The 144179-nt window shown below is 42.7% G+C and overlaps 8 protein-coding genes across 13 annotated transcripts in view; 3 read left to right on the top strand and 5 right to left on the bottom strand.

Moving 5' to 3' along the window:
* The window catches only part of si:dkeyp-97e7.9 (DEP domain-containing mTOR-interacting protein), a 6637-nt gene extending 1995 nt beyond the window's left edge, over positions 1 to 4642 (bottom strand). The window contains 7 exon segments of the mRNA XM_055918173.1: positions 1985 to 2078; positions 2080 to 2142; positions 2144 to 2152; positions 2418 to 2538; positions 2798 to 2818; positions 2821 to 2975; positions 3261 to 4642. Of these exon segments, the coding sequence (XP_055774148.1) occupies positions 1985 to 2078; positions 2080 to 2142; positions 2144 to 2152; positions 2418 to 2538; positions 2798 to 2818; positions 2821 to 2975; positions 3261 to 3346 (549 nt within the window). The 5' untranslated portion in view covers positions 3347 to 4642.
* Positions 4643 to 4675: 33 nt separating this feature from the next.
* Positions 4676 to 6675, top strand: mafbb (v-maf avian musculoaponeurotic fibrosarcoma oncogene homolog Bb). The gene has a single exon (XM_055917325.1). The coding sequence runs from the start codon at positions 4925 to 4927 to the stop codon at positions 5909 to 5911; it is 987 nt and encodes a 328-aa protein (XP_055773300.1). The 5' UTR covers positions 4676 to 4924; the 3' UTR covers positions 5912 to 6675.
* Positions 6676 to 41622: 34947 nt separating this feature from the next.
* Positions 41623 to 48787, bottom strand: fam83d (family with sequence similarity 83 member D). The gene is made up of 4 exons (XM_055917324.1): positions 46780 to 48787; positions 44225 to 44392; positions 43975 to 44099; positions 41623 to 43765 (listed from the first exon to the last, which is right to left on the bottom strand). The coding sequence occupies exons 1-4, from the start codon at positions 47260 to 47262 to the stop codon at positions 42754 to 42756; spliced, it is 1788 nt and encodes a 595-aa protein (XP_055773299.1). The 5' UTR covers positions 47263 to 48787; the 3' UTR covers positions 41623 to 42753.
* Positions 48788 to 48932: 145 nt separating this feature from the next.
* LOC129851091 (zinc fingers and homeoboxes protein 3-like) lies at positions 48933 to 67219 on the top strand. 3 transcript variants are annotated; one of them, XM_055917322.1, is made up of 4 exons: positions 48933 to 49146; positions 51225 to 52024; positions 62207 to 65175; positions 65810 to 67219. In XM_055917322.1, exons 3-4 carry the CDS (start codon positions 62420 to 62422, stop codon positions 65841 to 65843), a joined length of 2790 nt encoding a protein of 929 aa, XP_055773297.1. In that variant the 5' UTR covers positions 48933 to 49146; positions 51225 to 52024; positions 62207 to 62419; the 3' UTR covers positions 65844 to 67219. The 3 variants fall into 3 exon arrangements, with proteins under 3 accessions (XP_055773297.1, XP_055773296.1, XP_055773298.1); XM_055917321.1 differs by lacking the exon at positions 51225 to 52024; XM_055917323.1 differs by lacking the exons at positions 48933 to 49146; positions 51225 to 52024 and adding an exon at positions 52034 to 52217.
* A 1478-nt stretch (positions 67220 to 68697) lies between these two features.
* top1a (DNA topoisomerase Ia) lies at positions 68698 to 81670 on the bottom strand. Of its 4 annotated transcripts, XM_055917318.1 has the most exons (22): positions 81528 to 81652; positions 81072 to 81096; positions 80561 to 80664; positions 77926 to 78022; positions 77533 to 77650; positions 77328 to 77365; positions 76450 to 76533; positions 76080 to 76158; positions 75898 to 75992; positions 75591 to 75706; positions 75349 to 75470; positions 75082 to 75204; positions 74703 to 74890; positions 73507 to 73655; positions 72698 to 72837; positions 72431 to 72616; positions 72203 to 72271; positions 71896 to 72010; positions 70829 to 70956; positions 70455 to 70549; positions 70211 to 70360; positions 68698 to 69995 (listed from the first exon to the last, which is right to left on the bottom strand). In XM_055917318.1, the coding sequence occupies exons 3-22, from the start codon at positions 80628 to 80630 to the stop codon at positions 69893 to 69895; spliced, it is 2265 nt and encodes a 754-aa protein (XP_055773293.1). In that variant the 5' UTR covers positions 80631 to 80664; positions 81072 to 81096; positions 81528 to 81652; the 3' UTR covers positions 68698 to 69892. The 4 variants fall into 4 exon arrangements, with proteins under 4 accessions (XP_055773293.1, XP_055773295.1, XP_055773291.1 ...); XM_055917320.1 differs by lacking the exon at positions 80561 to 80664 and having other exon boundaries at positions 81528 to 81669; XM_055917316.1 differs by having other exon boundaries at positions 75898 to 76158; positions 81528 to 81655.
* Positions 81671 to 90801: 9131 nt separating this feature from the next.
* LOC129851089 (ubiquitin carboxyl-terminal hydrolase CYLD-like) lies at positions 90802 to 98850 on the bottom strand. Its single transcript, XM_055917315.1, has 14 exons — positions 98099 to 98850; positions 97174 to 97675; positions 96292 to 96424; positions 95420 to 95664; positions 95136 to 95304; positions 93833 to 93965; positions 93564 to 93671; positions 93213 to 93292; positions 92999 to 93065; positions 92651 to 92783; positions 92419 to 92527; positions 92117 to 92235; positions 91768 to 91972; positions 90802 to 91393 (listed from the first exon to the last, which is right to left on the bottom strand). The coding sequence occupies exons 2-14, from the start codon at positions 97606 to 97608 to the stop codon at positions 91206 to 91208; spliced, it is 2124 nt and encodes a 707-aa protein (XP_055773290.1). The 5' UTR covers positions 97609 to 97675; positions 98099 to 98850; the 3' UTR covers positions 90802 to 91205.
* Positions 98851 to 100218: 1368 nt separating this feature from the next.
* LOC129834756 (glutathione hydrolase 7-like) lies at positions 100219 to 105632 on the bottom strand. Its single transcript, XM_055900017.1, has 15 exons — positions 105383 to 105632; positions 104964 to 105241; positions 104714 to 104868; positions 104462 to 104579; positions 104206 to 104273; positions 104048 to 104121; positions 103721 to 103902; positions 103550 to 103637; positions 103139 to 103266; positions 102959 to 103047; positions 102658 to 102810; positions 102427 to 102544; positions 102150 to 102287; positions 101942 to 102041; positions 100219 to 101831 (listed from the first exon to the last, which is right to left on the bottom strand). The coding sequence occupies exons 1-15, from the start codon at positions 105630 to 105632 to the stop codon at positions 101680 to 101682; spliced, it is 2091 nt and encodes a 696-aa protein (XP_055755992.1). The 3' UTR covers positions 100219 to 101679.
* Positions 105633 to 124867: 19235 nt separating this feature from the next.
* On the top strand, positions 124868 to 129408 carry LOC129851088 (protein snail homolog Sna-like). The gene is made up of 3 exons (XM_055917314.1): positions 124868 to 125144; positions 125701 to 126213; positions 127967 to 129408. The coding sequence occupies exons 1-3, from the start codon at positions 125069 to 125071 to the stop codon at positions 128152 to 128154; spliced, it is 777 nt and encodes a 258-aa protein (XP_055773289.1). The 5' UTR covers positions 124868 to 125068; the 3' UTR covers positions 128155 to 129408.
* The last annotated feature ends 14771 nt before the right edge of the window (positions 129409 to 144179 follow it).

The following is a 144179-nucleotide window of genomic DNA, read 5'->3' as shown; positions in this document are numbered from 1 at the left end:
GCACAAAGGCGGAGGTAGCGGTCCTGCTGCTGGGTTGTTGCCCTCCTACGGCCTCCTCCACGTCTCCTGATGTACTGGCCTGTCTCCTGGTAGCGCCTCCATGCTCTGAACACTACGCTGACAGACACAGCAAACCTTCTTGCCACAGCTCGCATTGATGTGCCATCCTGGATGAGCTGCACTACCTGAGCCACTTGTGTGGGTTGTAGACTCCGTCTCATGCTACCACTAGAGTGAGAGCACCGCCAGCATTCAAAAGTGACCAAAACATCAGCCAGCAAGCATAGGAACTGAGAAGTGGTCTGTGGTCACCACCTGCAGAATCACTCCTTTATTGGGGGTGTCTTGCTAATTGCCTATAATTTCCACCTTTTGTCTATTCCATTTGCACAACAGCATGTGAAATTTATTGTCAATCAGTGTTGCTTCCTAAGTGGACAGTTTGATTTCACAGAAGTGTGATTGACTTGGAGTTACAGTGTGTTGTTTAAGTGTTCCCTTTTTTTTTTGAGCAGTGTATATAGAAATTACTCATTAAAGGGTTTTTCTGTATTTTTTATTAGTCTACATTGTAGAATAATAGTGAAGACATCAAAACTATAAAATAACTCATATGGAGTCATGTAGTTACAAAAAAAGTGTTTAACAAATAAATGTTATATTTGAGATTCTTCAAAGTTGCCACCCTTTGCCTTGATGACAGCTTTGCACACTCTTGGCATCCTCTCAACCAGCTTCATGAGGTAGTCTCCTGGAATGCAATTCAATTAACAGGCATGCCTTCTTAAAAGGTCATTTGTGGAATTTATTTCCTTAATGCTTTTGAGCCAATTAGTTGTGTTGTGACAAGGTAAGGGTGGTATACAGAAGATAGCCCTATTTCGTAAAGGACCAAGTTCACATTATGGCAAGAACAGCTCAAATAATCAAAGAGAAACGACAGTCCATCATTACCTTACGACATGAAGGTCAGTCAATACGGAAAATTTTAAGAACTTTGAAAGCTTCTTCAAGTGCAGTCGCAAAAAACATCAAGCGCTATGATGAAACTGGCTTTCATGAGGACTGCCACAGGAAAGGAAGACCCAGAGTTACCTCTGCTGCAGAGGATAAGTTCATGAGAGTTACCAGCCTCAGAAATTGCAGCCCAAAAAAATCTTCAAAGAGTTCAAGTAACAGACACATCTCAACATCAACTGTTCAGAGGAGATTGCGTGAATCAGGCCTTCATGGTCGAATTGCTGCAAAGAAACTACTACTAAAGGACACCAATAATAAGAAGAGGCTTGCTTGGGCCAAGAAACACGAGCATTGGACATTTGCCTGGTGGAAATCTATCCTTTGGTCTGCATTCCAAGCATTCCAGGTGAAGCTGGTTGAGAGAATGCCAAGTGTGTATAAAGATGTCATCAAGGCAAAGGGTGGCTACTTTGAAGAATCCATAATAGAAAATATATTTCAATTTTGTTTTTAAGCACTTCTTTTGGTTACTACATGATTCCACATGCATTATTTCATCGTTATTCTACAATGTAGAAAATAGTAAAAAATCAAGAAAAATCCTTGAATGAGTAGGTGTGTCCAAAGTTTTGACTGGTACTATATATAGGGGACCACAAAAAGCATCATACTAATTGGTTATGATAGAAGTCATTTAAGTAGGCTAGCAACTGTGAGGCTGGGGAACCAGTATTACCTCCATTTAAAAATATATATATATATTTTACCTTTATTTTAGTAGGCAAGTCAGTTAGGAACAAATTCTTATTTTACAATGATGGCCTACACAGGCCAAACCCGGATGACACTGGGCCAACTGTGCGCCGCCCTATGGGACTCCCAATCACGGATGGTTGTGATACAGCCTGGATTCGAACCAGGGTGTCTGTAGTGACACCTCTAGTACTGAGATGCAGTGCCTTAGAGTGCTGCGCAACTTGGGAGCCAAATGTAATGGGCCAAAGGTCAAAAGGTAACATCTCACAACGGGATGAATGATGCCATGCTCCAGCAAGGCATGGCAGAGCTCCAAACCCTGGCGCCTGCTCTCTGTCTTTCCATTCTGTAGTAACCAGTCAGCCAGGGAAGGAGCGCTGGTATGCAACACCCTGCGCCTCCCTTAGATGCAGAATGGAGTCTGACAGTTATTACACTGCAAAACACGCCACACACACAAAACATGTCACATCCATTTTGCACTCGAGAGACAGAATGAATGGAACAGTTACACACAAACTTGTGTACACAATTGGTAAAGTTGAATGTTTCAGTCCATAATCACCAAAACCAGCACATACTGAGAACATTCTGTAATTCAGATGATGTGGCTACCCTTCTTCCTAAGCTAGGCTTGACTTCTTCAAGGGCACCAGTTCCTACCAGACAGAGACCCCCAGGGTAAACAAAGTAGTTCTTACTGCTTATACAATCGTTGTCCTTGGATGAAGACCTTGACAGTGTTAAATGGAAATATGTCATCATCCTTACGGAAACAGTACAGAAATGTTGCATCCTTGAACATAGGGTACTTGTCACAAACTAAAGAGATCAGAAAGGAAACATTTCCTGAAAATGTTTTCACATTTCCCTACTTTATAGTTCAGCATTTTGGATCTCCTGTATCAATGTTAGTATATTGGCAAAGCTCCTTGGCTCTTGGTATCCCTGATGTAGGAGGAAGTGTATAATAGGAGTTGAATATACACTTGGTCCTGTGTCAGGGCTATAGGCTCTTGGAAAAGCTCTTACTATGCATTTTATATCCCCTTAGAGATGTTACTGTGGTGCCCTACAGTACCATGGTGCACAATGTCATGTCCATAAGGTGTTGCATGAGGCAGACCACCGTTGCCCGATCGAGAGCTTCCTTGTGGCTGATCAGTCAGTCTGTAAGCTCATGGGCCACAAAGTAGTTGGGGTAAGTGTGCAGATGGTACAGTCGGTCCTTGATCAGTTTGCCATCATGCAGCCTCAATGTTGCAGTGAGATACAATGTACAATTAATCAGCTATAACTAGTATAAGTAGGCAAGGGCACATTAAGAAAAATATTGAAACATGTATTTAATCAATTTCAGTTATGACATTTCTGCATGATATATTTGATCTGATATTGTTAGATTTTTTATGGGAAAGTCGGCTGAAGAAAATATGTGACTATCTGAAATGAACTTGTTGGATTTCAACACAGTATGTTTCTACAGGTAGCATAACTGTAAAGAAAACCCAGCTTCTCTTTCTCTCTTTCTCTCTCTTCCATACCTCAGTTGTTCTACAGCAATCATAATTTCCGCCTTGTGCAGTCTGGTCATTGCTTTTATGTTTATGCTGCTTTCCATTTTCTCCATGTTCCTTTACTGACACTGGTCTAAAGAAACAACTAATTTCATTAGAAGCCAGTATGTTTACCAAATAACCAGTGCCCAGCTGCAGCCTCTGACCATGTGGGATAGATGTTGTGAGAGAGAGGGAGAGAAATCCTGATGGTGTTTAGAATAACTGCAACACTCACATCAATCAGGAGGACACTTGGTTTCTGATGAGGTATTCTCGTCAGAATCTGTTCTGCCATGGACAAAAACAACTTAAGAGGTAGAGAAAGCTATGCCAGACCCTATAACCAAGGGGCCAGACTGAGTGGAGGGGGGTATTGAGAACCACAAGCCACCATCATCATACTTACTTACTGTACATTCTGACATTATAAAAAGCCAATATAAAAAAAATAATTAAGGAAAAAATGACAGGGTAGATATCAGACAATGACACAACACTAGCTTTCATTCACTGCTCAGTATACTCTGAGGGTCAATAGTGACGTTTTCCTCATATCACCACAAGGGGTCAGCATAGATCTATAAATATACAATTTGGCTACCAGAACTCTCAGGAGAAACCCCATAGAAATAGTTATTTATAATTTACCTATTTCTAACTCTATGGTCCACCCTTTATGCTTGTCCATATTATTTAACCAGAAATCAAATAATAACACATACAAGTGGAATATAAATATTTATTTTCAGTGGGCTAGTCATGGACTAGAGAGTATAGGCTATTTGTTTATTATGGGTGGTGGTTGCAAACGCACAACAGCTCTATTAGAATTATTGAATTGTGTTTTTGCATGATGGACTTCCACTTAAATATAAAGACCATTGTCCAAATACAATTGTGACTTTAAAACTGTGATAGTTTTATGTTATTTATATGGAAAGTCAGATGGTAATTTAGTGCGTCTACATTTTTAATTACTAGCCCTATTGACTATAATATATCCCTGGACATATAGTCTACAGACTAAATATTTACTCCTCAGATGCTTTGCATTCCAGCATCAGTTCCCTTGTGGTCTTTCACAATAAACTATTTTAATACATCAAGTGGTGAGGTAGTGTGTGAGAGAAAGAGAAACATATTCACAAATTAAATAAAGTAGGCCACAGTAGCCTGTAAAATGTGTAGTCTACAATATGTCTTTGCAGGTCTATGTAAAAGAAATGTTGGGCATCATTCTACATTCAACCTTTGTTGGATTGTCAAAACGCACACATCAGCTATTATGCAAATTACCCTTCTCGTCGTCTTTTTATTGGAGAAGAGCAGGGAGGTGTAGTCTATACCGTGTGACATCATGCAACGGTTCTTTATGAAGAAAGTGCGCTCGCAAGCATAAACCAGGACAGCTACACATATGCAGAGCTTTTTGCCCCGCCGTGGACTCAGAGCACCTTTCTTCTATCCGATTAAGAGGACGGTTATCTTTCCATTTTTACGCACGCGTGTTTTCACTGTAGATTTAATTTGACGGACTTACTAATTGTATGAAGCGTCTCATCAATAGTGCAATTGTTGCAAAAGACTGCATGAAAGAATAGAGTTTTGTGCCCCTTGGAAGTGGCCAAGACAAATAGATCCTGGAAAGAATGACCGCCGAATCGCATACAAATCTGGGTCTGCCGAAAACCCCTTTGGGTTATGTCAGTGAGTTCGACTTGATGAAGTTCGAAGTGAAGAAGGAGACAATGCAGGGGATTGATCACTCATTCATTGGGCCGTGCAGCGAGCTCCAGAGACCGGACTCAGTCTCCTCTACCCCGGTCAGCACCCCTTGCAGTTCGGTGCCATCGTCACCGAGTTTCAATCCGGGTGAGCAAAGGAACCCTGATGATCTTTACTGGACGCCCAGCAGTGGAGGTTATTCTCAGCAAATGTATCCCCACACTTTTGGCCTGACACCTGAGGACGCAGTGGAGGCCCTTATCGGTACCACAGTCCACGGGCACCAACCCACTCCGAACGGTCACCAACAGGCTCTCCAAGCAGAATTCGAAGGGTACGGGGCGGCACATAACCTCAACGGCCATGTCCAGCAGTACCCTGGACTTATCCGTCAACCCGACGGTCTCTCGGGTCACCCTGATATGCAAGATATGCACTGCCAAAATCAATATCACCACAAGCAGGACCTCGACAGCTCGGCTCCGCACTCACCCGACTCCCAGCTTAGTGCGCACCACCTCCATCAGCAGAATCGCCACGACAGACGACTCAACGTGGAGAGCGCCTTCTCGGACGACCAGCTGGTCTCCATGTCAGTGAGGGAGCTCAATCGGCACTTGAGGGGTCTGACCAAGGACGACATGATGCGTCTGAAGCAGAAGCGCCGAACCCTGAAAAACCGTGGTTACGCACAATCGTGCCGCTACAAACGCGTTCAGCAGAAACACGTTCTTGAGCACGAGAAGACCAGCCTTGTCACACAGGTGGAGCAGCTGAAGCACGAGCTCAACCGACTGGCACGCGAGAGGGACGCATATAAACTCAAATGCGAGAAATTGACTGGTTCGAATGGTTACCATGAAACTGGGTCTACCAGTGACAACCCTTCCTCGCCTGAGTATTTTATGTGAGTGTATTCTTTGTACCAGCTACCAAAGTTATTTTACTGATTTTATTGATAAGCTTATTTGTTTCAACAATATTAATGATTTCATACCAGTTCTCGATGCAAACCTACCATTTAATTCACCTTTTCAAATTAAGATAATAAGATTTGTAATATGAATCTATAATCAATCATGCATGCTGGACATGTATGGAACTGTCTATTTAGTAGGTCTAAAATCTGTTGTACATTGTCACACAAGTCTTCGTGAAAATACTTTAAATAGTTCCTCTTACTTTTGTTGAATTGAATAACCAGTCTGGTTTATGAAATTACATTACTTTTGGATTCATGTACGAGGCCTACTCTCAATTTAGTCTTAAATGGATTCATCCATCAAAACAATTTGAAATAATTTTTCTTTTTTGTGTTCAAATCTTCACTTGAGTGGTATTCATGTATTAATTCTGCCTGCCGTAGGCTATCTATTATAACAAATATAATGAATACATGGGTGATGATGATGTATCTCCTTGTTCTAGATATCCTTTTATGTTATATTACATTTTGAGGAGATGGTTCTGCTGGCCAGATGTGGCTAATGTTTTTGTTCTTTTCTTTCACATACATTTTTATTAATTGTACAAGAAAAAGAGCGAGATCTTTTAAAAGTATTATCAATGCATTATTGCCTGCAAATGACCATCATTGTTACCTGTCCAGTTGTGTTGAAATCTATTGTCATCTGCTTTAGACTTGTAAAGATCAATAAAGCCATTAATACTTTTATTCTGCAACTTTGTGTTTAATCTGTTGAGTAATCATTGGATCCACTTATAGACATTGTGCTGGCTCACTTAGCTATGTATTCATTTGGAGCTGGTCTGATTCATTAATTGATTACATTTATTGAGCATGGAAGCCAGTGGCTTTAAAATAAAAATCATATTTATTTTTACAGAATATTTTGTTTTTACAGAGATAAAGGTTTATGTGGCCATATTGTTAGCAGTATGAGAATAGTTTTTCTCATGTCTATAAAGAAGAAGTGAAGTGCGACTGGCAGACATAATGTAAAGGAGCATCTTGCTTACATCTAATTAGGCTAATTGATGTAGAAATATTTGATTGCTGAAAAGAAAGAGTCATTACAACAAGAAGGAGCTCAATAAAACGCAAAATTCCAAGCTGTGACAAATGTGTTTTAGAAAAATTGAAAAACAAATACAGTTGAGTGATTGATTGATTAAAACAAATGTCTCTTCATTTACACTCTTACTTTCACCTTACTATACCTTCTATTATTACTTTCATCATTGAAAAACAAGTGCAAACTTTGCACCTGGTGCGTAAATCAGGCGCCAAGTAAGCTGCGGAATTCTTTTTTAAAAGTCTGTTCTGTGCACTGCATACAATATATCACACAAATGCCTGTGCTGCATAATACACATAATCCTACACCATTTTACTTATTCACTTGTGTGGAAGAAGAGCAGTGAAAGTCTCCAATGCACAGTATAACATTCCAGGTTATTGGTACTGTCATGACAGGAACAACGTTTTTTGGCATTTATAGTGAAAAAATGTAGTTGTATTTATTTATATTTTTACACACAGTTATTGCATTTTGCACACAGTCAACTGATTTGATAGACAAATAATTGGAATACAAAAAGTAAATATAACTGCGAGCAGCAATGAATGGGGTTCACAGGATGACGGAAAGGACACAACACCAGTTGCATAACAAAGCAAGCACTCTATCATGTAGGAACTCATTGTCTTACGTCAGATCGCGACGCTCATCCCTCAACCGATCTGTCTTGTAGGACATGGAACACATCTAAAACAAAAATAGATTTTGCTCATCCGCCTAACGCTAGTTCCTAATTCTGAAAATCACTCCGCTCTCGGTAGCTATAGATGCACCTGATATTATGGCAATCCAAACCATGCTCCAGCTAGCAGCAAAGTGCATGCTTGTTTCAGTGGTCATATGTGACTCCACCTGGATTCGGTCTTATGTAGCAAAATTTGAAATTGTGTTTTTTACATTGGAGACTCAGAGCTACAAAAGGGTATATCATACACTGCATTTGAGGAACAATGTGGAAGTAATTCTGCTTTGAAAGTTGATCAACTTGTAAACTTACTTTTGAGAAAATGGCCTTTGAATATTTTGGTATCTAGTGAAGAGCTCCTCTTTGTCTACACCCATTCAGGATCGCTCACACCCTCTTAGACAGTAAATCATGCAGCGCCTTGTGTCACAAACGCAGATTTTAGAGAAACAACAAATGTCGGTACATATAAGTATCTTATATCGGCTGAAAGCTTAAATTCTTCTTAATATAACTGCACTGTCCAATTTACAGTAGCTATTACTGTGAAAAAATGCCATGCTATTGTTTGAGGAGAGCTCCTAACAACAAAACACTTTTTTTCACCGTGATAGGTTTGATCAATTCACCTCTGAAGGTGAAATGTGTACTTCCATTCTGAAATATTGCTCTGATTTATCATCCAAAGGGTCCCAGAGATAACATGAAGTGTCGCTTTGGTAGATAAAATCATTTTTCCTATCTTAAAAAGGTCCATATAGCATGCACGATTAATTTTATATTTCCACTCGTTCAATTTGCAAAGAAGAGAATCTGTGAAAATCTAACCCAAAACATTGTTTCAACCAGTCAAATCAAGTTCGTACATATTTCTCAGAGATCCTAAAACGTAACCAGACTTCACTATATCATTAGGGGTGTAGTATATCCTATAGGACACCAAATGTGGTCATAGCACGCGATGACGCGGGTGGTCTTCACTTGAACAACTCTAACTTTATGAAATAAGCGCCAATCGGGGTCAAACAAAGCTAGCTAGATAGCCAATGAGCTGGGCTTTACGGGAGTATCTGGAAACCCTGTATCTGTCGTAAAATGTAGCTACTAACATTGTGCGACAGCATGCCTTTTCCTTTTGGACAAAAATTATAAGAATATTATAGTTATGAAGTTATGAAAACTGGTTGTTTTGCAAATGTTGAATTTATAATATGGCTACTAATACTGGAAAAGCTAAATCAAAGTCCAAGTATACAGATCTGACAATATTCTTGCAGAAAAATGTAATATGAATGCAAATGTCTCCTTCATTATTTGCCCAAATATACCTGGGTGACTTCACACTAAATGTCATGTAGTTTGCATACTTCAAGTTATCTGCCTGAAACTTTGCACATACACTGCTGCCATCTTGTGGACACCATCGGAATTACAACTAGAGTGATGGCTAGAACTGGGAACTTTCTCTTGAATTTCAAAGATGGTGGTAGAAAAAAAACGGTTGTTTTTTTCTTTGTATTTTCTCCTACCAGATCTATTGTGTTATATTCTCCTACATTCAATTCACATTTCCACAAACGTCAAAGTGTTTCCTTTCAAATGGTACCACAAATATGCATATCCTTGCTTCAGGGCCTGAGCTACAGGCAGTTAGATTCGGGATGTTATTTTGGGTGAAAATTGAAAAAAGGGGGATAAACCTAAGAAGTTTTAAGCTTTAGCCCCACCCATCTTGTTTCGCTCTCAGAGCGCACACCTGATGTTCTGGCCGATGATTTGTTTACCTAGGGATAACATGAAAACAGCCTAACCAGCTCTGCTGACAACAATTTCATACACTTTTTTTTGCAGACGTTTAGGGGTGTTGTACACACGTCATGTAATGTTAGCTAACAAGTCAGCCAGCTAACGTTAGCTAGTTAAACAACATTGAACACATTGCCAACAATGCCACAGTGCTGGGAGCTAACCAACCAGATTCAACGTTAGCTAGCTAACATTAGGCTCTAACTAGAAACGCAAACTGCTCTGGGATACGAGTCATAACGTCTGCTAGGGAGCCAGCCAGCTAACATTAGCTAGCTAACAGTACACTTTAGCTTGAAATGAAACCACTTTCTGTCAAAATTAGAAATGTGTAATGTCTGAAAATGTAGCGAGCTAACGCTAGACTATCTTACCTGTATACATCATCATGCATGATGGGCGTGTCTCACTGTCAGGAATGCCATGCACGGTTGCCCTTAGTTTGAAGATGTAATCCAGAAACAGGTGTGTTCTCCATCTCTTTAGCTATCATACTCTAATTCCACTGATTTCAAAACTTGATCCTCCAGAAAGTGGAGAGCAACACCTATGCAGCTCCACTACACAATACATAAAAAAAAGCCGCTTTCGACAGGATTACCAACACAGACTGATGAGTTCAAATCGACAGAAGCCTTCTATATGCCAGACCAATCCAAACTCATCTCTCAGCATGTCCAGCCCACTCATTATCTAAGCCAATCATAGCTAGTGGGAAGGTTGCTTGCTTTTTTTGTGGCTTAACCAACAAGGCTCGTAATTTAACAATTGTATTGTATTTACAGATGGCATACAAGTTTGTTATTAAGGCACATGAACGTTTGCAAGTTTGAGAACGCATTTCTGCCCAAAAACGCATTTTGATCCAAAAATATTTTTTACGTTCAAACGGCTCTCCTGTGAAGTCGTGACTTGCGACATATGCCTAGTTTCCTGAATCGGGTCACATATGGTAGCTAGTTTGCCAGCTTGTTGATGAAGTTTTAAGGCACCAAAGTTATGAGACTGTTCTCAGAAATTAGCATGTATCTGACTCTGACAGCTGGCACTATGCCTCACTACTTTGTAACATTTGGCCAACGCAATAACGTCGCAGAGAGCAGTCAGCTGTGCTGTAGAACTCGGCACACTAATCACGGCAGATCATTAGCTAAAAGTTCACTACACTAGCTAGCTAGCTGCAGGGATTATTCAGCATTGATTGTGTGAACTGGCGTTGTTAGCATCCCTGCCTTTGTTTCATATGGATTGAGTTGAGATTAGTTCAGCCAGCAGACACTTACTGTTGGCTAGGTAATTTTTATGTACATTTCGAATTTCAGAAATATTGATTCTACTACCACAAAACACCTTAGCTAGATGTAGAATTTGGTAGTGAAGACTTGCTCATGAAAAAATTGAAATATTAGCTACAGGTTAATAGTTTCTGGAAAGATTTTGAGGATGATTTCTCTAACTCTTTTGAGGATGAAAGGGCACTGGGGGGAAAAGGTCAATATAAGGGGATATCTTTATGTATATATTTCTGGATATCTGACATTTTATTAGATATAAGGAGTAGACATACTCCAGATATGCATGTCCTTAATTTCATATATGGAGCTAAGATATTCTACGCAATGGGACAGTTTCAACATGCATCCAATCCGGACCTCAGAAATCTCCCTGCACATGAAGGTGACATATCTGAGCATGCATTTGCACCATATTCAGTTGTAGGCTATACAAGGCACGGAAAGAGAAACATCGTCATATTTAATCCAAGTTGTTATTTCCAAAGCTATTTCTGTTGTGAGCTCCAATCACAACACGTTTTTGTAAAGATGCAAACATAGGCCAATCTTCGCTAAACATTTATTTTATTTATTTAACAGAAAATATAAGTTGCACACCCTCAATCCCCCTGACTAAACTGTTTGTTATGGACAATAGATGCGATGAGTTCAGATTGGATCGTCAGCGGCGGTCCCTTGCAGTCCTGACCCAACGTGGTAGTAGTTATGGTCTGTGATCCCCTCCAAACTGTCAATGCATAAATCATTCATCAAAATTGTGTCAATATTGCAAAAACATATTGTAATTTCCCATAACTATACCACAAGGTAGCTACTCTAACAGCTTCATTCACAATGAGAAAACTAACTGGAACAAGCTAGATAGCCTAGTTAGCTTATATTAACCAGTAATACAAAATACGCCTAAACATTTTAAAATGTTAGCTGTTCCCTTGAAGCTATTTCGTTATTTGTTTACTAGCTATGCTACAGGTTAGCTTTTATCGTAATGGCTACTGGCCAGATTAGCTAGCATACTTGATTCTAGTTACTAAGATAAATAAAACATCTCAAAATAGCTACTCACTTTAGCGTTAACTTCTTTGAGGTATTTTCTGAACAGCTTCTCACTTCCTTGTTTCTCCAGTTGTCAGTTCGACTAAACACGGTTTAATGTTATACACTAATTTGTGGTGCCCAAATGTAAAAAAATGACAGTTGGAACTCCACAGCTGAAAATACATGATTCTTGTTGCTAGGAAACCAGTTACAGTGCTTATGTCACGGCCGATGCTGGAAGAAGACCAAAGTGCAGCGTGGTAAGCGTACATTTTCCTTTTTATTTAAAATGTCGCCAACAAAACAACAAACGAAATAAACAACCCTGAAGCTTACAGGGCTATAGTGCCACAAACAAAGTTAACTACCCACACTGAAAGGAGGGAAAAAGGGCTACCTAAGTATGATTCCCAATCAGAGACAACGATAGACAGCTGTCCCTGATTGAGAACCATACCCGGCCAAAACATAGAAATAAGGAAACATAGAAAACAAAACATAGAATGCCCACCCCAAATCACACCCTGACCAAAGCAACTAGAGACATAAAAAGACTCTTTAAGGTCAGGGCGTGACAGTACCCCCCCCCCCCCCCCCCCCCCCCCCAAATGTGCAGACTCCGGCCACAAAACCTGAACCTATAGGGGAGGGTCTGGGTGGGCATCTAGCCACGGTGGCGGCTCAGGTGCGGGACGCAGATCCGGCTCCACCTCTGGCTCACCCCACTTTGGTGGCACCTCTGGTGCGAGGACCCTCGTTGCTGACCCTAGACTGGGGACCCTCGTTGTGGGCCCCGGACTGGGGACCCTCGTAGCTGGCCCCGGACTGGGGACCCTCGTTGCGGGCCCCGGACTGGGCACCCTCACTGCGGGCCCCAGACTGGGCACCCTCGTTGCGGGCCCCGGACTGGGCACCCTCGCTGCGGGCCCCGGACTGGGCACCCTCGCTGCGGGCCCGGACTGGGCACCCTCGCTGCGGGCCCGGACTGGAGAACGACGCTGGAGGCTCCGGACTGGAGAACGACGCTGGAGGCTCCGGACTGGGGACCGTCGCTGGAGACTCCGGACTGGAGACTGTCGCTGGAGACTCTGGACTGGGGACCCTCGTTGCGGGCTTCGTGCCATGACTCCTCACTGGAGGCTTCGTGCCATGGATCACCACTGGAGGCTTCGTGCCATGGATCATCACTGGAGGCTTCTTGCCGTGGATCATCACTGGAGGCTTCGTGCCATGGATCCTCACTGGAGGCTTCGTGCAATGGATCATCACTGGAGGCTTCGTGCCATGGATCATCACTGGAGTCTTCTTGCCATGGATCATCACTGGTGGATTCTTGCCATGGATCATCACTGGAGGCTTCTTGCCATGGATCATCACTGGAGGCTTCTTGCCATGGATCATCACTGGAGGCTTCGTGCCATGGATCATCACTGGAGGCTTCGTGCCATGGATCATCACTGGTGGCTTCTTGCCGTGGATCATCACTGGAGGCTTCGTGCCATGGATCATCACTGGAGGCTTCTTGCCATGGATCATCACTGGAAGCTTTGTGCCATGGATCATCACTGGAGTGAGGAGATGTTTGGGCAGTCTGGTACGTGGAGCTGCCACAGGGCTCACCAGGCTGGGGAGACATACAGGATGCCTGGTTCTGGCCGCTGGCACAGGACTCACCAGGCTGGGGAGACATACTGGAGGATTGGTTCTTGGCGGAGGCACCGTATACACTGGGCCGTGGAGGTGCACTGGAGGTCTCGAGCGTAGAGCCTGCACAACCCGTCCTGGCTGGATGGTTATCTTCACCCTGCACATGCGGGGCGCAGGCACAGGACGCACTGGGCTGTGCAGACGCACCGGAGACACCGTGCGCAGAGCCGGTGCAGGATATCCTGGGCCGAAGAGACGCACTGGACACCACATGCGCTCACCACCATCCATCCTGGCTATATGCTCAAAAGAAATTGGGGGGCTGCCTCTCGGGCTTCCGTGCTAGCCGTGTTCCCTCGTAACGCTGGGCCCCTTTACTCGCTGCCTCCGCCTTCCTCGATGCTTCCACCTGCTCCCACGGCAGGCAATCCTTTCCGGCCAGGATCTCCTCCCATGTCCAGGATCTTTTGCCGTCCAGGATGTCCTCCCATGTCCAGTCCTCCTGAAACGCTGCTCCCCCTTACCACGCTGCTTGGTCCGTTTGTGGTGGGTGGTTCTGTCACGGCCAATGCTGGAAGAAGACCAAAGTGCAGCGTGGTGAGCGTACATTTTCCTTTTTACTTAAAATGACGCCAGCAAAACATTAAACGAAATAAACAACCGTGAAGCTTACAGGGCTATAGTGCCAGAAACAACGTTAACTACCCACACTGAAAGGAGGGAAAAAGGGCTACCTAAGTATGATTCCCAATCAGAGACAATGATAGACAGCTGTCCCTGATTGAGAACCATACCCTGCCAAAACATAGAAATAAGGAAACATAGAAAACAAAACATAGAATGCCCACCCCAAATCACACCCTGACCAAACCAACCAGAGACATAAAAAGGCTCTTTAAGGTCAGCTCGTGACAGCTTATGGTTTGCACATTACTTTATCCAGAGGGAATAGAAAAATTATAGCTAGCGTCTGAAAGAATGATATGGATTTAATATTTGTCAAATTATTGAGCATGTGCTGAAAACTCAGAAATGCATCAGAAATCATCCTTATTTTTAGCATATCGAAAAGCCTATCAAGATCCGGAGATGGACCTCAGCCAAGAGAAGGATATCTGGAATCAATATAGCTTCATATCTTGAATGTGCTGAGAAAACACAAATATGCAATGTATACAGTCAGTATTTGTCAACATAAAGAGAGAAAGTAGGATGTCGCATATCTCAGGATATTGAATGAGGTCATATCCGGCCATAAGAAATGTCCATGTGTGATATTCAGAGTAATCCCAATATTATATATATCTAAAAGACACATCTGGATTCGGAATTTGCCAAGATATGGTGCATATCCAAAGGATATGGTGCATATCAACTCAAAATATTAATTGGAAATTGTCTGTATTCTTTAAAATATCAAAATGTGTCATGTATCGACCCTTTTAACCCAGTGGATGATGTCAGCTTGTATATTGTAGCCGGACTTCTTTTTAGCTATCCCATGAGTGTTTTCGAGTTATTAGACAGATCAGTGCAGACAGCCGTTGCGGTATCTGATGTGAGACAATGGTAGGAACTATCTTCCTTTATGTGCAATCATGAGTCTATTTAAAAAATCTGATGTATGGTTCATGAGGAGAAAATTATTACATATGATTTTGAGCATTAGCGTTACATATGCAAAGAATTAGTCATTAATAGTTTCCTTGTTTTTTGAGGTATCAATACCAAATTTAGTGTGGTTCATGTAAGGGACATCCATGATAGCGATTACAAGTTTCATGTTGATAGGCCACTGTGGAGATGATATACAGTGATTTAAATGGACACGTAAAATCTGATTTATGATTTGTCAATAACTCAGCCATCATTTGAACAGTACATTAGCTTTTCTCAAACGAAGATAGATGTACCATTGGCCTACATTCCAAATGTGGTGTCATTTGGTTTTTTTGATTCATGAGAATATTTTTGAAATATTTTTTGCACATTTTAGTATATTAGTGTATGTGCTAATATGCATCTACTGGTATAGTGTGGCCATTTTTGAATGCATCAATGTTATTTTCTCATACTCTTTAGGGACTATTGTGATGAGTTCAAAGACCACATTTTGAGTTAATCTGACTTTTAGTCCGCGAGAAAACATTTTTTAAGATTATTTTAAGCATTAGCATGACATAGTCCAAAAAGTGAATTGTTCATAGTTTCCTTATTTTTTAGGATATCAAAGCCAAACTTAACATGGTTCATCATGGTAATGTATTTGTTGACCCTAAAAGGTTTCAAATTGATAGTCCATTGTGGAGTGGATTTAAAATGGATTTAAATGGAAATCTGATTTCCTGATTCATTAATAACTCAGCCATCTCTTAAACAATCCCTTAGCTTTTCTCAAACTAAGTTAAGAGATGTACCATGGGCCTACATACCGAGTTGTTGTTATTTTGACTTATTGTTCATGAGAATACGTTTTTTCAAAGGTTTTCAAAAATTTGAAGATGGAGGAAAATCTATCCTGATAGATCTTTTTGGTGCTTGAGGCAAATGTATTCAGCTTGAAGAAAGACAGCGACATACAAAGTTTCAAGTCTCTAGATCCCACAGGGAAGCGGATATGAGGGTTTAAGTGAGACTGCTTATAACAGCGGCACTTATTTGCTAATCGGTGCAATTCTTTTTGACCAAGTACTCAAGGCTTCTAGTTTCTGTGTTCCAAATTAGAAAAAAAGTTACCAATCTATGCTTGAGTTATTTGACCATCTCAAGGAAAAAACAATCCTAAGAATAACATTAGGTTGCACAGCTTTGCTGTGAACCCCTAATAATAAACTATTTTCCATACCAATGCACTCATTTGACTCGTGACAAATGAAAGGATGAGTGTCTTTTTTCTCTGTGCTGACCTTTGACCTTCATGGACGGCTGCTTCCTGAGGGACCCCTGGATGTGAAGGCACTGAAGACTCGCTGGCTGGGGCTGTGTGGTGGAGATAATATGAGTGGAAATCAGGCTTCCCCTCTGCTCTCTTCCTCAGACAAACAGGTCACCTCTGCATTCATTAACAGAGGAAAAGAGAAACACCAAGCACAGCACATTGTTGTGCACTTGTCTCTTTCGGTGAACTCTATAGGGTATTTTTCATTAGAACTGTTCCAACCTTTTTAGTTATTTTCAAGTTTTGGTAAAAGTTTAATATGATGAAAGGAAAGTCCTTGGACAAAATGTGACAGTTTCTGCCCGGTGAACAGTGCTGAAATGCACAGAACCAACCATATTCACAATACATGCAGTGGAGTTGATCTTAGAATGTATCTTCATAAAATGTCCATGAGATGATGGCAATCATTTAATACTTTCTGTAGATCTAAAAGGTAAATGTATATAACACAATCACAAACTTCAGTACTGCAAGCTTGTTCAGATTTTATTTTTTATTTTTTATTTAACCTTTATTTAACTAGGCAAGTCAGTTAAGAACAAAGACTTATTTTACAATGATAAAATACCCCTTCCCCTTCCCTAACCCGGACGATGCTGGGCCAATTGTGCGCCACCCTATGGGACTCTCGATCACGGCCGGATGTGTTAAAGCCCTGGATCGAACCAGGGTTAGTAGTGACGACTCGAGCACTGAGATGCAGTGCCTTAGACCGCCACTCGAGAGCCCGGATTAAGGGGCTTCTCAGAGCCGTATATGTGGAGAAATGGCTTGGAATACGTTTAATTGAAATTGTGCACCATAGTCCCATTTCATATTAAGTGTTGTTAAAGCATTTATGTAGTAGTTACAAACTGTAGGCAGGTGTAATTTTATGTTACTGTATAATTACATAATATATACACATTTGTACAATGTGGTTGGTGTGACTGCATATTGATTTTAATCAAATGTTGTACATCTATTATTTGCAAACAAACTCATTTATTGTATTAAGCCTTCCCTCACGTTTTATCACGCAAATTTTATTTAAAATCTCTGAAATTGGGAAAGTTGCAAAGATATTTTACATTTCTAAGTGCTACAGTACTGTACCAACCATGTAGCCTAAATAGGCTAATACAATTTTTGCAATGCTTTCACAATAAAGTGGGACATAAATGTGTAGTTATTTTTGGTATGATATTTACATATACCCACTGGCTGTTCAGTAGACACAATAAAATTGCATAAAAAATACATTGAAAACAGATTGAAGTGTTGCCTCAGTGTGTGTTCTTTTTCCGTACCTTTTTTTCTCCACAGTTAGATGAGCAGGTAGGGTACTATTGGCTCTAACCTTTAACCTGGCTGACTGTTTCTCCTCCACTCCTATATTACCTCACAGTGTTGACCTTACCCTCTGTGCAGTGTGCAAACTGCCTCAGAAACAGAGCACAGATGCAAAGGCACTTTCCCACTGAAAACAGAAGGTAGATTCCTGGAAGGTCACCCCACTGCTCAGGGTGAGGATCAAGTGGTCTGTAGCGTCTTCAGCTTACCATCACCAATGTGACACAGGAGGAGGAATACATGAATCAGGGATGGACCCACCCCCAAGATCTAAATATTGACTTTAATAACCAGTGGAGTTACCTTGCAAAAGCACACTGGAAAATCATTTTCACACACTTTCATCTGCATAAGAATGTGTTTATTTGTGTTTGTGTGTGTGCGTGTGTGCACGTGTGCATGCATGTCTGCCTGCATGGTCACTGTGTTCAGTATGGAGTAGACTGTTGGAAGAGAGGAGACAGCGGTTTGTGGTCATGTAACACAGCTTGCAGGGTGCCATTGTAAAAGCCATTAGCCAGCTCTTTTTCTTTGCATGTGATACACTAGTGTGCCTGATGTGGGAGCCCAGCACTTCCCCCTTGCTCGCGGCCTCGCTCTCTGCCACCAACACCCCCACCTCAAACCCACCGCCTCAGGCTGATTACTGAGTCAGCAGGAGGAAAAGGTGTCTGCTTCTCTGTGGCGTCAGAGAGAGTTGAAGAGAGTGGAGAGAATGTTGGATAGAGAAAATAGACGAGAGATGGAGAGGAGATAGAATATATGGATGGGAGAACAAGCGAAAAAGAGATATATTGAGATAGTTGAGAGCAAGAGTGGTTGAGAGGGAGGAAAAAATGAAGAAGGAGGGCAATCATCATCAGTCACCTTCACTCCTTTCAATGTCACAAACGGTGAACCTTCATTGATACCAGCAGGTCATCACAGTAGAGTAGACCATTTTAAAGTGTCATCATCATTTATTACAGCTGATTTAGTTGTATTTGTAATGTAATACATATCAGTAGACTGTTTGACTTTAAACTCTGTTACACAATAAAAATGTGTAAACGGAGGTGACAACATTCCTTTAGGGATACTGCTCTCAGTTGTAGGGATGGTGACTGTGAGATGAGGTTTGGGGCAGGCAAATGGAATCCTGCTTGGTGCTTTGTGGTGGTTTGCAGAGGCCTGGCTGCTCCCAGTGGGCACTGGTGACAGAGGAATGTCAGAGATGTGCGCCATTGTGTGGGGAGATGCACAGGAATGCAGGCCGCCAGGCTGCAGTGTCACCAATGAACACAGCCAGGGGCGTCAGTAAAGGAGGGGTGAGGGGCAAAAGGGGCTGTTCCTTCTCAAACATGAAGCCAATCCACCACCGCCGTTCTCACAGTCATACCCATTATTTAGCTAAACCCATACATCAGAAATGCAAGACCTTGGTATAACATTATAACTAATCCCTCTCCTGCCAACAGTTCCAGTAAAATTATTATTTCTCATTATTCAACTGCTTGCTGAGGATATTTCTATGATAATACCATCCACTGACCAGACATTTGACCTCTAGAGCAGCAGGACGTTACCAGTCAGAGCCAGTTATTTCCAACTTAACCATTGTTATTGTGCAATGGATGAGGCTGGTTCAGATGACCTGTCTATCTGTGACTTCACATGAACAGCAGAGCAGAGTGGAATAGAGGATGGAATGGGGGGGGGGGGGGGGGGTTCCTCTTTCACTTCCTATATGAGGGTCCAGTCAAGTGACTCTTTGTGAGAGCGGGTTGTTTAGTGCAGGAAAATGCAGCTTGTGGTTTCCGCTCAGGATGTCCAGTCCTATCTGTGCAGAGTTGTGACAGTCTGAATCATTCACAGATTGTGCATGCACATGCACACATGCACTCATGCACACACACAAACATGTACATTAGGATCATTATTGAAAGTACTGCATGATCCTAAATGTATTAGTCAAGTCTCTCAAGTCTTAAGTTTCTCTTGTTCCTATAGCTAGTCCCTTGGGCATACCATAAAATACACGTCTTCAAGCCAAGATGGCCACATTTTAAAGGGTTATATTGTAATTATGTTGGCACTACTGTAAATGACCCAGGTTATCACATGACGGCCTTAGCAGGCTTCAGCAGAGGACACTCATGATCCAGATTAATGTGTAGCTCCAGCATTGTAATAAAGGTCGGTTTGATGTAATAGAGCGTCAGGAGACGATACTGTTTACTGCGTGTTTGCAGGCGTGAGTCACTGAGGATCTGATAAGGATCCCCCCCAGTCACGTCTCACTGAGCACTTCTGAGAGGGATGTGACAAAGTCCTGTCAGATTACTGACCATGGACTTTAGAGACAGAGCAAAGGTGACGTTCTGCATATAATAATTCACAGTTCAAAGGCCCTCAACAACTGTAACAATAATTAAATGGGGGGTATCTATATAATTTGAATATCAGATTGAAATCCAGACATGAGCACAATGTAACGGTTAAATCAATTGTACAGAGACCTAAAATCATCTTGTGTCCAATTCCTACCCTTGTGCTTCTGAAACTCCTGACAGTTATTACAGTAAACAGTGCTTTCTCTTTTTTTCTATTCATAGAGGTGACATGGCAGTTGATTGGCAGAGAGGGGAACATGAAAGTTAATCCATGTAGTGCTTAATGAACAGAGTGCAGCAGCAGTAAGCTGGAGGTCAAAGACTGAAACTGGTCATGTGAGAGATAACAGAGAGAAGAAAGAGAGAGTGGTTGAAGGAGAGAAAAAAACTAGTAGGAGTTCCTCTGTCCCTCACTCTCGTTCCCCTGCTAGGATTTCCTGCTCTGTTTTATGGGGGTCACGCAGCTGGCAGGCGCCCTCCTGTTTCAGTCCGTAACGATGACAGGTCTCCATTAGTGCCCAGTAGAAACATGAGCCACGGAGGTTAACTCAGGCTGTTCCCCCTTGACTGCCTCTTCCCTTTTCACAGCCCTGGCACTGGTTCTGATTCTGTATCTGGACGGCAAGGGCAGAGTTGGGGCTCTCAGTGTTGTTAGCAAAGCACTGCTGATAAAGGCTTAGCCCCATTCAGACGCCAGTCTGCACCCTGTTGAGTTCAACACAAACTGCAAAGCAAGTCCCGAAACTGTGTGGTCTTATGCACAGCTGTTTAGTGTTTGAAGTAATGAGACTGACATCCTGAAGTCACTGAGGCGTTTGGTTATTGGCAAGTAGGCTGTTGATATAAAGCTAAATAGCTGTTTCCTCATGGTTCAATAATAAAGCAGAACTCTAATTAAGATTAGGATGATGTGACAGTGAGAATGAATAAGAAGGTAGAGTGTCACAACAAATGTTAGTATGTGTGACTGCCTAGCGTATGTGCATGTCTGTTTGTGTGTTTGGAACAGGGTTAGATCCTTCTCTGCTGCTGGGGTTAGCTATGCTGGACAGTGGCTTAAATGTCTTGTCAGTTGTTTATCCTAAAGGCTGCATTCATGCATCCTTTGATTTGTATTACCAACCCCAGATTTAGGGAGAGACTTCCTTTAAAGAGCAGATTGTGCAATTTAGAAGTAAAGAGGAAACTTGCTCACCATCTGTCATTCTTTGGTAGAAACTAAGGTAAAATATAGATTTACCAGAAAATTGCTCATCTTCTTACACTAAAGAGTGAATACGAAACTTCACTTTGACAGTAAACACGTCTGGGGGAGAAAAATAGCCTTATGCCCAATAGAGCATTCATCATTCATTGACCTGACCAAGGCTTTTGACTCTGTCAATCACCACATTCTTATCGGCAGACTCAACAGCCTTGGCTTCTCAAATGACTGCTTCGCCTGGTTCAACAACTACTTCTCAGACAGAGTTCAGTGTGTCAAATCGGAGGGCCTGTTGTCCGGACCTCTGGCAGTCTCTATGGGGGTGCGACAGGGTTCAATCCTCGGGCCGACTCTTTTCTCTGTATACATCAATGATGTCGCTCTTGCTGCTGGTGATTCTCTGATCCACCTCTAAGCAGATGACACCATTCTGTATACTTCTGACCCATCTTTGGACACTGTGTTAACAACCCTCCAGACAAGCTTCAATGCCATACAACTCTCCTTCCGTGGCCTCCAACTGCACTTAAATGCAAGTAAAACTAAATTCATGCTCTTCAAACGATCGCTGCCCACACCTGCCTGTCCGTCCAGCATCACTACTCTGGACGGTTCTGACTTAGAATATGTGGACAACTACAAATACCTAGGTGTCTGGTTAGACTCTCCTTCCAGACTCATATTAAGCATCTCCAATCCAAAATGAAATCTAGAATCGGCTTCCTATTTCGCAACAAAGCATCCTTCACTCATGCTGCCAAACATACCCTCGTAAAACTGACTATCCTACCGATCCTTGACTTCGGTGATGTCATTTACAAAATAGCCTCCAACACTCTACTCAGGAAATTGGATGCTGTCTATCACAGTGCCATCCGTTTTGTCACCAAAGCCCCATATACTACCCACCACTGCGACCTGTATGCTCTCATTGGCTGGCCCTCGCTTCATATTTGTCGCCAAACCCACTGGCTCCAGGTCATCTATAAGTCTTTGCTAGGTAAAGCCCCGCCTTATCTCAGCTCACTGGTCACCATAGCAACACCCACCCGTAGCACGCGCTCCAGCAGGTATATCTCACTGGTCACCCCCAAAGCCAATTCCTCCTTTGGCCGCCTTTCCTTTCAGTTCTCTGCTTCCAAAGACTGGAATGAATTGCAAAAATAATTTAAGCTGGAGACTTATATCTCCCTCACTAACTTTAAGCACCAGCTGTCAGAGCAGCTCACCGATCACTGCACCTGTACATAGCCCATCTATAAATAGCCCATCCAACTACCTCATCCCCCATACTGCTATTTTTTATTTTTTATTTTGCTTCTTTGCACACCAGTATCTCTACTTGCACACTCATCTTCTGCACATCTATCACTCCAGTGTTTAATTGCTATATTGTAATTATTTTGCCACTATGGACTATTTATTGCCTTACCTCCCTTATCCTACCTCATTTGCACACACTGTATATATACTTTTTATATTGTATTATTGACTGCATGTTTGTTTATTCCATGTGTTACTCTGTGTTGTTGTTTGTGTCGCACTGCTTTGCTTTATCTTGGCCAGGTCGCAGTTGTAAATGAGAACTTGTTCTCAACTAGTCTACCTGGTTAAAAAAAGTTGAAATAAATAAAAGGGTAATTTAGTGAGTTTACTCTGGGTGTCATTACCATGAGTTTGGTCTTGGTGTCTTGCTATATTTTAGATAAAGTTATATTGGCAGTTGGGTGCTAAGATGTACTATCTGGGAGTTGGGTGTGTCCATCCAAGACCAATGTGTCATGTCAACTTCTCCAATGTGTCATACCTCTCCTCTCTCTCCATTTTTATCAAAAGTTTGTGTTTCTCAGAAGAGCCAAAAAGGCCTCAAGGCCACTCCTCCCTCTGGTTTCTTCTTGACATCTTTTTCCTTCCTCCTTCTCTTCTTCATACACAGTCATAACAGCTGAAATGGTTGCTTTTCCCATACACACACCCATTCTTTGATTCCAAACCCAGTTTTCTCACCATCATTAAAGTCTGGCTAAAACAAACAACTAAAGCAACCAGACGCAAACCAAATCTGTGCTGTGGTCTAACTGCATGGAGGAGGGCTTTTCATTGACACAGCATATAGCCTATAAGAGTTATATTTAAGGCCAAGCCATCCTTTATACAGTATGCTTAAGTATTTGTTTTCTCTTTTTGTGGTTGAGATACAGGAAGTACTTTGTTCTGGGATTTTAACAACAGAAAGAAGAAAAAAAAACAAGCAGTATTTTCCCAGAGTAGGAAAACGAATGAGAAGATTGAAAGTTGAATGACCATGTTCTTTCGAAGTGGTAAGCAGATTTTGAGGAAAACAGTTGAAATATTAATTAAATGTTCTTCTCCCCTTCCTTTTTATTTATCTCCACTGTCCACTTTTCTTTTTGTATGCTATCTTACTTGATAGAATGCGCAAACACAAGATACAGAGCCTCATTCCTGTTAATACAAATCTGTTGACATGACAAAGGGCGTGCTAGAATAGAGAAGGGAGAGAGGTCTGTTTAAGAGGATACCATGCCCACATGTGGCTGAGCAGTGATCCTGCATCCCTCACAGACAATATGTTGTGTAACTGTGTAACAGGGGTTTACAGACCCCTGACACGTGACCCCACACCGTTTGACCTTAACCTATCCCCGTCAGGTGTTCTGGAATGCTCAAGAGGGCTCCATTGTTGTGGGAATTTCCAACTGTCTTTCTCCCGTACACTCACTTAACCAACATAATTGGTAAGATAAATGATGTCCAAGAAGTCAGCCATAGATATACTATTATGATAACCAAATCAGCACACGTGAAATCAACCACTAAACGTATGGTACATTTACCTAACAAAACATATGGTGGGAAAATAATTTGCTACAGTGGGTATCATAAGTACTCATCCCCCTTGGATTTTTTTCACATTTTGTTGCATTACAAAGTGGTATTGAAATAGATTTAATTGTGATTTTTTGTCACACAAAATACTCCAGAATATCAAAGTGAAAAGAACATTCTACACATTTTTACAAATTAATAACAATTTAATAACTAAAATATAGTCATTGCATAAATATTCACCCCCTTTGTTTAGGCAAGCCAACATTAATACAGGAGTGAAATTTAGCTTAACAGATCAACAAAATAAGTTACATGGACTTTGTGTGAAATAATAGGGGTTGACATGCTTTTTGAATGACTACCCCTTCCTCTGTCCCACAAACATACGACATCTGTAAGGTCCCTTAGCCAAGTATTGAATTTCAGGCACAGATTCAACTACAAAGACCAGGGTGCTTTTCGAAAGCCTCATAAAGAAGGGCAGTTATTGGTAGATGGTTAACAATAACAAATCAGATATTGAATTTCTCTTTACGCATGGTGAGTTAATAATTATGCTGTGGATGATGTATTAAACCACTCAGACACAATCAAAGATACAGTCATCCTTCTGAACAGAGCTGCAGAACAGGAAGGAAACTGCTCAGGGATGTCACCATGAGGCCATTGGTCATTTTAAAACAGCAATGGAGTTGAATGGCTATGATGGGAGGATGGATCAACAACATTGTAGTGACTCCACAATAATTACTTAAATGACAGAGTAAAAATATATATATAGAGAGAATACATGGATCCAAATCCAACAAAACATTACTGAGTAACCTCCTCCCTAATTTCAAGCATGGTGGTGGCTGAATCATGGTATGGGTATGCTTGACACCGGCAAAGACTGAGGACGTTTTCCGGATAAAAATAAATGGAATGGAGCTAGGCATAGGCAAAATGCTTGTAACGGCAGTCGTAATCCTCCTCCTCGGACGAGGAGAGGCGAGAAGGATCGGACCAATACGCAGAGTGGTTAGTTTCCATAGTGATTTAATAATTAACAAAAACAATATGCGATACAAAATAACTACCGTGACAGTCCTGTGTGGCGGAACACTGACACAAGAACAAACACCCACAAAACACACGTGAAACCCCGGCTGCCTTAGTATGATTCTCAATCAGGGACAACGATTGACAGCTGCCTCTGATTGAGAATCATACCAGGCCGAACACAAAACCCCAACATAGAAAATAACACATAGACAACCCACCCCAACTCACGACCTGACCAACTAAATAAATACAAGAAAAAGGAAAAACAGGTCAGGAACGTGACAATGCTTTACATCCCGATCACTCTGTGGCATGCAACGAGTTCAAGGCAAGCATGTACGAACTCCTCAAATCCATCAGGGATGCAAAAAGACAATATAGATTCAAACAACTCAGACTTGCGACGCATGTGACGCATGTCACGGACTACAAAGGCAAATCCAGCTGTGTGGTGCCCACCGAAGTCTCCCTCCCAGATGAGCTTAACACATTCATGCTCGCTTCGAGTCAGACAATACCGAGCCGTCCAGGAAGACTGTTGCTGCTCCGACATCTTCACCCTGTCCCTGTCCCAGGCTGTAGTCCCCACCTGCTTCAAGGAGACCACCCTCATCCCAGTTCCCAAGAAAAACAGTGTGACATGCCCAAATGACTGTTGCCCCATAGCACTCACCCCGGTCATCATGAAGTGCTTCAAGAGCCTGGACATGGCCCACATCAAGGCCAGCATGCCAGGCACAGTGGACCCACTCCAGTTTGCCTAACGCTCCAACAGAAGTTGCCATGTCCATCGCTATTCACATGGGCGAAACAACAACACCACAACTCTTGTCAAGAGGGTGCAACATAGTCTCTACTTCCTAAGGCGGCTGAAGAAATTTGTCAAATACTACTGCTGCATCAATGAGCGCATCCTGACCGGTTGCTTCACGGCCTGGTACGGGAATTACCCACCCATCCAGGACATCTACTCGAAATGGTGCCTGAGGATGGCCCGCCACATCATCAAGGACACGACACACCCAAGCCATGAGATGTTCACTCCCTTACCGTCAGGCAGACGGTATCGGAGCATGAGATCTGATACCAACAGGCTCAGAGTTTCTATCTACAAACCATCAGACTGCTGAACACTTGAACTGGACTGAAAACCTGCTCTGATTCTCCGCACCTTAGCATAGATGCACTCTCTCACGCACACACCCACACAGACATCCACACATCCACACACACACCAGTGGAGGCTGGTGGGAGGAGCTATAGGAGGATGGCTAATTGAAATGGCTGGGACGAAGGTTCACCTTCCAACAGGAAACGACCCTAAGCACACAGCCAAGACTACGCAGGAGTGGCTTCAGTACAAGTCTCTGAATGTCCTTGAGTGGCCCAGCAAGAGCCGGACTTGAACCCGATCGAAAACCTCTGGCGAGACCTGAAAATAGCTGTGCAGCGATGCTCCCCATTCAACCTGACAGAACTTGAGAGGATCTGCAGAGAAGAATGGGAGAAACTCCCCAAATACAGGTGTGACAAGCTTGTAGCGTCAAACCCAAGAAGACTCAAGGCTGTAAATGCTACTAAAGGTGCTTCAACAAAGTACTGAGTGAGGGGTCTGAATACTTATGTAAATGTGATATTTCAGTTTTGTATTTTTTATAAATGAACAAAAATGTCTAAAAACCTGTTTTTGCTTTGTCATTATGGGGTATTGTGTTTAGATTGATGAGGAAACGTAACAAAATGTGGGAAAAGTCAAAGGTTCTGAATACTTTCCGAGTGCACTGTATAGACAGGTGTGTGCCTTTCCAAATCATGTCCAATCAATTGAATTTAACACAGGTGGACTCCAATTAAGTTGTAGAGACATTTCAGAGATGATCAATGGAAACAGAATGCACCTGAGCTCATTTTCAAGTCTAATAGCAAAGGGTCTGAAAAAAGTATTTTATCCATTTTAGGCTGTAATGTTACAAAATGTGGAAAAAGTCAAGGCATCTGAATACTTTCAGAATGCACTGTAAATATTTTGTCTTGCCCATTCACCCTCTGAATGGCACACATACACAATCCATGTCTCAATTGTCTCAAGGCTTAAAAATCCTTATTTAACCTGTCTCCTCCATTTCCTCCTCTTCATCTACACTGATGAAGTGTTTTTAACAGGTGACATAAATAAAGGAGCATAGGTTTCATGACATCGTCAGTCATGTCATGGAAAGTGCAGGTGATCCTAATGTTTTTGACACTTAGTGTATGTTTATGCTACACACACTGAACTGTTGCTACCAGAGTCAGACTATGGTTGCTAAATGCTGCACAATTTTAACACTTCCCCCCAATCCCCGCTTCCCTTTAACATGTGTAAATATTGGACTATAAATTGTACGTATGCCCCCAAAAATGTTATTTTCTACTGAACCATTTACTTTATGTTTGTATTCTTATATTTCATTATTTATTATTGTTGTTGCATTGTCGACAAGGACCCTGCAAGAAATAATTTTGTTGGACGGTGTATATCTTGTGTATTACATACGAGTAATAAAACTTGAAACTTGAACATTTAACTACACCAGACACTGGGAGAGGAATTCGCCTTTTGGCAGTAAATAATCCCCAACAAGGCCAAATGTACACTGACGTTGCATACCAAGAAGACAGTGAATGTTCCTGAGTGGCCAAGTTACAGTTTTCCCTTAAATCTGCTTGAAAATCTATGGCAAGAGACATTTGCTGTCTAGTCATGATCAACAACACCTTGACAGAACTTGAAGAATTTTGAAAAGAATAAAGGGCAAGTATTGCACAGTACAGGTGTGCAAAACTCTAATAGACTTTCCCAAGAAGAGTTACAGCTATAATCGCTGCCAAAGGTGTTTCTAACATTTATTGACTTGGGGGGTGAATACTTATCTAATTAAGATATATTAGTTCATTATTTTTCATTAATAAAAATACATTTAAAAAATAGTATTTTATGTAGATTGTTGAAAAAATGAAGCTCTAATTTTAAGCTAATTTTAAACATCAGCAAATCCGTTGGATATTTAGGACAACCCAAAAATGTAGTATCTAGGTCACCTAACAGGTGAGATACAAACCATGCTACTATTTATTGATACAATAACAGGCTTTCAATACAATATGGTTTATATAGATTTCATTGATTTCTGAGTTAAAATGAACTCCCCCTCGCCTCCCAAATTGTGACTTCTCAATATCGTGTCGAACACATCTGACAGAGTCCTCATCTTGCTTTGCGTTCACTAGTTGACTATGATGACTGTAACTGTGTGGCAGTTGTGGTTTCTGGTGGAAGTGTAAAGCAGGGACATTGGTCTTACCCACAGCATCAGGGGAGACACTTTGAAATAGGAGCAGATCACTTGATAAAAATATCACTTGATAAACCTGTCCAAATCAACCTCGAGACTCCCCCCACAAGTAGTTGTGACTGTCATTTCAACTTTACACATTGACTAGTTACACAAAGGGGAGACAGAGTAGAATAATACATTTTTAAGTTCTAATCCTGTTAAGGCTAATCCAAAAACCAATTTAAATTCATAAGTAGATAAGGAAACACATCGCTTCATCACTATGTGTTTGTTTGTGGAAATGTTGATACACTCATTATTTATTGTATCAACTTAACACCTCACTGAATAGTTTATTATTAATTTTATTTTTTTACTGAAACCAAATATGGAAATGTTGTAGTTGTTTGGCTCTCATTCTGTCAGACACATACACCGTCTCCCACACTCTTCATGTTTCTAAACTCACCGGCCCCCTCGGCTATTTTGACACACACATACATAACTATCTCTGTATAACCTACCAGTATCGGTGTCAGCAGTGGGCTGAGGCTGGAGCCTGAGACACAGGGGAAAGCTCAGTCCCACAGATAGGGGCTGTCAACTCAGCTGTGACACCCCTGGTTGTGATATTAACACTGTTAAACAGCCTCTGTGTGTGTGTGTGTGTGTGTGTGTGTGTGTGTGTGTGTGTGTGTGTGTGTGTGTGTGTGTGTGTGTGTGTGTGTGTGTGTCTGTGTCTGTGTCTGTGTCTGTGTCTGTGTCTGTGTCTGTGTCTGTGTCTGTGTCTGTGTCTGTGTCTGTGCGTGCGTGCGTGCGTGCGTGTGTGTTTCACTGGAAAAGCGTCAGGACGAGCCTTCCCTCAGGAGTGGAGAGAGCGCTACAGTCCCACACCTCGCTCCCGGCCTGACAGGTGACTTATCACTGCCTTGATCTACAGGGCAGATATGGGTCTGTTCTGTCACTCCACAGAGGCGTTTGGGGATTAAAGAGCAGAAACTGCACCCATTGTGGTGTTTAATACAGTTAACGTGCCAATAAGGGGCTCTCTGCTTGTGACCCAAGTCAATGCACTCCTAAAATCTGTCATCAATGCTAAAAGCCCTGCTCAAGTACGTTCACAAAGGCACTGAAATTGTGCAGACTCAAAAGTAAACCATTATTGAGCGCTTTGACAACAAAACCACACAACTGATATTTGGGAAATTAGCCTATTGTGTCATGTGACAATATGTTACAGGGAGCTGTGCCAGACAGACAGAAATAACACAGATACTCAGCATCAGATCATCCCACTGGCTATAATGAACTAGCTTTGACTTACACATTTATGGAAATTATTTGTTTTTTTACTGGCACTCTCCATTCTCCTTGGCCTTGGCTTGAGTTGTGGGGAAAGCTGTTTGTTTATAACTCAGCAACTACAGTCAGTACACACAATCACTCTCAAAGTCTCTAACATTTGATTATGGCAAAATGTATCATTCAATTCCAACAAGAGGACAATAATGGATGAAAGAGAAAGGAGAAAAGTACCATTTAGCCGTGCGCTGCACTAAGTTCAGAAGATTCCAATAGAGAAACCAGCGGCATCATCAAAGCAGCGATTCCACCTTTCCTAGTCACCCGCCATTATAAAGAAGAGTTGACCTTGCCTTTGGCCTCTTGGCTGCCTGACAAAGCACTCCCCATGCTCTAGTGCAGTGCGGCTATCCTCTAAATGAAAGTAGCTGAGAGGGGAAGGGCAGAGAGGCCTTTGGAATATCAATGTGTGATGCTCTCAATTAAGATTAAAGCTTCCAATAGAAGACTATGGAGCCACATCCCTGAGAGATGGTTGACATCACACCCTTGCTGACTCTGTATAAAATCATTGAGTCCAGAATCATGTCTACTACTAACTACGATTACTACTATTACCTGTCCCTCCTTAATATTGACTCATAGTCACATTTATTAGACAGACGTAAAATGTATCATTTTTCTGCTGCTGGATGATAAGAATATTGAAATATGAGAAATGTTTGGATCAGCAAATTTCTAAACTGGAAGGAATATATGAGGCAATCAGAATAAACCTTCAGGCACAGAAATCCCTTCAGCTAGATGGAGAGAGAGAAAGAGGGGGGTGGGTTAGGTCGCTGGGAAAGATTTTTCCTAAAATGTCTTTGTCTCCTTGTGACAAACTGAAATAGCGTACTAGTATCAGACTCTTCCAGCGTAAAGGACAGCCCCACAGTCTTTATGCTAAATATTGTTGACAGAGAGGCACACTTGCAGGAGATTAAGGCCTTTAATCAATTAATGTATGAATTATGTGCTCGTTAGGAAATAAAGACCTTGGGAAAATGCATTACAAGCATTTCTTTTTACCACCAAAAACATTTAATCAACATCACCCACACATCATTGTATTACACTAATCCTATCTCGTGTGCAGCTATACCACATTGTACTACGCTACTGCTTACTGTAAGTAATAGAGCATAGGATGATTATGGCTACAGTGTAAGAAATGAGAACAAAATGGAGACCAGCGTGTAAACCTCCCCCGATAAACAGAATTCCACATCAAGCGCCAACTCTGCAGTTAACTGAATCAATGCAATTCCAGTTGTGCTGATCTTGCAGTCTGTGCCCCTTCCCCCACTCCTGCACCCCTCTCCCTGCGCAGGTCTACCCATCGTAACACATTAGCAGCGGTAGCCATCACACAATCAAGACAAGCTACTGTATGAGATGTCAGCCCAATTTGTTTCCTTCTTCCAGCAACATCACATTAGCTGGGTGGATGTACCCTTGAGCTAAATCCAAGTTCACACACAGAGACAGTGTGGTGTTGGACAGAAACTGGCTGCATTGTCAGCGTTATTGAGACAGCTGTAGACATGCAACCAGCAGACTGACATGCAGAAAATGCTTAATGGTTAGAAATGGTTGTTTCATTGTTGTTTTTGGAGCTCCTCCAACATAATATAATTTAGGGTTATAGCGAGGTTTATACTGTATACTGTATAAAAAGAAAATTAAACCAAAGGAAAATTGGGTCCTGATTCGATTTATGCAATGAGTGCACCAGATCACTCAAAAATTAGTCACATTTCAGTATTATCTCATGCTTCTCAACCAAGCCCATACTGTTCTGAACCACACATATAGGACCCCAGGATCAGTAGCTTTATCTGCACCACTCGTTATTATGAAAGACAAATGTTACTGAGAGGCCAGTCAATAGTTCAATTATCCAAGGTCCATTTCAGTTAATTAAACAAATAATTGACCATCTAAAGGAGTAATGATATCAATCCCATTAGCCATGAATCCATCCAATATCGCACACCCACCACTTGACCCCACTGTGGATTGACTGGCCTCAGTAACAGGGTCAAAGTTTATCCTCTGTTAACTGGACTCTCTACTTTCTCAGTGACAGCCTGTTGCCTTAACTAGCCTAGGTCAGTGTCAATGGCTGCGATTACACAGGCAGCCCAATTCTGATTTTTTTGTCTAATTATTGGAAAAATGTCTGATCTGATTGGTCAAAAGACCAATTAGTGGCAAAAGATCAGAATTGGGCTGCCTGTGTAAACACATTCATAGACGCAGGCCTAGGCTAGTTAAGGCAACAAAAATATAAAAGCAGTTATTGCGAAATAATTTTAGTTCCTCTGACTTTGTTATTTCACATAAACTGTTTCTATGAATATTTCTATGAAATCCCCTTTATGTCCATTTATGTCCATTTCCATCCACTCTTTTCTCAATCACTTTATCCATGCCCCGGTCTGTGTATGGCTATATCACCAACCTCTGGACTTCACCAGCACTCACCTTAATAGCTCAGTCTGACTGGTCATTTAAAAGCTAGCTGAAACAGACAGATGGGTAATGGATTGCATGGCAAATCAATGCCTGAATCAATGGAAGGCATGCATCAATACATGGATAGAGAGCTGCTGAAATAGACACCACAGTAGGTGTCACGTGGAACACACAGAATACACTGTCCAAATGCTTTGCCAAAAATAGTTGTCTATTTATCATTATAAAATAAGAGTATTTGACTGCATTGTATTGTGTGTGTGAATGTGTGTGTGGTAAGGACAGTAACTGAATGATAAGGTGTTTCCTTGCCTACCAGTGTGATCATGTATACTGGTCTCACTGTGAGAGGAAGGTTGTCGCAAAGCCTTAGCCAGGAACTGGACTGCAGATACAGTATCAGGGAGTGGGGGGTTGAAAGGACTGTAACCTACTATTGCAAAACAAAAAGGTTGTAGTAGGACAAGCAAAGGGAAGACATATCTCGTCTGCCGGTCATAAACAACGCAAGTAGTTTGTTGAATGATTTCTTGGGAACAGGCAGGGCATGCTTAAATACTGTTCTAGTTCTCATTTGTTATAATAAATATATAATATATATATATATAATATATAATAATATAATCAACATCAGAAGCCTCCTCCCTAAGTTTGCCTTACTCACCGCTTTAGCACACTCTGCCAATCCTGATGTCCTTGCCGTGTCCGAATCCTGGCTTAGGAAGGCCACCAAAAATTCTGAGATTTCCATACCCAACTATAACACTTTCCGTCAAGATAGAACTGCCAAAGGGGGAGGAGTTGCAATCTACTGCAGAGATAGCCTGCAAAGTTCTGTCATACTTTCCAGGTCTATGCCCAAACAGTTCGAACTTCTAATTTTAAAAATTAATCTCTCCAGAAATAAGTCTCTCACTGTTGCCGCCTGCTACCGACCCCCCTCAGCTCCCAGCTGTGCCCTGGACACCATCTGTGAATTGATCGCTCCCCATCTAGCTTCAGAGTTTGTTCTGTTAGGTGACCTAAACTGGGATATGCTTAACACCCCGGCAGTCCTACAATCCAAGCTTGATGCCCTCAATCTCACACAAATCATCAAGGAACCCACCAGGTACAACCCTAAATCCGTAAACATGGGCACCCTAATAGACATTATCCTGACCAACCTGCCCTCCAAATACACCTCTGCTGTCTTCAATCAAGATCTCAGCGATCACTGCCTCATTGCCTGTATCCGCCACGGGTCCGCGGTCAAACGACCACCCCTCATCACTGTCAAACGCTCCCTAAAACACTTCTGCGAGCAGGCCTTTCTAATCGACCTGGCCCGGGTACCCTGGAAGGATATTGACCTCATCCCGTCAGTTGAGGATGCCTGGTCATTCTTTAAATGTTACTTCCTCACCATATTAGACAAGCATGCTCCGTTCAAAAAATGCAGAACCAAAAACAGATATAGCCCTTGGTTCACTCCAGACCTGACTGCCCTCGACCAGCACAAAAACATCCTGTGGCGAACTGCAATAGCATCGAAGAGCCCCCGCGATATGCAACTGTTCAGGGAAGTCAGGAACCAATACACGCAGTCAGTCAGGAAAGCAAAGGCCAGCTTTTTCAAGCAGAAATTCGCATCCTGTAGCTCTAACTCCAAAAAGTTCTGGGATACTGTAAAGTCCATGGAGAACAAGAGCACCTCCTCCCAGCTGCCCACTGCACTGAGGCTAGGTAACACGGTCACCACCGATAAATCCGTGATAATCGAAGACTTCAACAAGCATTTCTCAATGGCTGGCCATGCCTTCCTCCTGGCGACTCCAACCTTGGCCAACAGCCCCGCCCCCCCCGCTGCTACTCGCCCAAGCCTCCCCAGCTTCTCCTTTACCCAAATCCAGATAGCAGATGTTCTGAAAGAGCTGGAAAACCTGGACCCATACAAATCAGCTGGGCTTGACAATCTGGACCCCCTATTCCTGAAACTGTCCGCCGCCATTGTCGCACCCCCTATCACCAGCCTGTTCAACCTCTCCTTCGTATCATCTGAGATCCCCAAGGATTGGAAAGCTGCCGCGGTCATCCCCCTCTTCAAAGGGGGAGACACCCTGGACCCAAACTGTTACAGACCTATATCCATCCTGCCCTGCCTATCTAAGGTCTTCGAAAGCCAAGTCAACAAACAGATCACTGACCATCTCGAATCCCACCGTACCTTCTCCGCTGTGCAATCCGGTTTCCGAGCCGGTCACGGGTGCACCTCAGCCACGCTCAAGGTACTAAACGACATCATAACCGCCATCGATAAAAGACATTACTGTGCAGCCGTCTTCATCGACCTGGCCAAGGCTTTCGACTCTGTCAATCACCATATTCTTATCGGCAGACTCGGTAGCCTCGGTTTTTCTAATGACTGCCTTGCCTGGTTCACCAACTACTTTGCAGACAGAGTTCAGTGTGTCAAATCGGAGGGCATGTTGTCCGGTCCTCTGGCAGTCTCTATGGGGGTACCACAGGGTTCAATTCTCGGGCCGACTCTTTTCTCTGTATACATCAATGATGTTGCTCTTGCTGCGGGCGATTCCCTAATCCACCTCTACGCAGACGACACCATTCTATATACTTCCGGCCCTTCCTTGGACACTGTGCTATCTAACCTCCAAACGAGCTTCAATGCCATACAACACTCCTTCCGTGGCCTCCAACTGCTCTTAAACGCTAGTAAAACCAAATGCATGCTTTTCAACCGTTCGCTGCCTGCACCCGCACGCCCGACTAGCATCACCACCCTGGACGGTTCCGACCTAGAATATGTGGACATCTATAAGTACCTAGGTGTCTGGCTAGACTGCAAACTCTCCTTCCAGACTCATATCAAACATCTCCAATCCAAAATCAAATCAAGAATCGGCTTTCTATTCCGCAACAAAGCCTCCTTCACTCACGCCGCCAAACTTACCCTAGTAAAACTGACTATCCTACCGATCCTCGACTTCGGCGATGTCATCTACAAAATAGCTTCCAACACTCTACTCAGCAAACTGGACGCAGTTTATCACAGTGCCATTCGTTTTGTTACTAAAGCACCTTATACGACCCACCACTGCAACCTGTATGCCCTAGTCGGCTGGCCCTCGCTACATGTTCGTCGTCAGACCCACTGGCTCCAGGTCATCTACAAGGCTATGCTAGGTAAAGTGCCGCCTTATCTCAGTTCACTGGTCACGATGGCTACACCCACCCGCAGCACGCGCTCCAGCAGGTGTATCTCACTGATCATCCCTAAAGCTAAAACCTCATTTGGACGCCTTTCCTTCCAGTTCTCTGCTGCCTGCGACTGGAACGAATTGCAAAAATCTCTGAAGTTGGAGACTTTTATCTCCCTCAACAACTTTAAAAATCTGCTATCCGAGCAGCTAACCGATCACTGCAGCTGTACATAGTCCATCTGTAAACTATCCACCCAATTTACCTACCTCACCCCCCATACTGCTTTTATTTATTTACTTTTCTGCTCTTTTGCACACCAGTATCTCTTCTTGCACATGTTCATCTGATGATTTATCACTCCAGTGTTAATCTGCTAAATTGTAATTATTCGATTTATTGCCTACCTCATGCCTTTTGCACACATTGTATATAGATTCTCTTTTTTCTACCATGTTATTGACTTGTTTATTGTTTACTCCATGTGTAACTCTGTGTTGTCTGTTCACACTGCTATGCTTTATCTTGGCCAGGTCGCAGTTGCAAATGAGAACTTGTTCTCAACTAGCCTACCTGGTTAAATAAAGGTGAAATAAAAAAAAAAAATAATAAAATAAAGCATGGCGTCCTATTGAGTGTACTACGCTAACTAAATCATGTCTCTTTGTGCAAGGACTTGTCTGTGGGTTGGATACCATGGAATGACCACAAGTGTGTTACTTGGGTTGGGTCCAGGTGCTGTTGACTCATCATTACTGTGACTGTGTGACATCATATGATAAGTGTTAGAGGTCTAAAACATGGTTGTTCCCTGTCTGACCTCAGCAAGTGTGTATCTGCAGAACCGGAGCCAGCACTTCCACGACAGCAAGGGCAACAGCAACATAACAACAGTTGTCACTGAGGGATTTCTCTTGGTACTTACACATTACAAATAAAAATAGTAAATGTTGTAAGTTTGAAAATATGTAAAGTATAGGCCTATATATAGTTTTCATATTCACTTTTCTAATACGTATCACCATTAATGAGGCCTGACCAATCTTAGCTGGCACTGCTCTTACAAACCAAACATGTGTCCCAACACTACAACTGTTTCACATGGACTCTTCCTATAAATCATTGGTGAATAGCTGGTTAAAGGGTGGTGCAGGGGAGCAGCTGGACTCGTCTAAAAATAGCAGTCATGCTGTTGTTGAACAGTGTGTAAATGCAGAGCATGCAGTTAGCATAGAGAGTCTATCAACAATACCCTTCGCCTGAGTCATCAGCATTTGAAGGCAAGGAAGTAACAGAATTCCGTGCATTTGAACCATGATACGTGCCATCTTACTCCCCCACCCAAACAACCACAGAACAACAGCATTAAACCTGACTACATGCTTTAGACTCACTTTATTTTCCAATGACTTGAACATTTATATCTATGCTTTGTAGCCTGAGGCAGAACACTCCCTCTCCAGTGCAGTGACTACCCCTGCATCCCTTCATGGAAAATAAAGCAGAGATTAAAAACAGGATTAATCAAGACAGGGGACAGCTAAACAAAGCAGGATTCAGCCAACTGAGCAGGTTTTACCAGTATTTATGTCAGGGTGTTTTAACAGTTAGTAGCCTTCTGAAATTAAATGCTTAGACCAATTTATTCAGGCTGATAACAGAGAGAAGTGTGTGTGTGTGTGTGTGTGTGTGTGATTGAGAGGTTTACTTTAGGCATCAGGAAAGCCATTTCAATCTGTCACATTAATTAAACACTAGGCAAACCAGAAAGTTGTGACCAGAAACTGCCTTAACATTTATGTTGGCATTATAAACCCTACATTTGAAACTAGTATTAAAACAATTTGAGTAAAACTGCACAGAGGATGAGTGTGCCTACCTCGCTATGTGTGCTCTTCAAATCACCCTCTAATGAATGTCATTGCAAATGTGTGACTTAGGCTACAGATAGAAGCAGTCAATACCTCAGCACCCAGGCACCAAGGGAGCCAATACAAATCCACAGGGTGATGGATACAAATCCAATAATCAATGGAGGTGGCTGTTACTGTCCGTCTAACCCCGCCTATGCTGTTCAATAAGGGATCAGTGTGGGGTGGAAAGGGTGGGGTCAGTTGGGGGGTGGACAGGGTGGGGTTGGTATGGAAATACTTGACAAAAGTAAAGGGCAAGTGCCCCTTGACAAATACTTTTCTTATTGCTAAAGATTTCAGCAAGATTTCCTGTGTGAATTTACATTGTTGATGTTATAGGTGAGAGGAATTCCCCAGCACATGTGAACACATACTCACGAGCACTTACACAAACACTGTCCACCTTATCTGAGCTATAAAACAAGAATTTCAAAACTGTGACCTATCAGACAAAAAAAGGTTAATGCACAAAGCATTAGTATGACTGGAATGCATGCATCATGTCTGCCTCAGTTATAGATGGAAAAAAGTGATTATACAGATGTTGCTCTAAAAACAGACAAGCACAAGGTTAATTATCTTTTATATAATTTTGATTAAAGGTAATCACTAATGGCATACTCTAAGTTACTAATCTAATTACATTTTAATTCAATATGTGTCGGGACACAATGTTACACCTTTTGTCACCCACTATGACAGCCAAGATGACTTTACCCAGCATGCTTTTGGTTTAGGAAACATTCTGCCCTCCTATGATTACAGAAATGACCTGAAAAGGACATCAAATGACTCTAATTGTGTACATTGTCTATATCAAGCCTCCCATTGATTTGAGAAACTGGACTGTTGTGGTAAACAAACGATATGAAATGGTTAAGTCCTCGAGTCTCAGAGGAATTGAAGACCGACACAATAGATCACACCATATGCCATGTTGATATAACCAAGGATACAGCTCTCTCTGGTGGCAGAGACATGGTACTGTTGATGCAATGAATAATTAGGAAGATCCCTTTACCCCCCATACATTACCGTTTCAGACAGCATTCAGCATTAGTTTTAGTTATTAGCAATTTAGTAATTATAGTAGATCATTATAGTCGTTCCTAATGAATGCTATGACGGAACATGGTAGAACTTCTACAAGAGACAGTCAACTGTAAATAAACTTGTTTTCAGTACCAAAATTGCTCATCAAGAGCCAGTTTAAACCCTACTGATAATCTCAATCTTTGCATGCCTTTCTTTCCTGTCAAAGTAGTTAAAGCACAAGTTAATAATGTAAAACCACTAGTTGGGTCCAAAAGCATGTACCCCAATTTGTGCCATGTACTACTGAAAACAAATACAATATTTTAATAGCAGAAGCCTTTCAGTGTCTGAAAATAGGATATACTTGCAACTGAAAACAAGTTTGTCAATTATCAAATCAAAAATTAAATCAAATTGTATGTCACACGCCATGTAGACCTTACAGTGAAATGCTTACAAGCCCTTAACCAACAATGCACTTAAGAAAAATAAGTGTTAAGAAAGTATTTACTCAAATAAACTGAAGTAAAAAATAAATACTTTTGGACCTAGACTTGGCGCTCCGGCAACATTTGGCGTGCAGTAGAATTGAGAGCAGTCTATGACTAGGGTGGCTGGAGTCTTTGGCAATGTTTAGGGCCTTCCACTGACACCACCTGGTATAGAGGTCCTGGATGGCAGGAAGCTTGGCCCCAGTGATGTACTGGGCCGTACCACTATAGTGCCTTGTGGTCAGAGGCCGAACAGTTACCATACCAGGTGGTGATGCAACCAGTTAGGATGCCCTCGATGGTGCAGCTGTAGAACTTCTGAGGACCCATGCCAAATCTTTTCAGTCTCCTGAGAGGGAATAGGCGCTGCCGTGCCCTCTTCACGACTGTCTTGGTGTGTTTGGACCATGATAGTTTGTTGGTGACGTGGACACCAAGGAACTTCAAGCATTCAACCTGCTCCACTACAGCCCGTTGATGAGAATGAGGGCGTGTTTGGCCCTCCTTTTCCTGTAGTTCACGATCATCTCCTTTGTCTTGATTACGTTGTGGGAGAGGTTGTTATCCTGGCACCATACTGCCAAGTCTCTGACCTCCTCCCTATAGGCTGTCTCATTGTTGTCTGTGATCAGGCCTACCACTGTTGTGTCGTCTGCAAACTTAATGATGGTGTTGGCGTCGGGATTGGCCATGCAGTCATGGGTGAACAGGGAGTACAGGAGGGGACTGAGCACGCACCCCTAAGGGGCCCACGTGTTGAGGATCAGCGTGGCAGATGTGTTTTTACCTACCCTTACCACCTATAGACTAAATTATATACATTTCATTAATAGTGGTGTGTAGCAGGATATGCACAGACAGGAGGTTGGTGGCACCTTAATTGGGGAGGACGGGCTTGTGGTAATGACTGGAGCGGAATTAGTTGAAAGGTATCAAATACAAACACATGGTTTCCAGGTGTTTGATTCCATTCCATGTGCTCCGTTCCGGCTATTATTATGTGCCGTTCTCCCCTCAGCAGCCTCCTGTGACACACACTATTTACAAATGAGTGAAAAACCTAATAGAAAAAAAGAGTGCAATGTTATGGAACCCCTGTGGCTTCTTTCATTACAAACACACTTGTTGTCTTAGGCTGTGTTTATACAGGCAGCCCAATTCTGATCTTTTTCACTAATTGGTCTTTTGACCAATCAGATCAGCTCTGAAAATGAGCTGATGTGAAAAGACCTGATGGGATAAGACCTGATGGGATTGGTCAAGACTAATTAGTGAAAAAAATATCAGAATTGGACTACCTTTGTAGAAACAGCCTTACAGCACTTAATTAGAATCTCATTTTACCTCACAATACAACCAGTGCATTTACTCACAGATCGGTTCCCTTAGGTTGCACTACTAGAATACATGAATACAGTGGGTTCTAATATGCTGCCCTGTGGGGATATACAAGTCTGAAAGAGAGTTGGTAAAATGCCTGCCTTATTTTGGGAACATAAATTGAGCCTGCTGGCTTCTGATAACATCATTAAAATAAAAAACATGTTTCTGTTAATGTATTTTTCATTGTTATTACTTCAATAATATGATCATATTTTATGGAGATTATAATTATGAGGCAGTGGCCCTAAAGTGATAATGTTAGCTACAGATCACACAATAATGAAGCACTACTACCCCTGGCCTTCAGCGGGGGTGTTATCATACTTCTAGGTAACCATCCAATGTTTTCCTTTTGTACAATTGAATGAACTATATAAAAAATATTTACAAATAATACTTTTTTATAAAAATGTGGTATACCAAGGGACATTCCAATCAATAAACTGGTTTATAGTGAAGTGACTCCTAACTTCAGACTTCAAACTTGGGACAAAGTTTAATCTATACTACCAGTCACTGTGTCCCTCCCCTCTGGGTTAATATTGCTCACAAAACTCTGAGTAACACATTTATGAGGGCATTTTTCAAAGGAGCCAAGACATTGGCTTGATCATCGAAGGACCTTTGTGCTCAGATGAGAGAAAAACAACATGTTCTTGCCAAACCCAGATGACGCTATGAACTATAGCAGTATAGTACAAGGCCTTACATATAATGTCATAGGAGATAACCAACACACACCGGAAATACATTAGTCTAATGCGTATATTGTTATTGTATTACTCCATTTGTGCTGCTGCTCAGCTTCCCTTGACATATTCTATGAAAATATTGGCTAGATGAACGTCTACCACATGTAAAGCAAAGGCTAGAGTGAAGAGAGATGATTTCCCTTGCAAAATGGCCCACAAATACCCAGATGTTAAACTGAGGCAAGTGGCACAATGTTATACAATAGTTATTAGCCAATTATTCAATAACATAACAATATAAACACAATATTCTTATGAATGAGACTCAAAAAGCTATTGCCCTCAACATTATCATTCATTTAAAGAAGATCTCCATAGTGATCACGTCTCATAATACAACGATCAGCATTTTTAAGCATTGGGCTTCAGGACACACGGTCACTGGTTCCAAGTACTCATTGTGAGGTTGGGAGAGTGTACATGTAATAAAAAAAGTGATGGATGAAAAAAGATACATGAAGTACTCCTTTATTTTAAGTGTCAGCAATAAAGTACATCAATTGATATCACGTAACTGCTTTCTCAGTACTCAGATTTAGTTTGTTGGATTCTGGGTAAACTTAACTTAGAGACTGGTTTTTACATCAGAAGTTAATGGTTATCTGTAGGAGTGAGATGGCTTTGGGAATGTGTAGGGGAGACGGGTGGAGAGCTTAGAACCTAACAATGTCACTGAGGGAAAGAGGGTGATGTATAATTATGTCAGGATATGTTATTGTTAGCCATCAGGTATCCTCTGGGTGGAGAAGAGACACCGTCTGGTATCAATAACTATGACAGCCTTGGAGTTGGGGAGGAGTGAAAACTTTGGGGTAGAGGTCAGGTTAGATGAAGTGAGGAAGAACAGATATCACTAAGGTCCTGTCTAGCAACAGGGATGCATTGGCTGTTCAGTTGCAGAAGAGACTCAGCCTAGGAGAAAGGGTTAAATATCAGTGCTTGTGTGAAAAAAGTTTTGGTCTGAATTACCGCTGTAATGACTCTTTGGGAAGAATTAAACTTGGTTAAGCTTCTCTAGTGTCAGTGAGTTATTTACTCAAAATTGGAATCTAACAAGCCTCCATGTTAGAATGCTGATGAATAAAATGTTAGTTACAGACAAAATGTCTCATCTAAAATGTTCATCAAATATCAATTTATGAATTGCAATTACAGTATTTCTCAAATAAATCTTTGGACAATCTTATTGTTTCAATATATATCTTTTTTAATCATCAAAACTATATATAGATTGTGTCTTACTGCACAATGTCTCTGCTTAAAAACATTAAATTTTGTAGCAAAAATAGTCAAGACAAATGACAGTATATCCATCGCCTGTCTACTGCCATTTGACATCAGTTTCTAAAGTAGAAATGTTCAAACAGGGGTCAAAGGGAGATTCACAATAAAAATAGGAAGGCTGCATCACAACACAGACACAGTGACACATACTTTCAAATTCTAAACACTAAGGAAGACTAATTCTCATATTTCATATTGCTCTTTAAACCCATTTGTTTCAAGTAGTGTATACCTACGAAACACAGAGCGGTTTCAACAACACCCTCCACCTTCAAGCCCCTGCAGCCCTGTAAGTCCTGTTAGTGTAAACATCTAGCCCTTGGCCATGTGCCCATGCCCACACTGTCCATCAGCAGGTCAGGGTTATGCCCCTGCCTCTGCCATTGTCTCCGCTCTTTCTGGGCATTGCATGCTCTGTGCAGCCCAGGCCCCAGGGCCATGTTGGTGAGGTCCACCAGCTCACGGCGGTGGGACAGCATGGTCACCATGTGCTCCAGCTTGGAGCGGATGGTGGAGTAGTGATACTGACGCTCTTTGGTCAGCTTGCGGAAGCACTCCCTCAGGTTCCCATCGGGGGTTGCAGTACAGTGACGGATTGCAGGGCGACGGTCCACCCTATGGGGGGCGAGGTGCTGCCTGGGGGAGGTAGAGACAGAATCTGAGGAGGCAGCTTCACTCTGAATGTTGTTGGTCTGGGTAGTGGTGCTGGTAATGGGAGTAAATGTAGCCTTGTTGGGGGAGAGGTGCTTAGTGTACTGAGTCAGATCAGTCTGCACTCCAAGGTCCACCGCAGGGCAGCTGGTCTGGGTGGAGACATGGCAGCAGGTAGGGACGGAGGGTGTGACCTGCACATCCACTGCTGATGTGACAGTGGCAGGGTCACCTGTGGGCAGGCACTGGGCGGCACTTCCAGCCAGGACCTCCTGCATGTGTTGCTGCTCCATCCAGTCTTCCCCTATGGTGGAGGAGGCCGACACCGGGCTGCTCTTCCCAGTCATTTCTCTGGAGGGCGGCACTGCCACAGCCTGGGCCCGGCTGGGTGTGCTGGTCAGACAGGCAGTTTTCCCCAATACTTCCAGACAGACAGGCTTGACTGGGGACCTCTCTTTGGCCAGCTGAGGGGATGAGGTGACGGGGTGTTTGATGAGGTGGTCGTAGATGCCACTGTTTCGTGCACTGGCTGGGCCCCTGGTAATAACAGGCATGGACTGGGCGTAAAGAATCCGGAACTCCTCATCAAAGTTCTCAGTGATCTGGCCAGACAACTCGATCATGTTGCTGCTGTTTAGTTTCCCATCAGTCCAATTGAACCTAAGAATGTAAGCAAAGAGCTTTACAGTTGTATACCCCATATCAGTCAAATAAGGATGGCAAAGTCACTTAGAGCAGCTAGGTTCATACAAGTTGAAAGTATTTAGTGTTTTATAGGCTTTTTGCTCGGGGGTCTTGTAAAAAAACTGGGACATTTTTCAATGCTATACTGCATATAATTATGTGGTAGTAAAGCAAGAAGTCTTTACCTGTAGGAGCCTGTAGTCACTCTGTTCCCATCAATCAACATAAACCGTTCATGAACCTTCCCAGTAATCTTGGCCCCTGACCTCATGAAGTATGTACCACCAGTTATGGTCCGCACTCGCATTTGCTTTGTTGAGGAATGAAACAAAAACAGTATGAAATTCTGAATTATCATGCTTCTAAATCAGTAATAAAATATCAGCTTATTGGCGATAAGACATGACACACAGGTGGAGTCATAACAACATATACCTTAAGATCGTCCAGGCGCACATTGATGTTGTTGCACATTTTGAGGAATGCCGGCACACAGGACCAGTCCAGCAGGATGTAGACTGGAACTCTGCGCTGTGTGCACGCCTCCTGGAGATCCTTAAAGATGTCCAGGTCTGTCAGAGAGTCTGTCACTATGGCAATCACCTGTAATGGTAAATCAAATCATTTGTTAGTCAAAGCACAATTGATATAGGCCCAGTTTACAATTTAAAAGAGGCTGCTCTTCTGCCTTACTATTTAGGGTCACTCTAAACGGGCTCTTATGCATGCTTGTGCCCACAAACCAGGTCTTAATCAAACATTAAGAAGGAGTAAACACTAAGCCGGCTCCTCTATTGGCCACACTCTCTCTGTCGTGTATCTAGATGAATCAACTGTGGTATGTTGCCATGGCAATCATCTTTAATGCTTGGACTGCAAACAAATGTGTTTCTATGACATGGACAATCTGGACAATCAACAATAACTCAATACCTTACAGATCAAGGGGCATTTGGGGCATTTCCTAAATTGTTATTCTGAAACTGATGCTGATCAACTATAAGGCCTGAAGCAGAGAGTAATTAAATTCCCTGTAAATACAAAGATGTAACTCAACTCTGATTTCTCCCACTTAGCTGTAAACCAACCTACAGCTCACCTGCACACAGAGGCAGATGACACACAAGGATAAGCATTAAGAAAAGTGCACACCAACACTATTACATGTGAAAAGCATGTTCAGACACATTCATTAAATGTACTATTACTGTAGGCGCTCCTCTGAACCAGACTTGGAGTTGAAGCTTTTCATCAATCTCTCATTCTGGAATGACAACTCATCAGGATGGTAAGGAAACTGCATTAAACTGACAGTTCCAAACACGTCGAGAAATGTTTTGAGTTTGAACATGTGACTAACAGGTGTCTTTCTTTCCTCTGACCTTTCAAGTATCTTGAGCTCATCACATTAGGTGATATAGTTTTCAAAAAGACTATCTGTGAATTATAAGAAAATGCAACAGTACTTTAAATATGAGTATTGAGAAGAGCATCACAGTATAAAGGTTCATCCAGACCTCAGAAAGATGTAGTGTATTCGGAAAGTATTCAGACCGCTTCCCGTTTTCGTTACATTACAGCCTTATTCTAAAATGGATTAAATATTTTTCCCCTCAATCTACAGACAATACCCCATAATGACAAAGTGAAAAGACGGCCACTCTTCCTAGAGCTGCCCCCCCCGGGCCAAACTGAGCTAACAGAACCCTAGAGGTCCTCTGTTGAGATGGGAGAACCATATGTGTAGCACTCCACAAATCAGGCCTTTATGGTAGAGTGGCCAGATTGAAGTCACTCCTCAGTAAATGGTATATTACAACCCGCTTGGAGTTAGCCAAAAGGCACCTAAAGGACTCTCAGACCATGAGAAACAAGATTTTCTGGCCTGAACGCCAAGTGTCACATCTTGAGGAAACCTGCCACCATCCCTATGGTGCATCACGCTGTGGGGATGTTTTTCAGCGGCAGGGACTGGGAGACTAGTCGGGATGGAGGAAAAGTTAAACGGAGCAAAATACAGACAGAACCTTGATGAAAACCTGCTCCAGAGCGCTCAGGACCTCAATGACCCTAAGCACACAGCCAAGACAACGCAGGAGTGGCTTCGGGACAAGTCTCTGAATGTCCTTGAGTGGCCCAAACTTGAACCTGATAAAACATCTCTGGAGAGACCTGAAAATAGCTGTGCAGCAACACTCCCCATCCAACCTGACAGAGCTTGAGAGGATCTGCAGAGAAGAATGGGAGAAACTCCCCAAATACAGGTGTGCCAAGCCTCATACCAAACAAGACTCAAGGCTGTAATCGCTGCAAAGGTGCTTTAACAAAGTACTGTGTAAAGGGTCTGAATACTTATGTAAATGTAATATTTCAGTTGTTGCTTTTCTATACATAAAAAATAAATAAATAAACAGTTTTTGCTTTGTCATTATGGGGTATTGAGTGCAGGTTGCGCCCCCCCCCCCCCCCCCCCCCCCCCCCCCCCCCCCCCCCCCCATAATCGATTTTAGAATAAGGCAGTAACGTAAGAAAATGTGTAAAAAGTCAACTTCTGAATACATTCCGAATGCACTGTATAAAGGCCTAGAATACGATCAGTCAGTGACTGAGTGGATGCTTTGGATGGTCACGTTTGAGTAAACAGACACACCCAGGGTCGGGAGCCGATTGACTGACTGACTCAAATCAAACAATCAATACGTGGCTGGTATCGTTTGAATTGTACATCTGATGTGTACAAAATTGAGTAAAATAGCAAAATGGTTCTTTCCATAGGCTATAGGCCTAGTCCTGAAACAATCTATATCAATAAGGCCGTCATTGTAAATAAGAATTTGTTCTTAACTGACTTGCCTAGTTAAATAAAAGGGTCAATAAAATAAATGCACACATTAAACACTGTAGTCTACAGAGCCGACTAAGCTCAACAATTTAGTTGATTTTACTGTGCTCACCTAGGTGACCATTTTAGTGTTGTGTTAATGTTTTACCTCCTTGGCACTTTGAATCATTCTTCTCGCAGCTTCCTTGCAACTATAGATGCATTCTCCATAACTGGGTTGGAAGTGGGCGACAGCACGAGTGACTCCTCGGTAAGAGCCCGATGTAAAGGCGGGCCAGCCGATTTCCAACAGTGGTGGCTCCACGTCCGAGACCTCGGGGAAGTAAGTGACGGAGGAGCAGTCCATGGAGCTGCTTACCGACTGTTCAAAAATCACGTCCTCTACGTGGAGGGACACACAGCGTGGAACCACCGCAGCACGGTCAATGCGTCTGATCTCGTCATCCGAGAGAAAGTTCGGAATTCTCTCTTTTCTTAGAAATCCCAAAAACGAATCAACTCCACCTGAAATAAGTTCCTCTAACGCCAGTCGGTGCCTTTCGTTGTATAACTCCTTTACATTCAAATCATTTCCCTGTTTTCTTGACGGCCACCTTACAGGTGAATCTTCCAAACATTGCGATAGAGCCATAACGTTAGGTGAACTATTTAGAATAGACAGTAACCGTTCAATTCAGTGTCCCTCTGATACGCGTGATATAATGTAGCCTAGCCAGAAGAAGCAAATTTGTATTTTGCAATTTGCTCAGTTCCAGCCCACCCGTAGTCGGCATTGGCTACTCGAAAGTTAGGAACCAGAATCGTGTACACAAGCCTGCGCTTTAGACCTGTCACTCCGCTATAAGCGCTCGCTCATTGGCCAGCAGTTTGAATTTGGAGGCAAACAAACCCTATCCAGTATCCACTCTGAAGTCACGACCTCAAATGCCTGGACTAGCCTACTGTAGAACTACTGTACATTTTGACACTACGAAAAGTCACGGAAGGAGTAGGCTATATCATATGATTATGAAACTAAGCACAAGCCTAATTATCTGACTGGTGACATTTATGTCCCTAATATTTAAAAAGGAGACCACTTAATCATTAATCATGTGTGTTATCAAGTTATGTTAGTTGTGGTATCGTGGTATAGATCATGTATGTGTAGTTTATGCCTAATAATTCAAACGTTTAAACAGTGTAACTTAGTTGGCAATAAAATGAATAATTAACCTTGCAATTCAAATGATGGACGCAATGTCCCAATGCCACATATTGGAACCTTCTGTTTTTACCACAAGTCTATAACCAAGGAGTAAGACCATGTACATTTTTACAAACACGATGAAGGTTCACGGTAGACCTTTGGCCTGGTCTGAAATAAGCTATATCATATGATGATAAAATAACACGTCTAATTGGCTGATTTATCATGACATTGATTCCTAATATTTAAAAATAGCACCAGCCCAGCATGATTTAAAGTGATTGATACGGTCTATGTATTCCTGAATTGAATTCAAAAGATTAAACATATTGTTGTTGGCAATCAAAATAATAACTATCATCTGGCAATGCAAATGATGGAGTCAATGTCCCCATATTGCCACAAATTGTGCCTTATTTTTACGCACACGTACTGTATAACCAACCAAGGAGTAAGAGCCTAGTCTTTGGTATACCTTATTTGTTTAATGGACCAGTGAAGCTAGCTAGCTATGACCTCAGATGGATTGTCCCTCGATGAAGCTTGAGTCAGTAAAGCTGGAAAATGTAAATAGAAATAGGATATGGCGCGTCGGCGCGACATATTTGTGGCAAGAGCTATCCAGCCCTTTACGCGCGCTATTCATTACGCTGAGCAGGCCTTTTTGATATTCAGGGACAATCTCACTCTCAACGTTCCTGTGGTTACAGACGAGGCGCCTTAACACACGTTAAATTGGCAAAACAGAGTTACCCAATTATTATGTAGCCTATAGGTATTCATTAGGCTAGACTGCTTTCATTATGTGGCAGGTAAGACCTTTTCTGATAGGAAAGGACGTCAAAATTATTAAGCCACATCTTTGGCAAATTCTCAAATACACTCTTCAGTTTTCAACAGGCATAGGCTAATTAAGACATCAAAACTATGACCGACCGTGGTTCGTGTACAACACTTTCGCTTCGTTAGAGCGTATCTCTCTATACATTCACCGTCCAACCCCCGCCCTTCTCCAAAATTTAGATGAAAGGGTTTAGGATGTTGGGTGACGCTCTGAATCACGTGTTCATAGGAAATACACTCCGTATAATTTTTGGCTACCTCGTCCTGCCGCGGAGCATAGTTGTTTTCTGTCCATACAGTGTGCGAGGAGAGGTAATGTACCTTGCAGTGGTCACTGTCGGACGGGTTCACGCCAGTTGATCGGGTTCAACTGAGGAGAGGACCCACCCCCCTCCTCTCAAAGCGCAACGAACGGAGCTAATCTAATATTATTAATTTCTATATTAATGTCGTATTCCATTTTACCCCGGTCGAACTATCAAGGTAAGGTCCCTTTTCCTTGTAGCCTACAATAAAATAGCTCGAATTATTTTTGTATAATCACAGATAGTTTACTCCAATTCTGGCTATTGAATTGTATCTGGTGCTGTAGTCTAGGCAGTATATATGAAGTCGCCAATATATAAAATGGCGACAGTAGGTGGGGGGTGCCGAGTTAGGATTTTTTGGGAATATGTTTCATTCTAACGTTACAGTATGAGTTGAAGATAGTCGCAAATAGCCCAAACACCGAGCCAATGTTTGCCAACAGGCTACTGGAGTGAAAGGGTTAACTTGACTTTTTGTTACAGTTTCAAGAATGTAGTCTACTCAACGTTGTACTTGCCCTCTCGCACGCTACAATGTGACGTTTCTGATTAATTTATTGCACAACGCTGAATATTTCCCCTGCTTTTTGAGCGAGTCAGTGCTGACTATTTCAGTATCCAAGTTCTAAGGACTTTTTATATAACGAATACATAATCTTATTGGATGTGATGTCTGGTAGTCTAATTTAGACCCAGACGTCCGGCTGGATTTACTACCCAAAATGTCTTCCTTTTTAATCTATGAATTTTAAAGCGACGTTAATCCATCCTTTCAATGAATCAGTTCAGTAGGCTAATGTATGATGTTTCATTGCAGACATTGTTGTTTTAGCCTATGTATTGAACAATTGTTTTGTTTTACCACCTGTTACCGCCTTGCGTTGATGCTTAGAGCTCGACAATCAACTGCATTTTGGAAGCTGTCATCATGTTTTCATCTGTCTTTTTTAATGTGTGTCAAACTGTCAGGATATTGCACACTGTAAACTTTTCCTCACGATTCCAATCTCACTAAAACAGACAGGACTCGCACATTATTCATGTGTAGCCAATTAATTGACCCAGTAAAATCTAATTTTTGTTGTTTCTTAGCTGGCCATCATGCCTACAACTTTATATTGGACCATAAGATGGTATTCTACCTCTTGAATGAACAGCACAAAATATTCATCTGGAAACTATTGGTTTAAATATTCAACCCTCTAATCAGGGGAAATGTGTGAGTGATTCATGCACATGCAATGAGCCAGGGGCATCATGCCCATTGGAACTGAAGGAGCATGTCATGCTACCAGTGGTAAATGAAATATAATTTAAGGTTATTAAACTAGAATGAATATGCAGACACCTAATTTGTCCATTATTGCCCCCTCAAAATACATAGATGCATGAAGTTCGTAAAAGAGCCTCATTCTGCTACTATGCTTGGCAGACGTCTCTCCTTACTGACTAATACAAAGCTAGACAAGCTAGCTCCCATAGCTTGGCTCCCATAGCTTGGCTCCTCTAGGCTAGCTAGGTTCAGCCTGGTCCAGTGAGTGTGTCTGTATAGAGGTTTGCACTCTTCTAGGCGGTTACACTGGGGGAATGTCAATTCCCTTACTGGGGGAATGTCAATTCCCTTTGTGGATCCCTGGGAACGTTCTTCCATCTCCCTTCTCGGAACTGTTCTAATGAGGCCCGGCATATTGTCTTTTATCATGACTCCCTGCAATTAGGAACAGCTCACAGTTTTGGTTATGGCCATAACAGAGAGTGTTTGTATACACAGACACTGTGTAATGGGCAGAGAGTGCCCACCCCACTCTACAAAAACATAATTGAATGCCACTCCTTAGTTACTGTACGAATATACCGCTTTGAGGATTAAATGTTCTGATGTCTATCGACACCAGTCAGATAATATTTTCATGTCTGTGGCTTAGGTTTCACTGTGCCGTATAGTCATTGCCAGAGCACCATCAAGGAGGTCATATGGTCGTGATTTGCAGTTTTAGCTGACATCGAGTGTATAACATTCCTCGAGTTCAGAGAGGAAAATCAGCTATCTAATGCCAACCAGATCTATTTCCCAGCAGTTCCGTACAAACAACCATATTCGTGATAACAGCATACTTCCCCCTCCTCACAAAAACAGTCCCATAAGCATACTACTTAGAGAGCTTTGTTTTGTTAGTCTGAAAGTCTATACCACTCTGTATGGGTTTGCTCTTATTCTCTCCTATTCATCGTATGGTATTGCTTTTGTCTTAGGAGTATCAAGGCACAAAGCGATCGAAAGCCTCCCTGAGACAGCATGTTTGCTCAGTTCCAACCAAAAGAAACTTCTCTGCACTCGTGGAAGAAAAAAACTGGGGGCTAGAGAGGAGAGAGCCCCTGCCACTTTCTCTGTCCCGTGCAAGAAAGGTTTGGTCAGCAGGAGCTGGCATTTGCCAAGCTCTGGCACTTACAAGAGGCTGTGATGTCAGCCATTTTAGGTTGGACAGTACAATGCGCGATACGCCGCCATTTTTCTTCGTTTTTCTTTTTCAGTTGCCATATCAATGGCATGGAGTCCAAGATACAGAACTGAAGGAGATTTATTAATTAAAAAATCACAGATAGGCTCTCATTACTCAGGATTTTTTCACACATTTTTGGTCTGTCATTCAGCCAGGCCATAGAGGAAGGCTTTGGTGAACAATATACGATTATGGTGGATGACATGAAAATGCATTTGAACAGAACAAGATATGCTTTGGCAGTGTACATTATACTGTATTACAATACCTCAGTCCTCAGACCTCTGTACCAATTTTACAAGACAACACTGACAGGATGTCCTTTGCAATGTATATATCCCTCATTTGTCTTTTATGAAAGGACTGTCACAAACACTTAATCAGTAGAGTGGACTGTGCAGTCGAGCAGGTATTTTTGTATTGTCATTGTGAGAAGGTGTCTTTACCACTGACCCACCCAACCCCAATGGTCCGGAACAGCTAAGCCAAGACTGGCATTTTCAAAGATGGCACAGCAGGAGGCTTAACTTTGTCCTTTGCCTGGCATAAAAGGTGGTCATTTATGTGTGTGTGTGTGTGTGTGTGTGTGTGTGTAAATGCGTCTGGATGTGTGGTGGGTGTAGTCGAGAGACTCCTCTGTGTGTGGTGTGGTGGGCAAGGAGAAGAGAGGGGTTGCTATGGCAATGTTAACACATGAGTGGCACCGCCGACTGGTCTCCCAGCGGACCGGGCTGCAGTCATGGAGGTAAGGGGGGTGAGGAGGAGACGGTTGACAACACCTGCGTCTCTCAGCAGGCATTCACACATTCACACACCCTTAGTCATATACTGGTACACACATAAATACATAGAACAGACAGACACACAGACACACGCCCTGAAGACACAGTCAAACACAGAATTAAGGGGCATACAAACGACCAGATGCTGAAGACGGATACACTGGGTTAACCACTTACATCCTTGGCTGAAGGTGTGACAGTGGAGCTTACAACTCTGCAGTTAATGTGGATATTATGGACATACAAACACTAACCCATGAGAATACACTTGAATTATGATGTGCAAACTAAGTCGCAGCCATTCAGTCAACACACATTACTAGACACAGAAATCATAATAGACACAGCAGACATCCAGACATGCAGGTAATTGAACAATGGCAAGTTGACGGACAGTCGTCTAAATAAGGTTCCCAGTGCTGGATCACTTTTCTCTTATAAATGAGGCGCCATTGTTCCCAACATCTTCCTTGTTCAGGGAAGTAATTGCTATCTGTTTCTGACTTATATTTGGATGTCCAGTTGATCCACTCACATGGCTTTAATCTATTTAATGAACATTTGGCAGAAGATGTACTCCTAAACAGATTTTTCCTATTGTTTAGGTGTGTCTATCAGGAACTGTTTTGTCTGTCCCACACCCACTTATGCCAGGCACTGTTTCTGTTGATTTTCAACTCAAAACCAGGGAAGCAGGCTGAGGCTGTCAGACTTTCAAGACAGCCATGGATCACTGAAATGATAATATATGGAAAACAAATGTTGTCATAAAACAGCCAAGATTTCTCATCAGCCCTTGTGTGACTGCAGCACCACAGACTGTTTACTGGCAGTTGAGTTTAAAGAGATATATTTCTGAAAGCTTTGGTGTAAAACGATGTTGAAGAGAACAGGCAAGAAGGGTGTGTGTTGTGTGCGTGTATTGGAGGAAGTGGAATACTAAAACACTTTCTCTGTCATAATCACCCAGCTGTCTGTCTGGGTCTGCTTTCCCTATGTCGTTCTTCTGTCCCCTCACTCCTCAGTCATGTGACCAGCGACATGGCATTGCAAATACCAATCTGTTTGCAAATGTCAACAGTGCGAGTGCCTATGGGCTATTTTATTGAATGTGTACCACTTTACACCCCTTCTAGATATGAAGCCACATTTTTTCTTAACATTTTATTCTAAAAAGCCAAACATGAAGTAGTCTCTTGAAATTAAATCATGCTGGCTGAGTTGAGCACACAAGGTAATACGAGGACTTTGCTTGTGAAGAGTGAGCGGAGGTGTTCTAAGAGCTTGTCTGAGAGCTCTGTCACTTTGCCTCAGTTCAGATCAGTACTCCCCAGGTCTACGGAGATTAAACTCTTTTAATCTCAGCCATAGAGCCAGTGCCAGTATCGGGACATATGACACACCAGGAGATGGTGCTCGTCTGAGTCGTCTCCTTCAGCGCTGAAACACGAGGCCCCTCTTTTCAAAGTGCACAATTCATTGGCTCCAGTCCCTGTCTGGGAAGCCCTTGTCTTGTGTCTGATTGCACCTCTTACTCGCTAGATAATGCACCCCATTCTTTTGAAAGGTGACCTGGTTCTTTATGTACCCTTGCTCAACTTTTGGCCTGTCTTTGGTTTGTCATGCAGGAAATTTGATGTTTTAGAAGGAGAGATACCAGGGCAACGGCTGTCTTGCCACTAGGATTTTGCTCAGCACAGTACTCCTGTCCTGGACCACATCCACACAGGCTACATCAAATAACCTATTAGTGCTCAGATAACATTATTTTCCATCACATGGTCTTTTTTTTAAATGCCATGGCCTTTGTATTTTCTTACCCCTTTTTCTCCCCAATTTCGTGGTATCCAATTAGTAGTTACAGTCTTGTCTCATTGCTGCAACTCCCGTACGGACTCGGGAGAGGCTAAGGTCGAGAGCTGTGTGTCCTCCGAAACCCAACCCAACCAAGCCTCAATGCTTCTTGACACAATGCCCACTTAACCCGGAAGCCAGCCACACCAATACAATGTGTCGGAAGAATCACCGTACACCTGGCGACCGTGTCAGCGTGCACTGCGCCCGGCCCGCCACAGGAGTCGCTAGTGCGCGATGGGACAGGGACATCTCTGCCGGCCAAACCCTCCCCTAACCCAGACGACGCTGGGCCAATTGTGCGCCATCCCATGGATCTCCCGGTCTTGGCCGGCTGCGACAGAGCCTGGACTCGAACCCAGAATCTTTAGTGGCGCAGTGGTCTAAGGCTGTGCCACTATACATTTTGGGAAGCCCCTCAAGTTGGAAAATCTGGCATCTTTCTAGAGCTCTGATTTTCTGACCGGAAGATCACTGAGGTCATGATTCAACCTTGTTTTTTTTCAGAGTTCCCAGTTGTCTTGAAAGCACCATTCGTCACTTGCCACATGGCTAGTCTGATGGTGCTTTCAAGACAACTGGGAACTTGGAAAAGATCAAGGTCAAATCATGACCTCAGTGATCTTCAAGTCGGAAAGCAAGAGCTCTAGAAAGATGCCTGAGATTTCCGGGTTCCCAGTTGTTTTGAACGCAGGATCAGTACCAGTCTCTTTTAGTCTGGTTACCGGTCTTTTTAGCTAACATTCTACTCCTTGCCACTCTTGTCAATTGCTTTCGGCAATCTCAACGTTCAATATAGAGCCGGATTTATGGCGCAGTTGCTGATTGGTAGTTGGAAACAACATTCATATTTTCCATGACAACGTTATGGAACATGTGGTGCTTGCAAATTTTGCGCAATATATAGTTTGAATTTTAAGAACAACAATAAACAACACCGTTACAACCTGCTGCAGTCAATGCAAGTTGTTGTTCATAGTGGCTAGAGAAGACTCCGTAATGAGAGAGAATTAATGATACTGAAAATATTAGCCAACAAGATTCAATCGAGCTATGTTTGATTCAGTTGCATCTCCATTAATGATAACGAGAGGAAAGAACCTAAAAAACGGACACCTGTTGTCATTCCTCGCACATATGCTGATCATCATAATTTTCTTATATTTTTACAATTTTGTTATATTACACTGCTCAAAAAAATAAAGGGAACACTTAAACAACACAATGTAACTCCAAGTCAATCACACTTCTGTGAAATCAAACTGTCCACTTAGGAAGCAACACTGATTGACAATACATTTAATTTGTGGCCTGCTGGAGGTCATTTTGCAGGGCTCTGGCAGTGCTCCTCCTGCTCCTCCTTGCACAAAGGTGGAGGTAGCGGTCCTGCTGCTGGGTTGTTGCCCTCCTACGGCCTCCTCCACGTCTCCTGATGTACTGGCCTGTCTCCTGGTAGAGCCTCCATGCTCTGGACACTACGCTGACAGACACAGCAAACCTTCTTGCCACAGCTCGCATTGATGTGCCATCCTGGATGAGCTGCACTACCTGAGCCACTTGTGTGGGTTGTAGACTCCGTCTCATGCTACCACTAGAGTGAAAGCACCGCCAGCATTCAAAAGTGGCCAAAACATCAGCCAGGAAGCATAGGAACTGAGAAGTGGTCTGTGGTTACCACCTGCAGAACCACTCCTTTATTGGGGGTGTCTTGCTAATTGCCTATAATTTCCACCTGTTGTCTATTCCATTTGCACAACAGCATGTGAAATGTATTGTCAATCAGTGTTGCTTCCTAAGTGGACAGTTTGATTTCACAGAAGTGTGATTGACTTGGAGTTACATTGTGTTGTTTAAGTGTTCCCTTTATTTTTTTGAGCAGTGTATTTGTCATTAAGAGATGGAGTCTAGACCGGCTACTTTCGGAAACTTTTTGAATGGAATTAGCGAACTCACAAGTATCCTAAAAGGATACTACACTGAGCACTCGTGCTTGGCTGCCATTTTGGGACAGTATCAACAGTGGACTAATGAAAAACACACCAAAACATTGTTTTTAGTCGATTTTTCCTTTAACTACGGTATCATAACCAGTAACTTAACTTCATTGGCTGCCCGTCCACTGTCCACACTATACTAAAACCATAGCATCACATTTTTTTAGATGAGCATGAGAAGACCAGACTCTCTCATGAGAGCTATAGCCTTCATCTCAATGGAATGCACTCACTAAACCTGCTGTCAGGGGTTAATTGTGTGCTGTATCATGACCTCTCCGCTGGCTAAACATACAGCAAATGCCCACGTCTGGATGCAGCAAACCGGGATTACTGCATAAGAGGCTGGTGACCTAGTTTTTTGAGGTGGTTTTTTTTTTGTTGAAAGGGAGCCGTCATTAGAAATAAAGAGGCAGTTACAAAAAGGACGTCACGGCCCATCTGGGATCAGCATGTATTGTGGGCAGTCATTGGGGATTTTAAATTCTGGAACAGGTTATTTTTTTAATTTACTGACCAGCAGGCCATGGTGAATGCATACATGTGACTCCATTCAGTTTCACTGCCTGAAGACATATTGTTTTGTTTTAGGAGTGTAGCCATGTTCAAGAGAATGTGGATGACTGTAAATCATTCTGCATACTGAGCAGTGGGCTCTATTGTAATATATAAAGTAATAACACTCCTTGTAATAAATACTTTTAGGTACTGAGAGCGGCACTGATGAGGATGATGATGAACATTCGCTAAAGAGAGCTTACACATATCTATCTACCAAAGCATCATGATATCTCTGTGAGAACTAGATGAAGAAAGAGCAGTTTTCAACACCACATCACACGTCAACAAATTCACAGCAAGAGTCAGAGAGAGGGAGAGAGAAAGATAGAGAGAAAAAATGTGTGGGGAGGGTAGGGTTCACCAAGAGTGCAGCGAGTAAGAGAAGCCGATTCCTGTTCTCACTTTCCGATTCTGTTTTTGTGCTCAGAATGTTGTTGCATATGATAGAGTGCCCAGAGAAACAATCATTATGAGATATTTAGCTACATAACTGTAAAAACAGAATAAGCGGAAATCACTGACCTGTGTCCTGAAAAGGTTTCAAACTGCATTAAGGGGTGTGCGTGCATATGTGACATTTTAAGCAGTTGTGAGGAACGTCATGCGTGAGTGTTTTTCAGTACAAAGGGGGTATTCATGGATGGATAGGCATGCACCCCAAAAATCTGAGGGGGCACAAAGTACGTGAGGATGGCTGGGGGTTGGTCTGGAAGGGGGATAGGCCCCCGGGTCCGGAAGTTGGAGAATTTCGCATTTATCAAACACCTGAAATAGCTTTTTCCTGCAATCTAGAGCCATAATCATTATGCTTAATTCAATGCATACTTATTGAGCTGTCTGCATCCTCCCGACTGGTGGTTCGTACATGTAAAACATGTATATATATATATATATATATATATATATATATATATATATATACAGTGGGGAGGACAAGTATTTGATACACTGCCGATTTTGCAGGTTTTCCTACTTACAAAGCATGTAGAGGTCTGGAATTTTTATCATAGATACACTTCAACTGTGAGAGACGGAATCTAAAACAAAAATCCAGAAAATCACATTGTATGATTTTTAAGTAATTAATTTGTATTTTATTGCATGACATAAGTATTTGATACATCAGAAAAGCAGAACTTAATATTTGGTACAGAAACCTTTGTTTGCAATTACAGAGATCATACGTTTCCTGTAGTTCTTGACCAGGTTTGCACACACTGCAGCAGGGATTTTGGCCCACTCCTCCATACAGACCTTCTCCAGATCCTTCAGGTTTCGGGGCTGTCGCTGGGCAATACGGACTTTCAGCTCCCTCCAAAGATTTTCTATTGGGTTCAGGTCTGGAGACTGGCTAGGCCACTCCAGGACCTTGAGATGCTTCTTACGGAGCCACTCCTTAGTTGCCCTGGCTGTGTGTTTCGGGTCGTTGTCATGCTGGAAGACCCAGCCACGACCCATCTTCAATGCTCTTACTGAGGGAAGGAGGTTGTTGGCCAAGATCTCGCGATACATGGCCCCATCCATCCTCCCCTCAATTCGGTGCAGTCGTCCTGTCCCCTTTGCAGAAAAGCATCCCCAAAGAATGATGTTTCCACCTCCATGCTTCACAGTTGGGATGGTGTTCTTGGGGTTGTACTTATCCTTCTTCTTCCTCCAAACACGGCGAGTGGAGTTTAGACCAAAAAGCTCTATATTTGTCTCATCAGACCACATGACCTTCTCCCATTCCTCCTCTGGATCATCCAGATGGTCATTGGCAAACGTCAGACAGGCCTGGACATGCGCTGGCTTGAGCAGGGGGACCTTGCGTGCGCTGCAGGATTTTAATCCATGACGCCGTAGTGTGTTACTAATGGTTTTCTTTGAGACTGTGGTCCCAGCTCTCTTCAGGTCATTGACCAGGTCCTGCCATGTAGTTCTGGGCTGATCCCTCACCTTCCTCATGATCATTGATGCCCCACGAGGTGAGATCTTGCATGGAGCCCCAGACCGAGGGTGATTGACCGTCATCTTGAACTTCTTCCATTTTCTAATAATTGCTCCAACAGTTGTTGCCTTCTCACCAAGCTGCTTACCTATTGTCCTGTAGCCCATCCCAGCCTTGTGCAGGTCTACAATTTTATCCCTGATGTCCTTACACAGCTCTCTGGTCTTGGCCATTGTGGAGAGGTTGGAGTCTGTTTGATTGAGTGTGTGGACAGGTGTCTTTTATACAGGTAACGAGTTCAAACAGGTGCAGTTAATACAGGTAATGAGTGGAGAACAGGAGTGCTTCTTAAAGAAAAACTAACAGGTCTCTGAGAGCCGGAATTTTTACTGGTTGGTAGGTGATCAAATACTTATGTCATGCAATAAAATGTAAATTTATTACTTAAAAATCATACAATGTGATTTTCTGGATTTTTGTTTTAGATTTCGTCTCTCACAGTTGAAGTGTACCTATGATAAAAATTACAGCTCTCTACATGCTTTGTAAGTAGGAAAACCTGCAAAATCGGCAGTGTATCAAATACTTGTTCTCCCCACTGTATATGCTTCTCTGCAAAAATCTGGGTAAAAGATTGATAAACTTATTGATTGCTTTTCTAAAGTCTACCAACCTTGCAGCAGGCATGCCAGCTAAGGTAGTTGGACAAGCTAGCTACTCTAACTTGATTGATAGCCTGAAATGGCTTCTTGGCAAGTAGTTATCTGGACTAGCTAAAGCCAACTTCATAAAATTGCTAGGTGGCTAACCCAACCACGATCCCCCTGAAATATCAGACTGTAGGGACCATGGCACTAAATCAAATCAAATGTATTTATATAGCCCTTCATACATCAGCTGATATATCAAAGTGCTGTACAGAAACCCAGCCTAAAACCCCAAACAGCAAGCAATGTAGGTGTAGAAGCACGGTGGCTAGGAAAACTCCCTAGAAAGGCCAAAACCTAGGAAGAAACGTAGAGAGGAACCAGGCTATGAGGGGTGGCCAGTCCTCTTCTGGCTGTGCCGGGTGGGGATTATAACAGAACATGGCCAAGATGTTCAAATGTTCATAAACGACCAGCATGGTCAAATAATAATAATCACAGTAGTTGTCGAGGGTGCAACAAGTCAGCACCTCAGGAGTAAATGTCAGTTGGCTTTTCATAGCCGATCATTGAGAGTATCTCTACCGCTCCTGCTGTCTCTAGAGAGTTGAAAACAGCATGTCTCGGACAGGTAGCACGTCCGGTGAACAGGTCAGTATCCATAGCCGCAGGCAGAACAGTTGAAACTGGAGCAGCAGCACGGCCAGGTGGACTGGGGACAGCAAGGAGTCATCATGCCAGGTAGTCCTGAGGCATGGTCCTAGGGCTCAGGTCCTCCGAGAGAGAGAATTAGAGAGAGCATACTTAAATTCACACAGGACACCGGATAAGACAGGAGAAATACTCCAGATATAACTATCCCCCCGACACATAAACTACTGCAGCATAAATACTGGAGGCTGAGACAGGAGAGGCCAGGAGACACTGTGGCCCCATCCGATGATACCCCCGGACAGGGCCAAACAGGCAGGATATAACCCCACCCACTTTGCCAAAGCACAGCCCCCACACCACTAGAGGGATACCTTCAACCACCAACTTACCATCCTGAGACAAGGCCGAGTATAGCCCACAAAGATCTCCGCCATGGCACAACCCAAGGGGGGGGGCACCAACCCAGACAGGAAGACCACGTCAGCGACTCAACCCACTCAAGTGACGCACCCCTCCTAGGGACGGCATGGAAGAGCACCAGTAAGCCAGTGACTCAGCCCCTGTAATAGGGTTAGAGGCAGAGAATCCCAGTGGAGAGAGGGGAACTGACCAGGCAGAGACAGCAAGGGCGGTTCGTTGCTCCAGAGCTTTTCCGTTCACCTTCACACTCCTGGGCCAGACTACACTCAATCATATGACCTACTGAAGAGATGAGTCTTCTGTAAAGACTTAAAGGTTGAGACCGAGTCTGCGTCTCTCACATGGGTAGGCAGACCATTCCATAAAAATGGAGCTCTATAGGAGAAATCCTTGCCTCCAGCTGTTTGCTTAGAAATTCTAGGGACAATTAGGAGGCCTGCGTCTTGTGACCGTAGCGTACGTGTAGGTATGTACGGCAGGACCAAATCGGAAAGATGGGTAGGAGCAAGCCCATGTAATGCTTTGTAGGTTAGCAGTAAAACCTTGAAATCAGCCCTTGCCTTAACATGAAGCCAGTGTAGGGAGGCTAGTACTGGAGTAATATGATTTTTAAAAATTGGTTCTAGTCAGGATTCTAGCAGCCGTATTTAGCACTAACTGAAGTTTATTTAGTGCTCTATCCGTGTAGCCAGAAAGTAGAGCATTGCAGTAGTCTAACCTAGAACAAAAGCATGGATACATTTTTCTGCATCATTTTTGGACAGAACGTTTCTGATTTTTGCAATGTTACATAGATGGAAAAAGCTGTCCTTGAAACAGTCCTGATATGTTCGACAAAAGAGAGATCAGGGTCCAGAGTAACGCCGAGGTCCTTCACAGTTTTATTTGAGACAACTGTACAACCATCAAGATTAATTGTCAAATTCAACAGAAGATCTCTTTGTTTCTTGGGACCTAGAACAAGCATCTCTGTTTTGTTCGAGTTTAAAAGTAGAAAGTTTGCAGCCATCCACTTCCTTATGTCTGAAACACAGGCTTCTAGCGAGGGCAATTTTGGGGCTTCACCATGTTTCATTGAAATGTACAGCTGTGTGTCATCCGCATAGCAGTGAAAGTTAACATTATGTTTTCGAATGACATCCCCAAGAGGTAAAATATATAGTGAAAACAATAGTGGTCCTAAAACGGAACCTTGAGGAACACCGAAATGTACAGTTGATTTGTCAGAGGACAAACCATTCACAGAGACAAACTGATATCTTTCTGACAGATAAGATCTTAACCAGGGCAGAACTTGTCCGTGTTGACCAATTTGGGTTTCCAATCTCTCCAAAAGATGGTGGTGATCGATGGTATCAAAAGCAGCACTAAGGTCTAGGAGCATGAGAACAGATGCAGAGCCTCGGTCTGGTAGAAGTTCATGAATTTATTACTGCTGAAGTGAAAGCCATCCTCTCTTGGGGAATGCACTAGGCATTACAGAGAGAGAGATTATTTTAAATTAAATAAATATTTTCTTAAACCGGACAGATCTGGGGGTGCATCTGCCCCTGTGTCCCCTATGGGTATGAAGCTTCTGCATGGATGTGTGTGTGCCAACACTCATACTTCACTCATACGTCATAAATATGTGAACAGTGGCTCTCATCCAAGGTTGGCAGAGTTTGGCATTAATATGAGGCACATGATCAGGATGCTCATTAGACACTCGCTGATGGTATGGGTGGGGGGTTAAGGACCCATATAGAAGGATAGGATACAACCATCATTTTTTTTACTGACAGTGTAAAAATAACTAAATAGCTAATTAACCAATTGTGTGTGGTGTTATTCTTATAAGGAATGATTTACCTTATTGATGATTTACCATATTTGTTCTGTTTTCTCTCCTATAGGTTCCCAGTGAACTGCTAAAACAGCTGTCTAACCCTAACTCATCGTGTGAGAGGAGTCCCAGAAGCTGAGGGCAAACATGAAGCAACACTGTGAAGTCATCGCGGCCGGCCCATGACACTTAAACTCTCAGCACTATCCACAAACCACTCGCCCTCCGTTACCATACGGGACAACCAGTCAGTCACCCATCATCTGCACACAGCTATATTACAATGGCCAGCAAGAGGAAGTCAACAGTGCCCTGTATGATCACATCCAAAAGCAAACACATGCGTGAGGAGATCATACTTGGCTGCCTTCCTGAGCTCCTACCCACAATCCCAGAGGACAGCATCCTCAGTATATCTGGAGAAGACAGAGGCCATTTCTCCCATGATTCCTCCAGACCTGAAAGGGGCGACAAATGGCAGAAAGGTAGCACATACAGCTGCCCACCCTGCCGCTTTGAGTCCAGAGAGCTGAATTACTTTTTGGACCACCTGCACAACTGCCACATAGACTTCAGGGCTCAACCCAGCTTCTCCTGCCTGAACTGTGGCGTGTCAGTGGTCAGGTTTGAGGCCCTGGCTCTGCACAATGCTAAAGCCCACCCTGGGGTGTCAGGGGGCTCTGTCTACGCTTCCCTGCATGTCAGGAAGAGAGATGGTGTGACCACCGTAGAGCAGAGCCTGTTCACGACCAATGGGGAGGACTCGCGCGAGACTGCAATCTTCCTCACTAAAACACCTATAGTGAGGGTGATGAAGGCCAAGGGAGAGCACAAGAAGATTGTGGTCTCCCACACGGTGGAGGTGCGGAGGAAAGACACTGGGAAGAAAATGGAGCGGACAGACCCCACCATGTTGACGAATGTGCCTGAACTACAAAATGGGTCTCTCAGTGGGACCGGTGGTGCTGCTATGTTGAGAAACCCTGTCACTCATGTGATAACAACAACAGTGCCCAATCAAACCTATCACCAGCACAGCTCTCCCACCTTCTCCTCCTCGGATTCCAGCAAAAACCTTCCAAAGGTGATGATTCCCCTGAGCAGCATCCCCACTTATGATGCTGCCATGGACACCAGTAGCTTTCTCAAGACTTCCTTTGGTAAGTTCCCCTACCCGACCAAAGCTGAGCTCTGCTACCTGACTGTGGTCTCTGACTGGCCAGAGGAGCAGATCAAACTGTGGTTCACTGCCCAGAGACTCAAACAGGGGATCAGCTGGTCCCCCGAGGAGATAGAGGAGGCCAGGAGGAAGATGTTCAACACGGTCTTCCAAGGAGCAGCACCCCAAAAACAGCCCCCCAAGCAACGGCACACAAATCACATTGTGACCCATCACACTGTCCATGCCCAGCCTGCTCCAGTGGGCCCCAGCCACCAGGCTGCCAAGGTGACCCATGGCAGTGTAGTGAGCAGGCATACTGGAGTCATATCCACTTCGGCTAGCATGTCAGCCGCTGGTCACCCGGTCACCACTAGGGTCTCTTATGCTACCCCAACCATGATCCCCCCAAAATATCAGACTGTAGTCAGCAGAACAACACAGGTAGTGGCCAGGAACACTATCCCCACTACTGTGGCCAGCCAAGAGTCTGACAAGACTGTTGCTCTGAGGCTGGGCAACAGTTGTGTCATTAGCACCAGCGGCAGAAGCAGCAGTAACAGTAGTAGTTGCAGTAGCAGCAGCAGTAACAGTAGTAGTTGCAGTAGTAGCAGCAGCATCAGTAGTAACTCCTCCATCAGTAGTAACAGCAGGGACCATGGCACTAGGAATCCAATGAACAACATCAGTTCCAGCAACAGCATTGTCAGTTGCTTCTCCAACATTGGCAGCAAAGATGACTGTAGCACTGACAGCCATGACAAACCAAACAATCAAAGCAGCAGACATATTAGCATTGCATCTGTCTTGGAAGGCTTCAGCAACAGCAGCAACAAAGGTAAAGTGATCATGAGTAACACCAGCAAATCTAATGTTATCGCCTATAACATTCATAGCAATGGCAACACAGCTAACCAGGATCAGTACACATCAACAAAGAACGATGATGACAGTAACAACAACAATATCCACAAGTCCAACAATGGCAATTTTAGCAGTGGCTACTCCAGCACTAGAAATAATGATAGTGTCAACAACCTGAACCTTGCCAGCAAAGCCCAAAACGAAAACACCAGCATCAGTGTCATTACCAAAAGCAGCAGTAGCAGCAACAGCATATCTATCATTAAGGATGGCAAATGCATCAAGGAGGTTCCTATGAAAGCTATATCAGTCCTGCGGCAGCTTATCAAAGAGGAAGACCATTTTGGGGACGACAGAACCTGCCCTGAACTAAAAGTTGACCCCATCAAGATCAACCTGCAGAGGCTCATGGTGAGCGATCCAGCTGCCAAACCTGGTTCAGAGGCCTTCCCTCCAGAGCTCAAGTCTGAGACACATGTCTCAGACCTGTCACATCCATCCAAGAAAAGCCCCCAGCAGGTACACCTTTTGAGGCTGGCATTCACCAGCACACGGTGGCCCAGCAGCCAGCAGTATGAGGAGCTGAGTATCATTACGGGCCTGCCAAATCCAGAGGTGGTCCGCTGGTTCAGCGACAGCCGCTACATCCACCAGAACGGCCAACTGAAATGGCTGGAGGGCTACCAGTGCCTACCTGTAGAGGGAGAGGAGGGAAAGGGCCACAGAGACTCTGAAGCACTGATCAATCCCCAGGAGGTTAATAGGAAACTAGTGGAGCAGGAGGTGAACAAGCAGCTTAATGAAGGACCTAAGGAGCTCCACTCAGGGCAGCTGGGATTCTGGTGGGGCGCAGACACACAGAAGCCACTGCTGAGTGCAACAGAGCCAGAGGAGACTGGGGAGAGAGGGAGAGCTGTGGAGACAGAAGGACTACATGGTCACTGGGCAGAGAGGGAGGATGACCACCCTCAGCCGGTTAGCAGCCAGGCCTTTGGGGAGAAGCAGGCAGAGGCCAGGTGAGTTCTATCAGTTACCGTTGTCTACTGAAAATGACTCAATCTGTGATCACCCCATACCTTCATGGAATGTATATGTTAGGTCAGTTGTTTACTTGTCAGACTCTTTGAGACTGATGATGATTTTTCAAAGGTTAATATTGCTCCTTGGCCATAACAGAATGTCAAACACTATACTGTTGATTTCTACAGTAGCTATATATTGTTCTGAAACTGGATATGATTTATTTAGGGCTTTGTAAACTGTGAGAATTACGTTAAAGAAATAAATGTCAGTTATGTGTTTGTAGTTGTTACTGTGATTTCCGAAGAACAAAATAAACCCGGGGAGGGAGTGTGGGTACTCATACAGAGTGGCTTTCACAGACAATCAAAGGTCTGTGTATTAAGAAGCTATTTTTAGAAGAGTTGGAGTCTGGGCCATTGAATTATAGATTAAGAGAGAGTGCTAATATATGTGAATAAATCATGAAAATTGTATTTTATGAGTTGGCTGTTACATAACTTAGTCTCTGATTTCCTACCACCTGTTAACGGTGCTGATTCGAAAGACACTTAATATGACATGTATTCATGGGAAATGTAATTTAATCAGAACAATATTGTACTAATGCGTGTGTGCGCGTGTTTTCAGGGATCGTCTGAGGATAGAGCTGCTTGAAGTCTGATGGATTGGCCCAAACGTACTAGGGGTAAAGGATGGGTTGGCTGTCCGGCTTTACAGATGGCCATGGTCTGGTGTGTTCATTATGACAGCAGATGTGATTGTTGCTGGACCGTTGGACTGTAACTGTGAATACCCCCCCCCCCCCTTATACCATCACACCCTGCCATCCTCTAAAGAAAGAACTCACCATTGAGTCCTGTGATGTTCAAGCCTTTCTTCATGCTTCTTTGTGGTCATGTGGGGAATAGGAAGATGCATGTAGAGGGCGGTGAAACTGAGACAGAAAGGAGGCGCACACTGACTGGACAATTGACTTGAGTGAGGGAAGATGGGAGAGGGATAATGAGATGTACAGTATATGATTCAAACTGCACTATAGAGGGGTTTTGTTGACTGGACAAAATGACAAGTGTCTAGGAGATGTTGTTGTTGGCTTTGTGATATTTTTTACTTTTTTAGCAACCCGTACTTCACTGCCTTGAATTTTTCTTTTCTCTGCAAAACTTTTTTTCTCCAATTCTTACTCTTCTTCTATAATCACTGTAAGTCCAGAAGCAATTGAGCCTTTAGTTTTATTTAGCTCTGTATAAATGTTGGTGATCACTCAACAGTTCAGCTATACACAACAGACAATACAATGCACTAGCAGACAGCAATGCTAAAACCACACTGCCCCAGAGTAAAGATATTGGCAGAGAGCTGACAGAATCAATACACTGCCCTGGCTTCATCTGCAAACCCAAACATAAAAGAAGCCTGTCACGCAAACGTTGCCTTACTCAGTCTGTCCATGCATTTATATGACTGGTCTGCCCATCACTTATAGCTTTCCAGCTGCTGTGATGTTGAGATCAAAACAAGGTGCCAGTGTATTAGTCACTCCTGTGATGGTCTATATCTAGGAATAAAAAAATATGCTGCTTCTGTATTCTTGGAAAAGCTTAACATTCAGCTGTAATAATATGAAATATCATTACTGGCAAATGTTATAAAATAAAGGTAAATTTGATCAAATGCCCTGGAGTACACAGAGGTAGGTATTGTGCTAGCTAGAGAGCCAAATGAAGAGATCTTTTCACTCTACTGAATTTTCATATAAAGGTAGTCACTACATGAATCCTACAAAGCTGCATCCCTGATAGCTGCTAAATAGAGAAAAATGGTGCTATACCATCCAAATTGGAGGCGATCTCCTACCAGCAGTGTATGCACTTGTGTTGAATGTTAATTTATTTTGGTTTGAAAAATAAAGATGAAAAGAAATCTGGACTTACGGTGTTATGATCACTTTAACTTTTATGAAATAGTTTGATCAAAAAGCACTGTTGTATCCTTTCTACACTTTGAATCTTTACTGAATAAATACTCAGAGAAACAGTTTACTTGTTTTTATTGCCACATTAAAAGCTATCACACCTGTAGAATGATTATAGTACATGACATTTGCTAATGAATTCAAGATGCCTTTGGATATTTATATGGGTGTATTAATTTACAGAAATTGCATTGAAGAATTGGCAAACATACAGAATTGGCAGGTTATTTTATGAACACAGGTAGTGCCATCTACTGGTAGAGGACAAGTTGATGCACTGTTCTCTCTGTTAAGAACTACATGCCAACAAGAACAATCAATTGGTTAGGGAAATTGAGCACTTGCTGCCATGGCAGAAGTCTATAATCATTATGTCCAGTGTACTGTATTTGGCAAGTTGTAATCAGAGCCATACCAAAATGTATTGTGTAGGCCTATGTCAATATGAACAGCTCAATCTTGGGACTCCAAATCTAAGGCCTGATCACTAGCTACTTTTGAAATGGCATTTCACTGGTCCTTTGAATGATTTTCCATACTTAAGTCTAGGGACATGAAAGAATGCATAATAATGGGTTTAAAGATGTAAGACATTTTAGATACCTTTGTTACGATAAAGGATATCCAAAATCTGCAGATATTTGCCTTACTGATGATATTTATTGAACAATACTGAAAACTATATGCATATCAGTCCAATCAGCCTCAGTTATTGCGAATGTTGAATGGATCCCAGCTCAGAAACATGCCCTTAAGTGCAAATGGACCATCTTGGAAGTCTGCACTCACGTTATACTTCAGCAATAAGGCACCTCGGAGGTTTGTGGTATATGACTAATATACCACGGCTAAGGGCTGTTCTCAGCACGACGCAACACGCAGTGCCTGGATATAGCCCTTAGCCGTGGTATATTGGCCATATACCACAAACCTCCGAGGTGCCATAATGCCATTATAAACTGGTTACCAACGTCATTAGAGCAGTAAAAAAACAAAAACATGTCATACCCATGGTATACGGTCTGATATACCACGCCAATCAGCATTCAGTGCTCAAACCGTTTATAATAAATCTTACGTAGAGCACTTGTACGGGCCTTGACGTCTGCACTCAACTGGTCTCGGTCACCCTGTACACAGCAGTCTGTCAGAGGCACAACTTTATAGCTTCATCTTTTCATTAAAAATAAAAGATCCAAGGTGTTAAAGAATTCCAAACATGAGAGCCAGGCCTGTGCCAAACCCTGCTTAAATCGCTCATAGCGACTGGTCTAAAATCAACAGGCAGTGGTGCTTCCTGGGTTCTGTTCTCAGGAAAGATTGAGCTGGTTATTACACTGGGTTTTGGGAACACAGGAACCCTCCTGAAACAACCACAGAAAACATTCAAGAGAAATGTTGAAAAGTGACTAAGCAGGCTGAACATACCATTGACAGATCCAACTTCTGTGGAGGAAGTTTGACAAGAAAAAAAAAAAACTATCCCTTTGGTGCAAGGCCTATCAATCAAGTGCAGCAATAACACAAAATAGACAAAGTGTGGAGTTGAGGGGTTTTATTCATTTTCAACCTACAATGAGCATAAAACAAGAACATGATTGGAGGCTATGACAGAAGAGGTTGAAAAACACTAGAGTGGAATAAAATTCACATTGAAACTCCTGTTAATGTTCTTCATTCTCAGTCTTTAACACAATTTAAGAAATAACTGCCTAAACTGTAACAGATTGGTATTTTTTTTGGCAAAGTTGATATCCCTCACATACCCTTCTGGAAGAAAAATATATTTTTAATGAACTAAATTAAAATAGCATTTTTTTTTCAAGTAACAGATAAGGGAGTTGTTTTCCACTCAAACAATCATTAGAAATTATAAAGTTAAAACCAAATAGACTATGCAGAAAGATCCAGAGGATGCTGGCAACGCAAGGGGAGAAAAATTAAATGATTGGTTCACATTTACATTGAAAATCAGTCCCTGATAGATACTGTAAAACAAATTAATCACATCCTACCTGCTTATGTAAATATTGACATGTGTAGCATCTTCCCTTCTGTGTCAACGCATCCTCTTTATGGTACACAATCAACATAGTCCAGTTTAAAACATCACACTCACCAACACACAGCTTTCATGGTCTTTATCCCCCCTACAACTCATACCTAGAGATCACATGTAATTTCCTCAAAGGCGCATGGGTGTACTTCAGGATTTCATTTGATTTAACTGTTCTCTCTATTAAAATATAGAATCCATTAATAATACATGGGAGGGCTAAAAATACAGACCAAGTGAACAAAAAAATAATAAAATCTAATACACAAAGCAGTCATTTTTTGTTGAATACAGTAGCAATAGGACCCCAGAGTTCAAAGTTCAGACACCTTTAAGTCGTGCATGTGGCTGAAGAGGAAGAGAACCAAAAGGCAATCCACTGGTTCTCATCCAATCATAGAGATTACCGCGTCACCTTTGGGTATGGGTATAGTTCTGCCCTTGAATCTGACGTCCGACCAGACCTCAGACTAACCCACCTCGTCCCCCCTCCCTCCAGCTCATCTGTAATGGCCTATACGTCCTGACCCCTGACATTCAACATCACCATGCTTGTTGAGTGTACACTCATTCTATAATTTCCTTGTCAGGCTGGCCATTCTGTATAATCGGTTAAGCTAAAAACAAGTATCCAATAAAATTACAATAGAAATCACAATTATAAAACCGCAAACAGGATTTAAAATTCATAGTCATCCTCTGCCATGTCGATAGCCCAGGCAAACTTCTCACGCTGAGTTTTGTTGTAGATCTTCTCGATAGGGATACCCCACTTCTTACACCTAGGAGACAGCAGGAGGATATTAGAATGATAAACCCTCCAGGAGTTTAGACACTCGAAACTAAAACCCTCAACTCACTCACTACATTTAACTAATCAAAAGACAGCCACATGTGCCACATATCCTGAGCAACTGATTGTGTGGGCCAAGGGACAAGCAATGGAGAAAGCAAGATGTTGTGCATGATTGTCAACGTGTTCGTGGTCATGTCTCACCAGGCCACAGAGATGCGTGGATCCAAGTAGTTGAGTTTGGAGGTGCCCAGAGCAATCTGCTTGTTCTCCTCACGGTCCGTCGCCTGCACCTCTAGCTTCATCAGCTGCTCCTCTAGCCTCTCTACAGCCTTCTTCTTGGTCTCCACAGCTCTGCGGGAGTAAGGGAAAGAATCAGCTACTTCTACATCCCAGCGTACAAGTACCAGTGGATGCCTCAACAAGCCAATCATATCCACATACTTACTTTTTGGACTTCTCGTCTCTCCGTACTTTGAGGTCAGCCTTGGCGCTCTTCACATCCCGCTTTGCGTCAGACAGCTGGTCTTTCTTTGCGTCAATCTGGTAGAAATATTATCAACGTCAATAATCTTGAAACTAAGGCCAAGTATAGCTGGATTCTTACTATGCAGCTATTAAGAGACATTACTGAGCCAAGTATTCCCAAAATAACCAAGAGTATGCATCCAGCAGACAAACATAACTCTAAATACAAGTCACAAATAAACCCCAAACAAAATCCCAAATCATAGCAATAGTATTATGTTTCCTTTTCTCCCATCAGCAAAGAGCCGTCTCATCTGTCAGGTCAACTGGCCGTGTGTCCTCCCCGTGACTCACTTTAGTCTGGAGGTTCTGCATGGACTTCTCAAAGGTCTTGGGCAGGGCCCTCTGATGGTTACACAGGATGGCCACAGCTCTATTGGCCCTGTTGTATGACAGGATCTTGGCTGGAAGGTTCTCATCCGCTACAAGTAGGGGAGAAAATGGACATGACTATGACTCTTGCTATAGACTTTACACCATATTACAAGTGACCACCTGCACACAACTATCTAGGTTAGGTAGGTTCATGCTCTACAACATTCGCAGAGTACGACCCTGCCTCACGCAGGAAGCGGCGCAGGTCCTAATCCAGGCACTTGTCATCTCCCGTCTGGATTACTGCAACTCGCTGTTGGCTGGGCTCCCTGCCTGTGCCATTAAACCCCTACAACTCATCCAGAACGCCGCAGCCCGTCTGGTGTTCAACTTTCCCAAGTTCTCTCACGTCACCCCGCTCCTCCGCTCTCTCCACTGGCTTCCAGTTGAAGCTCGCATCCGCTATAAGACCATGGTGCTTGCCTACGGAGCTGTGAGGGGAACGGCACCTCCGTACCTTCAGGCTCTGATCAGGCCCTACACCCAAACAAGGGCACTGCGTTCATCCACCTCTGGCCTGCTCGCCTCCCTACCTCTGAGGAAGTACAGTTCCCGCTCAGCCCAGTCAAAACTGTTTGCTGCTCTGGCACCCCAATGGTGGAACAAACTCCCTCACGACGCCAGGTCAGTGGAGTCAATCACCACCTTCCGGAGACACCTGAAACCCCACCTCTTTAAGGAATACCTAGGATAGGATAAAGTAATCCTTCTAACCCCCCCCCCCCCCCTTAAAAGAGTTAGATGCACTATTGTAAAGTGGTTGTTCCACTGGATATCATAAGGTGAATGCACCAATTTGTAAGTCGCCCTGGATAAGAGCGTCTGCTAAATGACTTAAATGTAATGTAAATGTATCTACAACAGCTCCTCCCTGTTCCCACCTCTGATCATTCCGAACCAGAATATGAGATAAATGTGTTTTGGGTAGGTTGTGCATTCTTAGACCCTCTGTCTCTGGGTGGGGCTTCATGACCGTGAGGACTTACGGCTGGTGAGCTCCTTCAGCTGCTGCTGCAGAGTGATGGAGGCGTTGTAGGTACGAAACACTTTGGCCGTCAGCCCGTCCATCAGCTCCTGAAGGTGCTTGTTCAGAATGGAGGTCTGGAGAGATGGAGGATAGAGAGGAATGCCACCATTAAATATGACTGATGGCAAGAGACGCAGAATTACAAGAGGATATCCAATTCCCACACGTTAAACAGGGTATTCATTTTCCCTCACAAGGTCCAGTGACATGACTAATACACTGCAATTCACAAGTAACGTGAATTGAAAGTATTTTTTTGTTCTTACATTGAGCCGGTCAAAGAGGTCATCCTCTGGCTGCTTGTTTTCCATGAACAGCTGCAGGTTCTTGAATACCTAAGAAAGGGAGGACAGAATATTTACAACTCATAAGAATAACAAGGTGAGAGTTTCTCTGAAGTGAGAGTAATCTGGAAACCATTGTAGTTCAACTTGAGTGAAAAAGGACATAGAAAATGTTCTGGTGAACCAAATGTCAATTCTTCAAGGCCTTACCCTCTTCTCCACAGGGACTTTGTTGTAGTAGCGGATGGAGTCTTTACCCAGGAAGTCAAACTCCACCACAAACTCCTGGCCGTCCTTCTCGGGGTACAGGTTGATGTGTTCCACTCTGAGGGAGCAGCAGCCCACTGTGTCCGCAGACTCCCCTTCCTCCTTCTCATTACCTGCTCTCAGAGCCAGCTGGGGCACAACACCACAGGGAACATGTTACAACCAAACTTGGAGCTGTGTGTGTGTTTGTGTGTGTGGCAGCAGTCTCACCTTATCGATGAAGTAGAGTGCCACGGCTCTCTGTCGGATCCTCATCTCTTTGGACTTCCAGTCCTCGCGGTACTGGTTCCTTAACCGGTCCACACACTTCTTCAGATTTCGGGCTGTCTCATACTTCTGCCAGTCCTTCTCTCCCTGCAGATCAACACACACCAACATTACAGCAACCAGGGGGAAGATACATGGGGCACAACAATGAACAAATATGTTTAAAAAATAAACAGAATTGTGAAAGGTTGGGTCTCCCGAGTGGCGCAGTGGTCTAAAGCACTGCATTGTAGTGCTAGCTGGGCCACTAGAGATTCGGTGTTCGAGTCCAGGCTCTGTCCCAGCCGGCCGCGACCGGGATACCCATGGGGTGGCGCACAATTGGCCCAGCGTCGTCCGGGTTAGGGGAGGGTTTGGCCAGCAGGGATGTTCTTGTCCCATCGCGCACTAGCGGCTCCTGTGGCGCAGTGAACGATGAAACGGTCGCCAAAGTGCACAGTGTTTCCGCCAACACATTGGTGTGGCTGGCTTCTGGGTTAAGTGGACATTGTGTCAAGAAGCAGTGCGGCCTGGTTGGGTTTGAGGACGTACGGCTCTCAACCTTCGCCTCTCGAGTCTGCGCGGGAGTTGCAGCGATTGGATACTTCGAAATTGGCGAGACAGGGGATAATTTTTTTCTTTAATTAATTGAGAAATGTTGAATAGGATTGCAGACTTTGTCGTCTCAAGAGACTTCATTAAAAGCTAACAATACAAGACGTCACTCGCCCCCACCATCACTGCAACCACCATGAGCCATAATAAAGATGAACCTGCCTTGATTCTTGAGCTGGGATTCAGCATGATATACTTGATAGAGCCTTGGATGTTCTCTGTCCACGACACCAGCCAGGTCACCTTGTTGTCATGACGCAACTCCTTCCATTTGGTACCAGGGGGAGGCTTGGGGTGCTTGGAGTCCCTGTGTGAGAGAGAAAGAATAGAGTGGCTGAGTCAGAGCAAGTACCCAGACATACACACACTAATCTGGTCCAAACAAGCAGTCCATCGGTTAATATAATCAAGAGAAGGGGAAAGCACTGTAGAAAATTTTGTAAGCCTTTTCAATATGTTCATATTGCCACCTGCACCCAGGACTATGAGTGTAATGGTTCACCCACGGTTTGTAATCAGCTGTGGAAAGGGAAAGGTGGATACCTTCCGGTTACTGGCCCAACGCTCGATGGGCTGCTTGAATGCAGAGCGGATACTAAGTGGTGTTTTATTTATTTATAGCCTCCCGGGTGGCGCAGTGGTCTAGGGCACTGCATCGCAGTGCTAGCTGCGCCACCAGAGTCTCTGGGTTCACGCCCAGGCTCTGTCGCAGCCGGCCGCAACCGGGAGGTCCGTGGGGCGACGCACAATTGGCATAGCGTCGCCCGGGTTAGGGAGGGTTTGGCCGGTAGGGATATCCTTGTCTCAGTATGTAAATGTAATAAAAATGTATGCACTCTACTGTAAGTCGCTCTGGATAAGAGCGTCTGCTAAATGACTAAAATGTAAAATGTTATTGCGTTTCCGTCTTGCTCCGGTGGTAGGAATACTGGGGTGATGTCGGAGTAAATGTGTCAACATGTTTGAGGTGTTGGCAGCTGCATAGGGTACTCTCGTAATCTACTGGGAAGCCAAAATGTTCCCAAACTGGAGATTTAAATGATTGAGACTCCTAGTTCATGGACGCCACCACCCGCCATCGTACAGAACTAGTTCCCAGGTGCGCCTTACAAAACGTGCCAATTAAGACAAGAATTCCGATTACAATGTGCACATAGGCTATTCTGTTAAAACGACTAGTGCCTGAAATGTTCTCAGCTCAGATTTACTCAAGAGGCACAGCCTTATGGCCTAGTTTTTTTTTTAATGTATTCATTTAGGTTCACAGTGCGGACCGGATTGAGGTCCCCATACCAAACGGTTTGGTACGAATACATGTAACCGTTGCACCCCTACCCAGGACCCTGTCACTCACTTGCTGCAGTTTATGATGATGTCCTCAGGGCGGATGCGGCGTTTCAGCATGCCCATCTTGGGGTGGTCTCCTCGGCCACGGAACAGGCCCGGGGGCTCAATGCGAAAGTTAGCAATGCGCTCCTTGTGGTTGTCCATGATGCAGAAGCCATACTCCTGTAGGAGGCGTTCATTCTCCACTTTGATTTTCTACAAGAAGCAGAGAACCAGAGACAAACTAGTTAGATCTGGGTACAGTTGTTGGAACACCGGACCAGCCTGAAGATTCCAGGTATTACCTCCACTGCCTCATGTAGAACTTCACTGGACAGTCGTGGTCTGAACGAGGTTATAAAAAAGGACAAATGTAAGAAAAAGCACAAAGTATTGTTCTTGCTCACCAGTTTATCATCTTTAGTCATGGCCTTTCTGGCCTCAGACTGAGCCTTGAAGTATTCCCCCATTTCATTGAAGTTACACTTCTTCAGGTCTGTGATCTTAGACTTCTCCTCCGAGGTCATTTCCTGTAGAAGAGGGAACAAAGGTCGACAAGTCATGATCATGTGTGTATGGAATTACTGTTCCAAATCACCATTTCTAAAAAATATGAAAGAAATCTAAGCAATGCAATTGCAAATTCCAGGTATACAGCCTTAAACATTCACTACCTTTCTCCAGTCTTTGAAGAAGTTTTTCCGGAAGGCATCCTTGGTAGTGTACTCATGGTCCAGCATTTTGGCAAAGAAGGTGGCCACCTCCTCAGCCTCTGGGCCGAGCTTCATCTGCTTCCCTACAGAGGGATTTCAACAGACTTGTTCAACCAGCCAAACCCTCCACTTCCACTCAGCAAAGCCCACTCATAAATGGACCGAGTGTCACAGAAATAGCAGCACTTGAATATTAATCTTACCATCATAGAAAAATCGGACTTTGCTGGGAAGAGTTTCGTAAGGTGCTGCCATGACTGGGCCTTTATGTTCCAGAAACCTCCATTTGGAACCGTCAGTTGCCCTCTCCTCTTCCCACCTGTAGTCCAACAGGATACAACAACGTGAAGTGATGGTTGATGCACAAACTAAATCCTTTGTCCAACAGAGATACAAAGAACATCCATATTTTATCCATCACCATAATGAGCATTCCATAACGAGGCAGTCAGTGTGCCTTCACAAAAGCTCTGTGCAGCAACACAGCTGGAGGGCAACTATGACACTCACCACTTCCACTTCTCCTCAGGCTCCTTCTTTGCTTTCTTTTTCCCGTCAGCAACTTCCCCTTTCTTGTTTTTTTGTGTCTTTTTGGGCTTGATGTCCTTTACAAGAAACAAACGCATGAGTATCCTTTCTCGCAACGGATCACTGAAATATATCAAATATAAAATCCAAAGATTTCCACGTACCTCATCTTGTTTCCTCTTCTTTGCTTTCTTGTCCACTCTGTCATTTTCAATTTTAATTTTTTTGGGCTTGAATTCAGTTCTAAAAAAATAAAAAATAAACACCTTATAAGGAGGCCTGACTAATGGTAGATTCAACAACTACCTTGTCTTCTCTACACCAAACTACAGTCATACCGAAAGGCAGCTGTGTGCTTCTTGCAAAGCCAACAATGACCAAACATTGTCATTTCCCAACAGAACGAGGAAAAAACAGATGGGGTTGGTCTAAACATGGCAACTACAGCCAACATTTTTATCATACAAATGTAACAGGGCCAAACACTAAGGAAGAAATGGGCCAGTTGACAGAGTTAAGTACAGATCTACTCACTCGTCATTGTCACGCTGTCTTTTCAGGGACTTGGGAGAGTGGTAGAAGTGATCATTGTCCGGCTCCGTCTTAATGCGATGAGGGCTGGTGATAGAATTCAAACATTTACCGGTACATTCATTGTGCATTTGAAATCAAATATGTAGGGTCCTATAAAATCTGTTGTGGAAAACACGCACGGAATGTAGACATTATAACGGAATTTAACAATATTCAAAAACTGATTGAAATGAGTAGGAAATCAACTTAAATGTATTGAACTATAGAAAATGCATTAATTTGCCCAAGTTAATCATAACACATGATCAAAATCTGATTAGTATTTTCCTGCAACAGCACAGGAATGCCCCCGTGCACATGTCTACACTGTGTAGACGTTAGCAATGATGCTAATAATAACCTTCTGGTCGAGATGAAAGGCTCTCAAAAACCTTCTCAATTAAATGTTAAATACAAAGTAGCCTATGTCTAACTGGCAGAATGATATCGTGATTACTTGCATCAATCAAGCAGCAATTTATTTAGCAAACTCTGGAATCACATAAACGCTACAGAAACATTGCTAACCATCTCTTGCACTTAAAGGGTAACTGCATCCAAAAATGTACATTTCTTAGCCTCTTCCAGACCTTTAAAGTGGTCTCCAGATGTGGTTTAAGCATTGTTATGGACTTAGAAAAACAACATGGGATGTTCCATTTTAAAAAGTGTGATTGAGACCAAAACCTGAATTTGGGGAAAAACAAACTTTTGCAGCAAAAAAAAGTATGTATTTTTATTTTTTAATAATACAATTGCTGATTTTATAGGGCCCTAGACATGTAACCAGCATTTGTAAGCAGCACAAATGTCAAATTAACAATATAAACCAAACCTACCTGGCAAAGCCATTCTCTTTTTCCTTCTTCGGCTTGATCTGCAAGATGACAACGAAGAGTTAAAACATGCATCTTTTGAAATGTTAAGAGCTATAAATGCAGGTTTTCACTGTGGAAGAGACTGGACAAATATTTGACAAACTGATTGGCACATCTAAACCAAAATGGCAGCGATGCATCCCTCTCCGTTGGATAATTAGCACACCTCCTCCTTCCTGTGGTCTTTTTCCTTGTGTTTGTCCTTGTGTCTGTCTGTGCTGACATCTTCGTGCTTAATTCGCTCCTTTTCTCTGTGTTTCTTTTCCGAGAACTCCTTATGGTCACTGGAATTTCACAGATAAAATCAGCATCAGATTGAACATACCAATAAGGAAATCAACTAAGAGTGTATATTTGAGGATATACTATAGCAATAAAACAATGAGGAGTCTCTGGCTGGTCCTACGATCATTCATACACACCCTGCTTATCAGACAAATCATCATACAAACAGCTACGTTAAAGAGCTCAAAGCAAATGTGTGGGTGTCAATTACTGCCCCAGTGACGCACTTAGTTTCACCTATGTAACTCTGCTTAAAAAGACTGGAGAGTCATACCTGTTGCCATATTTTGATTTCTCACGCTCCCGGTCCTTCTTGTGGTCCTTGTGTTTGTGTTCTTTATCCTTGTACTTATCTTTATGCTTATGAGAATCTGCAAAAGAAGAAATGTATTCAAACACAGACTGACGGAAAGGCTAAATAATGACCATTGCCAAAGGAATAGGAAACATTTAGGCTACAGAAACATTCTGTAAATATATCCACTTTTCTTCAACCCTTCTCTAAACCCAGCAAGTGAAAACAGCTAATACTAAACACAAAAGAAAACATCTACTGCACCAGGAACAATAAGTAAACAATACTCCAGTCTATACTTAAGAAACACACAAAACAAGTTCAGACAAGTTTCCATGGTAAAACTAAAAGGTTAGTAAAAGAAATACCCAACAGACAATGTGAGAAAAAATATATACGCAAAATACAAATATGTGCACAAAAAGACATGGGAAGATTTGACAGTGTTGTAATGTCTGAATGACTGACTAGATAGAGTGCCTCTTGGCTCAGGAAGTGCTAGGCCAGAACACTCATCCAACACCTGGGTGTGAATCTGAATACTGACAGTCGGATTGTATGTGCATCCGTGTCAGCCGGAATACATTACTGGTTGGTAGAGGTTACATAGAATAGGACCATCTCCAGTCAACTTCAGGCACAGTTGGATTTGGGGACCTTGTTCATGACAGACCAAAAACTTAACAGAACACCCTTCACAAATTAATGTAAAACAAAATTCAGGTCAGACTTAGGGCCATGAGGATGTGCCATACATGGTAAGACAGCACCTCCTAGTGCCCATTGACAGTTGAGGTTCATTTTTACTCAGAAACAGTATCAACATGGTTGAAAAGAGGGAGCAAGCTCTAACAGGCCTAGTCCATCTGCTTTCACTTAACCAAACCCCTACAAGCAGCAATGGTAGCTAAATGAATGCCAATCGTCTCTCCTTAGTTGATACATATACAGCACAGGTACTTCGCAGTCAAACAAAAGTTGACAGCCAAAGAAACATAATACATTAAATTACTTTCTCCTAGCGCAATCGAGGCATGTTTGAAAGGTGTGAGGCTTTAAAATAAGGGACTCAGTCACAAGGTTCATGCCCCACAGCAAGCTACTGGCCGACACACCAATAACCAACAGATTTCCCCTTCCTCATGATCTGACATCACCTATGGCAGGCAATAAATGCATTTGAAACCAAAGAGGACACAGATGCTAGATACAATTAATATGTTGGCATCGGTAGATTCTATTAGTTAGGGACTGCAGTAGGAATGCAGGCTATAGTTCATCAGAGCCATGAAATAAAATCTAAACAATTTGTATAGTGGTATTGATAAACAAACTCGCCTGAGGATTCTTTGGGGCAAGCCCTTGCAGAGCTTGGAGTGATGTTTGCCTATATACCTTGTAATGATGTAGGTAGTGGGTATATCATTACAGTGTTTCTTGTAGATCTTAAATATAACAAATAAGAGCAAATCGGTAACTGGCTGTTTTCACTTCAGGGCCCCATGCTCCACTACTGCGGAAGACAAAACAAGGAATAAATATGTATACAGGGACAACTCTTAACCCCTGAGTCTCCATTGGACCCCTGTATTCCATGTTCTAACAAGGTATCAGGTTTTGTGCTTGACATAGGCTGTTCTGACCAACAATGGACAGCCCACACTACATTTGAGTCATTTAGCAGACGCTCTTATTCAGAGCAACTTAGTAGTGAGTGCACACATTTCCATACTGCCCCACCATGGGAATCGAAACCACAACTATGGCATGTCAAGTGCCGTGTTCTACCAACATGAACACACAACCATTTCAGGAGCACACAATGTGAGGGTGAGAACCAAAACCACAAACCAAATATGATATAGGCCTAGTATTCATTCAAAAATCACTGTGAGCAGGGAATTTTTTGATGCAGGAAAGGCTGTTCTGAGATGTGCCACAGTAGAAAATGCATTCAATGCAGTGTTCTGACAACTTTATATTTGAATTGGGACTGCAATCACTCCCTTACATGTTAAAAGCCCAATCCCTATCTGGACTTCAAAACAGATTCACACAAAACTAAACTGGAAAGATGAATAGTTTGTCCAAAGCTGTAGGATTTTGAGGCAGCCAACCATGCTGTCCCAAGGGCTAGGAGTGGAGTCCTTGTCCATAAGAAATACACTGTCATATGAGAAATAAAAATGAATTGAAATTACCTTATTTGAAATTGTTCAGAAATAATCTTTCACAAAAAGATGTGTACTTAGTGGAGAGGGGAAGCATGTTGTAGCTTCTGAAACCTTAAAAAGGCCATTCATACTTGTTAAATACCAATGCTGGGGGTTTAACTTGTTAGGCCTCAGTGGCCATGTGGTTTAGACCATGCCAACAAAACTATCAAATCAATGAATTCAGTCATCAAAAATTGTGTTAGTAGTGGAAGTCAATGTGCATTGTCAAACTTGCACCACAAATATGTCAGGGATGTTATAAAATCCCGCATTGTACTTTAGTCTACAACTAGCTAATGTAAATGAACTTCTATATGATACGAAATTATCCATAAGACATTCGGATAAGACTATACAATGTTGTTTAAAAGCAAAACGGGGCCATCAGATGATTTTACTTCCTCCGCCGCTGGAAATCGTGTCTTGATACAAACGGTCCTGCGTGTTTCCCCTCCATATCACAGCCATCTGCACTTCAGCTATGTTTTCTACAGTCAGACCGCTAGACAGAAAAAAGAAAATGGCGCAGAGACTAAGTTCTCAACCCCCAAACCCTTACTTTTAGACTCGGAATGTGGCATTTTAAGCCGGCCAACAACTACATCTAATTTGGCATACCAATAAAACACCTCCAATTCTTTAAGAATTTGTTATCAGATCGTGATTATAAAATGTCTAAAAGCTATTAAAGAGCCACCCATTTGAACAATAGGCGCTTGTGAGTGAGGCAGAGGACTTAGTCTCTGGACGCCATTTCTGCCCTTTGCTAAACTAGCTATGTCTGGCTAGCGAACTAGCCCATGTTAGCAGATAGATAAACGTTAGCTAGCTAACTACAGTGTGGACACGTCAGAATTTGAAGGAGAAAATCATTGTGACATTTGTTTGACACATTAACGTTACACTTACCATTGACCCGAGAGCCGGAGTCTATCTGCAAATTGTAAAACAAAGATTGGTTAACTAGCCATGTTCCTTGATTGATGGCTTGCTAGCTGGATAACTTTGAACTTGTTGGCTAGCTCGCTAACGACTAGCTAGCAACCCTGCTGATGGTTGGCAATTGATCTAGTCTGATAAAATGGCTAACGCACAGTGCCTTGGCCATCCTCAGTTAGCCACAAAGTTTAGTTGAATGGACTTTACTTTTTATTATCTGAAAAACACAATATTGAAAGTATGACAAAACACGTATTTCTGTCACATTTGTTGCAATTATATTCACTGTTGATTGGCTAGTTAGCCAAGTTACCTAGCTAGCTAACGTTAGTGTAGCCTGGCTGCTGAGGCAAATAAAAAAGCAAGCGAGTTTAATGTCCTACAAAGCTCTTTCGCAATGACACGGCAAACGATTACAAATGTTACCTGGCTATCGTTGTGGGAACGATCTCCACTCATTTTCAATTATTAATCTGTTAAAAGCAAAGTGTGAAATGTGTTGGAGGAAACCGCCGACGATGTGATGCGAGCAGAATGAAGAAAGAAACAGTTGTGTAACAGACTAAGTCCAAATTGTATGTAAATGCGCATGCGCGTGTCTTTTTAAATGGGTGGGAAAAAGCAGTTGGCCACTTTTAGCCCCCCCCTGCTCAAAACGTGCTCTCGGTCCCACGCGTTCAGTGGTCCCACGTAGTTTATACAAAACATACGTACATATATACGGCCATCAGAAATTGTGTAATATAATTATTGTTAACCTAAAATATTGTCCTATTCAGTGGTGGAAAAAGTACCCAAATGTCATACTTGAGTAAAAGTAAAGATACCTTAATAGAAAATTACTCAAGTAAGAGTGAGTCACCAAGTAAAATACTATTGGAGTAAAAGTTTTAAACAATTTGGTTTAAAATATACTTAAGTATCAAAAGTAAATGTAATTGCTAAAATATACTTAATTAAGTATGAAAAGTAAAATAATAAATAATTTCAATTTTTTTTATTTAAGGATAGCCAGGGGCACACTCCAACACTCAGACATAATTTACAAAGGAAGCATTTGTGTTTAGTGAGTCCGCCAGATCAGAGGCAATAGGGATGACCAGGGGTGTTCTCTTGATAAGTGCATGGATTTAACCATTTTCCTGTTCTGATAGCCATTCAAAATGTAATGAGTGTCAGGGAAAGTGTATGGAATAAAAAGTACATTATTTTCTTTAGGAATGTAGTGAAGTAAAAGTAAAAGTGCTCAACAATATAAATAGTAAAGTAAAGTACAGACACCCCCAAAAAATACTTAAGTAGTACTTTAAAGTATTTTTATTTAAGTGCTTTACAACACTGGTCGTATAATTATAAATACAGTTTATACAGGTGTTATACACATTTTCTGTTTAACTAGCCTCTAATGTATATATGTAAACAAACCATAAATGTCTCAATGTTTGTGCCTGGATACAGCCCTTAGCCATGGTATATTGGCTATAGACCACAAACAAAAAAGGTGCATTATTGCTATTATAAACTTGTTGCCAACATAATTAGAACAGTAAAAATAAACGTTTTGTCATAAATGTGGTATACAGTCTGATATACCACGGCTTTCAGCCAATCAGCATTCAGGGCTCGAACCACCCAGTTTATAATATCAGTATTTATTGCATTTACAACTTGTCTAAGTCTTATCATCAACTGATTTCAGCCAGTGTATGGCTGTCGATTGACTGCATTTTTTTGTATGGAATGTTGTGATTTTGTCAGTTAATTTGAGAAATTTTTGGAATCATTCCAATTGATTGCTAGCTAATGAACATACTGTGCAGATCAGATCAAGTTTAAAGTTGAATTAATCTTATGTTCGGGATACATGGTATACACAGTCCAAGAAAATACTTACTTACAGGTTCATTCTTGATAGTGCAACAACAATAACAAATAATCAAAGAAGAATATGAACATAAAGTAAAATGGCTCAGTAGAATAGAATAAACATTTTAGCATAAGTATATTGCAGGAATGCACACACAATTTATAATCCAATACTTACATGTGTTTTGGGAAAGGGGGGGTGGGGGGCAACATCTCCACCCCGCTGATCCTCAACACTGGGGCCCCACAAGGGTGCGTTCTGAGCCCTCTCCTGTACTCCCTGTTCACCCACGACTGCGTGGCCATGCACGCCTCCAACTCAATCATCAAGTTTGCAGACAACACTACAGTGGTAGGCTTGATTACCAACAACGACGAGACGGCCTACAGGGAGGAGGTGAGGACCCTCGCAGTGTGGTGTCAGGAAAATAACCTCACACTCAACGTCAACAAAACAAAGGAGATGATCGTGGACTTCAGGAAACAGCAGAGGGAGCACCCCCCTATCCACATCGACAGACAGCGTGGTGGAGAAAGCGCAGCAGCGCCTCTTCAACCTCAGGAGGCTGAAGAAATTCGGCTTGTCACCAAAAGCACTCACAAACTTTTACAGATGCACAATCGAGAGCATCCTGTCGGGCTGTATCACTTCCTGGTACGGCAACTGCTCCGCCCACTACCGTAAGACTCTCCAGAGGGTAGTCTGCACAACGCATCACCGCAAACTACCTGCCCTCCAGGACACCTACACCACCCGATGTCACAGGAAGGCCATAAAGATCATCAAGGACAACAACCACCTGAGCCACTGCCTGTTCACCCCGCTATCACCCAGAAGGCGAGGTCAGTACAGGTGCATCAAAGCAGGGACCGAGAGACTGAAAAACAGCTTCTATCTCAAGGCCATCAGACTGTTAAACAGCCACCACTAACATTGAGTGGCTGCTGCCAACATACTGACTCAACTCCAGCCACTTTAATAATGGAAAAATGTATGTAAAAAATGTTTCACTAGCCACTTTAAACAACGCCACTTAATATAATGTTTACATACCCTACATTACTCATCTCATATGTATATACTGTACTCTATACCATCTGCTGCACCTTGCCTATGCCGTTCTGTACCATCACACATTCATATATTTTTATGTACATATTCTTCATCCCTTTACACTTGTGTGTATAAGGTAGTTGTTGTGAAATTGTTAGGTTAGATTACTCGTTGGTTATTAGTGCATTGTCGGAACTAAAAGCACAAGCATTTCGCTACACTCGCATTAACATCTGCTAACCATGTGTATGTGACAAATAAAATTTGATTTGAAGTGTTTAAATTGTGCAGTATTTAGAAATCATAAAAAGAGTCTGGTAGCAGCAGACGTGATGTGTGTGTAGCATGAATGTGTGTGTGTGTGTGTGTATGTGGATGTGTGTATGTCTGTGTGGGTGTGTGCGTGAGTCAGTGAATGTGTGCTAAGGTGCGGAGAATAAGAGCAGGTTTTCAGTCCAGTTCAAGTGTTCAGCAGTCTGATGGTTTGTAGATAGAAAATGTCTCTGAGCCTGTTGTTATCAGACCTCAAGCTCCGATACCGTCTGCCTGATTGTAAGCAATTGAACAGCTCGTGGCTGGGGTGTGTGGGGTCCTTGATAATTCTGCGGGCCTCCCTCAGGCACCATTTCGAGTAGATGTCCTGGATGGGTGGGAGCACGGTCCCAGTGATGTACTGGGCAATCTTCAAAACCCGCTGGATGGCCTTGCGGTTGTGGACGGAGCAATTCCTTTACCAGGCCATGATGCAACCGGTCAACTGCTCGATGGTGCAGCGGTAGTATTTGGAGAGGACCCGGGGTAGCATAATCTTAAAATTAATTGTTTTACACAATATCTGTTTCAAGTCCAGGTGCCCAAGAAAGCGAAGGTAACCTGCCTAAATGAGCACTCAAGTTGGTAGCCATGAAGTGCTTTGAAAGGCTGGTCGTGGGTCACATAAACACCATCATCATCCCGGAAACCCTAAACCCACTCCAATTCGCATAAACGCCCCAAAAGATCCACAATCTCAATTGCACTCCACACTGTCCTTTCCCACCTGGATAAAAGGAACACCTATGTGAGAATGCTTTTCATTGACTACAGCTCAGCGTTCAACACCATAGTGCCCACAAAGCTCATCACTAAGCTAAGGACCCTGGGACTAAACAGCTCCCTCTTCCTGACGGGCCGCCCCCAGGTGGTAAGGGTAGGCAACAAAACATCTGCCACGCTGATCCTCAACACGGTGGCCCATGACCCCGCCCCCCCCCCCCCCCCCTTTGTGTTTACACTGCTGCTACTTGCTGTTTATTATCTATGCATAGTCACTTTACCCCTACCTACATGTACAAATTAGCTTGACTAACCTATACCCCCGCACTTTGACTCGGTACCGGTCCTCCCTTTATATAGCCTCGTTATTGTTATTTTATTGTGTTACTTTTTTTTTTTTACTTTAATTTATTTTGTAAATATTTCCTTAACTCTATTTCTTGAACTGCATTGTTGGTTAAGGGCTTGTAAGTAAGCATTTCACGGTAAGGTCTACACCTGCTGTATATGGTGCCTGTGACAAGTATTTGATTTGATTTAATTTAATTCAATCTTATCACAGCACACTGGCTGACCATGGTTTACCAACTCCCTGACCAAAATGGCTGACCTTTACTGTCATAAGACCTTTCATGTCCATTTTAGTACTCAAATTCCTAATTCTATGCAACATAGCACCAAACAGCACACACCAAAGGGCCATTTTGATCAGATAGAGGTTCATTTGTGCATTAGAACTGAATAGATAAATAGCTGCAACATATCTTTCTTTAGCAGTGACAATTTGAAATGCAGAAGCAACTGTGTAGAGCCCATAGGAGATGGGATGGTGATTTGATAAATCAATTGATGCTGTCCTGGCCCTAGTGGAAATACTGCAGTCCACTACCAGTATCTGAGAGAATGTCCATAGGATGGAACTATCATGACCAGCCAGATCATCCGTGATACATGTCAGTGTTCGATGTCCATCAATGTCTGAGGACGTCGATTCCAGCGATAGAAAGTTGTCTTTGATCTTTTTATTTTAAGTCTTTCCCAAATTGTAACCCTTAACTTAACCGTTCGTATTTAATATCTCACCGTAAGAGATTTTTGGAGATATTTTGAGTTAATGCCTAAACTTAACCTTAAACACCTTGAAATTTGACGTTTGGAACAACTTCAACATTTTAAGTTGGAGAAACATGGATGAACTGGAGAATGCAGTTACCAGGAGCAATCAAATATAATGAAACTGGTAGGCCTACTGGAAAACTGTAGTGCATTTAAAACACTTATTCAAAGTGCACAGTGGAGACCACTGAGTTGGTATGTCAATATTATAAGCCTATTTTTGGATTGAACATTTTACAGTGTGTTGATATAATGCTCTCTGCTGTCCATCAGGAATATTGCAGTAAGCCCAACTCCCTTGCATCCCACTTAGTTCTCTCCCAGGGCTCATAGTTTTGGCTGGCAGAGTTGAGGATGTCTTGCAAGATCAAGTTGAATGAATGTGGAATATTTGAGAGTATTACTCTATTTGCACTGTAGTCAAGGTACTACTGCACTGGAATACATTGTGAAAATAAGCATTTTAGTTGTGCATGTACATTATGTGGATCATACACACTTTTGCTGAGTCAGCAAATCATTCAGAGTCAATGAATTATTCACATTTAGAACATTGGTGTTTCTACAATATTTCCCCTCAGTTCTCAGATTGACCAGTAGAGAAGTCTGTTCTGAGTTTGAATCGTTTTAAGACCCTCTCAGATCAGTGTGGCTAAATCTCATTATGAGGATTATCAACGTTGATGGAGGAACAACATGAGATAATACCAACAACTCCTCCACTCAGTAGAGACCACATGCTTTAGTTCATGATATGCCAAATCTGCGCCTTTCTTTATAAAGTACACTATACAGTATATACAAAACTATGTGGACACACCTTCAAATTAGTGGATTTGGCTATTTCAGCCACACCTGTTGCTGACAGGTGTATAAAATCGAGCACACAGCCATGCAATCTGCATAGACGAACATTGGCAGTAGAATGGCCTTACTGAAGGGCTCAGTGACTTTCAACGTCGTCGTGTCCTCCTGCATCCATTGAAGACCGCTCTTCCTCCCGAATACTTCGACCTCCGGGGGGCCTTCAGTAAGAGGCAAGCTGCCACCCTTCCCCCTCATCGTCCATACGACTGTGCCATAGAACTCCTACCCGGCTCCACACTTCCCCGGGGCCGTCTGTACTCCCTCTCGAGCCCTGAAGCAGCGGTCATGGACAATTACTTCCGGGAGTTGCTGGAGGCTCGATTCATTTGCCCCTCTACATCCCCAGCTGGTGCAGGCTTCTTCTTCATGGGTAAGAAGGATGGAGGCCTGCGTCCGTGCATCGATTACAGAGGGCTGAACCAGATTATGATCAAGAATCGTTACCCCCTACCCCTGATGTCTGCTGCCTTGGAGTTGGCCCAAGGGGCCCAATTCTTCACCAAACTGGATCTCCGCAACGCTTACAATCTGGTGAGAATCAGGAAAGGAGGTGAGTGGAAAACTGACTTTAGCACCTAGTGTTTATCACTGGGCTACCTCCATCTCAAGGGCTTACAACTATCCTGATGGTCGTTGATCGATTCTCCAAGGCAGCCCATTTCATAGTCTTACCAAAGTTGCCTTCAGCGAAGGAGACAGCTGATCTCATGATTACCCATGTCTTTCGACTACACAGACTTCCCCAGGACATTGTCTCAGTTCGGGGGCCCCAGTTCGTCGCACGGTATTGGAAGGCCTTCTGCTCTCTGTTGGGGGCATCGGTGAGTCTCTCCTCGGGGTTCCACCCACAGTCGAATGGGCAAACTGAGAGGGCCAACCAGGAGCTAGAGAAGTTCCTCCGCTGCTTCGTCTCCGCTCAGGCTCGTAACTGGAGCAGGTCCCTCGTCTGGGCGGAGTATGCTCATAACACACTGCCAAACTCGTCCACTGGACTGTCACCGTTCGAGTGTCAGTTTGGGTTCGCACCCTCCCTGTTTCCTGAACAAGAGGCCGAAGTGAGGGTGCCGTCGGCTGAGGCGTTCATTCAACGATGTCGTCGCACCTGGATCAGAGCGCGATCCTCTTTGCTCCGCTCCTCTGCCTGACATCAACATCAGGCAAACCATCACTAAAGACCTCTTCGGCTCCTCCGACCGGGTCAACGGGTGTGAATGTCCACCCGTGGTCTTCCCTTAAAGGTGGATTCACGGAAACTTGCTCCTCGCTACATTCCTCGCTACATAGGACCCTTCAAGATCCTGAGTCGCATCAACCCGGTTACCTATCGTCTCCAGCTTCCCAGGTCCATGAGGGTCTGTACGTCCTTCCATGTCTCCTGTCTCAAGCTGGTAAGTACCAGTCCCTTCTCTCCCCCCACACCTGCTCCTCTGCTACACTGTCTGGCGTCTGTTGGAGGCTCGCCGGGTCCAAGGGAACCTGCAGTACCTGGTGGACTGGGAGAGCTACGATCCCAAGGAGCGGTATGGGTCCCGGCCCGGGACATCCTGGATCCGGGTCTGGTAAGAGACTTCAGCCGACTACGTGGTGGTTGTCAGGACTCCGCGGCTGGAGCCTGGAGCCACTCCTAGGGTGGGGTACTGTCATGGTTCCTCTGGGTACCAGAGGGCGGCAGAGACCGCACTAGAGACTTTCTTTGTTACTCAGATGTTGCTTATCATTTCGTTATCATTTCCCTTTTAAAATAGGTGTTTTCTGTTCTTGTTTGCAGAAGCTTGATTTCGGTTGCTCTGTGTTTCGCCTGAGTAAGTCATCTAGTCCTAGTGTTTTATTTTTTTTCCAGTATTACTGTGATCCTTCTGTTACCTTATTTTTCGTAAACTATTTACATTTATCCCAAATCACTGATTCCTCATCTGGTCCATTCTCTGCACCTGGATCCAACCACCACTTCACAAGGACAACGCTACCTGCCCCATTGCATAGTGCCAACTGTCAAGATTGGTGGAGGAGGAATAATAGTCTGGGGCTGTTTTTCATGATTCTGTGCTTCCAACTTTGCAGCAACAATTTGGGGAAGGCCCTTTACTGTGTCAGCATGACAATGCCCCCGTGCACAAAGCGAGGTCCATACAGAAATGGTTTGTTGAGATCGGTGTGGAAGAACTTGACAGGCCTGCACAGAGCCCTGACCTCAACCCTATCGAACACCTTTGGGATGAATTGGAATGCTGACTGCGAGTCAGGCCTAATCTCCCAACATCAGTGCCCGGCCTCACTAATGCTCTTGTGGCTGAATGTAAGCAAGTCCTCGCAGCAATTTTCCAACATCTAGTGGAAAGCCTTTCCAGAAGAGTGGAGGCTGTTAAAGCAGCAGAGGGGGAGACCAACTCCATATTAATGCCCATGATTTTGGAATTAGATGCTTTTTTTTTAAAGGTCAATCACTTCCATACCATAACTACTTTTTCCACTGTGTGAGACATTGAATCCTCTTGATATACATTTTCTCCACAAGAGGGCTTCTCAGCCCTTTTAACTTCCCTGGCCTCATCAATAGTTGTACTCAGGCCAGAATTCAGGCATAACCACCTACCCAGCAGCTTTATCAACAGCCCATCCCTACCTCTTGCAAACCCAAGCTCTTTCAAATGGTTTACATATGACCTGAGAATAAAATCTGTCTATTTTAAAGAATTGAACATAATTAGAGTAAACCTTGACATAAAATCAAATGTTATTTGTCACATGCTTCGTAAACAACTGGTGTAGACTAACCAGGAAATGCCTACTTACAGGGACGTTCCTAACAAATGAAGGAAAACAAATAAATAATAGCACAAGGAATAAATACACAATGAGTAACGATAACTTGGCTACATACACAGGGTACCAGTACCGAGTCGATGTGAGGGTTACGAGCTAGGTAGATAGGTAGATAATTACAGGGTAAATTGACTAGGCGACAGCATAGATAATAAGCAGCAGTCAAAAGAGTTAGTGCAAAGAGGGTCGTCAATGCAGATTGTCCAGGTAGCTATTTGGTTATTAACTATTTAGTAGCGTTATGATTTGGGGGTAGAAGCTGTTCAGGGTCCTGTTGGTGCATTGGTACCGCTAGCTGTGCAGTAGCAGAGACAACAGTCTCTGTTTTCGGAGTCTTTGACAGTTTTTATGGCCTTCCTTTGACACCGCCTGGTAAAGAGGTCCCAGTGACTTTATTTGGCCCCAAGTTTTATGATTTAATTTATTTTCATAAAAAAGGTTTTTCGTTGTTGGACGTAAGACTGTAAAATTACCAGGAAATCAGATCAATGTGATTTTAATTTAAGAAATCTGTTCCCAAGTATTCCCACGCATTACTAGAGCAATAATGTGATTGTATCCCAATGTAATCAATGTTTTTGTCAAATACTATATCTGTTTGGGCTTCAGTCAATTTGCAGGTTACTAATTATTTATACATGTTTCAGCCCCCTAAAATCTGCTCAATAAAAATCAATCTGTGGCTTAATGTAATTGGGGACCCCTGATCTCCCTTCCATACCCAAAATATGTTTTTTTAAGAACTGGGGTATTTCTGGGCATAATTCAATCTTAACTGAAGCACAATTGAAATTGCTTAAAATGATCAAAATAAGCATTTAAACTGACTATTACAACCAAATTAAACTGGGAATGGATAACTTAGACCTTTTCAACAAAATTTTCAGTCAATAAAACACAAGGTACTACAGTATATAATATATTATTTAATTCCTTCAACATAAAAAAGCCAGAAAACACTGACATTCAACAGAATTCCACAAGCAGTCATAGATCCACTTCAATTCCATAAATCTACAGTATACTATATGTTTACATAGAAATGTGCAACAATAAAACATTACCAATAGTTCAATTGCCCTTCCTAACCCCAACTTCATCAATCAACCTTCATTGAAATAAAGGTCAATTACATTGACAAAGGAAAAGATTTGAGAAGACCTTGGTGATTATTTCAGTTATCATAGAAGCATCCCTTTAAAGTTTAAGTTCTTCAACTAATCATCAGTGTTTTGTTTTTGTGAAAACGAACTGATGCCATGGCGATGCTGAAACCAAGGTTATTTTAGCACTGTTGTGAGAACACTGTGTTCTCTTCAGTACACTTCAGCCTTGTGCTGGCTTTATCTGTAGAGTGCCATGGATGCGCTCTGGTACAAACACATGTAGGAGTCACACAGCAGCCTGCGGACAGGCTCTCCAGCCTGGGAGGGGTCAGCCCACACTAGTTCCTCCTCTGACTGAGACAGGAAGTCACCCACCTCGGGACAAGCCCTGATCTCTGGAATGTTGTAGCCACTGTGGTCATCACCTGTAGAGGGGGCAGACGATTATTTATCTGAGTGGAAGATAGATAAGACTAGACCTATGTCAGGGTGCAGTGTTCTCAACATCAAGTCAGGAGGTTCAGAGACAAAGCATGTTATTGGATATCTAGTGAAAAGGAAAGACAAATAACATCAAAGCATGGAACAGTCTGCAATTGTACAGTCATGATTATTTGTTCAGCACCTCCTGAGAAATGAAAATAGTAGTATGTTCTTCCTTTAGATTGTTTTACCAACCCGATGCCATTAACACACATCCACTGAATAGGTTTTAAAATAAACAGTGCTTGAGACTTGTGATGGCAATAGACTAAATTCTTATTTATAAAATAATTGTGTTCTTTCAGGTCAATCTCACCACATCTGTCTGCCATGCTGTCGAAGAAGAGCCAGGAGCGAGGGCCAGGCCCATACTTCACAAAAGACACATAGTGGCTGGTGTGGATGCAGAGCACAGCGAACAACTGCATCATGTGCCTGGGTAAAGGGGCATCTGCCGGAACCTCCGCTGGCACTGCCAGGGCTCTAGGGCAGTGGCCCTTCCGAGATGGATGAGTGTGCACCTGTCACAAAGGGAGAAGTGGAGATGGAGGAGGGGAAGAGGGAAAGTAGAGAGGGAGATTCAGTAAGATAAAGAAAAATAAATCAATACACTTGCAGGTAGAAAAGATGTAAATCAAACAGTAATGCTGCTTAACGGTGTCTACCTGGGTCTTGCAAGTAGTGCAGTACTGTTTGACTCTTCCTGGCTGGAGCTTGCGGTCCTGTAGGCACTGGGGGCACTCATACTCTGCCAAACGCCCACAGAGGAAGCACTCTCGGGGGGCTGATGGGAGAAAGAAGGTGGGAAGCTGTCACTCAACCTGAAGACAGTTTACTATGGCAAGCTATGCGTAGGGAGTTACTGTATGACCTTTAATTGATAGTTACATACGTGGCAGACGTGTGACCAGCGTTTTGCAAAAACACTCTGTCAGTCTTCATTACATTGACTGATGGTGTAACTCACAGTTGTACAGAAGATCTGTGATGTCAAGCTCTGTTGAGGGGATGATGTGGGGGAACATCTTGTACTTTTTCCCAAACCTTGGCATCTGCACCATGAGACAGGATGGGATCTGAGGGATATATTAGAAACAATAAACATTAGAGCAAAGGGATTGCCTTCCAAAAAAAATGTGGGCAGCCTACAAGGCCTCGTAAACATAGCTCCTTAGACAACCTTGCACAGTATCACCAACCTCCTCAAACTTGAGGCCACAAGACAGGAAGGAGGTATCCAGCAGCTGCTGAACCGTGGGAGTCTGTGTCACCTGCTCCTTATCCAGAATAATCTGGAATGTGTAGGCATCCTGAGATGTGTCGTTATTCGATCTGAAACCCAGAGAACAATCAAGCTAAGCAACTCAATCATGGCAGAGTGACGAAACAGAAACTCAGAGAAAAGTCCAGACAATTAGAATGGAGATGAGCAAAGTGAGGAGGGGAAGCAAGGAGCAATAAGTAGCCTACAGCATAAACTGCAAGAAAGAGAAAGATATGGGTCAGGAGGTCAAATAGAGCAGCAGAGAAAGGTGACTGGTTCAAACCTGAGTTTAAGCAATGGCTCCATGCACAGCACCCGCTGTAGAAGGATTGTGATGAACTCTTCAGGGTCTGCAGGGAGGCAGGATAACACCATTTAGGAGAAATCAGAGACACTGCAGCCACTTAAAAATGATAATTTAAACAATTTCCCTTAGCTGGTATCACATTTATGTTAAGAGACCCATAGAAACAACACTATGAGAAGTGTGTGAGTACCTTTCTCTTCTGTTACAAAGGTGTCACAGCCGAGTTGCTTGCGGAAGTTCATTACACTCTCAGCAGGCACAAAACCTTGTCTGTGGATTACACACAGATGTCACTCTCAGTGGCCACACAGAAATACACACAACACATGGAAATGCACATTCATATAAAGTGCATATACTGGGCCTGAACATACACTACCAATGTGCCAGAGTAATACCAGACATGCATTGAGAGAAGGCTTTTTCTTTCTCAGTCTGGGTAGATTACAATGTCATAACGCCCTTATTTTGAAGAGCAGTTGATAATACAGGCACGACTGAGGGTCAAGAGGATCTAGAAAAAAGTACAGAATGTTTATACCGGCGCAAACAGTTAACGATGTCTTTCCTCAGAGAGCGAGATATGCTCTGTTCTGTGTCAGCTGGTTTGTGGCAGACACTGTCCAGGGTCATGGATGAGCTGAACAGACTGTGGAAAGATGTATTACCTTTGTTAGCTTGGCAGTGGTCCTGGCGCAGCATTAAGTCATTCTTACAAGAAACTGGGCTCAACAAAAAATGATGCCCAACAGTGTAAAATTGTCATACAACTATGAGTTAGGAACAATGAGCTAGAGGAAGTAAGTTTACCTGAAGAGAGTGGCATCGAGGTAGCAGGAGTTGTAGTGCCCCTGGATCCCCTTCATCTTGCCCACGAGCAAAGACAAGGCTTCCGACTCAGGGATAGGAGGAACATTCTCATCGGTTTCCTCCAATGGACTGACTGATGCAAACCAAACAAAAACATGAAGTACCACTTAGATAATAGAAATACAACTGATGAATGCTTTATATCTGCTGTGTTTGGGTCATTGTGTGTATGGTTTATGGCTACCCGGACTATTTGCATTGTGTGCCGCCCCCAACCCCTCTTTTTCTTTTTTTTACCCCAATTTCGTGGTATCCAATTGTTAGTAGTTACTGTCTTGTCTCATTGCTACAACTACTGTACGGACTCGGGAGAGGCAAAGTTCGAGAGTCATGCGTCCTCCGAAACACAACCCAACCAAGCAGCACTTCTTAACACAGCGAGCATCCAACCCGGAAGCAAGCCGCACCAATGTGTCGGAGGAAACACCGTACACCTAGCGACCTGGTCAGCGCGCACTGCGCCCGGCCCGCCACAGGGGTCGCTAGTGCGCGATGAGACAAGGATATCCTTACCGGCCAAACCCTCCCTAACCCGGACGACGCTAGGCCAATTGTGCACCGCCCCATGGGCCTCCCGGTCGAGGCCGGCTGCGACAGAGCCTGGGCTCGAACCCAAAGTCTCTAGTGGCACAGCTAGCACAGACCACTGCGCCACCAGGGAGGCCCCTCCAACCCCTCTTTTTACGCTGCTGCTACTCTCTGTTTATCATATATGCATAGTCACTTTAACTATACATTCATGTACATACTACCTAAATTGGGCCGACCAACCAGTGCTCCCGCAGTGGCTAACCGGGCTATCTGCATTGTGTCCCACCCACCACCCCCTCTTTTACGCTACTGCTACTCTCTGTTCATCATATATGCATAGTCACTTAAACCATATGTACATGTACATACTACCTCAATCAGCCTGACTAACCGGTGTCTGTATGTAGCCTCGCTACTTTTATAGCCTCACTACTGTATATAGCCTGTCTTTTTACTGTTGTTTTATTTCTTTACCTACTTATTGTTCACCTAATACCTTTTTTGCACTATTGGTTAGAGCCTGTAAGTAAGCATTTCACTGTAAGGTCTACACCTGTTGTATTCAGCGCACGTGACAAATAAACTTTGATTTGATGTGTGGGCTGCAAACCAATGCTTATAAGGCTATTATTACAACGTCACAACCTGAGATTATCGACACCGTTTCTGCATGTGTTAGTGTTAGGAAGGACCTATACAAGTAGTGTCTAACCTGGGAGGATATTTGTGGCTTTGAAGGTCTCCTTTTCAGAGTGGGGACATAGGAACCTTCCATCTGGACTGCACTTTGTTAGGGGCACAAATAAGGCCCTGCCCCCTTTACAAGTGAAATACCGCTGGCGTCCATACGTCCCGTCTGAGCAATTATTCACCTCATAATCCTGATGGCAAAAGAGTTGCTGAGGAACCAAATCTGATTGAAATATTGAAATCTCAGAAAGGAGAATTAATAGGTAAGCTCAATAACATTGCTTAAACAGTTCACATTACACTCACCAGCTCAATTCCAACCCAGTCGTTTTTATTTTCTGAAAGGACACCCATCCACTGGATTACCCCATATACAGTGATCCCAGTGTTGGACGTTACCTCCACCAGGGATCCCACATCAAAAGTGTGGTATGACAGGCTTTCGGGTGGGGTGACACTCTGGTCTACGTGGTTTATATCTCTCACTTGTCGTCCACGAGATCCCATATTAGGCATGGAGTTGATACGTGACACCGCCTTTCTGTTTAGACCTGGGGGAGAAGAAGTTGAAGAGGGGTAAGAATGACAGATCACATGGTTTCTGTCCTTGTCACAAGACCCATGTCATGAGACTGATCTGTGGTAAACATGTCTATCTCCATAAGAGGTATGCGGAGAGCTCAGAGCATGTGATGATCTCTGCTGCTACATTCCAGAGCACCTGGGCCAGTTTTACCAGTTCTGTACAAGGAACCGCACTTTGCCCACTGTCTAGCCACAGGTGCTGCTCATTGCCGTCCAATAACGTGTAGCACTTATATTTTAACATTTCTTTCTGATAAGGGGGAGGCGGGTGGAGGGGTATTTTGCTTGCAGGTGCCCCAATGCGCAGCAAGTCCTAAAATGATGATAACCGTTCAAAGAATTATGTCTTTGCGAAGCACGTTTTAAATGAGAGTCCAAAGCCACTGGGTTCTGAAAGCTGATATTCTTTCCTGGCACCATTGCTGTGCTTCTTACAAGAAAACAAGTAAAGTATGTAATGGGTTTAAAGACTAGAAAAGCCAGGTAAATGTGTCATATTTTGTAAATAAATGCATGTAGGCCTATGTGCTTGCGTACTGATCAATGAGAATGCATGGGGATTGAACACCAGCAAGTAAACATGCACTACTGACCCTCTGAATGACTGTCTTTCCAGCGAGGGCCAAGGCCTACAGAGTACGCTGGGACAACCTGGACAATGTCTGCTGCACTGAACAGGGGAAGAGGGGCGGGCTTCTTAGATGACACTGTTTGATTAGAGTCTTGCTGAAATGGAAAGGAAAAAAATAGATAAAGTAAACACAATCCCTATACAGTAGCAATGCTGAGAATTTTTACTGGTAAGCCAGAAATACAACAAAATGCATTCGAGCAACTGCAAATTCCCCAGTGTTAAGTTTCAGATGTTACGTAAAAGTTATGTGCTGCAACTAATCCGATAACATTATGGATCTTCCCCTGATGCCTCGTTCACACCTACAGTGTCGTTGTGCAAAATGGTACGCAGCATCATCTGGATATGTGTGCAACAAAAGTAAAACAACCTTCTGCTACCATTTATGTTAAGCGGTCTATGCATACAGTTTGACGCATACGTTTGATAAATCCAAATATGCACCATACAGAATGCATTTGCCTTGCAACGCAATGCTGCAAGGCAAATGCAGCATTCCATTGGAAATGAATGTACTTCTGGTGTACCAAAATGCAATGACGCTGTCGGTGTGATCACAGTGTGAGAGACATTCTTGTCTCCTGCTGTCACTTCCTGAAACTCATGTAAATCAATGAGAGGTTCAGGTGTACTTGACATGTAGTTTACAGTGTCTGTCATACTGTGTAATCATTAGGCTACATTTTTCAATTATCGATGAGAGGATCAAAGACAGTAGAAATTCCTGATTATTTGCTTACACATTGGACAAAATGCTAAAAGTTATTCAACTTTCTCTATTGCAGTGTCTATGCTGATACGGACTTACCAGATACCAGATTTATATAAGTTGTATACTCACCACAAACTCAACCTCAAAGCCCAGCATCAGCAGGTCCCCTTGGTTCTCCTTCTTACCGATCAGCATTAGGTTCCTAACCAGCCCTGGTTGGTGACCCTTCTTGTGCTTCACTACCACCAGGTCATCCTGAGACAGCACACAGATAGCCAAAAAAAGCTGGGGGTTACACAGGAGCTCCAGGCGTTTGCTGGAGGGGGACACAAAGAGCAGCAGCTGGGCCTGGTGGCAGGTGAGGGGATATGTGTCCTCCATCTTCACCATGCCCCCACTCTTAGGGTTACCCCCACTGCTGCCACCTCCGTACAACAGTCCCATCAGCTCTCCCTTCTGCATCTCTGCCTCCACACGGCCGATACATCCTCTTGCGAAGCCTTTTCTCGCCTTCCCCCGTGTCACTATAAAGAACTTGTCTTTCCCTTCTCTTTTTGATTCCATTCCTCTTCTAAAGTGCACAATATTCCTGCTGACAAGCAATGCAGACGTTGTGTGACTAGCAGCCACCCTGTCAGGGAAAGAAGTAAAGAAAGTATTATTGTATCCTTCTGATCATTCACTTGTATTATGAGAATGTGAATTCACAGCCATTCCATTGTGCTGTCACACTCAAAGCACGGCTTTAAAGACTCTAATTTACAAAGAAGTGACAGATAGGTAGAAGCAAGGAATGTAAAAGGACTTCCTTTATACATTATTTGGGTATACAGTTTTTGAAATCAATTCAGTTTAGGATATTTTTTTTTGTCGTGACTTTTGGCAGTTTTTAACGATAATTGAACATCAATCTCAGTGGTAACACTTTGTAAGGGTTTTATCACATTGTTTCAACAAAATAAGATACATGTGTACTACCTGTACTCACTGGCAACAATGTATCTCTAGTAATTGTCTTTTATTACTAAAATGTAAGTGAGTCAATCTTACTGACCGTTTTTCCAAGTATTTGAAGAGCAGTTACTCCGAAGTACTACACACATCGATTGCAAGGTAAACTAAATCCTCGCGACCGTAGTTCGGAATAAGGAAGTCATTCAGCCCAGTTAACTGATACTGTAGCTCTGTGACCGAACACGCCCGTTTTATACTGTTCTCTATCTGACAGAGACAATTCAGCATGGAAATCGTGATTTTTCTTCAAGATAATATTGCGTCAGAGAATTCACAAATGATCACTAGAATTTGGGTAACGTTATATCTAACGTTAGCTACATGATAGTGGTTATTTACTAAGCAAGTAACTGTTACTTATTGTATCAGTCACAGAAAATTGCAGGTTGTCAATCACAGTGTTGCAAATAATTTAACAGTATCAAGACAGAGTAGCCTACTCGGGTATTATATATATATATATATACTTTAAACATGTATGCCCTAGGCCTATTGTTAGAAACAAAAACACAATCTGGTCATAACCTTGGTCGGTCACACTGCGTGTTGTTGTGGTGGTGCAGCAAACTAAAAGGAGCTAGCTAGCTGTTAGCTAACTAACGTTGATTAGCTAGCTGTGTTAGCTAGCTCATTGAAAACTCTTGCTTGCAGGCAGTTGAAGAAAATATCTTCTTCCTTTGTCACCCACCAGGTGAAAACATATTTTAAATAATTGTTCGGATTATATAATCAAATAAAATGGCATTCACCATGAGAAAGATTTTGGGCGCTTGACAGCTGATTTTCATCTGATGAAAATTAAACCGCTGCATTGTCAGTTTAGACGCGAGGCTGGAGAAGGGGGGCTAGGGACGTTTAAAATTGTGATTGACAGATCGGGAGAATTATGTTTTTAATTAACATATATTTAAGCAATAATGCACGAGGGTGTGTGGCATATGGCCAATATGCCACGGCGAAGGGTTGTTCTTAGACACAAAGCATAGCAGAGTGCCTGGACACAGCCTTTAGCCGTGGTATATTGGGCATACCACAAACCCAAGGTGTCTTATTGCTATAACAAACTGGTTACCAATGTAATTAGAGCAGTAAAAATAAATGTTTTGTCATACCCGTAGTATACGGTCTGATATACCACGGCTGTCAGCCAATCAGCATTCAGGACTTGAACCACCCAGTTTATCATTTAAAATAAATTCACATAAATATTCTATGATATGCTCAAGTTATATATTTCATAAATATATTCTGGACATATATGTAAATATATTTTGAATTCCCACCATGTATACAGTGCCTCTTTCAGAAAGTATTCACAACCCTTGACTTTTCCACACACATCTTGTTGTTACAAAGTGGGATTAAAATTGATTTAATAGCAAACATGTTGGTCAACGATCTACACAAAATAATCTGTAATGTCAGTGAAAGAAAATTTGTAACATTTGTTAAAAAACATCTTGAAAAATAAAACACTAGTACTGTATATCTTGATGAGATAACTATTCAAACCTGAGTCAATACATGTTAGAATCCCCTTTGGCAGTGATTACAGCTGTGAATCTTTCTGGGCAAATCTCTTAAGAGCTTTTCACACCTGGATTGTGAAACATTTGCCCATTATTCTTTTCAAAATTCTTCAAGCTCTGTCAAATCGGTTGTTGATCATGGCTAGACAACAACATTTTCAGGTCTTGCCATAGATTTTCACGCAGATTTAAGTCAAAACTGTAACTCAGCCACTCAGGAACAATCACTGTCTTCTTGGTAAGCAACTCCAGTGTAGATTTGGCCATGCTCAAATGGATATTCAGTGTCTGCTTTTTTATTTTTTACCCATCTACCAAATAGGTGCCCTTCTTTGCGAGGCATTGGAAAACTTCCCTGGTCTTTTTAGCCGAATATGTGTTTGAAATTCACTGCTTGAGCGTGGGATACAGAGGTGAGGTAGCCATTCAAAATGATCTAAAACACTATTATTGCACACTGTGAGCCCATGCAATTTATGTGACTTCTTAGGCCAAGTTTTATTCCTGAACTTATTTAGGTTTGCCCTAACAAAGGGGTTGAATACTTATTGACTCAAGACATTTCAGTTTTTCATTTTTAATTAATTTGTACAAATGTTGAAAAACAATTCCAATTTGACATAACGGGATATTTTGTGTAGGCAGGCCAGTCAATAGTTTTTCTCAATTTAATACATTTTAAATTCAGGCTGTAACACAACAAAATGTGGAAAAAGTCAAGGGGTGTGAATACTTTGAAGGCACTGTATATTAAATACATTCATTTTCCATATGGGCTGGCCAGCGACATAATCCATCACCCAGGAATATGTGGTTAGTCATCTGTGGTAGTCATCTGTCATAATATGGTTTTGTATTGTTCTCAATAACAGAAAGCTTCATAAAATGTGTTCTCAAGCCATTATGATACTGTTTTGTCTTTTTATAGTGGCATTGGATGTGTGTATTTGCTTGTCAACCTTCCTATGCCAGTTTTCTATGACATCAGCCCTTTGGCACATTCTCTACTTCAAAGAGGTCCTTGCTAGTAGGAGAGTATGTATTGTAAGGAAGGTGTTGAGCACACAGTTTAATACTTTGGGGCTGCTGATTAACAAGCTAAAGAGTTCAAACCAAAAATTAAAACATAGACACATGCCTTTAATGTAAGGGTTGACAGTGCCACTGATATTTGAATAAGATCAAGTATGGATATTTACCATTTCAACCCATCCCACGCTGCACTCATTATTAGGAGCAGGGTTTAGTGGCTTGTTTGGGAGTCAACATTCACACATGAAGTAAATTATTGGAGATATACAGTAGCTGATATATATGGATTATCTTTACCTCGACAAAACAGCAGTGACTAACAGCAAATGTCTGATTTGTAAAGCGATTGAGCGATAATGTATTTGCCTCTAACTTCTACCAAACATTAGGTCAAACTATATTTATCTAGTTCTGCCTAGGAAAGTAGTGCCCCCTATTGGACAACCAATACTATTGTGACCTAGGTTGTTGGGTATAGGCTACTCACATCTTCACACACAGAATCTGAGATGAAATTCATGTCCACCACATGAGGTTGGTGGCACCTTAATTGGGGCGGACGGGCTCGTGGTAACAGCTGGAGCTGAATGGCATCAAACACATGGTTTCCATGTGTCTGATGCCATTTCAGGCCATTATTATGAGCGGTCCTCCCTTCATCAGCCTCCTGTGATGTCCTCCACCTTTATATTAGATCTGCCTTAATGTATGCCATCATCCAGGAGGGACATATTTTATTATAATTTTTGTGGGGAACCAGTTGGATAAAAACACTCCAAACAGTCTAACCGACCGCTCAGAGGCGTCCGCATAGTTCTAAAGCACACCGTTGCCTCGTTTTGTATCACTTTCCAATGATAACACATGGGAGAGGACAAAAATGCCATTTCAGAATGTGGGGGGGATATGTCCCCACCGCCCCCAGTGAAAGCTGCACGCCTGCCATCATCACATAGAAAAATCTAAAATTGTAATACATGAATTATTTAATAAACATACAACTCAAATATTACTTAATCTTCTTATGTTCACATTGAAATAAAGCCATATTCTCAGAAAGCTAGGCAGAGCCAGCCACAGCACGAGGATCAACAATGCCCCTAATGATGTCGTTGATTTTCTGGGCACCCTGCACCAGGGACAGCAGCCCCACCCTGTAGACAGTGTGTCCTTTCAGACGCAACACCTTCACATCCTCCTCCAGGAACTCAGCTGAGGGGAGATAGTAATTAGAAAAAAGTGAGTTGAGGTTTCAAACCATTTCAAAGCTGATTTCCCACCCACAATTAAGTGTACATAAAGAAAACGTCAGAAATGCTCACAGTCCACCAGGAGTCTGCTCGGCTGAAGTTGGGGATGGAGTCGTCCCAGTGATATGCTATCATTCAGATTTTTGTTATATGACAAAATATTAATCAAGACCTGAAACAAAAAGCACAATGAAAGGTAATGAAATTACAAGGACATTAACTTTTAGATAATGTTCATGCCTTTTGTTAAAGAGTATGTTTGTTTTTTTACATGTCAGACCTGGGTGACACCACTGAGGCTGTGCTCTCCATTAGAAGATCCCAGGGCCACATAGGATCCACATTTACCTAGAGATGGTATCACAATTGTTGGCATAATAAATGACAGAGGCCGCTTGCCTGGCTGGACCCTGTTCGTCTGCAAAGAAAACAGTGTTGATATAGAGAAACAACCATTTTGTAAAAATATCCTATCTGGGGCTAAGATTGAAAGTGTAGAATGTTATGTTTATACATTATACAGCCTAAACATCCATTGTACTGTGGTATGTTGTTACCAGGTTCGATATTAACAGTCCCTGGGTTTTATTTGGCCAGGAGAAGTCCAAGATCTGGCTGTTCAGGAGAATGCCTGAAGGGGTTAAAATTCTACTTCCAAAGGGCCTGTTCAGTGAGCTGAAACATTTTTTAAAAAATGAACAAGTGCAAGACTTAAGCTATCCCACACCATATCCATAATGCTAATGTAAACATGTTATCTCCTTTAGGTAAGCTCCTAATCACAGCACCTGGTGACAGACACAATGATGTCATCGGGACCCATCACAACCACCTGGCTGGCCACAGCTCCACTCGGCAGGTCATAGACAGTAGAGTAGTGTCTGGGAGGAGATGCCTGCGAGTCACTGATCAACTGACGGAGCACTACAGCCTGTGGCTTGCTTTAACAGAGACAGATATAAGGCATATACATCAGAGGACAATTGTTCACAGAAATTCCTGTCATTGCATTTCAGAAGGACTTAAAATTGCATGGCTAATCTACTTAGAACATGGTGAGGAAGTGAATGCACGCTTGTTAATGTTTACCTTAGCATCTTGGAGATGAGTGCAGAAACTGATGGGGTATACACAGGGTCTCCGAGCCCACTGGCCATAGTCAGGGCCGCTTTCAGTGACTTCAAAATGAATACAATACACTTTTATTAGGGGAACCTTTTCTGCACTGTAAATGACATGGGTCTCACTTCAGAGCTTGAGATACAGTACCTCAGCAATCCAGTGGTTTGCGCTATACGTTGTACCATTCCCATTGAGGTGGAAGTCCTCCAAAATGTTGAGGGCTGAGATCAGAGCAGCACCAATAGAAGGGGGAGGCGGCACTAGAACTCGAAATCCTGAGGGAGGGTGTTGCCAGGAAATATTATGTAGACCTGAGGAGGCTGGTCAGGGGAGGACAGCTCATAATAATGGAAGGAATCAAACACATGGAAACCATACAATTCATTGTGTTCCAGCCATTATTATGAGCCTGTCCTACTACCCATTTAAAGTGCCACCAGGCACCACTGGTGTAGACAAAATATTATGTCGACAAATGCAGCTAATCCCAACATACTGTAGAATTGTCTTGTTTGTAGGCTACTTTATATAAAGAGTATGAAGTAGGACTATGTTTACCCTGATACAGGCCTTCAATTGGCTGCTCTATGACTGCACTATAGTTGCTGAGATCCTCCTTGGTTAGAATTCCTCCATTTTCTTGCACCTAAAATACAACACAGGTTAAATATGCATATGATTTAATGCAATTTGCTGAGGGCTATGTTCTTAGCTAACGCATTTATTTACCTCACTGGCCATTTCCTGTGTTAAAGTCCCACTGTAGAATTCTGATACCCCAGCCTCCAGGACAGCAGCCAGACTTGGTGTTTTCATAAGAGAGCCAGGGGACAGAGCATGGCCTCTTGGCAAGAACATGTCCCTGAAGCGCAATGACATATTCTGACCTTTCACCTTGGTTATGGCCTCTGCTGCAGGGTTAGACAAATATCAAAATCTACTGGTGAAAACCTGCAATTGGTCTAATCTTGTATTGAGGATTTCATACAGATTGTACAGGCATGAGAAGTAAAACAGTAAGAAAAAGACTTGGTATGATTGTGAATCACTCCTTACCAAGTCTGTGAGACACATTAAAGCCATCTCTGGCTACATTGGCAGCCCTGGTGACGATATCCTCCCATGACAGTCTGGGGTGAAACAATAACAACCAACCTAGTATATGCTTCTGAAGACAAACATAAAATTGCACATAACAAACGACAACACCTCACCTTCCATACAGTTTATGGGCTTGGTACAACCCTCTGAGCAAGCCTGGCACACCTACAATCAGACCTGGCTGGATGGTTATGGAAAGAGGTTACAATTTAAAAATCTCTTTTGAAGCCTCAGTGTACATGTTGCATGACTATCTGAGACTAGCCACACAATGAGATAATAGTTCAACACATTGTGTTATCCTAAAAATGAAAGATCTACAATAAGTTATGTATTTTTACTCATACACGTTGTCATACAGCACATCACCTTCAGCTCTGGGTCAATTTGCAGGATCTCCTCTTTGATTCCAGAGGGTGCCGTTTCCTGGAAATTAATCACCTTCCTAATATTCTTCCGGATGTCATGAACCAGCATCACCCCTCCCCTACAGAAAAATACATCATTAAGTCAAGTAGACAATGAACGTCCTGTCCATCCACATGATAACCTCTGGACAATCATTATGCCACATATATAGTGCACTTGCCGTTAACTTTCTCAAATGCATTAGTCACTTACCCGCCAATACCTGACGCATGTGGATGGACTATTCCCAGGCACAGGGTGGCAACGATGGCAGAATCCACACTGGAGCCTTGTTCATTCAGCACCCTACGACCAAGCTCTGTACAGTGTTCATGGTCTGTCACCAACACACTCCCTCTGAAGACCTGCTGACCCCATTATAGTAAGGACGAGGATAAAAATAAGGTAATAAGTAAAAGTTGTTCTAAATAGTTTCTATACATTTTTCTAAGTGAGAACATACCTCATTTGTCCCTAGATAAATCTGCAGGACCATAGCGGTGGTGACTGCTATGGCAATGATGAGAGAAGCAGCATAGATGGGTATGATGGCATCCTGCCAAGGGCCACACCTATTTGGTCCCCCAGACGGCAGGTCCTTATCCATCTCTCTAAAGGAGGACAAGCTTAGATCAGCCAGGTTAGGGTGCTGGCTCCCAGAGGCTAGATGTCTCAGGGGCAATTCTTTTGGGAGACTGCTGAGGTCTGGAGCAGGACTGAGGCCACCATGGCCATAGAGTCCTGGAGGAAGAGATTTTAGACCCTGTCAGAGTGGAGGTGGGCTAAAAAGCTACTGTACATGTGTGGCAATTTGTGGTTGATACAAGCAAGATTTGACTTGACATCATGTAAGTAGCATTGAGTTGCTACCAAACCAACTACCTGTGTTTCGGTTATGCTCATTCTGAAAGTTCCCATTTTGCCCTTTGGTCAATGTGTCATCCACAGTCAACTGAGGTAAGCCCTCAAAGCTCTTGTAACCAACTTGGGATTGTCTGCTACTAAGTTTAGTCTCAGGACTCACATCCATTTCCCCTATGTTCACACAGAAATAAGCACATGTACAATTAGACAGACACAGGATTACCCTCTCCCTTCCCATCTGATGACTAGCAAACCTGCAAGTCAGCATGGTGAAAACAAGCTATATAATAAAGGTACAACACAGGTGTTGGCGCAGTAGAATTTAGAGATACACAAAAACAATTGCACTGTGTTACTAATCTAGAAGAACAGAAAGTATAACACAGTTTTATGAGCTCTCCATTGCTAGGTTCCCTCTTACCTGCCTTAACACCTGAATAATGACAAACAGGGTAAGAATTACTCTGCCAATCAGATTGGCCAATTAAGTAACCAATTGATCAGCCTTTTTTTTTTTAAAGTAGTATACACTGAGCTGTTTCTATAACCATCTTTCACATAGTGTCGTATAACATTGAATTGGATAACATTAGTAATGCCTTTTGGTCACCAAATAGTCCTGATCATGCAGTTCTGACACTAATGGAATAAAGGAACAATGGTGCAATCACGTGGGTCATCCTTTTTATTGCTATATGAAATGTTTTTAACACACACACAACAATCTGACAAAATACATATGTGTAATGATACAAATACCTTTTAATTTCCCTCATATGTTTTAGCAAACATTTTTTGCATAGGCTTTGCACAGAAATATGCATGCCACTGACAGTTTTGCCATAGCCACAAACTATCAAGCCTACAAACATATTTCATTTGATATTTGTATTTATTATGGATCCCCATTAGTTGCTGCCAAAGCAGCAGCTACTCTTCCTGGGGTCCAGCAAAATTAAGGCAGTTTATACAATTTTAATGTACATTACAATACATTCACACATTTCACAACACACTGTGTGCCCTCAGGCCCCTACTCCACTACTACCACATATCTACAGTACTAAATCCATGTGTATGTATAGTACGTATGTTATCGTATGTGTTTGTGTATGCATGTGTCTGTGCCTATGTTTGTGTTGCTTAACAGTCCCCGCTATTCCAGAAGGTGTTTTTTAATCTGTTTTTTTTCAATCTAATTTTACTGCTTGCATCAGTTACTTGATGTGGAATAGAGTGCCATGTAGTCATGGCTCTATGTAGTACTGTGTGCCTCCCATAGTCTGTTCTGGACTTGGGGACTGTGAAGTGACCTCTTGTGGCATGTCTTGTGGGGTATGCATGGGTGTCTGAGCTGTGTGCCAGTAGTTCAAACAGACAGCTTGGTGCATTCAACATGTCAATACCTCTTATAAAAGTAGTGATGAAGTCAATCTCTCCTCCACTATCTCTGTGTACATCCAAGGGCCATCCGTGCTGCCCTGTTCTGAGCCAATTGCAATTTTCCTAAGTCCTTTTTTGTGGCACCTGACCACACGACTGAACAGTAGTCAAGGTGAGACAAAACTAGGGCCTGTAGGACCTGCCTTGTTGATAGTGTTGTTAAGAAGGCAGAGCATTGCTTTATTATAAACAGACTTCTCCCCATCTTAGCCACTACTGCATCAATATGTTTTGGCCATAACAGTTTACAATCTAGGGTTACTCCAAACAGTTTAGTCATCTCAATTTACTCAAATTCCACATTATTTATTACAAGATTTAGTTGAGGTTTAGGGTTTGGTGAGTGTTTTGTTCCAAATACAATGCTTTTAGTTTCAGAAATATTTAGTATAACTTATTCCTTGATATGTTCACATCTTCATTCTCTTGTCATGTACAGTACAGGTTCAAAAGTAATTTTTAGCTGCCAGTGAACAAGTGACAATTCCAAGTAACAAGCTTAGTGTTTTGAATCAAATGGGGTAGATAGGATTCCTTTGGGAAATACCTCAATCTACACAATATTGAACTATGCAAAATGTGTTTGAATTATGACTTTATTTCACTATACGGAAATATGCTGCCAATCAATTTATGTTGCATTTGTGAAGGTGTCTGAGCATGTCTGTTTGTGTGTGCATGGTGTGAGCAGATTAAAGGTCCCTGTTGTTCTTGTGTTAAAAGCACTCCCTGGTGCTGGGTGTTCAGTGGCTGAAGTTGTGGTGGCCTGGCTGTTGGAGGTAGGTTGTGCGTGTGCGGGGTGAGTGGCGGTGAGCTCGCTGGCGGACACAGTTCTGCCGCTGGATGCAGCTCCCTGTGAGGTGGTGGCGGTCCACCCGGGTCTGAGCCCTCTGGACACGAGCAACCTGCGAGACCTTAGCCAGCTGTCCAGCCATGGACACTGATACACGAATGATCCGGCTGGGGCTGGTGGTGCTTCTTTGGACTGGGACCTCTGGTTCTGACATCCTGCAGAGAAACAAATGCTTGTAAGCCCACAAATGCACACCCACATCTGTTCACATATACACGAGGACAATCAAATATTTGGAATCAGTGGCAGAACACGAATATTGTAAAATGCTTTGACAACTTCCTGTGTCAAATGCACAAAAGTCTCTCTCACCTGACGCCAGTTTCTGAGATGGGTTCAGTCTCCTCAATGACAGGTGAACTTCTGTAGATAGATGTGTTAGCACACTCCACTACCTGCTCCTCCAATGGGTTCACTTCTGTAGAGCAACAAGAGAGCCAGCGTTACCCATATTTCCTCTAGCAGAGCACACTATGTAGCTACAGTCCAACCACTACTTCCTGTGAGACTGACCTTGATGGTTGATCAGAAGCCACCCTTCCTCAATCATTTCTGCAGGGGTGGATGTCCTCTGGTCTGTAGAGATGTCATCATCTCTTCCAAAAAACAGACTTGTGAGCCTTCTGAACATGACTGGGTTCTGTGCGGCGGTTGAAGGTGTTGTCTCGGACTCTGGGTCACAGACTTGGTTGTGATGTCCTTTCCTCTCCTTTCTTTGGCAGGAAACTTAGACGTAGCAGCAGAGGCTTTGGGTATCAAAATACTTCTCACAAAGACCTGGTTGAGAAAAACATTGTCATAAAGTCTGGGTCCCATAACTCAAACCTGCTGTAACAACATTGTCACCTCCTCCCAGCTGCCCACTGCACTGAGGCTAGGAAACACTGTCACCACCGATAAATCCACGATAATTGAGAATTTCAATAAGAATTTTTCTACGGCTGGCCATGCTTCCACCTGGCTACCCCTACCCCGGTCAACAGCCCTGCACCCCCCACAGCAACTTGCCCAAGCCTCCCCCATTTCTCCTTCACCCAAATCCAGATAGCTGATGTTCTGAAAGAGCTGCAAAATCTGGACCCCTACAAATCAGCTGGGCTTGACAATCTGGACCCTCTCTTTCTAAAAGTATCCGCCACAATTGTTGCAACCCCTATTACTAGCCTGTTCAACCTCTCTTTCGTATCGTCTGAGATCCCCAAAGATTGGAAACCTGGCCAAGGCTTTTGACTCTGTCAATCACCACATTCTTATCAGCAGACTTAACAGTCTTGGTTTCTCAAATGACTGCCTCGCCTGGTTCACCAACTACTTCTCAGACAGAGTACAGTGTTGTCAAATTGGAGGGCCTGTTGTCCGGACCTCTGGCAGTCTCTATGGTGGTGCCACAGGGTTCAATCCTTGGGTCGACTCTTTTCTTTGTAAACATTAATGATGTCGCTCTTGCTGCTGGTGATTCTCTGATCCACCTCTACGCAGACGAAACCATTCTGTATACATCTGGCCCTTCTTTGGACACTGTGTTAACCAACCTCCAGACGAGCTTCAATGCCATACAACACTCCTTCCGTGGCCTCCAAATACACTTAAATGCAAGTAAAACTAAATGCATGCTCTTCAACTGATCGCTGCCCACACCTGCCCGCCTGTCTAGCATCACTACTCTGGACGGTTCTGACTTAGAATATGTGGACAACTACAAATACCTAGGTGTCTGGTTAGACTGTAAACTCATTCCAGACTCACATTAAGCATCTCCAATCCAAAATAAAATCTAGAACCGGCTTCCTATTTCGCAACAAAGCATCGTTCACTCATGCAAACATACCTTCGTAAAACTGCCTATCCTACCGATCCTTGACTTCGGCAATGTCATTTACAAAATAGCCTCCAACACTCTACTCAGCAAATTGGATGCAGTATATCACAGTGCCATCCGTTTTGTCACCAAAGCCCCATATACGACCCACCACTGCGACCTGTATGCTCTCGTTGGCTGGTCCTCGCTACATATTCGTCGCCAAACCCACTGGCTCCAGGTAATCTATAAGTCTTTGCTAGGTAAAGCTCTGCCTTATCTCAGCTCACTGGTCACCATTGCAACACCCACCCGTAGCAAGTGCTCCAGCAGGTATATTTCTCTAGTCATCCCCAAAGCCAACACCTCGTTTGGCAGCCTTTCCTTCCAGTTCTCTGCTGCCAATGACTGGAACGAATTGCAAAAAAATAAAATTTCTTTTTTTTCTTTTTTTTAAATCACTGAAGTTGGAGACATATCTCCCTCACTAACTTTAAGCGTCAGCTGTCAGAACAGCTTACCGATCGCTGCAGCTGTACACAGCCCGTCTGTAAATAGCCCATCCAACCAACTACCTACCTACCTCATTCCCATATCTGTTTTTCTACTCTTTTGCACACCAGTATTTCTACTTGCACATCCTCATCTGTACATATATCACTCCAGTGTAAATTGCTAAATTATAATTACTTCGCCATTTATTTCAATTGACTGATTTCCTTATAAAAAATGTAACTCAATAAAATCTTTGAAATTGTTGCCTTTATATTTTTGTTCAGTGTATTTAAACAAGTATACTTAAGATATACCCCCAAAAAATCCTTTATTTGTATGTTTAGCTCACATAACATAATTTAAAAGTATGCATTAAGGTGTCTGTAATAGAATAAACGTGGCAAAAACAAATGTAGACACTAATAACATCATTTTTATAGCTTCCAAAATATTTTTCTACAACGTGTGGGAGTACCAAGATGGAAGCATGGAGGCTCCAAAACAGCACCCCTCGGGTCATCATTTTGTGTAAATATAAATACTTGGCAGCTACTAAGCTGAGCAAATATGTGGCCTATTGCTGGGCCTCCTCCCACTAGGTCCAGGTGTTGGTTTTTGCACTAGTACTACACAACTGATTTATATAACCAACTCATCATCAAGCTTTGATTATCGTTCCTGAATGCGTCAGATGTGTATGCAACTGACGTCATTATTCAAAACCTAAACAACAGCTTGAGCAGGAATCAAGGAAGGGACGAGGCTGGGATACCACTGAAAGGCTAAACAAACCATTTCACGATGACAAAGAAAACCTGAACATTAGCCTTATATCAGCAGAGAAAGAACTTTGAAATTAAAAACTGGATATGAAAGTTAGACCTACTCCTTTGGTGCAGGTGACATAACACCAAAGTCTCGTCTGAAATTGGGGCAGCTGCAATGACAGCCAGCGGTAGTTCAGCGACCGAAAGACTGGATAATAATAGAACACAGACATTTTTAATGATCTCCTTTTTGTAAAGACGCCCCTCTTGCATTCATGTTACAGCATTGGAGAATGCCTGTCAATTACAAAATTCTGCAAACTGTGTTCATAAAGGACCGGTTTGGATGCACGCAGATGATAGCTATAAATAGAAAGACAAACGGCAAATAAAACTTACCTATATTCACAGAATATTTCCCAGTTTGAGTAGGACATTCTGTTAACCCCAAAATTGTATTTGATGAGATGTTGTAACCGATTCCTTCATTAATGCGTTTTCATTTGATGAGGTATCGGTTTATACCATCTTTTTTCCCCAAAGATGTGCGTCTGTTCTTGATTCTCTGTCTGGTCTTTGGAACTGTTTCTTTCCAAATGTAATCAAAACAGCTGATCGAGTAACGCAGCAACCGTATCCCCCTCCCGTTCGAGGTTTAGAACCAATCACGCAGTTAAAAAAGATACGGGTCTGCCCCTCATTTTGTGCAGACCTACATGATCGTATTGGCCTTTTATGTTAAAATAGTTACACTTGCAGCAGTGTTGTCTAGGTTTGAGGGGATTACCTTAAATGATCCTAAATTAACTGTTATTATTAGTGCTAAAATACTCACACCAACACCTCTGCAAAAGGACCAGCAGCAACCTTTGAAGGCTCCCTCGTCGTCACCTCAGGATTCTAATACATTTTTGACTAGGCCTATGCATATAGATTAGACCTATTACTGCATAAGTGCTTACGTATTTCCATTATTAGGCTACATCCACCTTTTTCAAAACGTCATTATTAGAATAAGTTGTCAACATTCTTGGTTATTTAACTATTTCTCTTTTTTTTTCAAGAATTCTCATACATAGTAAACGCAAACTCTTTATACATTGACAACAAGTTCTAAAGCTAGGTAGGCCGCGTGATGTGTCAAATTGATGATAGTTATTAAGTGTGTTACAATGTATACAGCCTACAGTGCATTAAATTCCCTTTCGTGCACTTGATTTGACGCAGTGGGATTTTTTTTTTACTGTGGCTAGGGCGGGATCTAATTTGAAAGTCGCATTTACAATTAGCCAGTGAAAACCTCGCGAGAGAGAGGCGTTGTTATGTTTGCGTTCGTAATTTCAGAGCACAGAATAACTGAGGAATTTACGAACGTGCAACACCCTTGAAAATGACCTGTGTCAGTAAATGTACTTACATTGTTACAGTCACCAACGCTCTAGATAACATGTACACAGCATAACTAGGGCGAGTGAAATGAGGCGTTCTCTCATTTGTGTCTGGAAGTAGCTAGCCAACTTTAGCCAGTTTGCTTGGGTGCTCGAGTGCCATTGTGAGGTCAGAAAGCTCGGATCAACCATACTTACTTACTCCTTGGCCAGAGCTTCTAGTGTGCGCTCTGAATTTATGAAAGGACAATCTGATAAAGCTCTGAATTTACCAACGCACTCTGAGCGCCCTCAGGAACTCCAGAGTAAATTTATGAACACACCTTATGTAGATGTCAGATAAGTGCAGTGCCAGTATATGGCCCCTTTTTTCTCTTTTTTTTGTTTTTGCTGAACTCATATTGGTTTTATACACTGCTCAAAAAAATAAAGGGAACACTTAAACAACACAGTGTAACTCCAAGTCAATCACACTTCTGTGAAATCAAACTGTCCACTTAGGAAGCAACACTGATTGACAATAAATTTCACATGCTGTTGTGCAAATGGAATAGACAACAGGTGGAAATTATAGGCAATTAGCAAGACACCCCCAATAAAGGTGTGGTTCTGCAGGTGGTGACCACAGACCACTTCTCAGTTCCTATACTTCCTGGCTGATGTTTTGGTCACTTTTGAATGCAGGCGGTGCTTTCACTCTAGTGGTAGCATGAGACGGAGTCTACAACCCACACAAGTGGCTCAGGTAGTGCAGCTCATCCAGGATGGCACATCAATGCGAGCTGTGGCAAGAAGGTTTGCTGTGTCTGTCAGCGTAGTGTCCAGAGCATGGAGGCGCTACCAGGAGACAGGCCAGTACATCAGGAGACGTGGAGGAGGCCGTAGGAGGGCAACAACCCAGCAGCAGGACCGCTACCTCCGCCTTTGAGCAGGAGAAGCACTGCCAGAGCCCTGCAAAATGACCTCCAGCAGGCCACAAATGTGCATGTGTCTGCTCAAACGGTCAGAAACAGACTCCATGAGGGTGGTATGAGGGCCCGACGTCCACAGGTGGGGGTTGTGCTTACAGCCCAACACCGTGCAGGACGTTTGGCATAAGCCCGAGAACACCAAGATTGGCAAATTCGCCACTGGCGCCCTGTGCTCTTCACAGATGAAAGCAGGTTCACACTGAGCACGTGACAGATGTGACAGAGTCTGGAGACGCTGTGGAGAACCTTCTCCTGCCTGCAACATCCTCCAGCATGACCGGTTGGCGGTGGGTCAGTCATGGTGTGGGGTGGCATTTCTTTGGGGTCCGCACAGCCCTCCATGTGCTCGCCAGAGGTAGCCTGACTGCCATTAGGTACCGAGATGAGATCCTCAGACCCCTTGTGAGACCATATGCTGGTGCGGTTGGCCCTGGGTTCCTCCTAATGCAAGACAATGCTAGACCTCATGTGGCTGGAGTGTGTCAGCAGTTCCTGCAAGAGGAAGGCATTGATGCTATGGACTGGCCCGCCCGTTCCCCAGAACTGAATCCAATTGAGCACATCTGGGAAATCATGTCTCACTCCATCCACCAACGCCACGTTGCACCACAGACTGTCCAGGAGTTTGGCGGATGCTTTAGTCCAGGTCTGGGAGGAGATGCCTCAGGAGACCATCCGCCACCTCATCAGGAGCATGCCCAGGCATTGTAGGGAGGTCATACAGGCACGTGGAGGCCACACACACTACTGAGCCTCATTTTGACTTGTTTTAAGGACATTATATCAAAGTTGGATCAGCCTGTACTGTCGCTTTCCACTTTAATTTTGAGTGTGACTCCAAATCCACACCTCCATGGGTTGATAAATTTGATTTCCATTGATAATTTTTGTGTGATTTTGTTGTCAGCACATTCAACTATGTAAAGAAAAAAGTATTTATTAAGAATATTTAATTCATTCAGATCTAGGATGTGTTATTTTAGTGTTCCCTTTATTTTTTTGAGCAGTGTGTATAGGTCTAGATAAATATTTTGTATTGTTTCCATAGGTCGATTGAAATGAATCATGTTTCCATGATTATAGTTAGATGCTAGTATTTTACTTACACAGTCAGCATTGCTCAACAGTCAGATGTTAATTGGTTATATTTTAAACAAAAATAGTTCCACAATCAAAGACACTCGGATGCAGTTCTGCAGCAACTCTGTCAATTGGTGTCAATGTTTTTCTTTCATTTTGTCACAGCAAAGTCTGGGTGACTTTCTCAGTAGGCGTACACACACACACACACACCAGTGGCGGTCGGTGCCATTTAAGATGAGGGAGGCCAAAAATGTTTTTAATGAGCATGGCCTTATTTCTATTACAGCATATTGGATGACTAGCATTCATATTCCATTCACCCAGCTCAATGTAACATCGATAGGTGTAGGCTACTACGTGCTACTTTAATTTTCCCTATACCCATCATGAGGTTGCCACAACCTAGCCTATAAGTTTACGACGTAAACAGGTAGAGAGAAATTTGAGTAATTAAGGTGACGGATACATTCAATAGCGCCTTGCACACTCTTGCCTGCATTGAGCTGATCTAGGGTGTAATCATTAGTCCAACAGTTGCAAACAACAGTTTTTATTGGATAAATTCAGGTATGTTTATTCCCGTTTGCTTCCGTTGAAGAAAAGTTTTTCAACAGAATCGGCGGAATGAATACACCCCTGATCACACGCAAACACAGTTCACTTTCATAGCAGCCACATACAAACAGCATGATCCCTTTTATAATTGTATAATTCCTTCTCACATCTACGCGCTCTCCTCCTCTCACATTTTCCCTTCGCTTGTGGGCAGACTTCAGTGCACAATACATTAGCTGTCTGTGACCAGGCGAAAAAACCTTTCCAAGCCAAATCAAATTCAAACCAATTCAAACCGCTACACACAGCCTACATCGTTGTCATCATGTTAGCTAGCATCTTAGTCAACATAGCTACTAGAACTAAAGTGTTAGTAAACCGCTACAATCATGCAGTACAGTCTACAGTCAGCAAGCAGTTTAGTAGTTACACTGGTGGGCCCTGGTGCCATTAAATTAATAAAACCAAAAGCTTACCTTGACTTGGAAGAGTTCCAGTGTTGGATAGCCAGCTAACTAACATATCATCCCTCTCTGTTTGAGCCAGGTGTTTGAGTAGGCTAACTAGCAAGAAGCATTCGCTAGCTAAGTAAGTGAAAGTTAAAAAAAATAAAAAAATAATGATCCTTTATTTAACCAGGTAGGCTAGTTGAGAACAAGTTCTCATTTACAACTGCTACCTGGCCAAGATAAAGCAAAGCAGTGCGACACAAACAACAACACAGAGTTACACATGGAATAAACAAGCCAATAACAAGTCAATAACACAATAGAAAAAAAAGAAAGCCTATATACAGTGTGTGCAAATGGCGTGAGGAGGTAGGCAGTAAGTGAAAAAAATACAACCAAATATCACTCTCTTGCTTCTTAATTTTTTAAGAAATTAAGTTGTTCAAAACTGTTCAACTATTGTCTTTCTCTCTCTTTGTGTCAACTACTCACCACATTTTATGCACCGCAGTGCAGTGATAGCTAGCTGTAGCTTATGCTTTCAGTACTAGATTTATTCTCTGATCCTTTGATTGGGTGGATAACATGTCAGTTCATGCTGCAAGAGCTCTGATAGGATGGAGGACGTCCTCTGGAAGTTGTCATAATTACTGTGTAAGTCTATGGAAGGGGGTGGGAACCTCAAGCCTCCTAGGTTTTGTATTGATGTCAATGTACACAGAGGACAGGAACACCATGGTGCTACCCTACAGAGTGCGGTTGAGGCTACTGTAGATCTTCATTACATAACGGTGTGTTTAATCAATTATTTGGTTACGTGAATATGTTCAGCATAGTTTTATCTAAAAATTATAACTTTTGAAATGTTTCAGTATTTTTATTTTTATGAAATTCACTGAGCAGGGTTTGGCCCTCCCCTTTTACATTTTTACATTTTAGTCATTTAGCAGACGCTCTTATCCAGAGCGACTTACAGTAGAGTGCATACATTCTATTACATTTTTACATACTGAGACAAGGATATCCCTACCGGCCAAACCCTCCCTAACCCGGACGACGCTATGCCAATTGTGCGTCGCCCCACGGACCTCCCGGTTGCGGCCGGCTGCGACAGAGCCTGGACGCGAACCCAACCCAGCCTGGGCGCGAACCCAGAGACTCTGGTGGCGCAGCTAGCACTGCGATGCAGTGCCCTAGACCACTGCGCCACCCGGGAGGCCCTTTCTCCTCTGAGGAGCCTCCATTGTGTCACACACACACACACACACAAACACAGACACACACACACACAAACACACAGGGCCAGATTAAGAAATCAAAGCCTTTGTTTTTTTTCTCTTCCAGGCACACCATCATTTTCTGTAAACAAATCCGTGCACTAAAATGCAATTCAATGCGTGGTAAAAAAAAGAAATAGAGCATTTACAATAAAGCCATAATAACGTTTGCCATGTGGTGTAGGCTACAGTTGAGCGTTTTTAGGATGTCCACACATGGAGATTTTTTGTTGTTGCAGGGTTCGAAAAAAAATCACTCTTTTAAAAAAGCATTTCATGCAATTCTAAGTCATTTGCATGACAGAAGACAGCTGCATTTGTTTTAATACTACACAAAAGACATGAGTGCCAACTCTGACTGACAAATTGAGATCAATTCAAACAAACAATAGCCCAGGCCAATGAAGTGAATATTAGGAGGAAACATATACAGTTGAAGTTGGAAGTTTACATACACCTTAGCCAAATACATTTAAACTCAGTTTTTCACAATTCCTGACATTTAATCCTAGTAAAAGTTCCCCAACTTAGGTCAGTTAGGATCACCACTTTATTTTCAGAATGTGAAATGTAAGAATAATAGTAGAGAGAATGATTTATTTCAGCTTTTATTTCTTTCATCACATTCCCAGTGGGTCAGAGGTTTACATACACTCAATTAGTATTTGGTAGCATTGCCTTTAAATTGTTTAATTTAGGTCAAATGTTTCGGATTGCCTTCCACAAGCTTCCCACAATATGTTGGGTGAATTTTGGCCCATTCCTCCTGACAGAGCTGGTGTAACTGACTCAGGTTTGTAGGCCTCCTTGCTCGCACACGCCTTTTTCAGTTCTGCCCGCAAATTTTCCATGGGATTGAAGTCAGAGCTTTGTGATGGCCACTCCAATACCTTGATTTTGTTGTCCTTAAGCCATTTTGCCACAACTTTGGAAGTATGATTGAGGTCATTGTCCATTTGGAAGACCCATTTGCGACCAAGCATTAACTTCCTAACTGATGTCTTGAGATGTTACTTCAATATATCCACATAATTTTACTTCCTCATGTTACCATCTATTTTGTGAAGTGCACCAGTCCCTCCTGCAGCAAAGCACCCCCACAACATGATGCTGCCACCCTCGTGCTTCACGGCTGGGATGGTGTTGTTCGGCTTGCAAGCCGCCCCCTTTTTCCTCCAAACATAACGATGGTCATTATGGCCAATCAATTCTACTTTTGTTTCATCAGTACAAAGGACATTTTTCCAAAAAGTACGATCTTTGTCCCCATGTGCAGTTGCAAACCGTAGTCTAGCTTTTTTATGGCGGTTTTGGAGCCGTGGCTTCTTCCTTGCTGAGCAGCCTTTCAGGTTATGTCGATATAGGACTCGTTTTACAGTGGATATAGATACTTTTGTACCCGTTTCCTCCAGCATTTTCACAAGGTTCTTTGCTGTTGTTCTGGGATTGATTTGTATTTTTCACACCAAAGTACGTTCATCTCTAGGAGACAGAACGCGTCTCCTTCCTGAGCGGTATGACGGCTGCGTGGTTTCATGGTGTTTATACCTGCGTACTATTGTTTGAACAGATGAACGTGGTACCTTCAGGTGTTTGGACATTGCTCCCAAGGATGCTTTGTCCAGACATTGCTTCCAATTATTTTTCTGAGGTCTTGGCTGATTTTTAAATTTTTTTCCCATGATGTCAAGCGAAGAGGCAGTGAGTTTGAAGGTAGGCCTTGAAATACATCCACAGTTACACCTCCAATTGACTCAAATGATGTCAATTAGCCTATCAGAAGCTTCTAAAGCCATGACATAATTTTCAAGAATTTTCCACGCTGTTTAAATGCACAGTCAACTTAGTGTATGTAAACTTCTGACCCACTGGAATTGTGATACAGTGAAATCTGTCTGTAAACAATTGTTGGAAAAATTACTTGTGTCATGCACAAAGTAAAACTATAGTTTGTTAACAAGACATTTGTGGAGTAGTTGAAAAACTTGTTTTAATGACTCCAACCTAAGTGAATGTAAATTTCCGACTTCAACTGTATGCAGTATATATTTATACAGTACCAGTCAAAAGTTTGGACACACCTACTCATTCAAGGGTTTTTCTTATTTGTACTTTTTTCCACATTGTAGAATAATAGTAAAGACATCAAAACCATGAAATAACACATATGGAATCATGTAGTAACCAAAAAAGTGTTAAACAAATCAAAAATATGATATATTTTACATTCTTCAAAGTAGCTACCCTTTGCCTTGACACTCTTGGCATTCTCTCAACCAGCTGCACCTGGAATGCTTTTCCAACAGTCTTGAAGGAGTTCCCACATATGCTGAGCACTTGTTGGCTGCTTTTCCTTCACTCTGCGGTCCAACTCATCACAAACCATCTCAATTGGGTTGAGGCCAGGTCATCTGATGCAGCACTCCATCACTCTCCTTATTGGTCAAATAGCCCTTACATAACCTTGAGGTGTGTTGGGTCATTGTCCTGTTGAAAAACAAATGATAGTCCCACTAAGCGCAAACCAGATGGGTTGGCATTTTGCTGCAGAATGCTGTGGTAGCCATGCTGGTAAACTTCTTGGCACTACGGATCCCTTTAGCGGGATGATTTTCCTAAACAACCGCTGAATTGCAGGGCGCCAAATATTACAAAAAATATTTATAATCATGCAATCACAAGTGAAATATACCAAAACACAGCTTAGCTTGTTGTTAATCCACCTATCGTGTCAGATTTTGAAAATGTGTTTTACAGCGAAAGCAATCCAAGCTTTTGTGAGTGTATCAATCAATGCTAGAACAGCTAGCCCCAAATTAGCATGGTCACGAAAGTCAGAAAAGCAATAAAATTGATCGCTTTCCTTTGATAATCTTCGGATGTTTGCACTCACGAGACTCCCAGTTACACAATAAATGTTATTTTTGTTCGATAAATATTACTTTTATAACAAAGAAACGCCATTTGGGTTGCGCTTTATGTTCAGAAAACCACAGCCTCGTTCCGTTCGGCGAAAATTCCAAAAAGTATCCGTAATGTTCGTAGAAACATGTCAAATGTTTTATATAATCAATCCTCAGGTTGTTTTTAACATACATAATCGATAATATTTCAACCGGACCGTAACCTATTCAATAAAAGAGAGAAAGAAAATGGAGAGCTACCTCTCTAATCTAATCAAAGTTCCTGACTAGTTTTTAAAATCTCGCTAATTTTTCTAAATAAAAGCCTGAAACTATGTCTAAAGCCTGATCACAGCCTGAGGAAGCCATTGGAAAAGGAATCTGGTTGATACCCTTTTAAATGGAAGAAAGACGGGAAATGAAACACAGATTTAAAAAAAAAAGAAAATCACTTCCGGGTTAGATTTCCTCAGGTTTTCGCCTGCAAAATCAGTTTTGTTATACTCACAGGCAATATTTTGACAGTTTTAGAAACTTTGGAGTGTTTTCTATCCTAATCTGTAAATTATATGCATATTCTACGATTTGGACCTGAGAAATAGTCCGTTTACCTTGGGAACGTTATTTAAAAAATATATATATATATCTGACCCCTAGCGTCAAGAAGTTAATAAGGTTAGTTGAAATGCATTCCAGGTGACTACCTCATGAATCTGGTTGAGAGAATGCCAAGGGTGTGCAAAGCTGTCATCAAGGCAAAGGGTAGCTACTTTGAAGAATGTAAAATATAAAATATATTCTGATTTGTTTAAAATCTTTTTGGTTACTATATGATTCCATATTTGTTATTTCATCGTTTTGATGTCTTCACTATTATTCTACAATTTAGAAAATAGTAATAATAAAGAAAAACCCTCGAATGAGTAGGTGTGTCCAAACTTTTGACTGCGACTGTATATCATGGGGTACAGTAGGCTACTAAAGGGCCCAGCCCCTGACTCACACAATTGACAATTCACATTTATTTATTATGCCGTTTATTTTTTATTTTGTATTCATTTCATCAGTTACCCGATCAAGGCAGGGACCCCGGTTACCCACGAAGGCCACCTACCTCCTCTCCTCCCCAATCTGATGATTTGCAGAGCGGCAGCAGCAGGCTGTCTACACTCATTGGTAGATACAGTAAAAAAAATACTAAATATATACTACATATATAATATATACAGTACATATTTTCTTTTTGGGGGGAGGGGTTTCCTCTTGGGCCTCCCACAGGCCTGGGCCCAGGGGCTTCCACAGGCCTGGGCCCAGGGGCTTGATGCAGACTTGGTAAGCCCCTGCATCAAACTGGCCCTGCACGCACACACACACACACACACACACACACACACACACACACACACACACACACACACACACACACACACACACACACACACACACACACACACACACACACACACACACACACACACACACACACACAGACACACACAGGGGATTTTAGGGTGATCATAAGGATTAAGTAAACGTAGGCCTACGTCTTGGTATCCTTTTGGATAACATGACATTTAGCAGCCTCTTGTGCATCCCTACAAGGAGGCATCACCCAGCAGTGTCTCTGGCTCTGCAGAGAGCAGGTGCCAAGGACAAGCTGTGCCTTTACTAAGTAAACACAGTAATACCAGGGACCCCCCCCCTCTCCCTCTCTCTCCCCCCTATCACTCTCTCTCCCACTCCCTCCCTCCCTCTCCCTCTCTCCCTCTCTCCCACTCCCTCCCTCTCTCTCCCTCTCTCCCTCTCACACCTGCTGTTAATCAATTTTTTTTACAAACAAAATATTATGTAATGTTTCTTTTTGACTGAGTCTAAAATATATTTTTATACAATAGGCCTATTGTGTGAAAGTATATATGTAACCGATGTGAAATGGCTAACTAGCAGGGTGTCCGCTAATAGCGTTTCAATCGGTAACGTCACTTGTTCTGAGACCTTGAAGTAGTTGTTCCCCTTGCTCTGCAAGGGCTGCGACTTTTGTGGCGCGATGGGTAACGATGCTTCGAGGGTGGCTGTTGTCGATGTGTGCAGAGTGTCCCTGGTTCGAGCCCAGGTAGAGGTGAGGAGAGGGACGGAAGCTAAACTGTTACATTGGTGCCGTGACCCTGGTTGCTGTGGAAAAGGAGGAGGTCAAAAGGGAGGTGAGTGTAACCGATGGGAAATAGTTAGCGGTGGTGCGCGCTAATAGTATTTCAGTCGGTGACGTCACTCGCTCTGAGACCTTGAAGTAGTTGCTTTTGTGGCGCGATGTGTAACGATGCTTCGAGGGTGGTTGTTGTTGATGTGTGCAGAGTGTCCCTGGTTCGAGCCCAGGTAGGGGCGAGGAGAGGGATGGAAGCTAAACTGTTACATATACAGTAGGCTTTATGCAGGCATTGCACTTGTACACAACATTTTGTTTAATTCTCCTTCCCCCCTGACTTTGTCCTGGTTTATTTCAAATTTATGTAGCAGAACTCATAGCATAGACCTACTACAGGCTGATACCGCTGTGAGTCATTCTCCCTATCTCATCCATTGAGTAACATACCGAATAGGCTACTTTCAAAAGCAAATAACAGACACAGAGATGATGTACTACGGAAGTCTAGATATACCAGAAAAGTATATCTTGACAAAACAACTTTGTCATGTAGGGATCATGAGAAAAATAAGTTGTAATAAGAAGAGGCATTTTACTTTTATTCATGTGTCCTCGCTGGACTTCTGTAGATCTATCCTTCAGCACCACAATACTTTGCCCACCATTTGTTGCTGAAATGACAAATAGACCGCAGCCTTCATGAAATGTCACTTTACCCGTTTTACTAGTTTTATTTTTCTCTACTGCTTGTTAATTGTTGTTTGTGACTGTGTTTTTGCTGCTATTGACAGGCCAACCTCCCTGTTAAAATTATTAAAGATATTAAAATAAACTTTTATTGGTAGTCTCGTAAACTTTCCTTGGTAGTCTGCAACCACAGACCTCAATGTTAACTTTTCTTACACTGAACATTACACATTCAATCCATTTCAAAACATGTCTTTATATTTGAATTGTATTGGAGACAAAACTGGAAGCCATCTACAACTGACAGACATAATACAATTTCTGCCTGGGTTAATCTCTAATAAAAATGAATGTGTTGATCCACCCTGGGCTCTGCAGCCTATCATCAATACTGCCACTCCTATTTATATGTAACCGTATGAAATGGCCTGCTAGTAGGCGGGGTGTGTGCTAATAGCGTTTCAATCGGTGACGTCACTCGCTCTGAGACCTTGAAGTAGTTGTATCCCTTGCTCCACAAGGGCCAAGACTTTTGTGGAGCGATAGGTAAAGATGCTTCGTGGGAGGCAGTTGTTGATGTGTGCAGACAATCCTTGGTTTGAGCCCAGGTAGGAGCGATGAGGTGGGCAGAAGCAACACTGTTACATAGAGTTTATCTCTTGATTTCCACACACCAACTTGTTATGTCTTGATCATGGGAAAATTTTATTGTGATCTTGACAAAACAACTTTTGTTATGTTGTGATCACAAAACATATTTATTGATCTAGAAAAAAATAGTGATTTGTTTTATTTATTCATATGTCCTCTAGATTTCTGTAGTGGACTTCTATACCAGGCTGCTTATTTGTAAATCTGACTTGAAAATTGTTCATGATAAATAGGTTGCATGCCCAATGGAAATGCAGGAAATTAACTGGATTTCATTGATTTCAAACTTGTCTGCTTTTGCAGGTGACTCAATGCCAACCACTCTTCGAATATGGGTGACATAGCGCCATCTTGTGTGTACTTATCGAACTGAAACATGCTGCTATTGAACTTGTTTCAGCTACTATTTCTTCCCAATGGGTGGCGCCATGACATACCAGGAGTAACCTAGGCACTGTTGGCGACTGTAATTCGGACCTATTTTTCTCAACATGGTCTCAGAGCATTTCGTATGATTCTGTACGTAAACCAAGACACTCTGTTTAGTATGATATGTTACGTTTGGTATGGTTACTTAAGAGAGATGGTTACTTAAGGCAGAAACTGAAGTATTTTAATTTTTTAATTTTATTTATTTCACCTTTATTTAACCAGGTAGGCTAGTTGAGAACAAGTTCTCATTTACAACTGCGACCTGGCCAAGATAAAGCATAGCAGTGTGAACAGACAACAACACAGAGTTACACATGGAGTAAACAAAAACAAATCAATAACACAGTAGGAAAAAACCCAAAATGAGTCTATATACATTGTGTGCAAAAGGCATGAGGTAGGCAATAAATAGGCCATAGGAGCAAATAATTACAATTTAGCAGATTAACACTGGAGTGATAAATCATCAGATGATCATGAGCAAGTAGAGATACTGATGTGCAAAAGAGCAGAAAAATAAATAAATAAAAACAGTAAGGGGATGAGGTAGGTAAATTAAGTGGGTTGTTTACGTATGGTGGTTGGTCGGATGTTAAATGGAAATGCCTGGCAACCCAATGGTTGCGAGTTTGAATCTCATCAACTTTTCAACTACATATACTTTTTTTTTGTTGCTAATTTGGAACGACATAGCATGTTAGCTAACCCTCCCCTAACCCTAACCTCAACCCTTTTAGCTAACACTTCATCTAACCCTAAACTTAACCCTTTTAGCTAACCCTTCCCCTAACCCCAACCCTTTAACCTAACTCCTAAACTTAACCCTAACCCCTAAACTGAATTCCTAGCCACATAGCTAGAATTCATAACATATCATATGTTTTGAAAATTCGTAACATATTGAACGTTTGGCAAATTCGTAAAACATACAACAAAAAATGTGTAACATATTATACGTTTAGCAAATTCCAGATTTATTTAAATAATAATACGAAATACTCTGAGACCAGGTAGATTTTTCTTGACATAATAAACGCTTGGCAAGTATTAATCCCACAATACTTAAATCATTTATCGTATCTGAATAAGATGTCCCTTATCCAAATGTTGCACGTTGATCATGCTGAAGAAAACAATAAAAAAGGACTGTCTCGCCCTATGTGGCCTAATCAGTTGGACTGTAGGCCTATGGACCTATTGATAGAATCGACATACACAGCAGTCAAACCATCATTCTCCTGTTTCAGACATACTGGCGTCTTAAAGAACAATCATTATTGTCTTGAAGTCGAATAAATGAGCTGTTTAGTGATCTGACACGTTTGCGCAATTGTCTCCATGCACGTCTCCAAATGTGTCAATCTGTTTATGGAAGCGCGCTATTGCCCTCAAGAGTTTAATTTGCTTAATCGGAATGGTCAAGACTATTGCATTGATGTGTGTTGTATGCAGGTAAATTTGATAGATGGCCATTGTTATCGCTTTTGGGGCACATGTTTTTGTTTAGGAATGGGTTAGTGAGTGTCGCTTCCTGCGCTCATATGTAGGTGGGGTGTGCCCTCGGGGCGAGCACACCCCCATTGCCTGTGTCAGAGTATTTCAGCAGAAGAGAGAGCAGCATTTTGGAGACAGTCACACAGTGGCCCACAGTTGAACAAGTTCAGACAAACTGGTGGACTATACGTTTCAGTAATCTTTTATTATTTCTATATACCGCTATTCTCATGTGGATCTAAGTCCTAGACGTCTGCCTATTTCCACAGTTTGAACCAGTGGATATTTTGCGCACATATTTCGCAAAGTGGAAAAATGCCTCGGTCTTTCTTGGTCAAAAAGTATTTCGCCAACAAAAAACCCAACTACAGTGAATTGGAGTGTCAAAATGGTGAGTAGCTTTACTTTATTTATTCCTTGTATGAAGCTGAATACATACATGTATAAAATATTACAGAATAGGAGACACCTGTTTTCTCTATTAGTGTTCCTTACAATAAACCTCTGGAAATATGTTTTATTTTATGATCTTAAGTTTTTACAACTGTTTCCATTACAACCTTCTCCATGTTGGCAACCTTAATAAATTATACTCTCTCTCAGTTTTCAAGTAAGGCCCATTATAAAAGTTCCCCCTAAACTGTACAGAGCTACCATTCATGTTTCTACCCCATGTAAATATGTGGGAGGAAATGGCCCATGAAATCTCATCTTTGCTGAAACTTTTTTTTTTGTGTGTGTAAAATGCTCTGGAGAAACGTGACAGTGGCGGTTGTTGCTTTACAAGTTGAAAATATGTTGCCTATCCAAACTTCATCATATATTTGTTATTGTGTTGTGTCGTTCCCAGTTACATTAATCGTATGTACATGATGAAAACATCTTAGTATCTGACAACAGTGCTGTAAATGTACCTCTGTATTCTAACCCTTTTCCTCATCCCTCAGCCACCTCACTGGAGAGGTACCCACTAGCTGAGCTTCCAGCAGGGGACAACAACTCAGCTACCACCTGTTACACAGCGGGACTGGTATGGGATGTGAGCTTCCTTCCAGCCCTCTACGTCCCCACATTCCCCACTGATGCCTCTCCCACCCCTGGACCCCTGGACCTCAGCTCCCCCTCCAGCCTCAGCAGCAGTGCCAGTAGCAGTGGGGAGGAGGACGAGGGGCGCACCTCTGACCCCCCCAGCCCCGAACCCACAGACACCTACCACCCTCCTCAGCGCCCCAAACGCACCAGCACCAAGAGTCATGGGGCCCCGAGCGAGGATGAGAGAGTGGCCCCAGTCACTGCAGCAAGGCCAGCCTTCTTCTGCAAGCACTGCCCTAAAGAGTACACCAGCCTGGGGGCTCTGAAGATGCACATTCGCTCACACACGCTACCCTGTGTCTGCCCCACCTGCGGGAAAGCCTTCTCCAGGCCCTGGCTGCTGCGCGGCCACATTCGCACACACACTGGTAAGAATTCCCACACTTGCCATTTGGTATGACTTTGGTGGAAGGGAGGTTTGGTTACTCAGTTGATTGGATCATCATTACAGTGTAGTGGTAGACATGAGCACATGAAGAAGCCCTGTGGGCTCGTTGGTCATTGATCACTCATAGAGTACCACAGTATGAGTCATAGTACCCATAAATAGTTTGGAAATAGTTCCAATCGTTTTTTTCCCACAATTCATTTTTCCCATAGGGGATTTTTAGAAACACTTAAAATAAGGGATGTGTTTCGTGTAGGCTTACCCTGGCATGACATTTTGATAACCGTGTAAATATTTCTAGAACAAGGTGACTTTTATCAATATTCACCTCTGTTTACCCCCAACAAATGCTAATTAGCTGCTAATGTGGCTATTATAAAGATATACAAATACCATGTGGATCTGGACAAGACTGCGAAGTTGAGGAAAAGGTAATAATCTCTGGATTAACAATCTAATGTTAGATAAATGTAGTAATTAATATATTGGTTACATTTCTTTAAATGTACCTGTTAGCAAAGGTGCCAGCTAGAGATGACGTGCAGGAGCTTGCAGGGATTTGTTGTCTTGCATGATGTCTACTTTGATGCTAGTTAGCATTTTCGAAACTCTGAGAGTAAATAGAGCCGAATATATTGATGAAAGTCACCTTGTCCGAGAAAGATTTACATGGTTATCAAAACGTCACACCAGGGTAAGCCTACACTAAACGCAGACCGTATTTTAAGCGTTTCTAAAATTCCCAATGGGAAAAATGAATGGTTGAAAACCAATTGGAACCATTTCCCTGTTTGACCTCTAGGTTTTATGGGCATTATGACACCTCCACTGTGGGGTTCTATTGTGACGCTACCTTACTGCATTTAATTTATTTTATTTTATTGTATCTATTATTTAACTAGGCGTCAGTTAAAAACAAATTCTTATTTATAATGACAGCCTACCCCGGCAAAACCCGGACAACGCTGGGCCAATTGTGCATCGCCCTATGGGACTCCCAATCACGGCCGGATGTGATACAGCCTGAAATGAAACCAGGGACTGTAGTGACACCTCTAGTACTTAGATGCAGTGCCTTAGACCTCTGTACCACTTGGGTGCCCTAACAATGACTCACTGAGAATGATCGTATCATTGGCTACTGTTTGAGACAACAGAATGCAGGATTATCTTGTGATGAAGGGGACAAAGAGCATAAGGAAGCTCTCAGCTATCAAACTGCCCACTTACCACCAGCAGCAACTTGAAAGTAGTAATCTAATTTGGCACTGATTTAATCATGTTAATTCAAGTGTGGTCGTGATTCACCTAGCCTGACACCAGATTCATCATTACCCTTTAAATGAGCTTTGAGGGTGATTCACTAAGGTGTTAATGAACAGCTCTGCTGAGCCCGAGACAGCCAAATTGATATTATTGTGTGGGGGAGAAAAGTTTGCCCTTTATTGCTAATCAAAGCCAAGGTTCACAGATACAGACAGAGGCTTAAAGGCTCGGACACACCAATAGCGTTTGCGGGCCGACAGTACTTAGCACCTCTGAACAGAGTGCCGGCTGTGTCTGTCTTCATGTAGAATTGTGCGACAATATTGGTAGTCAGACGTACATCAGCAGATGGTCCCTAAAACACACCACACAAACGAACAGCAGATCAACATTCGGTGCGGTGTGTGTGGTCCTTAGTTAGTGTCATGCATCTCTAACCCATGCTCCTCCTACAATCTCCTCCTTAGGTGAACGCCCGTTCTCCTGCCAACACTGTAACCGTGCCTTTGCTGACCGCTCCAACCTGCGGGCGCACCTGCAGACCCACGCTGAGGTGAAGAAGTACCAATGTGGCGTGTGTTCCCGTACCTTCAGCCGCATGTCCCTCCTCCAGAAACACAGTGCAGCCAGCTGCTGCTCCTCCTCCACAGCATGAGCAGGAATGAGCCAGGCAGTTATCCCCAGAGGGACCTCAGGGCGGTGGGGGCATCTACAGACCCATACCATAAGCAAGACCAGAGGAGCCTGAACCAATCTGCCAACAGAGACCATAGATCCACCATTTACTAGTAGAAGAGGAAGTTGACCCTGACTCATCTCTTTGAATGCAACTTCCATAGCCATCTCAGTTTCTCTGTTTCAATCACATTTATGGAACTCCTCAAATTTTCAAACTCCTCCCATTGCAAGCTAAATCTGGTAGATGTTCTGAACTCTGTAATCCTGCCATTCTTCCAGTCCCAACATTGTTTTTCCTCATACATATTGTAGACTCATGGGGGTTAGTGTGCCAGTGTACTTTTGAGTCTAGCCCAGCCTCGGTGTTGGCCAGGCCAGCTCCGGATCATCATGGCCTAGACACAGACACAGCTGCTGAGAGATGTAAGGGTGCGTGGGTGGGATACATCTCTCAGCATGACATACACACACAGCTGTCGCTGGTAGAGTGGTGTAGATAGACAGGGTGCTAACAGGTGCTCTGGCCCTGACCTCTACTGGGCCGATAACAGGTGACTTCCACCGCCCCTAGAAAGAGGAAGTATGTCATCATCACAAAGAGGATGGAGTCCGTTGGTCCCTTTGTATGCCTTTGTCTCCAGTGGGTTTGTCGTAAGCTGTTATTTTGACCACACCAAGCCCCACTGTAATCTGATGTGTTTCCGAAATAGGATAAAGCCATTTGTTTCTGTTGTCATTCCTCATGGAAGCTTTGCTCCTTCAATGTTGTTTAAATTCCTGAATGAAAATCTAAGCCATGCACTCCAGGTTACCACAGTGTTAATTATTCCCATTGTTCTCGACAATGGTAGAGAAAACCACCATTTTTGTAAGATATAAACTTGTTTTATGAAATGTATTATTTTAAACCAAAGATGTGCCGTGCCTTCTTACCTCAACTGGTATTAGTTTTTTTTTAATGTTGACTAAGTGTATTAATATTATGGATCAAACACTCAGAACTGGGGGAAGGGGGGGGGGGGGGGCAAATAAAATGTCTCATAGAGGCACGGTTTCACAGCCCTGGCTGTACAGAGATGGATAAAAAAATCCTAAACCTTATATGGTGGTGTTTTACAGTGCAATGTTCAGATTGTATGTAGTCTTATTTCAATGTTTTACTGTGTTTGTTTGTCTTTCACTTCTATTTCAAATACTTCATAGCTGATGGATTTACATTCAATAAAGTAATTTATGTAAAAAAAAGTGTTGTTACTTTTAAAATTAGCTTCTTTTTTTTTAGTCTGAGTTAACACTGCTTATACAACAGCCAGATATGTGCATGTTTGGTTAGAGTCTGTTAATTAGGATATGGCTCTCTTTCAGCAACTGTAAATGTAGTGTGTTGGTTGTGGAGGGGCAGTTTGAGTTGGACATAGTGACGTTAAGAGAGAGGCAGGTGAACACACTGAGTGATGGACAGGTACAACTGCATGTACCTGCTCAATGTCTCCACCTGTCACTCGCCTCCTGCAGCCACTGTTTAAACACTGTGTGCAAATGTGTGAAAGAGAGAGTAGATTTGTTGGCCAACATTCATCTTATTTAACCTTGTTCCAGGTCTATATTTCCTTGTTTTGAGGGAGTTAAGTCTCCTACTCTGTAGCCCAGACAGTGAGTCAGAGTCTGTGTAGCCAGGAGAGTCCAAGTTCCCATGCTTTTCTGAGTGATCAGGTCTGGTCACAGAGAAGTGAGGGTGCGTGGGCTGTGTCAGAAGGTGAGGTAAACTGTTCCACTCAGCCTCTGTCAGCTGGAGCAGCTAGCCACACGCTTCTTAAACTCATCATTTCCTTCACAGTCAGGGAAATATTCACAGAGCTGGAGATAAGACTTCTGTTGCGAGTTTTAGTCTGTTTAGTGAATCACATGACACATGCTAACCACTGGGTCTGGGTAGTTGTTAGAAAGAAGAGCTCTAGACATTTGGTCATACAGCTGTGTACTAACAAAGAGTCCTATGTGGAGTGAGAGGTCTGGAAGGTGGATTTATGGTTCTGAGTCATTTGGTTGTTACCATTGCACCTTTGACCTGGATGTTCTTGTACAGCAGGCCTTTTAAATTCCATCTGCTTGGAATGAATTGAGAGCAGTTTTATGCTGTACATTTTTAACATGTTCTCAGGCGAGGGTGTCAGCTCTGCAAATAAAATCACACAGCATGGCAAGTTGAAGTGAGTAACGGTTTAAGTCGGATTATGCTCTCTAGTTAGTCAAAACTTCTTAATACTACATTGGAATCACTCATGTCTCTGTAGTATAATCTGATCTTTGCCACAAAGTTTATGTAGAACCATTTAAACACAAGCTACCATTTTAAACCCCACAATATCATAACCCTCACAACACTCAGAGGTACTGTATATATTTCAAAACATTTTGATAAATGAAAACAGTACATGACACTACTCTTCCTTTGGGAGTGTAGAATGCCTGGTTCTGAAATCTGAGAACTTTTTCCTGCTGCGCGCTTCCTAGTGCCAGAACACTCACTGTAATTTACCAAAAGTGGCTGCTATTTATGCCATAAAGCATGTGTTTAACATTCCAGAGCCCCACTGTGTTTGTGTATTTCTCTCTCTCTCTCACTCTCTCTCTGTCTCTTGGTTGTATATCTATTTATGTATATGTATGTGAGTTAGTGTGAAGTGTCCCTGCAGAGAAGCAGCCCTCTCTCTCTTCACAGGAGGATCATCTCTCCCCCTCAGAGACAGGCCGGCAGGAAATGGGAGTTTACATTGGCCTACTTCACCCCAAAAAAAGACAGGCTAGGAGCCGAGGGGCTAAAGTGCTAACCCTCACTGCTTACTGCCGCTACACCAAATCCCACCCCCCCCACTGCTCCCACCCACGCCCGCTCCCAGGCCCAGTCCCAGTCAGGGGGGAGAGAGAGAGCGGCCTTCAGTGCAGCAGCAGCCAGGGCTCACAGAGGGCTCAGGGCCTGGGATACAGGAAGGAGCTGTCAGCCTCCCATAAACACGACTCATCCTGCACCGATGATACAGAAGGCCTGGGGGTAGCTCTCCCCGGCCACACCGCTGCCGACCCGCAGCTTTACACTGAGTGCTGCCGAGTTCTAAACTTGTGGATTCCTACGGGGCTTTCCTTCAGGTGCCAGGCCCTGTCTGTGGTTCTCTACTCTGCATGTTTCCCAACATGGCAGTGCAGTATGCTGATTTCAGGGAGCAGTTACATTGTTTTTTCAATGTGTGCCATGCCAAGAAATATAAACTCAACAACAAAGTAAACTGTCAAGAGAAATGTTAAGTGCAACTAGTTTTATGTTGATAGTCTTTGTAATAAATTGGGGTGTGTTTTACTTGCAATCTCCCCTTGAATAGCTATCTAAGCACCTCTCACCCCATGTACAGTACCAGTTAAAAGTAAGGACACACCTACTCATTCAATGGTTTTTATTTAGTTTGACTATTTTCTACATTGTAGAATAATAGTGAAGACATCAAAACTATGAAATAACACATATCTCTACTCTACTCTACAGGTCCTCATGTAGTAAACCAAAAAGTGTTAAACAAATCAAAATAGATTTTAGATTTTAGATTCTTCAAAGTAGCCACCCTTTGCCTTGATGACAGCTTTGCACACTCTTGGCATTCTCTCAATCAGCTTCATGAGGAATACTTTTACTACAGTCTGCTGAGCATTTGTAGGCTGCTTTTCCTTCACCCTGTGGTCCAACTCATCCCAAATCATCTCAATTGGGTTGAGATCAGGTGATTGTGGAGGCCAGGTCATCTGATGCAGCACTCCATCACTCTCCTTGGTTAAATAGCCCTTACACAGCCTTGAGGTGTGTTTTGGGTCATTGTCCTGTTGAAAAACAAATGATACTCCCACTAAGCACAAACCAGATGGGATGGCGTATCGCTGCAAAAATGCTGTGGTAGACATGCTCGTGTGCCTTGAATTCTAAATAAATCACAGACAGTGTCAACAGTAAAGCACACGCACACCATGAAACCTCTTCCTCCATGCTTCACAGTTGAAACCACAAATGCAGAGATCATCCGTTCATCTACTCTGCGTCTCACAAAGACACAGTGGTTGGAACCAAAAATCTCAAATTTGGACTCATCAGACCAAAGGACAGATTTCCACTGGTCTAATGTCCATTGCTTGTGTTTCTTGGCCCAAGCAAGTTTCTTCTTATTATTGGTGTCCTTTAGTAGTGCTTTCTTTGTAGAAATTTGACAGTGAAGGCCTGATTCACACGGTCTCCTCTGAACAGTTGATGTTGAGATGTGACTGTTACTTGAACACTGTGAAGCATTTATTTGGGCTGCAATCTGAGGTGCAGGTAACTCTAATGAAATAATCCTCTGCAGCAGAGGTATTGAATTTTTTATTTAACCCTTATTTTAGAGGTAACTCTGTGTCTTCCGTTCCTGTGGCGGTCCTCGTGAGTGCCAGTTTCATCATAGCTGTTATGTATGGTACGAAGTGCTGTTCGTCGTACTGTACGTTGTTATGGTTTAAGACAGTGTGCTGCTTTACGGATGAATGGATTGTCAGAATGATTGGCACAGGTCCTTAAAATGAGAGAGGGATGTGCAATGTGAAACTGTGCAGATGTGCGTTCTTTGACAGCGCTTGATGGTTTTTGCGACTGCAAAGTTCTTGAAATTTTACGCATCGACTGAACTTCATGTATTAAAGTAATGATGGACTGTAATTTCTCTTTGATTATTTGAGCTGTTCTTGCCATGATATGGACTTGGTATTTCACTGAATAGTGCTATCTTCTGTATACCACCCATACTTGTCACAATGCCCATACTTGTCACAAATCCCATGCTCTTACAATGGAACGTATAGGGAAATAGTTCAATCTAGCTCCCAGTATGCATTTCCTAAGACTTCCACTGGGTGTCAGTAGTCTTTGTTTAAAGTTTCATGCTTGTTTCTTCCAAAACGAGTAAGAATAATGAGTTTTAGTACAAGGACATCTGCTTGGAAATTCATGTGTGCGCAGGCCATGAAGACAATGCGCACCTGCTAATATCGGTTTCCTATTGAACATACTTCTTTCAGTATGAAATATTATAGTTTGGTTATATTTTAGGGTATCTGAGGATTAAATAGAAACATATTTTGACTTTTTGAAACAAAGTTTAGGGGTAGATTTTCGGATTCCTATCTTGGCATGTTGAACGAGTGGATTACTCAAATCAATGGCGCCAACTAAACAGACTTTTTGAGATATAAAGAAGGATTTTATCTAACAAAACGACACTACATGTTATAGCTGGGACCCTTTGGATGACAAATCAGAGGAAGATTTTCAAAAAGTAAGTTAATATTTAATCGCTATTTGTGAATTTATGAAACCTGTGCCGGTGGAAAAATATTTTGATGTTGTCACGCCCTGACTGTAGAGATCCTTTTTATGTCTCTATTTTGGTTGGCCAGGGCGTGAGTTTGGGTGGGCATTCTATGTCTGGTGTTCTATGTTGTCCTTGTTTTGTATTTCTGTGTGTTTGGCCTGGTATGGTTCTCAATCAGAGGCAGCTGTCTATCATTGTCTCTGATTGAGAATCATACTTAGGTAGCCTGTTCCCACCTGTGTTTGTGGGTGGTTGTTTCCTGTTTAGTGTTTGTTTCACCTTTCAGGACTGTTCGTTTGTCGTGTTTGTTGTTTTGTCAAGTGTTGCGTATTTTATTAAATAATATGAACACTTACCATGCTGCACCTTGGTCCTCTTCTCCTTCTCCCGATGACGTGCGTTACAGATGTTGGGCGCCGTCCTCAAACAATCACATGGCATGATTACGCTGTAAAGCCTACTGTAAATCAGACAGTGCAGTTAGATTAACAAGAATTTAAGCTTTCAACCAATATAAGACACCTGTATGTACCTAAATGTTTAAAATCCATAATTTTTATGATTATTTATTTGAATTGTGCACCCTCCAGTTTCACCGGAAGTTGTCCCACTAGCGAGACGCCTAGCCTTCAAGACCTGTTAATTGAAATGCATTCCAGGTGACTACCTCATGAAGCTGGTTGAGAGAATGCCAAGAGTGTGCAAATCTGTCATCAAGGCAAAGGGTGGCTACTTTGAATAATCTCAAATATAAAATATATTTAGATTTGTTTAACAAATTTTTTTTGGTTACTACTGTCACGTTCTGACCATAGTTCTTGGTGTTTCGCTTGTTTTAGTGTTGGTCAGGACGTGAGCTGGGTGGGCATTCTATGTTGTGTGTCTAGTTTGTCTGTTTCTATGTTTGGCCTAATATGGTTCTCAATCAGAGGCAGGTGTTTTGTGTTGTCTCTGATTGGGAATCATATATAGGTGGCTTGTTTTGTGTTGGGGTTTGTGGGTGGTTGTTTCCTGTCTTTGTGTTTTCTCTGCACCAGATAGGGCTGTATCGATTTGCCATATTTGTTATTTTGTATTCGTTGTAAGTGTTCACTGTTTATCGTTTTATTAAACATGTTGAGCACTGGCTACGCTGCGTGTTGGTCCGATCCCTGTTACACCCTCTCTTCTCGTGAAGAGGAGGAAGGCTGCCGTTACAACTACATGATTCTATTTGTGTTATTTCATAGCTTTGATGTCTTCACTATTATTCTATAATGTAGAAAATAGTAAATAGTAAAAATAAAGAAAAACCCTCGAATGACTAGGTGTGTCCAAACTTTTGCGTGGTAGTGTATACTCACCAATCCTCCTATCGTACAGAAAATAATGGTCTCCTCTTTGTATGTTGCCTGTGAAGAGGAAGCTCACACCAACAAACTCACCTATACTGCTAATTCTCTGTCTGCAAATAGGCCATGGACAACTGCATCTGGTAAATAAAGAACCCAACAACAGTAACACCACAAGTATGTCTAATGATGGATTTCATCAGGGTTTGGAGTCTGCCTGAGGACAGGATTGGAGAGGTGGTCGAGTTGTTGGGGTGAATAGAGTGCATATTAAACAGTAATGAATCACACACTCAGTCACAGGGTCGCCGGGAATGAATGTGCTCTCTGTTGGTTTTCCTGGAGCCTGGAGTTTACTAACTGATGACGCAGGCTGCACTTGATCAGAGACATGTGTTGCTGAGGACTCGGTGCCAGTGAGAAGCAAGGAGAGGGGGAGAGGTGGAAGGACGGATCTCCCTCTCTCCTTCTATCCCTCCTGGGCATTGCCTCACACTGGGGATTGGGGAGGAGGGGTGTCCCGTCCCACTCTGGGAAAAATAAACCCAGCCTTTATGCCAGGACAGGAAACAAGGGATCTTGACCTAACTCCACCAATTCCTTACAGTGGAGGCCTTTAGTGCACAACACATCAGCTGTCTGTGACCACGCAAAAAACCTTTCCATGTCAAACCTTCATATCATTACTGCTAACTGCTACACACAGCCTACATCATTGTCACATCATAGCCAACTAGAACTACTAGAATTAACGCATTAGTAAACCCGCTACAATCATGAAGTACAGTGTACAGTCGGCAGCAAGCAGTTTAGCAGTTACACTGGTGGGCCCCGATGGCAATAAATTAATAAAACCAAAGGCTTACCTTGACTTAGAAGACTTCCAGTTTTGGATAGCCATAGCCATAGCCAGCTACCTAACATAACATCTGTAAATAGCCCACCCAATCTACCTACCTCATTCCCATATTGTTTTTATTTACTTTTCTGCTCTTTTGCACACCAGTATCTCTACTTGCACGTCATCATCTGCTCATTTATCACTCCAGTGTTAATCTGCTAAATTGTAATTACTTCACTACTATGGCCTATTTATTGCCTACATCCTCACGCCATTTGCACACACTGTATATAGACTTTCTTTTTTTCTATTGTGTTATTGACTTTACGCTTGTTTATTCCATGTGTAACTCTGTGTTGTTGTTTGTGTCGCACTGCTTTGCTTTATCTTGGACGGTCGCAGTTGTAAATGAGAACTTGTTCTCAACTGGCTTACCTGGTTAAATAAAGGGGATTTTTTTATTTTATAAATATCATCTCTCTCTGTTTGAGCCGGGTGTTTGAGTAGGCTAAACTAGCTAGTTGCATTTGCTAGCCAAGTGAAAGTGAAAGTAAAAAAATTAAACCACATATAGCTCTATCTCTCTCTTGCTTCTCCTTAATTTTGGAAGAAATTAATATGTTAAAAACTGTTAAGTTATTTTCTTTCTCTTTGAGTACACTAGTTAAATAAATGTTAAATAAAATAAACACTACTCACCACATTTTATGCACTGCACTGCAGTGCTAGCTAGTTGTAGCTTATGATTTCAGCACTAGATTCATTATCTGATACTTTGATTGGGTGGGCAATATGTCAGTTCATGCTGCAAGAGCTCTGATAGGTTGGAGGATGTCTTCCAGAAATTGTCATAGTTGCTGTGTAAGTCTATGAAAGGGGGTGAGAAGTAGAGGTCGACCGATTTATTATTTTTCAAGCTGATACCGATACCGATACCGGTTATTGGAGGACCAAAAAAAGGCGATACCGATTAATAGGACAATTTTTATTTTTTATTTTATATTTATATATATTTGTAATAATGACAACTACAACAATACTGAATGAACAACGAACACTATTAATTTAACTTAATACATACATAAAATCTATTTAGTCTCAAATAAATAATGAAACATGCTCAATTTGGTTTAAATAATGCAAAAACACAGTGTTGGAGAAGAAAGTAAATGTGCAATATGTGCCATGTTAAAAAAGCTCAAGTTTAAGTACCTTGCTCAGAACATGAGAACATATGAAAGCTGGTGGTTCAATATTCCCAGTTAAGAAATTTTAGGTTGTAGTTATTATAGGAATTATGACGCGTCAACTATTTCTCTCTATACCATTAGTATTTCATATAACTTTGACTATTAGATATTCTAATAGGCACTTTAGTATTGCGAGCCTAATCTCAGGAGTTGATAGGCTTGAAGTCATAAACAGCGCTGTGAAGCAAGCATTGCTAAGAGCTGCTGGCAAACGCTCAGTCAGACTGCTCTATCAAATCATAGACTTAATTATAATATAATAAACACAGAAATGCAAGCCGTTGGCCATTAATATGGTAAAATCTGGAAACTATCATTTAGAAAACAAAACGTTTATTCTTTCAGTGAAATGCGGAACCGTTCCGTATTTTATCGAACGGGCGGCAAGCCTAAGTCTAAATATTGCTGTTACATTGCACAACCTTCAATGTTATGTCATAATCATGTAAAGTTCTGGCAAATTAGTTCGCAATGAGCCAGGCGGCCCAAACTGTTGCATATACCCTGACTCTGCGTGCAATGAACGCAAGAGAAATGACACAATTTCACCTGGTTAATATTGCCTGCTAACATTAATTTCTTTTAACTAAATATGCAGGTTTAAAAAAGTATACTTCTGTGTATTGATTTTAAGAAAGGCATTGATTGATGTTTATGGTTAGGTACATTCGTGCAATGATTGTGCTTTTACGTGAATGAGCTTAAATCATCTCCCATTTGGTGAAGTAGGCTGTGATTCGATGATAAATTAACAGGCATTGATTATATGCAACGCAGGACAAGCTAGTTAACCTAGTAATATCATCAACCATGTGTAGTTAACTAGTGATTATGTGAAGATTGATTGTTTTGTAGAAGATAAGTTTAATGCTAGCTAGCAACTTACCTTGGCTCCTTGCTGCACTAACGTAACAGGTGGTCAGCCTGCCACGCAGTTTCTTTGTGGAATGCAATGTAATCGGCCATAATCGGCATCCAAAAATGCTGATTACCGATTGTTATGAAAACTTGAAATCGGCCCTAATTAATCAGCCATGCCGATTATTCGGTCGGCCTTTAGTGAGAACCATGAACCTCTTAGGTTTTGTATTGAAGTCTATGTACCCAGAGGAGGACAGAAGCTACCTATCCTCCTGCTACACCATGGTGCTACCCTACAGAGTGCTGCTGAGACTACTGTAGATCTTCATTTCAAAACAGGGTTTAATCAATTATTTTGTGATATGAACATATTTAATATAGTTTTATCTAAAAAGGATAACTTTTTTAATGTTTCACTATTAATATTTTTATGAAATTCACTGAGGAGGATGGTCCTCCCCTTCCTACCCTGAGGAGCCTCCACTGGGGAGATTCACATCCACTACAAAGACAGTATTGTTCTAACCAATGTTATTGATATAAAGATTACATTGGTGATCTAAGGATGAAGTAATTCCACATGCAAGGAACTGAAATTATTATTTTTTTTAATCTCATGTAGCTTTCCATTCATTACCTGATGCAATTGAATCAAAACTCTTCCTCCAGCTTTGAGGTCTCAAAGAACCTGCTGAAAATCTATTGAAACGAACCTTGCCTAGGTAGGTCTAGGTGGATTGTTACGACCCTTATTGGAGCAGTGGTTAGCAGGTCTGCCTATGGGCTGGGATACCTGAGTTTGAGACTTACAAGAGGTATTACACTGTTGCCATTCTCAAAAATTGCTGCAGTGGGATGGTGCCTTGGGGGCCATAGGAGAGGTGTGCATGCCTGAGGGACTTGGTATAGTGAAGTGTGGGGACACGCTCTCCCTAACGGAGGGGATAGTGAAATGAACCTTGCATAGGTAGGCCTGTTATGACCCCCCCTCCTCTGGTATTGGCACGTGTGCTCTAGCCAACAGCGCTCTGTGCAGATAGTATCTGAGTGCAGGTATATACAGTGAGGGAAAAAAGTATTTGATCCCCTGCTGATTTTGTTCGTTTGCCCACTGACAAAGAAATGATCAGTCTGTAATTTTAATGGTAGGTTTATTTGAACAGTGAGAGAGAATATCAACAAAAAAATCCTGAAAAACGCATGTCAAAAATGTTATAAATTGATTTGCATTTTAATGAGGGAAATAAGTATTTGACCCCTCTGCAAAACATGACTTAGTACTTGGTGGCAAAACCCTTGTTGGCAATCACAGAGGTCAGATGTTTCTTGTAGTTGGCCATCAGGTTTGCACACATCTCAGGAGGGATTTTGTCCCACTCCTCTTTGCAGATCTTCTTCAAGTCATTAAGGTTTCGAGGCTGACGTTTGGCAACTCGAACCTTCAGCTCCCTCCACAGATTTTCTATGGGATTAAGGTCTGGAGACTGGCTAGGCCACTCCAGGACCTTAATGTGCTTTTTCTTGAGCCACTCCTTTGTTGCCTTGGCCGTGTGTTTTGGGTCATTGTCATGCTGGAATAACCATCCACGACCCATTTTCAATACCCTGGCTGAGGGAAGGAGGTTTTCACCCAAGACTTGACGGTACATGGCCCCGTTCATCGTCCCTTTGATGCGGTGAAGTTGTCCTGTCCCCTTAGCAGAAAAACACCCACAAAGCATAATGTTTCCACCTCCATGTTTGACGGTGGGGATGGTTTCTTGGGGTCATAGGCAGCATTCCTCCTCCTCCAAACACGGCAAGTTGAGTTGATGCCAAAGAACTCCATTTTGGTCTCATCTGACCACAACACGTTCACCCAGTTGTCCCCTGAATCATTCAGATGTTCATTGGCAAACTTCAGACGGGCATGTATATGTGCTTTCTTGAGCAGGGGGACCTTGCGGGCGCTGCAGGATTTCAGTCCTTCACAGCGTAGTGTGTTACCAATTGTTTTCTTGGTGACTATGGTCCCAGCTGCCTTGAGATCATTGACAAGATCCTCCTGTGTAGTTCTGGGCTGATTCCTCACCATTCTCATGATCATTGCAACTCCACAAGGTGAGATCTTGCATGGAGCCCTAGGCCAAGGGAATTTGACAGTTCTTTTGTGTTTCTTCCATTTGCGAATAATCGCACCAACTGTTGTCACCTTCTCACCAAGCTGCTTGGCAATGGTCTTGTAGCCCATTCCAGCCTTGTGTAGATCTACAATCTTGTCCCTGACATCCTTGGAGAGCTCTTTGGTCTTGGCCATGGTGGAGAGTTTGGAATCTGATTGATTGATTGCTTCTGTGGACAGGTGTCTTTTATGCAGGTAAGAAACTGAGATTAGGAGCACTCCCTTTAAGAGTGTGCTCCTAATCTCAGCTCGTTACCTGTATGAAAGACACCTGGGAGCCAGAAATCTTTCTGATTGAGAGGGGGTCAAATACTTATTTCCCTCATTAAATTGCAAATCAATTTATAACATTTTTGACATGCGTTTTTCTGGATATTTTTGTTGTAATTCTGTCTCTCACTGTTCAAATAAACCTACCATTAAAATTACAGACTGATCATTTCTTTGTCAGTGGGCAAACGTACAAAATCAGCAGGGGATCAAATACTTTTTTCCCTCACTGTACTTTAAGCATAAAAAGGTTGGATGGAAACCTGGTTACTGTTGCCATTTGCAGAAATAGCTACATTATTTAAAGCAGCCAGGCAGGACTCGGCTCTACTCTACAGGCCTACTCTACAATCTGGTATCAGCAATTTAAAGCTGCAATATGTCACTTTTTGGATGAACTGAGTTATAGATCTGTCATTCTCATTGAAAGCAAGTCTAAGAAGCGGTAGATCTGTTCTATGTGCACTATTTTTATGCTTCCTGTGCTTAAGTTTTGTTTTTGCTACTTTCTGTTTTCTACAGCTTCAAACAGCTAAAAAGACAATATTTTGGGTTATGGAAAATATATTTCACACCGGTTTAGATGGTACAATGATTCTCTACACTATACTCGGTTGTTTTGTCACATAAAATGACATTAGGCAAACTATTAGAATTTTAGCAACCAGGAAATGGCGGAGCAATTTCTGCATAGTGCATCTTTAACTTTTGTGGCTAATACACCTGCGTGTATTTTCCCAGAGAAGGTGAAAGGGGATGTTGAACAGTTGCTGGAGGCAACGTGAGAGTATTGTGAAATAGAGCAATGTCAATTTGTGTCTTCTTGTCAGGGCTTGTCAGTTTGAGCATAACCAACTAGAGACAGTGTGTTGAGAAATACACTGTTTCTGTACATTATTACTGGCTCACATGAAGCATTAATTTTGACTTGATGACGACCATTGGTGCAAGTGACATCTTGCTTAAACAATGATTGCTGTATGTTGGAGATTACAAAATGTGTCGATACAATTTAAAACTTCATTAATAGAGTGTGATAGTTTCACGTAGGAAGCTGTCCATCGTATAGGTCTACCACTGCCTCTCTCCCATGAACAGCCCCAAAGGTGCATGACGTTCTGGCTCAGATCCAGACCCCACCCCAGTATGACACACACAGAGAGATGTGTTCTGTGGGAACATGTGCACAGTCTGTCACTGTCACTGTTCCAGTTAACTGTAAGGTGTTGGAGCACCTCCTCCCAAATGGAGAATCAGAAGGGATCAAAGAAAGTTAAGAGTCTGGCAACAGCTGAAACGGCTGGAGGGGTGGAACAGATGCATAAAATCAAAATACTTTTACAGACAGTCAAACAAACACAAACACTGACCATCAAACAGCTGTCATATTGCATCACAACCCTGCTGAAAAAAATAACTGGTTTATGCTGGTCAAGCAGGTCTGACCAGCTGGTCAAGCTGGTGATGCTGGTGAGCAGCTCATGCTGGTATGCTGGTGATGCTGGTATGCTGGTGACCAGATTATGCTGGTGATGCTGGTATGTTGGTGACCACCTTATACTGGTATGCTGGTTATGCTGGAATGCTGGTGACCAGCTCATGCTGGTATGCTGGTAGGCTGGTGACCAGTTTATGCTGGTATGCCGGTGACCAATTTATGCTGGTATGCTGGTGACCAGTTTATACTAGTATGCTGGTGATGCTGTATGCTGGTGATGCTGGTATATGCTGGTCCAGCATGGTATAGCTGGTCTGGCAAAACCACACCCATCATTATCATATATTCCAAGCATGCACGATTGCGGTTAGATTTTTAGAATTTTTTGTTTCAATATCTTTTTAGTTTGTTGTGTTTTTGCATGTGCATTGATTGATTATGCTACACAAAGATAAATAACATACACCTTTCTAAACTAATCCAATCTGTTAATTGGACTTATTGCACCCTTTACGGAAATTATTCTTTGAGTTTAAATGGTTGAGGTAGTCTCATTCATTTATATTTCTAACCCTGGAATTCATTCTGAATGCAGATTGTTGGTGAACAAAAGTTCAAATTGTTGGATATCTCCACTCTTGCTGGATTTCAATAGGAATTAACCATTACTTTGCAAGCCAGCATAATGTGACTTGCAGGCCTGATGTGGCCACTGTATTAACAATCAATCAATCAAGTTTATTTTATATAGCCCTTCGTACATCAGCTAATATCTCGAAGTGCTGTACAGAAACCCAGTCTAAAACCCCAAACAGCAAGCAATGCAGGTGTAGAAGCACGGTGGCTAGGAAAAACTCCCTAGAAAGGCCAAAACCTAGGAAGAAACCTAGAGAGGAACCAGGCTATGAGGGGTGGCCAGTCCTCTTCTGGCTGTGCCGGGTGGAGATTATAACAGAACTATGCCAAGATGTTCAAAATGTTCATAAGTGACAAGCATGGTCAAATAATAATCATGAATAATTTTCAGTTGGCTTTTCATAGCCGATCATTAAGAGTTGAAAACAGCAGGTCTGGGACAGGTGGCGGTTCCATAACCGCAGACAGAACAGTTGAAACTGGAATAGCAGCAAGGCCAGGTGGACTGGGGACAGCAAGGAGTCATCATGCCCGGTAGTCCTGACGTATGGTCCTAGGGCTCAGGTCCTCCGAGAGAGAGAAAGAAAGAGAGAAGGAGAAAATTAGAGAGAGCCAAGATTTTCAAAATGTTCATAAATGACAAGCATGGTCAGATAATAATCAGGAATAAATGTCAGTTGGCTTTTCATAGCCGATCATTAAGAGTTGAAAACAGCAGGTCTGGGACAGGTAGGGGTTCCGTAACCGCAGGCAGAACAGTTGAAACTGGAATAGCAGCAAGGCCAGGCGGACTGGGGATAGCAAGGAGTCATCATGCCCGGTAGTCCTGACGTATGGTCCTAGGGCTCAGGTCCTCCGAGAGAGAGAAAGAAAGAGAGAACGAGAGAATTAGAGAGAGCATACTTAAATTCACACAGGACACTGGATAAGACAGGAGAAGTACTCCAGGTATAACCAACTGACTCTAGCCCCCCGACACAAACTACTGCAGCATAAATACTGGAGGCCGAGACAGGAGCGGTCAGGAGACACTGTGGCCCCATCCGAAGATACCCCCGGACAGGGCCAAACAGGAAGGAAAAACCCCACCCACTTTGCCAAAGCACAGGCCCCGCACCACTAGAGGGATATCTTCAACCACCAACTTACAATCCTGAGACAAGGCCGAGTATAGCCCACAAAGATCTCCACCACAGCACAAACCAAGGGGGGGCGCCAACCCAGACAGGAAGATCACGTCAGTAACTCAACCCACTCAAGTGACGCACCCCTCCCAGGGACGGCATGAAAGAGCACCAGTAAGCCAGTGACTCAGCCCCTGTAATAGGGTTAGAGGCAGAGAATCCCAGTGGAGAGAGGGGAACCGGCCAGGCAGAGACAGCAAGGGCGGTTCGTTGCTCCAGAACCTTTCCGTTCACCTTCACACTCCTGGGCCAGACTACACTCAATCATATGACCTACTGAAGAGATGTCTTCAGTAAAGACTTAAAGGTTGAGACCGAGTCTGCGTCTCTCACATGGGTAGGCAGACCGTTCCATAAAAATGGAGGTCTATAGGAGAAAGCCCTGCCTCCCGCTGTTTGCTTAGAAATTCTAGGGACAATTAGGAGGCCTGCGTCTTGTGACCGTAGCGTACGTATAGGTATGTACGGCAGGACCAACTCGGAAAGATAGGTAGGAGCAAGCCCATGTAACGCTTTATAGGTTAACAGTAAAACCTTGAAATCAGCCCTTGCCTTAACAGGAAGCCAGTGTAGGGAAGCTAGCACTGGAGTAATATGATCAAATTTCTTGGTTCTAGTCAGGATTCTAGCAGCCGTATTTAGCACTAAC

Source organism: Salvelinus fontinalis, chromosome 3 (genome assembly GCF_029448725.1).
Source record: "Salvelinus fontinalis isolate EN_2023a chromosome 3, ASM2944872v1, whole genome shotgun sequence".
Taxonomy (NCBI): domain Eukaryota; kingdom Metazoa; phylum Chordata; class Actinopteri; order Salmoniformes; family Salmonidae; genus Salvelinus; species Salvelinus fontinalis.
The sequence above is the reverse complement of the archived record's forward strand: the minus strand, read 5'-3'. Positions and strand labels throughout refer to the sequence as shown.

Bases quoted from the DNA above. Each gene is read 5' to 3' on its own strand.
- LOC129851091 (XM_055917321.1), top strand. From the start codon at position 62,420: ATGGCCAGCAAGAGGAAGTCAACAGTGCCCTGTATGATCACATCCAAA. The intron at 65,176-65,809 runs GTGAGTTCTATC...GCGTGTTTTCAG, and splicing joins GAGAAGCAGGCAGAGGCCAG to GGATCGTCTGAGGATAGAGC.
- LOC129834756 (XM_055900017.1), bottom strand. From the start codon at position 105,632: ATGCTGACTTGCAGGTTTGCTAGTCATCAGATGGGAAGGGAGAGGGTA. The intron at 103,638-103,720 runs GTAAATAAATGC...GTTGTATTTTAG, and splicing joins CACAGGAAATGGCCAGTGAG to GTGCAAGAAAATGGAGGAAT. The intron at 103,267-103,549 runs GTAAACATAGTC...ACCCTCCCTCAG, and splicing joins AATTGAAGGCCTGTATCAGG to GATTTCGAGTTCTAGTGCCG.
- LOC129851088 (XM_055917314.1), top strand. From the start codon at position 125,069: ATGCCTCGGTCTTTCTTGGTCAAAAAGTATTTCGCCAACAAAAAACCC. The intron at 125,145-125,700 runs GTGAGTAGCTTT...CTCATCCCTCAG, and splicing joins TGAATTGGAGTGTCAAAATG to CCACCTCACTGGAGAGGTAC. The intron at 126,214-127,966 runs GTAAGAATTCCC...TCTCCTCCTTAG, and splicing joins CCACATTCGCACACACACTG to GTGAACGCCCGTTCTCCTGC.
- top1a (XM_055917316.1), bottom strand. From the start codon at position 80,630: ATGGCTGTGATATGGAGGGGAAACACGCAGGACCGTTTGTATCAAGAC. The intron at 77,651-77,925 runs GTATGACTCTCC...GTGAAATTCCAG, and splicing joins AAATCAAAATATGGCAACAG to TGACCATAAGGAGTTCTCGG. The intron at 72,617-72,697 runs GTGAGACTGCTG...GTTGTGCCCCAG, and splicing joins CACTCTACTTCATCGATAAG to CTGGCTCTGAGAGCAGGTAA.
- mafbb (XM_055917325.1), top strand. From the start codon at position 4,925: ATGACCGCCGAATCGCATACAAATCTGGGTCTGCCGAAAACCCCTTTG.
- fam83d (XM_055917324.1), bottom strand. From the start codon at position 47,262: ATGGCTCTATCGCAATGTTTGGAAGATTCACCTGTAAGGTGGCCGTCA. The intron at 44,100-44,224 runs GTATATGTTGTT...TCCTCAACAAAG, and splicing joins TGCGCCTGGACGATCTTAAG to CAAATGCGAGTGCGGACCAT. The intron at 43,766-43,974 runs GTAAAGACTTCT...TTACATTCTTAG, and splicing joins GTGACTACAGGCTCCTACAG to GTTCAATTGGACTGATGGGA.
- LOC129851089 (XM_055917315.1), bottom strand. From the start codon at position 97,608: ATGGAATCAAAAAGAGAAGGGAAAGACAAGTTCTTTATAGTGACACGG. The intron at 96,425-97,173 runs GTGAGTATACAA...TTTCCATTTCAG, and splicing joins GCTTTGAGGTTGAGTTTGTG to CAAGACTCTAATCAAACAGT. The intron at 91,973-92,116 runs GTAGACACCGTT...CCTTTGTGACAG, and splicing joins GCACTACTTGCAAGACCCAG to GTGCACACTCATCCATCTCG.